Source organism: Nomascus leucogenys, chromosome X (genome assembly GCF_006542625.1).
Source record: "Nomascus leucogenys isolate Asia chromosome X, Asia_NLE_v1, whole genome shotgun sequence".
Classification (NCBI taxonomy): Eukaryota; Metazoa; Chordata; class Mammalia; order Primates; family Hylobatidae; genus Nomascus; species Nomascus leucogenys.
Window position 1 is genome coordinate 89,127,252 of NC_044406.1, and position 144,179 is coordinate 89,271,430.

General features: G+C 38.1%; 1 protein-coding gene and 1 non-coding gene across 4 annotated transcripts; one reads left to right on the forward strand and one right to left on the reverse strand.

Annotated features, from left to right (window-relative positions):
• Positions 1–37,638: 37,638 nt before the first annotated feature.
• Positions 37,639–89,089, reverse strand: ZMAT1 (zinc finger matrin-type 1). Of its 3 annotated transcripts, none has more exons than XM_030807061.1 (7): positions 88,746–89,089; positions 61,000–61,106; positions 54,886–54,987; positions 54,635–54,809; positions 52,992–53,057; positions 43,797–43,896; positions 37,639–40,175 (listed from the first exon to the last, which is right to left on the reverse strand). In XM_030807061.1, exons 1-7 carry the CDS (start codon positions 89,035–89,037, stop codon positions 38,864–38,866), a joined length of 2,154 nt encoding a protein of 717 aa, XP_030662921.1. In that variant the 5' UTR covers positions 89,038–89,089; the 3' UTR covers positions 37,639–38,863. The 3 variants fall into 3 exon arrangements, with proteins under 3 accessions (XP_030662921.1, XP_030662920.1, XP_030662922.1); XM_030807060.1 differs by having other exon boundaries at positions 52,992–53,060; XM_030807062.1 differs by lacking the exons at positions 52,992–53,057; positions 54,635–54,809; positions 54,886–54,987; positions 61,000–61,106; positions 88,746–89,089 and adding an exon at positions 44,362–51,984.
• Positions 72,643–72,749, forward strand: LOC115833384. The gene has a single exon (XR_004028821.1). It is a non-coding gene; the product is annotated as a U6 spliceosomal RNA (small nuclear RNA).
• Positions 89,090–144,179: the final 55,090 nt, after the last annotated feature.

Consider the following 144,179-nt stretch of genomic DNA (forward strand, 5'->3'; position numbering starts at 1 on the left):
TATCCAAAGGAAAGGAAATTGGTATATCAAAAGGATACCTACAGTCCTATATTTATCTCCATGCTATTCACAATAGCCAAGATAGGGAATCAACTTAAGTGCCCATCAATGGATGAATGGAAAAAGAAAATGTGGTATATATACACAATGGAATACCATTCAGCCATACAAACTAACAAAATCCTGTCATTTTCAGCAACATAGATGGAACTGGAAGTCATTATATTAAGTGAAATAAGCCAGACACAGAAAGATGAATACTACATGTTCTCACTTATTTGTGGGAGTTATAAACTTTGATCTCATGGAGGTAGGCAGTAGAATGGTAGTTAGTCAAGGCTGGGGAGGGCTGGGGGAATGAAGAGAGATGGTTAATGGGTACAAACATACAGTTCGATAGAAGGAATAAGTTCTAGTGTCCTCAAGTGCTTTTAGATATTTAAGTTGTTTCCCAGAGTTTGTAATTGCTAGCTATGGGAGGTTTGGTTCAATGTGACTTATTTTGCCATTACTGGAAGTAGAACATGTACTCTGCCTTTAATTATGAAAAGAATGAGCCATTGACTTTCTTGCCTGAAGAGGCTGAATGCAATTTAATTGTGAAAGTGAGGGATGTCTACCTCAGTCGAAATGGAGAATGCAAATAGGGATGAATTCCTTAGTTACCATAGGCAAAAAAGGTTTCATATGTAGATCTATATATTTAGAAAAGTAAAACATTAATTTAAATAAATAACATTCTTACCAGAATGCCTTGATTCGAAATATGTGAGCTCTTATAACAAATTATTGGAATTGACTTTCCTCCATAGCATACAGTGTCTTAAACCATAGCATGTTCCCTTCAGCTACACTCTCAGCTGAAATAACTTTGCATGTGTGTGTATACACACATAGGTATGTGTCAGGTATGAACATATAATAAATATACAGAGATATATTTTCAAAGGAAAATGTAATCTTCTCATAACATCTCTTTGCAACATGCCTTTTTCATATAACAGCATATTTTCCAAGTAATGGAACACATTTTTAACATGTGATTTTTTGGTTTGCTTCACAAACAGGCTTATCCTGTGTTTTCAAAAATATTATTTGGTTTACTTTCCCTGATTGTAAAATTAACGTAAATTTTTTGCCAAAAACAAGTAACTGTTATGTATTTTTCTTTTCCTCTATCTATATTATGGTATTAATTCAGTTATATAAATTATAAATCAACATATACTTTTTTTGTGTATATATATATGCGTGTGTGTGTGTGTGTGTGTGTGTATAAGGAAAGAAAATGTTTCTAAATTTTAACTTCGTTTATCAGTAGGTGTCATCAACCCTAAACAACAGCTAATCTCCTTTCTGTCTTTATGGCTATGCTTATTCTGGACATGTCATATAAATGGAATCATACAGTATGTGACTTTTTGCATCTGACTTATTTCAGTTAGCATAATGTTGTAGCATCCGCCAGTACTTTCTTATGGCTGAGTAATATTCCATTGTATAGATGTACCACATTTCACTTGTACATTTACCAACTGATGGGCATTGGACTGTTTCCATCTTTTGGCTACTGTTAATAATGTTGCTGTAAACATGCATGTACAAGTTTTTGCTTGAACACCCATTTTCACTTCTCTTATGTATATACCTAGGAATGGAATTGGAGGCCATGTGTTCATTTTTACACAAAGCTGATATTACCTGTGCAAAATTGATCAAAACAAATAAATAAATAAACAAACCTGTTTTTATGGTATTACCAAATGGCTGCATATGAGCAAGGACCATCAGAGAACATGGACAAATAAAATACTCGAACTTTTCAGAGAGGGGATTTACCAGTTAATGGTTTTCTATGGTTACAAATAAATATTACAAATGCAGAAAGCAGCAGGAGTTGCTTCTGTTGCCAGAAATCCAAATCCATTAAATTCATTCTCTAGGCTTTTAGGCACTTAGAGTTATGTTGACTATTTGTGATACAACTCTTATAAAGGCATAAAGCATATCATTCTGAAAATAGGCAAAGACTGTTTAGACAAATATCTACGTCTAATGTGAAACGGTTCAATTGAAATGCTGTCCCCACATCACTTATTGGGTCAGAGGAAAATATCACGGCCAGAGATAACTTGGCATAGAACTGAATTTATCCAAGATGTATTATCTTTGAATACCCCATTGCGACCTGCCAGCTTGAGGTCACATAAGAAAATATGACAGCACTAAATATGGCAAACAAAAGTTCATTACATCCTATCAAACGTTTTTCTAATGTGATATTTAAAAGTTTCTTCAAATATGCATTTCCTTTATTTGTCCAAAAATGGGAAAATGTGCATATTTATCATGTTCACCTCAGAAAGGCTATGTGGCACATCAGTGATGTGACGTGGAAAACTTTTAATTCCAGGAAAGCCAAATTCATAGGCCTATGGGGTCAAGTTGATAACGTAGATAATATAAGCAGGAGTAAATAAAAATAACAAGAACTTTTGCTACCACAAGTTAATACTCTCCACTGTTACTGAAATGAACAGTATTCTTAGTTTCTTTGTTTCACCCACGTTTCACAATTTTTATTTTTCAGCTGGGCATGATGGCATGTGCCTATAGTCCCATCTTACTTCAGGAGGCTGAAGTGGGAGAATTCCTTGAGCTCAGGAGTTTGAGACTACCCTGGGCAACATAGTGAGAGCCTGTCTCTAAAACAATAAATACATAAAATTTTATTTTTAATAGTGAAGTAATAATTGCATTATTTATGAGGTACAGTGTGATGTTTTGATATATATGTGTATGTATGTGTATATATATGTGTATGTATATGTATACATACACACACAGATTGTGGAATGATTAAATCAAGTGAATTAACGTATCCATCACCTCACCTATTTATCATTTATTTGTAGTTAGAATGTTTAAAATCTCTTTTAACAAGAAATATTTCACTTTTCTCTTTAAGAAAAGTAACAGCAATAATAGTACAATAAAAACTAACATTCCGTCTATGTGTGGGGATAGGAAGTGACAGGAACCACAGTGACTGGAGATAAAGAAGCTGCTACTCAGCTCCAGCCAGTTGTTTCCTTAAGGGCATGCAGGAATGCAGGCCCTGTGTGGCAAAACCGTCTCATTTTTCAAGATAAGCCAAGAAGCTTTATTTATATGTGAAATCTTCCAATTTTTAGATGTTGGCAACTGTTTAAAAATGAAATGTTATGTGGACAAAATTTTGTTCCCCAAATCATCAATTTTTACCCTCTGTTGTAAATTAGTATTTTTTTGCAGTTGCAAGATTTAATAGAGTGAAAGTAAATTAATATTAATTGAAGTAATATGACATCTAAAACCAGATAAGCTAAAATCAAAAGATTAAAGACAGACATGATTAATATTTTACAATTATCTTTATATAAACAAAAAGTCCAATTAAAGAATTAAAAAAAGAAAGGGAATGAAATTAGGAGCAGACACACAAAGAAGCTTACATTACATGCTTTGTCCAGACATAAGGAGTTGAGAAGAATTTTTTTATTGCTGGGGTTATTATGGAGGTTAATGAAAATGTTTACCCAAAAGTTGGAACTATCAAGGATGAATATAATATTCAAAAGAAAAACGAGGACAATATGATCAGTTCCCAAGAGGTTTTCTAAAATAAGAACAGCTCTCATTTTTGGCCTGCCATTCCAATATCACTGCCTTGTTTTTACAGGGATTTTCGGTTTATATGGACTCTTGTTTGGATGGCCACACTCCCCCTTTTAGCAGAGTAATGATCTGCATTTCATAGATCAGGAAATCAAGGGCATAAAACATGTTGCTGAGAAAAGACTAGGAATAAATAATCTTTTATTCATGCAAATCTCAGTTGCAAGTTCACATAGTGGAGGCGGAAATGTCAACCGGATGTCTAGAATACAGAAAGAACTAGTCTTTGCTGAGCCTTGAATACTATTTTTAAAATCCTATTAATGTGAAAGACTGAGGACTCCTTGTAACCTCATTTAAAAAGTTTTATCTGCTAATACATAGACAGTGTTTACAGACAGAAACATATTTGTCATTTGACTCTAAAAGATTCATCTATGCAAAAATCTCATTGTCAAAAGTAGGCAGAGAGCATAAAGAAAACACACTTTTCCACTGAATAATTTTTCTTGAAATTAAACATTTTTATTTGAATGCAATCATCAACATGACTGAATGACAATATATTTGCTTATGAGTAATATAAAGTGAAACCATACAAATTGAGAACAAAATTAAGTTGTCTTGATAACTATTCAAAAAGTGTTTGACCAAAACAAATCCCTGGCTCAGTATAAATACTCTCTATTAAATTCTCAAAATAAATATGGCTGAATACAAAGAAATCCTTATGCTGTTGAGATGACCCATTTTCATGCTCTGGGAAAAGAAATGATTTGGCAGAAGACATGAGAATTGTGTGTTATTTTAAAGTGAAGATGTGAATCTCTGTATGGAAAGGCAAGATGAACTTAAACATTGAACAGTAAACTGAGAATTCTGATTTGGTTCCCTTTAAGCACAGTGCTACTGAAGCACTGCCAAGTGCACCATGCACTCAGATGTGCAAATGTTTCTCTGTATAACTGGTCTGATCATCCTCATGGCTCCATCTACACCTGCACTTTCTGTCTGTCCTTTTGAGAATACTCACAATCTCTCAGGTTGGCCTTGCCTTATGCCCAGCCATTTTCCATCATTAGGTTTTGGGCACATGGGTGGTTGTGGGATGGAGAGGCAAGGGGCAGTGGTAGCTTGCTTGTCCCTATGGCACTAAGTTGTTCCCTGCACTGGTGACTGTTAAGATGTGATGAAACTTGGCCATGACCTTTTTGCTTTGTTCTCTGCCCTTTCATAAGCACTGTGTTTTTATAGTCAATGAATTAGTCTTAATTATCATATATGCATGTATATTATCATACATACAAATAAATGGAAAATAATAAAGAAAGAAATAGATTATTGCGAAGTAGCAAAAACATGCCTAACAGGATTTTTAAAAGGAGACTATCAGATAAACTGTAGACAATGTCTGGTAATACTGCCATAGTCTCTGCCCAAAAGCTCCTTGATCTGATATACAACTTCAGCAAAGTTTCAGGATACAAAATCAATGCAAAATTAGTAGCATTTCTATATACTAATAACATCCAAGCTGAGAGCCAAATCAAGGACACAATCCCATTCAGAATCACCAAAAAAAAAAAAAAAAAAGAATAAAATACCTAGGTATACAGCTAACCAGAGAGGTGAAAGATCTCTACAATGAGAGATTATAAAACACTGCTCAATTGCGCCATTGCACTCCAGCCTGGGCAACAAGAGTGAAACTCCATCTTAAAAAAAAAAAAAGAATTCAGAGATGACACAAACAAATGGAAAAACATTCCATGCTCATGCATAGGAAGATTCAATATTGTTAAAGTGTCCATACTGCCCAAAGCAATTTACAGATTCAATGCTATTCCTTTCAAGCTACCAGTGACACCCATCACAGAATTAGAAAAAACTGTTTTAAAATTCATACAGAACCATAAAAGAAACCAAATAGCCAAGCAATCATAAGCAAAAAGAACAAAGCTGGAGACATCACATTACCTGACTTCAAACTATACTACGAGGCTACAGTAACCAAAACAGCATGGTGTGCATACAAAAATAGGCACAAAGACCAAGAGAACAGAATCTAGAGCCCAGAAATAATGCCACACACTTACAGCCATCTGATATTCAACAAAATCGACAAAAATAAGCAATGGAGAAAGAACTCCCTATTGAGTAAATGGTGCTGAGATAACTGGCTAGCCATACACAGAAGACTGAAACTGGGCCCCCTTCTTACACCATATAGAAAAATCAACTCAAAATGGGTTAAAGACTTAAATGTAAAACTTAAAACTGTAAAGACCCTGAAAGATCGCCTAGGAAATACCATTGTGGACACAGGTCCTGGAAAATATTTCATGATCAAGATGCCAAAGCAATTTCAACAAAAACAAAAATTGACAAATGGGACCTGATTAAAGAGCTACGGCACAGCAAAAAAACTATCAACAGAGTAAACAGACAACTCACAAAATGTGAGAAAATATTTGCAAACTATGCATCTCATAAAGATCTAATATCCAGAATCTATAAAGAACTTAAACCAATAAGCAAAAGCCAACTAACCCCATTCAAAAATGGGCAAAGGACATATAGTAAAATGAACAAATACTTTTCGAAAGAAGACATACACACAGCCAACAAGTATATGCAAAAAAGCTCAACATTGTGAATCATTAGAAAAATGCAAATCAAAATCACAATAAGATACCATCTCACACCAGTCAGAATGGCTATTGAAAAGTCAAAAAATGAAAGGCGCTGGCAAGGTTGTAGAAAAAAATGAACTTATACACTTCTAGTGGTAATGTAAATTAATTCAGCCACTGTAGAAATATTGTGGATTTCTCAGAGAGCTTAAAACAGAATTAGCATTTGACCCAGCAATTCCATTATTGGGTATATACCCAAAGGAATATAAATCGTTTTACCATAAAGGCACATTTACAATAGCAAAGCACTATTCAAAGTAGCAAAGACATGGAATCAACTTAAATGCCCATCAATGGTAGATTGGATAAAGAAAATGTGGTATATATACACCATGGAATACTACACAATCATAAATAAGAATGAGATCATGTCCTTTGCAGCAACATGGGTGGAGCTGGAGGTCATTATCCTAAGCAAACTAAAGCAGGAACAGAAAACCGGATACCACATGTTCTCACTTATAAGTGGGAGCTATACATGGAGTACATATGGATATAAAGAAAGGAACAACAGACACCAGGGCCTACTGGAGGGTGGAGGGTGTGGAGAGGGTGAGGATAAAAAAAGACCTATCGGTTATTATATGGTTTGGCTTTGTGTCCCCACCCAAATCTCATCTTGACTTGTGATGCCCAGGTGTTGAGGGAGGAACCTGGTCGGAGGTGATTGGATCATGGGAGTGGTTTCCCCCATGCTGTTCTCATGATCGTGAGTGAGTTCTCAGGAGATCTGATGGTTTTATAAGTGTTTGGAAGTTTCTCCTTCATACTCTCTCTTTTCCTGCCGCCTCGTGAAGAAGGTACTTGCATCACCTTCATCTTCCACCATGATTTTAAGTTTCCTGAGGCCCTCCTCACCAGCCATGTGTAACTGTGAGTCAATTAAACTTCATTCCTTTATAAATTACACAGTCTCAGGGAAGTTCTTTATAGCAATGTGAAAACAGACTAATAGAGGGTACACTGCTTATTACCTGGATGATGAAATAATCTGTACACCAAACCACAGCGACATGCAATTTTCCTATATAAGAAACCTAAACATGTACCCCTGAACTGAAAATAAAAGGTAAAAACAATAAAAAGAAAGCATCTGGAACATACCACTTCTTTAAGTGATATTAGAAATGTTAGTTCCAGAATTCTTCATTCCATCAACGGGGGGATTTTAATGTAAAATGAATGGAATAACTATATTAAGGATTATTTGAAAATATACACAGAAAACATGCCATATACACGTATTTATGTAACTTGTGAGCTTTGGTGTTTTTTGTAGCATATGCTTTCCTTTGGAGTTTGGAAGAGGAAAAGATATTTGTGCCATTTCTTTTTATTATTTAATGAGTTATCCTGCCTATTCTTTACTCTTCAGTTTAACATTAGAGAAACACACACTCACTCCACACATGTAGAAACAAATTGCAGTCATCTTTCTCCAAATGAGTATGTCCTGCAGGCAGTTGAAAATGAGAATCTAGGCTTCAGAGAAAAGAGTGGGATGGACAAATGGACTTGAGTTGGCAGTGCCCACCCCCCCAACAGAAATGCATACAGAATGAAAGAATAATTGTGAGAGACCCAGCTTTGGAAGTCATTATCAAAAACTAAAACAGCAATACACATTCAATATTTTTCTTTCCACGTGAATTTTTCAAATATATTTTGTATTATTCATTTCATATTGTGTTTGTCTCTCTTTGCAAAAATTGTTACTTTTCCATCGCAGCAGATGTGGAATATAGAGATAATTGCCACCTGCTGGTCAAAGCCAGAACTACATCTCTGAATATCTGGGAGGAGGCTCTGTAAGGATCTGGAGAGGGAGGGGCCTCTGGCCTGATCCGCCAAACAGGGCTTGCTGGAGGCTTGAATGGCACAGGCAGCCCTTCCTGCTTAATCTATTGCTGCCTGGCTCTCTGAGCTCCTGGCAGGAAGTTCCACCCCTGTCTCAAATAAAGAGAAAGCCACCAGTGTGTCTCTGATAAACGGTATATCAGCGCATGTGTGTGCATGTGTCGGTATTTTGTATTTTGGGTTATATCCTTTTAAACACAGTTGATTTATAACATGTACTTATGCACACGGCAGTATTATCAACAATAAGGGGGGGCCGATCATATTGTAAATACAATGTGTAATTTGCTCTTTAAAAAAAATCTCACAACTATGAATTCCTTTTTAAAAATTAATTTCATTATAAATTGTAAGATGTACAACATGATGTTATAAGATACATACTATATACAGTAAAATGGTTACTGTAGTGGAACAGATTAACATATCCATCATCTCACGGAGTTTCCTATTTTCCTCCTTTTGTCAAGAACAGCTGTAATCTACTCATTTAGCAAAAATTTCGAATGCAATACACTATTATTTACTATATTCCTCATATTGGACGTTAGATCTTTTGATTTGTTCGTCCTACATGTTTGCGCTTTGTATCTATGACCTATACATCTCCCCATTTCCTTCTCCCACCCTAACCCTTGTAACCACTATTTTCTTGTCTCTCTCTATATTTGACCTTTAAAAAACATTTGACACATAAGTGGGACTGTGCAATGTTTGTCTTCCTGTGTCTGGCTTATTTCATTTAGTATAATGACCTCCAGGTCCACCCATGTTGTGGCAAATGGCAGGATCTCCGTGTTTTTTATACTACATTATTTATATTACTAAGTGCAAATTGCTTTCCAGGTCAGTAGACTTATAAAAAAATAAATTCCTGAGATTAGATTATTATAATAAGTTTTTATTTTTTCACAAATTTATAACAATTACTTTCCTAAATCACAAAACTAATATATGTTTGTAATTGAAAGAAACTGAGCAAAAGACATGCTTATGTGGAAAATGAAATGATCCTGTATCTACCTCCTTCATTCTGCTGAGGTATCCTTTGTTAATGGTGTGGAGCATATTCAACAGATGATTTTTTTTCTCCATAGAAAGAAAATGTTCATGAGAATATATATGGAAATATATATGTACAAAATACATAAAGATGTACAATGTGTGTGAACATGTGTTATGAGATGAATGTTTCTATCCTCCCAAATTTACACATTGAAGCCCTAGCTTCCAAGATGATAGTATTTGGAGGTGGGGCCTTTGGGGTATAATTAAGTTTAGATTAGACCATGAGAGTGGGACCCTCATGATGGGATTTATGCCCTTATAAGCAGAGGAATAGAGAGACAATCTCTTTCTTCACAAGTATGCACCAAGGGTAATGTCAGCAAACAGCAAGAAAGTGGCTGTCTACAAGCCATGAAGAGAGCCATCACCAGAGTCTGAATCTACTGACACTTGGTCTTGGACTTCCCAGCCTCCAGAACTATCAGAAATAAATGTCTGTCATTTAAGTCACCCAGACTGTGGCATTTTGTTATAGCAGCCTGAACAGACAGCATGTATATACACATATTCTTCATGAACATGGGATGACTGCAAACTTTATCTTGCAATTTACCTTTCTTAGCTGAGAATAAAGGTACCTGGACTTTTATTTGTGTGTTCATTGCTATTGGATATCTTCTCATAAGTTTAATTGTATTCCTCTAATTTTCTATGAGATTTTAAATTTTCGTTTGTTTCTGTTCTGGTTAAAGAGAGTTCCTGGCACGTAAAGTGGTTTCTGAGGTGTATGTGGATAATTTCCCCTCCAATTTTATGCAACTTTAAATGTTAAAATCTCATTGATTTTAATGATGAAGAAATCAATACAGTTCATTGTAAAAGTTTTTAAGATTCACAGGAGTGTAAAGATTGCCACTTTATGAGAAGATTTTAGATAGAAACCATTCAAAGCCCAGGAAGACATCATAGTGAGAAAGGCTTGGGTTTTAGAGTCCCCAGCCTGTGTTTTACAGACTTGGCACTAAGGATGACTTGCTTAGCCTCTATAGTCTTGGGTTTTCTCATTTCTCATAAGAGATCCTTATTACCTACCTTGAATTTATTATCATATTTAGAAGAGATACAATATAAAATTCCTTAGACATAACTCAAGCTTTGATAAACAAGAATTTCCTTCCTCCATGTCACTTTCCCAGTGTCTAAAACCTGTACTTTCATCTGATTTATTCACTACTTCAGGAACTGTCAATCAACATGCCTCCTAGCCTAGGACAGGATTTCCTCTCCACAAACATCATCACTAAGGGGAGTTGTCTAGTATTTTCCCATGTGGGCATGACAAAGTTCAGCACAATACCAGAAAAGTTTACAACTATCATTTCTTACCCACATTGTATTGTAGAAGCTCACATCTACAATAGAAGCTGCTGGGTATACTCTGGGCATGTCCGGTGGCTGAATTTCATTGTTGCCACTTACTGGATATGTGGTTTATCTTTGGCAAGCCTGGAGCTGATCATAAGTAAAATGAAAATAATGATGCTTTCTTTTCAGAGTTGTTTTAGGGAAATGAGAAACCCATGGGAGGCTTTAGTTCTTACTATCTTAGCCTCACCTTGCCTTCTCTGCAGAAGAGATGTCTGCGATAAAAATTAAATGCATAACTCTAAGAGAGAACAGTTGGGACCCTAAGTGTACGGAGGGAAATGTGATGTATTAGCCATGGCGACTGTCCAGTATTGTAGGATGAGTTACCTGAGGGACTTTGGAAGGGAACAGAAAAATCCTCATGCAATTTCCTACCATCATATGTGCTTTCCTGTCCTTAGTACTTTGTCTTTTACGTTGTAAGGGAAGAAAGACTCTAAGAGGTGCAAGATAAAGAGATTTCCTTTGAGTCTTGGAATGAAGAGACAGTGCAGAGGAACCAATCCTAATAACAGATCTGCTGTACAGAAGGCTGCAGTCAAAGGAACTGTGTCCTGATAGCAATCCTGTCCCTTCCCCAGAAACAGATGTCTCTTCTCCAGAAATGCTAGTATCTATCTTTGTGGGCATATATTAAAGTAGAGAAAAAATACTATAACAAAATACACCAAGATGTTAATTGCATTTACCATGAAGGGGCAGGAGTGCGGGATATATTTTCTTGTCTGTATTTGACACTATTTTCCACATGGTCCAAAATGAGTGTGGATTAAATTCATAATAATAAGCAGAGCCTAAAAAATGTACTTTAACTAATAAAGAGCACCAGGTCTGGAGATGCAGTGGAAGGAAAAGGGCTTGGCCAGGTGAGATCTGGGCAGTCACTTTAGATCCCTGAGCCTCAGGGAGCCTGGAGCTTAATTCTTCACTCACAGGGCTCCCCCGGGGTGGCAGATCTGATGAAATCACCACATTGTCCACATACGGGCTCTATGCTGTTGTATTGATTAGTGACTGGTCCCTTCATGCTTTACAGAGAGTGACATTGTGGTATCCACTGCTTGAGTCTGTGGTCCCACTGCACACTATGACCCCATTTCCTTGATCCCAGCATTCTCAGCACAGTGTGATTCTCCAGGTATTATATAAAGGATAAGGTGCTGTTCTGTTTTGTTTGTGTTTGTTTTTATGATCTGCATTGGTGGATCTCAATGTTTGGTCCCCAGACCAACAGTGTCAGTATCACCTGGGAACTTGCTAGAAAGTGCTAATTCTTAGGCTCCATCCTAGACCTACTGAATCAGAAACTCTTGGGGTTGGTTCTAGCAGTCTTTTCTTTCTTTGTTGTTTGTACAAATTTATGGGGTACCTGTACTCCCCAGTTTGTCACAAGGTCCCAAGTGATTCTGATGCAAGCTGAAGTTTGAGAACCATATTCTACAAAATTTAATGTAGTAAATGAAAAGTGTTAATTGCGAGTTAGGGAATGAATCTTTATTTTATTTCCATACTTCTTCATAATCTTCATTCAAAGTACAATTTGTTCATTTTGTGAAATGAGTTTTTCATTGAAAAATAAAATTGAAATTGAAGGTCAGTCAGTGCCATCTGTTGACCCAATCTAGAACTGCAGCTTGGATATCATATCACTCTAGCAAGAGATGTAGGAAGGAGGGAAGGAGGGAAAGGAGGGCTGTGTAAGCCCACCAGAATAAACTTTCTGGAAGTTATACGGCAGAGAAAGCACTAAGGAGAGATGGAGACAGAGCCCGTGGGTATTAATTCGTGTGACAGGATGTTTCCTTTGACCCCTCTCTCAAATTAAACACAGTTGAGTGAATGTGTATGTGTCGTTATAAATATAATGTGGTATATAACCTCCTTTTTATGTTATCTGACATTTAATATTTTTTACTGTCCAGAACTATACATTTTCTCAGCATTAGTTTTGTAAATCAAACTACAACTAGGTTTATTCTATGCTGTCATAATTGTATCTCGGTTATTTTGCGAATTAAAAATCAGTGAGCTGTATGTATTCCCCCAGCTCTTGAAAACACTGGAGAAATATACAATTATAAGAGGCATTATCTTATGTTTCCCCTATTACTATGACCTTTCTCAAGATAATAATTCAATCGATTTGTAAATATTCTCTAGATTTGTTTCTGTGGGCTCACTTATATTTTAAAATATGGCATATGTGGCTGGGCGTGGTGGCTCACGCCTGAAATCCCAGCACTTTGGGAGGCCAAGGCAGGCAGAACAACTGAGGTCAGGAGTTCAAGACCAGCTTGACCAACAAGGAGAAGCCCTGTCTCTACTAAAAATACAAAATTAGCCAGGTGTGGTGGCGTGTGCCTGTAATCCCAGCTACTCAGGAGGCTGAGGCAGAAGAATTGCTTGAACCTGTGAGACAGAGGTTGCAGTGAGCCAAGATTGCACCATTGCGCTCCAGCCTGGGCAAAAAGAGCAAAACTCCGTCTCAAAAAAAAAAAAATAATAAATGACATATGTATACCCTTATGGAAATATATATCATTCAAAAATCATGTCATGTTGTATGTTATGTTCTGTATCTTGCTTATATATTTCTGTATCTCAGTGCTTATTAGATTTCTTTGATTTTTGATGTGTTCAAGCAATTTTACATATGTTGATTGCCATTGCCTTCATTTTTTTCTTTAAATTACCTGTTGGTAGACATGTACACAACTCTTTTAGATAGTTATTTTTCCTTATATGTCAGGTATATTAATTATGAATGTAAATTATAGCGCAAATGTGTCCAATGCAGAGCCCTCCCTCTGGTGTCCTAATAATGAGCAGACACTTTATGGATGCTCTCCTGGGAAGGGGAGGTCTGGCATCCATGCTGGATTTATCACTGCTGAACTGAATGGTCCCTTCTGCCTTCAGAGAGGTGACAGTACTGGCACCCACGGTTTATTTGTGAAGTCCTGATCACTGCCCTAGGAGCATTACATCTGTGCACATTGTGACCTCTTTTCTCTGACCCTAGGCAGTTTTGTCCATCAGCTCTCTCAGCACAAAGTTTAGCCAGTTAGATAGAGTAACTCTTAATATGAATTATGTATTTTAAAATAAGAAAGAAGTAAATGGCTATTTCAAGATAAGGGTAATTATTATTTATTGAAAAGAAGGTTTCATAACCAGCATTGAAAGTAGCATTTTTGAGGTTTATTCATTTTGCCAAATTAATACATCAGTATATTAACTGTCCAGTCTGCACTCCCACCCCAACCAGAAGATATTCATTATTAATAATTTGATATATATTCTGTTGACTTTTGTATGTGTCTTAATAAAATGCACAGATATTTTTCCAAATGTAAAAGTGTACTCTTTTACAAACTGTGATTGTCCTCTACATACTGTGTTGATATTTATCTGTTTCATGTAGTATGAGAGCTTGTTGCACATTTCATCATTTATATCATTGGGCATATTTTCAAATGTTCACTGGGTATTTATGTTACTTTCATGTACATTCTCTGTTGTAATATTCGGCCAGTTTCTCTGTTGTTTAAAGTATCAAGGATATTAACCACGTAGCTGCAATACAGATTGCAACTATTTTCTTCCAGCTTTATATATATTTTGTACTCTTAAATTTTGCAATACAGATGGTGTTTATTTTTTTTAACTCAAGGATATTATATTATTTATAAAACGGAACAGACTGACCTGAACTCTAGCTGTCTTTGATGGCTCAAGGCAAATCCAGAAGGCCTTACCAGTTTCAACCAGTTTGTGCCAGTTAATTTCAAAGAGGAAGCTTGCCTAATGATTTTTATAAAGATGAACATTTGCTAATAATGTATTGTAGATTGTTACTTGCTTATCCAAGTGATCCCATTTTGTTTTTGTTTTTTTATAATATATGTGTATTTTTTATTATACTTTAAGTTCTAGGGTACATGTGCACAACGTGCAAGGTTGTTACATATGTATTCATGTGCCATGTTGGTGTGCTGCACCCATTAACTCGTCATTTACATTAGGTATATCTCCTAATGCTATCCCTTCCCCCCACCCCCCACCCCACAGCAGGCCCTGGTGTGTGATGTTCCCCACCCTATGTCCAAGTGTTCTCATTGTTCAATTCCCACCTATGAGTGAGAACATGCGGTGTTTGGTTTTCTGTCCTTGTGATAGTTTGCTGAGAATGATGGTTTCCAGCTTCATCCATGTCCCTACAAAGGACGTAAACTCATCCTTTCTTATGGCTGCATAGTATTCCATGGTGTATATGTGCCACATTTTCTTAATCCAGTCTATCATTGATGGACATTTGGGTTGGTTCCAAGTCTTTGCTATTGTGAATAATGCCTCAATAAACATATGTGTACATGTGTCTTTATAGCAGCATGATTTATAATCCTTTGGGTATATACCCAGTAATGGGATGGCTGGGTCAAGAGGCATTTCTTGTTCTAGATCCCTGAGGAATCGCCACACTGACTTCCGCAATGGTTGAACTAGTTTACGGTCCCACCAGCAGTGTAAAAGTGTTCCTGTTTCTCCACATCCTCTCCAGCACCTGTTGTTTCCTGACTTTTTAATAATCACCATTCTAACTGGTGTGAGATGGTATCTCATTGTGGCTTTGATTTGCATTTCTCTGATGGACATTGATGATGAGCATTTTTTCATGTGTCTTTTGGCTGCATAAATGTCTTCTTTTGAGAAGTGTCTGTTCATATCCTTCACCCACTTTTTGATGGGGTGGTTTGATGATTTCTTCTAAATTTGTTTAAGTTCTTTATAGATTCTGGATATTAGCCCTTTGTCAGATGAGTAGATTGTAAAAATTTTCTCCCATTCTGTAGGTTGCCTGTTCACTCTGATGGTGGTTTCTTTTGCTGTGCAGAAGCTCTTTAGTTTGATTAGATCCCATTTGTCAATTTTGGCTTTTGTTGCCATTGCTTTTGGTGTTTTAGACATGAAGTCCTTGCCCATGCCTATGTCCTGAATGGTATTGCCTAGGTTTTCTTCTAGGGTTTTTATGGTTTTAGGTCTAACATTTAAGTCTTTAATCCATCTTGAATTAATTTTGTATAAGGTGTAAGGAAGGGATCCAGTTTCAGCTTTCTACATATGGCTAGCCAGTTTTCCCAGCACCATTTATTAAATAGGGAATCCTTTCCCCATTTCTTGTTTTTGTCAGGTTTGTCAAAGATCAGATGGTTGTAGATGTGTGGTATTATTTTTGAGGGCTCTGTTCTGTTCCATTGGTCTTTATCTCTGTTTTGGTACCAGTACCATGCTGTTTTGGTTACTGTAGCCTTGTAGTGTAGTTTGAAGTCAGGTAGCATGATGCCTCCAGCTTTGTTCTTTTGGCTTAGGATTGTCTTGGCAATGCGGGCTCTTTTTTGGTTCCATATGAACTTTAAAGTAGTTTTTTCCAATTCTGTGAAGAAAGTCATTGGTAGCTTGATGGGGATGGCATTGAATCTATAAATTACCTTGGGTGGTATGGCCATTTTCAGGATATTGATTCTTCCTATCCATGAGCATGGAGTGTCCTTCCATTTGTTTGTGTCCTCTTTCATTGAGCAGTGGTTTGTAGTTCTCCTTGAAGAGGTCCTTCGCATCCCTTGTAATTTGGATTCCTAGGTATTTTATTCTCTTTGAAGCAATTGTGAATGGGAGTTCACTCATGATTTGGCTCTCTGTTTGTCTTTTATTGGTGTATAAGAATGCTTATGATTTTTGCACACTGATTTTGTATCCTGAGACTTTGCTGAAGTTGCTTATCAGCTTAAGGAGATTTTGGCCTGAGACAGTGGGGTTTTCTAAATATACAATCATGTCATCTGCAAACAGGGACAATTTGACTTCCTCTTTTCTTAACTGAATGTCTTTTATTTCTTTCTCCTGCCTGATTGCCCTGGCCAGAACTTCCAACACTATGTTGAATAGAAGAGGTGAGAGAAGGCATCCCTGCTTGTGTCAGTTTTCAAAGGGAATGCTTCCAGTTTTTGTCCATTCAGTATGATATTGGCTGTGGGTTCATCATAAATAGCTCTTATTATTTTGAGATATGTCCCATCAATACCTAATTTATTGAGAGTTTTTAGCATGAAGGGCTGTTGAATTTTATCAAAGGCCTTTTCTGTCTCTATTGAGATTATCATGTGGTTTTGTCTTTGGTTCTGTTTATATGCTGGATTATGTTTATTGATTTGCATATGTTGAACCAGCCTTGCATCCCAGGGATGAAGCCCACTTGATCATGGTGGATAAGCTTTTTGATGTGCTGCTGGATTTGGTTTGCCAGTATTTTGTTGAGGATTTTTGCATCAATATTCATCAGTGATATTGGTCTAAAATTCTCTTTTTTTGTTGCATCTCTGCCAGGCTTTGGTATCAGGATAATGCTGGCCTCCTAAAATGAGTTAGGGAGGATTCCCTCTTTTCTATTGATTGGAATAGTTTCAGAAGGAATGGTACCAGCTCCTCCTTGTACCTCTGGTAGAATTCGGCTGTGAATCCATCTGGTCCTGGACTTTTTTTGGTTGGTAGGCTATTAATTATTGCCTCAATTTCAGAGCCTCTTATTGGTCTATTCAGGGATTCAACTTCTTCCTGGTTTAGTCTTGGGAGAGTGTATGTGTCGAGGAGTTTGTCCATTTCTTCTAGATTTTCTAGTTTATTTGCGTAGAGGTGTTTATAGTATTCTCTGATTGTAGTTTGTGTTTCTGTGGGATCAGTGGTATCCCCTTTATCATTATTTATTGCATCTATTTGATTCTTCTCTCTTTTCTTCTTTATTAGTCTTGCTAGAAGTCTATCAATTTTGTTGATCTTTTCAAAAAACACCAGCTCCTTGGATTCATCAATTTTTTGAGGGGGTTTTTGTGTCTCTATCTCCTTCAGTTCTGCTCTGATCTTACTTATTTCTTGCCTTCTGCTAGCTTTTGAATGTGTTTGCTCTTGCTTCTCTAGTTCTTTTAATTGTGATGTTAGGGTGTCAATTTTAGATCTTTCCTGCTTTCTCTTGTGGGCATTTAGTGCTATAAATTTGCCCCTACACACTGCTTTAAATGTGTCCCAGAGATTCTGGTAAGTTCTGTCTTTGTTCTCATTGGTTTCAAAGAACATCTTTATTTCCGCCTTCATTTCGTTATGTACCCAGTAGTCATTCAGGAGCAGGTTGTTCAGTTTCCATGTAGTTGAGTGGTTTTGAGTGAGTTTCTTAATCCTGAGTTCTAGTTTGATTGCAGTGTTTTCTGAGAGACAGTTTGCTATAATTTCTATTCTTTTACATTTGCTGAGGAGTGCTTTACTTCCAACTATGTGGTCAATTTTGGAATAAGTGTGATGTGGTGCTGAGAAGAATGTATATTCTGTTGATTTGGGGTGGAGAGTTTGTAGATGTCTGTTAGGTCTGCTTGGTGTGGAGCTGAGTTCAATTCCTGGATATCTTCGTTAACTTTCTGTCTCATTGATCTGTCTAATGTTGACAGTGTGGTGTTAAAGTCTCCCATTATTATTGTGTGGGAGTCTAAGTCTCTTTGTAAGTCTCTAAGGACTTGCTTTATGAATCTGGGTGCTCCTGTGTTGGGTGCATATATATTTAGGACAGTTAGCTCTTCTTGTTGAATTGATCCCTTTACCATTATGTGATGGCCTTTTTGTCTCTTTTGATCTTTGTTGGTTTAAAGTCTGTTTTATCAGAGACTAGGATTGCAACTCCTTCCTTTTTTTGTTTTCCATTGGCTTGGTAGTTCTTCCTCCATCTCTTTATTTTGAGCCTATGTGTGTCTCTGCACGTGAGATGGGTCTCCTGAATACAGCACACTGATGGGTCTTGACTCTTTATCCAATTTGCCAGTCTATGTCTTTTAATAGGAGAATTTAGCCCATTTACATTTAAGGTTAATATTGTTATGTGTGAATTTGATCCCGTCATTATGATGTTAGCTGGTCATTTTGCTCATTAGTTGATGCAGTTTCTTCCCAGCCTCGATGGTCTTTACACTTTGGCATGTTTTTGCAGTGGCTGATACTGGTTGTTCCTTTCCATGTTCAGTGCTTCCTTCATGAGCTCTTGTAGGGCAGGCCTGGTGGTGACAAAATCTCTAAGCGTTTGCTTGTCTGTAAGGGATTTTATTTCTCCTTCACTTATGAAGATTAGTTTGGCTGGATATGAAATTCTGGTTTGAAAATTCATACTTTAAGAATGTTGAATATTGGCTCCCACTCTCTTCTGGCTTGTAGAGTTTCTGCCAAGAGATCCTCTGTTAGTCTGATGGGCTTCCCTTTGTGGGTAACCCGACCTTTCTCTCTTGCTGCCCTTAACATTTTTTCCTTCATTTCAACTTTGGTGAATCTGACAATTATGTGTCTTGGAGTTGCTCTTCTCAAGGACTATCTTTGTGGTGTTCTCTGTATTTCCTGAATTTGAAGGTTGGCCTGCCTTGGTAGGTTGGGGAAGTTCTCCTGGATAATATCCTGCAGAGTGTTTTCCAACTTGGTTCCATTCTCCCCGTCACTTTCAGGTACACCAATCAGACGTAGATTTGGTCTTTTCACGTAGTCCCATATTTCTTGGAGGCTTTGTTTCTTTTTACTCTTTTTTCTCTAAAGTTCTCTTCCTGCTTCATTTCATTCATTTGATCTTCAGTCACCGATACCGTTCTTCCAGTTGATTGAATCAGCTACTGAAGCTTGTGCATTCGTCACGTAGTTCTCGTGCCATGGTTTTCAGCTCCATCAGGTCATTTAAGGACTTCTCTACACTGGTTATTCTCGTTAGCCATTCATCTAATCTTTTTTCAAGGTTTTTAGTTTCTTCGCAATGAGTTCGAACTTCCTCCTTCAGCTTGGAGAAGTTTGTTCATCTGAAGCCTTCTTCTCTCAACTCGTCAAAGTCATTCTCCATCTAGCTTTGTTCCATTGCTGGCAAGGAGCTGTGTTCCTTTGGAGGGGGAGAGGTGCTCTCATTTTTAGAATTTTCAGCTTTTCTGCTCTGTTTTTTCCTCATCTTTGTGGTTTTATTTACCTTTGGTCTTTGATGATGGTGACATACAGATGGGGTTTTGGTGTGGATGTCCTTTCTGTTTGCTAGTTTTCCTTCTAACAGTCAGGACCCTCAGCTGCAGGTCTGTTGGAGTTTGCTGGGGGTCCACTCCAGACCTGTTTGCCTGAGTATCAGCATCGGAGGCTGCAGAACAGCGAATATTGCTGAACAGCAAATGTTGCTGCCTGATCATACCTCTGGAAGCTCATCTCAGAGGGGTACCCGGCCATATGAGGTTTCAGTCTGCCCCTACTGGGGAGTGCCTCCCAGTTAGGCTACTCGGGGGTCAGGGACCCACTTGAGGAGGCAGTCTGTCCTTTCTCAGATCTCAAACTCTGTGCTAGGAAAACCACTACTCTCTTTGAAACTGTCAGACAGGGACGTTTAAGTCTGTAGAGGTTTTTGCTGCCTTTTGTTTGGCTTTGCCCTGCCCCCAGAGGTGGAGTCTACAGAGGCAGGCAGGCCTCCTTGAGCTGCGGTGGGCTCCACCCAGTTTGAGCTTCCTGGCTGCTTTGTTTACCTAGTCAAGCCTCAGCAATGGTGGGCACCCCTCTCCCAGCCTCACTGCCACCTTGCAGTTCGATCTCAGACTGCTGTGCTAGCAATGAGTGAGGCTCTGTGGGCGTGGGATCCTCCGAGCCAGGTGCAGGATATAATCTCCTGGTGTGCCATTTGCTAAGACTGTTGGAGAAGTGCGGTATTAGGGTGGGAGTGACCCGATTTTCCAGGTGCTGTCTGTCACCGCTACTCTTGACTAGGAAAGGGAATTTCCTGACCCCTTGCGCTTCCCGGGTGAGGTGCTGCCTCACCCTGTTTTGGCTCATGCTGGTTGGGCTGCACCCACTGTCCTGCCCCCACTGTCCGATGTGCCCCAGTGAGATGAACCCAGTACCTCAGTTGGAAATGTAGAAATCACCCGTCTTCTGCATTGCTCACGCTGGGAGCTGTAGACTGGAGCTGTTCCTATTCGGCCATCTTGGAAACACCTGCCCCCAGTTGTTTTAATTTTTAGCTCCTACAAATAAGTGTGAACTTGTGATGTTTATTTTTCTGTGCCTGGCTTATTTCACTTAATGTAATGACCTCCAGTTCCATCCATGTTATTGTAAATGATTGGATCTCATTTTTTTTTAAATGGATGAGTAGTACTCCATTACATATATGTACCTCATTTTCCTTATCTATTCTTCTGTTTATGGACACTTCGGTTGCTTCCAAATCTTAGCTATTGTGAACAGTACTGTAACAAACATAGGAGTGCAGATATCTCATTGATACACTGATTTCCTTTCTTTTGCATATATACCCAGCAATGAGACTGCTGAGCCATATGGTGGCTCTATTTTTGTTTCTGAGGAACCTCCAAACTGTTCTCCATAGTGGTTGTACATTTACATTCCCACCAACAGTGTACAAGGGTTCCCTTTTCTCCATATCCCCATCAGCATTTGTTATTCCCTGTCTTTTGGATATAAGCCAGTTTAACTGGGGTGAGTTGTTATCTCATTATAGTTTTGATTTGCATTTCTCTGATGATCAATGATATTGAACATCTTTTCGTATACCTGTTTGCCATTTGTAGGTCTTCTTTTGAGAACTGTCTATTCAAATATTTTACCCAGGAGGTAGAACAAGATGGCAGAATAGAAGGATCCACCTATTGTCCAATCCCCTGACTCCCTGCTGCAAGAACATCAACTTAACAACTATGCAGAAAAAACACCTTCATAAGAACCATAAATCAGGTGAACACCCATAGCACCTGGTTTTAACTTCATGTAACTGAAAGAGGCAATGAAAAGAGAGAAAAAAACATGCTGAATCGCCTATCCCCTCACACCAACCCCACCAATGGCGTGGTGCCCAGAGTGTCTCTGGGCATTGGGGAAGGAAGAACACAGCAATTGTGAGGCATTGAATTCAGTGCTGTCCTGGTAAAGCAGTAAGGAAAACCGAACCACTCAGCTGACATTTGCCCACAAAGGTAGCATTTAAACCAGCCCTAGCCAGAGGGGAATCGTTGATCCAAGTAGTCCAAACTTGAGTGCCTGCAAACCTTGCCACCAAGCACTTACAGTGCTGTGCGTCTCCAAGCAAACTTAAAAGGCAGTTTAGGCCATAAGGACTGCAACATCTATGCAAGTCCTAATGCTGAAGTTGATCCAGAAACAGTGGACTGGTGGGACACCTGACAAACTGAGCCACCAGCTGGGGCAGCCAAGGGAGTGTTGGCATTGCCCCTCCCCTAATCCCAGGCTGCAGAGCTTGTGGCTTTGAAAGAGACCCCTTCTTTATTCTTTAGGAGAAGAGAGGAAAGAGTGGGGAGGACTTTCTGTTGCATGCATCTTGGATACCAGCTCAGCCACAGCAGGAGAGGGAATGGATCAGAGTCATGAGATCCCCATTTCAGGTCCTAGCTCCCAGAGGACACTTCTAGACACAGCATAGGCCAGAAGGGAACCCACTGCCTTGCAAAAAAAAAGACCCAGTACTGGCAGCATCCATCACCTGCTAACTGAAGAGCTCTTGGACCCTGAATAACCAGAAGTGATGCCCAGGTACTACATTGAGGACCTTGACTTCCCCTCTGAGACATGCTGGCTTCAGGTGAAACTCAGCACATTACCAGCTGTGGTGGCTACAGTGAGAAAACCTTTCTGCTTGAGAAAAGTGGAGGGAAAATTACAGAGGACTTTGTCTTGCACCATAGGTACCAGCACAGCCACAGGTGAGTAGAGCACCAAGAGGGCTCTTGAGGCCTCTGATTCCAGGAGTTGACCTTTGGAAGGCATTTCTGGACCTACCCTGGTCCAGAGGGGAGCTGCCCACTGCTGTGAAGGGTGAGTTCCATTCTGGGCAGCATTCACCACGAGCTGACTTAAAAGCCCTTGGCTCTTAAGGGAACATTAGCAGTAGTCGGACAGTACTTCTTGTGGTCTGAGGCAATGGTGGCTATTAGGTGAGGCTCCTCTGCATTTGGAAAGGGGAGAAAACAGTGAGACAGACTGCATCCTGTGGTTTGAGTGCCAGCTCAGGTACCATATCATAGAACACCAGGTAGATTTCTAAAGTTTTTGACTCTAGTCCCTGACTCATCAATGGCACCTCTGAACCCACCCAAGGGCCTGGGGGACCTTGCTGCCCTGAAGGGAAGAACACAGGCCTGGCTGGCTTTACCACCTGCTGATTGTAGAGCGACAGGGCCTTGAGTGAATATAGGCAGTAGCCAGGGAGTGGTTACAGCAAGTCTTAGGAGAAACCCAGTGCTGTGCTGGCTTCAGGTGTGACCCAGCACAGTCACAGTGGTGGCTACAGGGGTGCATGTGTCACTCCACTGCCAGATTTAGGTGGCTCAGAAGAGAGAGAGAGACATTCAGTTTGGGAGACAGTACAGGAGGAGAACAAGAGTCTATTCCTGTTAAACCAGAAAATTATCCTGGATCTTGTCCAAGATAAATAAGGCAGTACCTATCCACAAGAACCACAGAGTTACTGCGCTTGGGATGCCCCTTAAAGAAGATATAGCTTAGATTACAACACCCAAGTCCTTTAAAATATCTGGAAAGACTTTCCAAGAAGGACAGCTACAAATAAGCCTAGACAATGAAGACTACAATAAATAACTAACTCTTCAATGCCAGACACTGAAGAACATCTACTAGCATCAACACCATCCAGGAAAACATGATCACAGTAAATGAACTAAATAAGGCACCCAGGACCAATCCTGGAGAAACAGAGATATGTGATATTTCAGACACAGAATTCAAAACAGTAGTGTTGAGAATAAACTCAAAGAAATTCAAGATAATACAGAAAAGGAACTCAGAGTCGTATCAGATACATTTAACAAAGAGATGGAAATAATTTAAAAGAAGAAAGCAGAAATCCTAGAGCTGAAAAATGCAACTGGCATTCTAAAGAATGTATCAGAGTCCTTTAATAGCAGAATTGATCAAGCTCAGAAGAATTAGTGAGCTTGAAGACAGTCTATTTCAAAATACAAAGCCAGAGGAGGCAAAAGAAAAGAGAATTAAAACAATAAAGCCTGTGTATAGAATCTATAGAACAGCCTCAAAAGGGCATATCTAAGAGTTATTGGCCTTAAACATGAGGTAGACAAAGAGATTGGAGTAGAGAGTTTATTCATGGGATAATAACAGAAAACTTCCTAAGCCTAGAGAAACATATCAATATCCAAGTACAAGAAGGTTATAGAACACCAAGCAGATTTAACTCAAAGAAGACTACCCCAAGGCATTTAATATATCCAGTGAAAACATCCTTCAAACATGAAGGAGAAATAAAGACTTTCCAAGACAAACAAAAGCTGAGGGATTTCATCAACACCGGATGGGTCCTACAAGAAATGCTAAAGAAAGTACTTCAATCAGAAAGAAAAGGACGTTAATGAGCAAGAAATAATCATTAGTAAATAAATAATCAAGGTACAAAACTCACTAGTAATTAGTAAGGAAACAGAAAAACACAGTATATTATAACACTGTAACTGTGGTGTGTAAACTACTCTTATCCTAAGTAGAAAGACTAAATGATGAACCAATCATAAATAATAACCACAAGAACTTTTCAAGACATATTCAGTACAGTAAGATATATACAGAAACAACAGAAAGATCAATGAAGGGGGACAAAGTTAAAGCAAAGAGTTTGTATTAGTTTTCTTTTTGCTTGTTTGTTTGTTTATGCAAACAGTGTTAGGTTGTTATCAGGTTAAAATAATGGGTTATAAGAAGGTATTTTTGCCAGGCATGGTGGCTCCTGCCTGTAATCCCAGCACTTTGGGAGGCCAAGGTGGGCAGATCACGAGGTCAGGAGATTGAGACCAGCCTGACCAACATGGTGAAATCCCGTCTCTACTAAAAATACAAAAATTAGCCAGGCGTGGTGGTGCATGCCTGTAATCCCAGCTACTTAGGAGGCTGAGGCAGGAGAATTGCTTGAACTCGGGAGGCAGAGGTTGCAGTGAGCCAAGACTGCACCACTGCACTTCAGCCTGGGTGATAGAGTGAGACTCTGTCTCAAAAAAAAAAAAAAAGATATTTTCAAACCTCATGGGATCCTCAAACCAAAAAACATACAATGGATACACTAAAAATGAAAAGCAAGAAACTAAATCATATCACCAGTGAAAATCACCTTCACTAAAGGAATACAGGAAGGAAAGAAAGAAGGAAGAGACGACCACAAAACAAACTAGAAAACAATTAACTAAATAGCAGGAGTAGGCCCACATTTATCAATCATAACATTGAATGTAAATGGAATAAATTATCCAATCAAAACACATAGAGCAGCTGAATGCATAAAAAAAAAAGACCCATTGATCTGTTGCCTAGAAGAAACACAATTCACCTACAAACACATACATAGGCTGAAAACAAAAGGATGGAAATAGATATTCCAAGCCGATGGAAATAGATATTCCAATCCAATGGAAACCAAAATAGAGCAGGAGTTGCTGTACTTATATCAAACAAAATAAATTTTAAGACAAAAAGTATAAGGAGAGACAAAGAAGGTTACTATATAATGATAAAGGGGTCAATTCAGTAAGAAGATATAACAATTTTAAATATATATGCACCCAACACTAGAGAACCCAGATATATAAAGTAAATATTAGAGCTAAGGAAAAGATAAGCTTCAATGCAATAATAACTAGAGACTTCAACAATCCACTTTCAGCATTGGATAGATCTTCCAGACAGAGAGTCAACAAAGAAAGAGCAGACTTAATATGCATTATAGATAAAATGGACCTAAGAGATATTTACTGAACTTTTTATCCAATGGCTGCAGAATACACATTCTTTTCCTCAGCACATGGATCATTCTTAAGGATAGACCATATGTTATGTCACAAAAAAAGACTCTTAAAACTTTGAGAAAAATGAAATAATATCAAGAATTTTCTCAGGCCACAATGGAATAAAACTAGAAATCAATAACAAGAGGAATTTTGGAAACTATACAAATACATGGAAATTAAACAATATGCTCCTGAATAACCCGTGGTTCAATGAAGAAATTAAGAAGAATATTGAAAAATTTCTCAAAACAAATGATAATGCAAACACAACATGCCAAAGCTTATGGAATACAGCAAAAGCAGTACTCAAGGGAAGTATATAGCTTCATCAAAAAAGAGGAAATACTTAAAAAAGAGGAAAAACTTCAAATAAACAATCTAGTGATGCATCTTAAAGAGCTAGAAAAGAAAGAGCAATCCAAACCCCAAATTAGTAGAATAAAAGAAATAATAAATATTAGAGAAGAAATAAATAAAATCGAAATAAAAAAAACAAAGATAAATGAGACAAAAGTGGGTATTTTGAAAAGTTAAACCAAATTGACACACCTTTAGCAAGTCTAACAAAAAAAGAGAGAAGATCCAAATATATAAAATCAGAAATAGAAAAGGAGACATTACAACTGACACTGCAGAAATTCAAAGGATCATTAGTGGCTACTATGGGCAACTATATGCTAATAAATTGGAAAATCTAGAAGAAATTGACAAACTTCTAGACACATACAACCTACAAAGATTGAATCAGGAAGAAATAAGAAACCTGAACAGAACAATAATAATAAGTAATGAGATTGAGGCTGTAATAAGATGTCTCCCAGAAAAGAAAAGCCTGAGACCCAATGGCTTTACTGCTGAATTCTACCAAACATTTAAAGAATGAACGCCAATCCTACACAAGCTATTCTGAAAAATAAAAGAGAAGGGAATACTTCCAAACTCATTCTAAGAGGCCGTATCACCCTGATACCAAACTCAGACAAAGATACAACAAAAAAACAAAAACTATAGGCCAATATCTCTGATGAATATTGATGCAAAAATCCTCAACAAAATACTAGCAAACTCAATTCAACACTTTAGAAGATCATTCATAATGACCAAGTGGGATTTATCCCTGGGATACAAAGATTTAACATATGCAAATCAATCAATGTGATACATCATATTAATAGAATGAAGGATAAAAATCATATAATTATTTCAATTGATGTTGAAAAGCCATTTTGATAAAATTCAGCATCCCTTTATGATAAAAACCTTCAAAATACTGGGTATAGAGGGAACATATCTCAACATAATAAAAACCATATATGACAGACCCACCGCCAGTATCATACTGAAAGACCTTTCCTGTAAGATGTGGAACACAGCAAGGATTCCCAGTGTCAATGCTGTTATTCAACATACTACTGGAAGTCCTAGCTAGAGCAATCAGACAATATAAATATGTAAAGGGCATCCAAATTGGAAAGGAAGAAGTCAGATTATCTTTGGTTTTTTTGAGTGGGGGTTATATCATTTATTTATTTATTTATTTTTCTTCATTTCTTCTAAACACAAAAACAGGATACATGTGCAGAACGTTCAGGTTTGTTACATAGGTATACGTGTGCCATGGTGGTTTGCTGCTCCTATTGACCCATCCCCTAAGTCCATCCCCTCACCCCCCACCCCCCAAAAGGCCCTCGTGTGTGTTGTTCCCCTCTCTGTGTCCACATGTTCTCGATGTTCAACTCCCACTTATGACTGAGAACATGTGGTGTTTGGTTTTCTGTTCCTGTGTTAGTTTGCTGAGGATGATGGCTTCCAGCTTCATCCATGTCCCTGCAAAGGACATGATCTCGTTCCTTTTTATGGCTGCATAGAATTCCATGGTGTATATGTACCACATTATCTTTGTCCAGTCTATCATTGTTGGGCATTTGGGTTGGTTCCATGTCTTTGCTATTGTAAATAGTGTCGCAATAAACATACATGTGCATGTGTCTTTATATTCCCTTGGGTATATACCCAGTAATGGGATTTCTGGGTTAAATGGTATTTCTGGTTCTAGATCCTTGAGGAATCGCTATACTATCTTCCACAATGGTTGAACCAGCTTACACTCCCACCAACAGTGTAGAAGCGTTCCTTTTTCTCCACAGCCTCACCAGCATCTATTGTTTCCTGACTTTTTAATAATTGCCATTCTGACTGGCATGAGATGGTATCTCATTGTGATTTTGATTTGCATTTCTCTGATGGTCAGTGATGTTGAGCCTTTTTTCACGTTTCTTGGCCGTGTAAATGTCTTTTGAGAAGTGTCTGTTCATAAACTTTGCCCACTTTTTGATGTCTTTTTTTCTTGTAAATTTGTTTAAGTTCCTTGTAAATTATGGATATTAGACTTTTGTCAGATGGGTAAATTGCAAAAATTTTCTCCCATTCTGTAGGTTGCCCGTTCACTCTGATGATAGTTTCTTTTGCCATACAGAAGTTCTTTAGTTTAATTAGATTCCATTTGCCAATTTTAGCTTTTGTTGCAATTGCTTTTGGAGGTTTTGTCATGAAGTCTTTGCCTATGCCTATGTCCTGAATGGTTTTAGGAAGAAGTCAAATTATCTTTGTTTGCAGATGACATGGTCTTATATTTGGAAAACGTGAAAGATTCCACAACAAAACTATTAGAACTGATAAACAAATTTGGTAAAGTTGCAAGATACAAAATCAACATACAAAAAGCAGTAGCATACTGCATGTCTATATGCCAACGGTGAATGATCTGAAAAAGAAATGTAAAAAGTAATCCATCCCCATCAAGTTACCAATGACTTTCTGCACATAATTGGAAAAAAACTACTTTAAAGTTCATATGGGACCAAGAAAGAGCCCGCATTGCCAAGACAATCCTGAGCCAAAAGAACAAAGCTGGAGGCATCATGCTACCTGACTTCAAACTATACTACAAGGCTACCGTAACCAAAACAGCATGGTACTGGTACCAAAACAGAGATATAGAACAATGAACAGAACAGAGCCCTCAGAAATAATACCACACATCTACAACCATCTGATCTTTGACAAACCTGACAAAAACAAGAAAGGGGGAAATGATTCCTTATTTAATAAATGGTGCTGGGAAAACTGGCTAGCTGTATGTAGAAAGCTGAAACTGGATCCCTTCCTTACACCTTATACAAAAATTAATTCAAGATGGATTAAAGACTTAAATGTTAGACCTAAAACCATAAAAACCCTAGAAGAAAACCTAGGCAGTGCCATTCAGGACATAGGCATGGGCAAGGACTTCATGTCTAAAACACCAAAAGCAATGGCAACAAAAGCCAAAATTGACAAATGGGATCTAAACTAAAGAGCTTCTGCACAGCAAAAGAAACTACCATCAGAGTGAACAGGCAACCTACAGAATGGGAGAAAATTTTTGCAATCTACCCATCTGACAAAGGGCTAATATCCAGAATCTACAAAGAACTTAAACAAATTTACAAGAAAAAATCAAACAACCCCATCAAAAAGTGGGTGAAGGATATGAACAGACACTTCTCAAAAGAAGACATTTATGCAGCCAAAAGACACATGAAAAAATGCTCATCATCACTGGCCATCAGAGAAATGCAAATCAAAACCACAATGAGATACCATCTCACACCAGTTAGAATGGCGATCATTAAAAAGTCGGGAAACAACAGGTGCTGGAGAGGATGTGGAGAAATAGGAACACTTACACTGTTGGTGAGACTGTAAACTAGTTCAACCATTGTGGAAGACAGTGTGGCGATTCCTCAAGGATCTAGAACTAGAAATACCATTCGACCCAGCCATCCTATTACTGGGTATATAGCCAAAGGATTATAAATTATGCTACTATAAAGACACATGCACACATATTTTTATTGCAGCACTATTCACAACAGTAAAGACTTGGAGCCAACTCAAATGTCCATCAATGATAGACTGGATTAAGAAAATGTGGCACATATACACCATGGAATACTATGCAGCCATTAAAAAAGGATGAGTTCATGTCCTTTGTAGGGACATGGATGAAGCTGGAAACCATTATTCTGAGCAAACTATCACAAGGACAGAAAACCAAACACCGCATGTTCTCACTCATAGGTGGGAATTGAACAATGAGAACACTTGGACACAGGATGGGTTGTGGCGTTGGGGGAGGGGGCCTGTTGTGGGGTTGGGGGAAGGGGGAGGGATAGCATTAGGAGATATACCTAATGTAAATGACGAGTTAATGGGTGCAGCACACCAACATGGCACATGTATACATATGTAACAAACCCGCATGTTGTGCACATGTATCCTGGAACTTAAAGTATAATAATCATAATCATAATCATAATAAGTAATCTCATTTACAATAGCCACATATAAAATTAAATACCTGGAAATTAACCAAAGAAGGAAAAGATCTCTATAATGAAAACTATAAAACACTGATGGAAGACATTGAAGAGGACACCAAAAAATGAAAGTTTCCATGTTCATGGATTGGAGGAATCAGTATTGTAAAAATGTCCATACCACCCAAAGCAATCTAGAGATTCAATGCAATCCCTATCAAATTACCAATGACATTCTTCACAGAAGTAGAAAATCCTAAAATTCATGTGGATCCACAAAGTACATACAGTATCTGAAGCTATCCTAAGCAAAAAGAATAAAACTGGAAGAATCACATTACCTAACTTCAAATTATCCTACAGAGCTATAGTAACCCAAACAGCATGGTACTGGCATAAACCCAGACACATGGATCAATGGAATGGAATAGAGAACCCAGAAACAAGTCCACACACCTATGGTGAACTCATTTTTGACAAAGGTGACCAGGACATACTCTGAGGATGAGACCGTCTCTTCAATAAATGGTGCTGGGAAAACTGGATATCCATATGCAGAAGAAAGAAACTAGACCCCCATATACATATCTTTCCATATACAAAAATCAAATCAAAATGGATTAAATACATAAATCTAAGACCTCAAACTCTGAAACTACTACAAGAAAACATTGGGGGAAAATCTCCAGGACATTGGTCTTGGCAAAATTTGCTTGAGCAATACCCCAAAAACATAGGCAACCAGAGCATAAATGGACAAATGGGATCATATCAAGTTAAAAAGCTTCCGCACAGCAAAGGAAACAGTCAACAAAGTGAAGAAACAATCCACAGAATGGGAGAAAATATTTGCAAACTACCCATCTGACAAGGGATTAATCACCAGAAGACATAAAAAGCTCAAACAACTCTGTAGGAAAAAATTTAATAATCCAATAAAAAATGGGCACAAGATTTGAATAGACATTTTTCTAAAGATATATGTAGCAAACATGCATATGAAAAGGTGCTGAACATCACTGATCATCAGATAATTCAAATAAAAACTACAATGAGGCATCATCTTACCCCAGTTAAAATGGCTTATATCCAAGAGACAGGAAATAACAAATGCTGGTGAAGATGTGGAGAAAAGGAAATCCTGTACCATGTTTGTGGGAATTTAAATTAGTACAGCCGCTATCGAGAACAATTTAGAGGTTCCTCAAAAAACTGAACATTGAGTTTCCATATGACCCAGCAATCTCACTGCTGGGTATGTACCCCAAAGAAAGGAAATCAGTATATCGAAGAGATATTCCTGTTTGTTGCAGAACTGTTTACCATAGCTAAGATTTGGAAGCAACCTCACTGTCCATCAACAGATGAATGGATAAATAAAATGTAGTACATATACACAATGGAATACTATTCAGCCATGAAAGGTATGAGAACCTGTCATTTGCAACAACATGGATGGAACTGGACATTGTTATGTTAAGTGAAATAAGCCAAACATCACATGTTCTCAGTTATTTGTGGGATCTAAAAGTTAAAACAATTGAACTCATGAACATAAAAAGTAGAAGGATGGTTACCAGTGGCTGAGAAGGGTAATGGGGGGTGCCGAGGAGGGGCAGGAATTGTTAATAATTTAAAAAAAAAGTAGTTAGAAAGAATGAATATAAGACCTAGTATTCGATAGCACAACCGGGTGACTATAGTCAATAATAACTTAATTGTACATTGGTAAATAACTTAAAGAGTATAATTTGATTGTTTGTAACTCAAAGGATAAATGCTTGAGAGGATGGAATAAATAAATAAATAGGTTTTGTGAAAGTTCCCTCCTAAATATTGCAAGTCTATACCTAATGATTATATCAATATACTCATAAAAAACAGAGATTGAAATATTAACGGGCCAAACCTTTAGTGAGTCTGTGGTAATGATTTTGTTTATAGAATAGCAGATCTGTGGGGAATCATTTTTGACCTTTCTGGAATATGATTAGTCATTCCTACTCCCAAACATGTTTTTCAAGTGCCTAACTTAAATTGAAGCTCAGAGTGAAACTTTATTGTCCCCAGGTTCTACAGGTCAATTATTAAATACTTACAGTTTTTTATCCTCTTTGGTCTCAGTTAAAAGATCCCAGGAAACTTGGGTTTGTAATGAAATTATTAGGTTTCTTTTCATCTGAAGACTATCTCTTTGCTTTAATGACATCATGATCTTAGTTTGCCTTTCTTAATTTTGGACATCGTAGAAATGAAACAGGGCTTTGCTTTTCCCATGATCCTGCCTCTCAGTTTGAATTTTTCCAGGCATCCATGACCAAGCCTAGCATTTCAGAGTCTGGTCAAGAGAACTTCATAGTCTCTCCCATCTGTCTGTGACTTCCAGTTCTCTCTGACACCCTCCTAGTCCCTAGTGCCACATTTGGATTCCAATACAGATCCTGTGTCTGGTCTCCTTCTCTGCCCACCCTTCCAGCTTCACACTAACTTTTTAAATGAGCACATTACAGTCATTAAGACTACCAGAGACAATTCAGTTCAACTTTCATTTTTTCCTGCTCATAAATTCTCAACGACTCCAGTCTTAGCCTGCTTTGTGCTGCTATAGCAGAATACCTTAGACTGGGTAATTTATAAAGAATGGAAATTCATTTCTTACAGTTCTGGAGTCTGGGAAGTCCAAGATTAAGGCACTGGAAGATTTGGTGTTTGGTAAGGGCTCAATCTCTGCTTCCAAGAGGGTGCTTTGAATGCTGCATCCTCCAAAGGGGATGAACAATACTCCTCTCATGGCAGAACAGAATAGAGCAAAGCCACTCCCATAAGCCCTTTTTATTGTGAACATAATCCATTCCTGAGGGCAGAGCCCCCATAACCTAAGCACCTCCTATTAGGCCCCACCTCCCAACTCTATTGCATTGGGGATTAAGTTTCAACATGAGTTTTGGAAGGGACAAAAATAGTCAAAACCATAGCAACCCGTTTCCAAACAGGTCAAGACTATAACCCTCTTTGTCAGTCTTCCAGGTCTACCCTATCCTCCCTTTGCATATTCTGTTATACACTCGGATGGGCTGTTCCCTCTACAGAAAATCCATTTTTGCTCCCTGTTTCCGCCCTCCCTCAACACACACACACACACACACACACACACACACACACACACACACACAAATGGAGCTCCTCCTGGAAACTCTTACTGCTCTTACAGTTTGGCCACAAATTATCTAACCTTTGAGCCCAATCACACCAAGCCTCTTCCTACCTTTTTCCTTCCGTTAGAATGGAAATAGTCCTTCCCTTTTCCCTTATGATACTAGTACTTATCAGGTCAGGTTAAGTTGTGATTTGATCATAGTTAGTGGTTTAGTGGCCAGCAGGAGAGATGGGGACAGAAGCTAGGGGAGCAAACTGGTCTTGTAAGGCAGATGGCAAAATACTAACCTCATGTAAGTGGATGCTAGTCCTTAATTGGGAGAAATGGGTTGGGTTGCCAGTTTAGCAAAAAGAAAAAATAAATACAAAGATACTCAGTTAAACTTAATTTCAGATAATGAATTTTTAAAGTATAAGTTTGACTAAAGTATTACATGTAACATTTATTACAATTAGCTCTTTATCTGAAATGCAAGTTTAACTGGGCATTCTGTATCTTATTTGGCAATCCTAGAGCTCAGAGGGTTCAGGTGAATGTGGGATGAAGATGAAGAGATGAAAGTCTCTTTATATGTTACCAAGGATGCCTTCTGACTTTCATATTTTGTCCTAAATCGTCATTCATTTTCTCAGCTTTTTTCTTTCTATAATGCGTCAATGGCATCGAAAAAGTCAGCAAATTCTATATAATTGCTATTTCCCCTAATCTTCTCAATTGCTTGAGATATTACACTTGCATGTACATTCATTTCTACTAGTATCACTTGAAAGTTTTAACAACTGTACTGCCATAGCATGCCAGGGACTACCTACTATCAGTATTTTATCTATTACCAATGACAGAATCCTCATTGCCTGCTCTGAAAATCCCATTTTGGGGTCTGTTCCTTAGGATCACTTCTGTTATCCCCTGTTTTAGGTAAGGTTCTAGGGGAAAATGACTATGAGATAAAAATTCGATTGTAGACAATTTATAGGGGCATGCTCAAAAGAACCTTTGTGAATTGGTGAGGGAGGAAAGAATAGCAGAGAAAGAATTGAACTGATACAGTCACGACGAAGGCCTCAGCTGATCCCATGGTGAGTTTGGTAACTGAGATGACCTTTCAAAATTGCCCAAAATTGAACCAGGAGGTCTGGCTTTTGTCTATCTACATCATTCCATCAGTGGATGCAGGCTGCATAACCTTAGAAGAGGCAGTTGCCTTCAGACAAGGGCAATTCTCCAGAATTTGGAGAAGTGAATGCCCCTGACCTGAGAAGGTATGGCAAGGGGTGGGGAGTGGTTCCGGGCAGCAAAACACAGCCTCCATTTCAACAAATGTAATTGTATCTCTGTTGGCTATCTTTTATCTATTACTTTTATCGATCATTAGTATATATTTTTTAAAATTCTGTTTATCTTCATTTTCCTCTTCATTTCTCTCGTTACCAGTTTCTAGTGCCATGTATTCCAAGTTAATCTTCATTTTTTTTGTTTTTATTTTTTCTTTAGTCCTGTCAGTTTTTGTTTCATAGCCTTCTGTTGTTTATTTCTGGGTACTTTTTCTGATTTATACTGTTTCAAAGGTTTAAATGCTTTCTTTCAGCTCATTTAGAAATACTAGGTCAGAGTTTTTATCTGCTTTGTGTATGCATGTTTCTATGTGTTCACATCCTATAGGTCTTGTCTCTCAAGGTGTTACACTCACCTTTTGATGTTTATTTTGCTGTCATCATACTTTCTGGGATTTGATTTCTCTGGATTCTTCCTCCATCTGCTACTATCTGAACTTTCCTTTTCCCTTACCCACAATCTCTCTTCCCTGTTCAGTTTGATTTCTGAAATAAGTGGTTTTCTTTCTGTATGTGGATTTTTTTCTTCTGGAAGAAAACATATGCTGGATAGTTCTGAAATCCTTAAGGGACGAGTTCACCACAGCTCTCTCTGATCTCTTGATGATTCTGTGCAGTTTTACTTATCTGTAATTTAGAACCTGTGATCACTTCTTCCAATGTTTCAATTGCTCTCAAACCTATTTTCCCAGTTTGGTCAAGAAATAATGATATCTCAGAGTAGGGTGATGACAGTAAAGATGAAGAGAACTGAACATTAAGAGAAACATTTTGGTGATATAATCAAGGGGAATTGCCTATGGTCTAATGTAGGAGAGAAGAGATGCTAAAAAATGGTTTTTGGCTTAGGCAATTAGATGGTTTTACAGAAATAAGGGAAACTAGATGAACAACTGGTAATGACAGAAGGCAACATTCTATTTGGCTATATTGAGTTTGCAGCGCCTATTAGATAACCATGTATATATATCAAATAAATAAATCTTTGAACTGAGAGAAAATGGTCTGCTTAGGTGTCCTTTGGGAAGCCTTTTCTGAATGCCCTCTTCCCATCCCATTAAGCTCATTACCTTTGCAACCCACAGCGTCCTTCATCACTTTGATTGAAGCCTTTATAAAACTTATTTAGTAATTGCCTATTTATTGGTCCATTTCCTCTGTTGGACTGTGAGCTTTTTGAAAAACAATCTGTGTTCATTCTTTTTTCAGGTTCCTTCCTGGCACAATGCTGACAGTCAGCTCTTATTTGTTCAATGCATGCACACAAGACAGTAAATTCTATTTTTCTACAGCTCCAGTTTTTGAAAACTATTTTCCAAATTTGCCCAGTACTTGCCTCCTTGTATCTTCTACCCAGTTCGGGATATATCTCTGAAGTTAGATACTTTTAACTTGTTCCAAATATTCTCTTATATATTTGACTTAGACCATATGTGATTTTTAATGTCTGGGTGAGCATATTAGTCTTTCAAACCAAGCATGTAATAAAATCCTCAACATTGTTTTCACATATAATATCTTAAATTATGTTTCCTCAAATATGTTTTTGTATTGAAATACCCAAATGTAGGATTTACTATTTATTTCATTAAATTTCATCTTAGTGAGTTCAACACTTAATTCCAGAAGTGGAGATCATTTGGGATCCTACACATAAACATCTTGACTTACATATACTCTTACCTCTAAGTGCTCAGAGGCAGAAGTTGGGAGCATAACAAATGTGCCAAAGTTGGGCTCCAGACCCTTTCTCCACCTTCAACCAGAAAATTATGTATTTAGGTTCATGTAAAATTTGTTTTATGGTGAGGTTAATGTAAAATTTATTTTTGGCAAAAAATTGTCTTAAAATTTTTGAAAACCACTTTTCCAGAGCAAGTCACTGGTGCATGTCCCAAGACCATAATCAATACCATATCCTTTTTGGTCTACTCAACACATCACCAATTTAAATGGTTTTGGTTTTTAAAGTCTGCATGACTTATCCACTACAGATTAAAAATGGGTGGATAATTTTTATGAATCATTGTATCTATTTATTTTTAAAAGATGAGAGTAATTTTGTATCTTAGGGAATATTTTTATAATATATAGTTTTCAGTCCTCTCCAACTTTAAACACAAGCTTCTATGAAAGAATTCGTCAATTTAACAGATGCTGGCAATTCAATTGATCTTATCTTGCACTTTTTGAAAAGGTGCTGCAGTTCTTGGTGTGCTTAAAAAAGATAACTGGCCATTTTTTGCTTGGTGATTCGCAGTCTACGTATTCTACTCTAGCTCTTCTTTCCCCTCTCCTTTCACCAATACACCAAATGTATTTAAAAGGGGGGATGATATTGTAGCATAAAATAATCTTACAACAGTCTCATGGAAGAAAAGTGGATTTGGGAAGCATCTAATTCCATTTAGGACTATTTATTTAACTAGGTATAAACCCAATCAATCATATTATGCTTCAGCTCACATTTACTATTTTATTTAAATTGCAAAGAACAAAAACATCTATTAAATGCCTTGCCCAAATGCAGACATGTCACCTATTAAATGCCTTGCCTAAATGTAGATATGTCACCATCTAAATTTATTTTGTTATCTTTAAAAAATACAGACAGGATCTCACTATGTTGCCCAGGCAGTTCTTGAACTCCTGGACTCAAGTGATTCTCCTGCCCCAGCCACCCAAAGTGCTGGGATTACAGGCATGAGCCACTGTGTGAAGCATAAATTTATTTTTTGATAGGATTAACACATGAAGAGAACACAAAGCCTATTTTTCATATTCCTAGTGATTCCAAGTTGGATTCTAATGGTATTCTCACAAGGTCACAGAACAACTTGATGGTGCAACTGAGACCAGAATCCTGGAATTTAGATTCACAGGCCATTACACTTTCTACTATCCCATTGTGATCCTCAAATACTTAGTGGTACTGCTCATAAATAAAGGGAGCACCAGTGTAAAAAATCTGTCAAAATCAAACAATTCAAAGGTAACACCTTCTGGTCCTCTGCCACTTACCAATTCTTCCTTCTTCGGTTTCAAGCATTTAATTGGTCATATTTTCCTAACCTTAAACTGAGTTTGAGATTCAATATCAGCCTCTGTGAGATAAGATGCAGAAAATATAAAATTATTACAACTTCACAATGTGATCTCCCCAGAGGTATTAAGTGCCAACTGTTTAATTATTGCCCCTCCAACTCCCAAAATAATAATTTTGGATGAGAAATGATCATTTGCATAAAACAATATGTAGAAATTAAAACACTTTAATATAAACATTTCCAGAATATAGACTGACTTTTTATATCAGTACTTTTTGAGAGCTTTTTAAAACTATATATCATCTAAGTTTATTATAGACTGTTTCATTTTCCACTTTCAGAACTAGAAAATGCAAAAATACACTGCAAATTAGATTTAACAAAGAAAAAATCAGTTTAAGTTATTTAATACATATTCCTTGGAGAAAGCTGAGACACATAAACACAGAAAAACAACAATAAAATACCACCAACACTAACACAAAACCAAGCAAAGAATTGATTTTGTAATGCTTGGTAATTCTGTCCTTTAAAATAAATTATCTCCCATGAATAAATAATTCACTATCACAGCAATTTGATGAGCAGAAGTAGACACAACTTCATTTAGGGAAATTACATTATATGTAAGATATGTGAGAAACATTTAATAATTTTTTTTCTTTTTTAAGAAAATGAAAGAAAGTAACTTGAGGAAAAGGCATATTGAATACTTTTACTTCACTTGGCTTTTTTAGAGACTAAAGTAGCCATCCACCTAGAAAATTTCCAATAACATGAATTTTATAAAACCAAACTTTTATTCCTTCAACTTTGAAGGAACAAAACTGAAAAGTTGAAAATCCTAGAGTAGACTCAACCCAAATCACTGTCTCTTCTGTCTTTTCTTGAGTAGGTTTCCTTTTCTCTTAAGTTCTTGAATTCTCATGTTAGTGTTGTTCAGAGGCTAGGTTTAGGCTTTTTTGTTGTTGTTTCTTCTTTCAATTAAATTTCAAGTTTTTTAAAATAGCTTTCCTGAAGTGACACTGACTGTTATCTACCTCTCCTTTTCTTCATCTGATCCTCTTGCTTTTGTCTAAGTCCATTTTCTTAGCTGATTTCCTCAATTAATCCTTGGGCAAACAAAACTAAAAGTTCAATACCCAAGAATAGACTCATTCCAAAACACAGATTCTTGTCTTTTCTTTAACAGGTTTCCTTTTCTCTTATGTTCTCCTTGAGTTCTTATGTTCTTTCTCAGAGGTTAAGTTTGGGCTTTTTTTTTCCTTCTTTTAATTCAATTAAAATTTTTATACAAAAAAACCCTAAGTGTCCTGAAGTGACACTGACTGTATCTACCTCTCCTTTTCTTCATCAGATGTTCCTGTCTTTTTCTAAATCCATATTGACTGTTTTATTTTTTTTCAATTCAACCTTGGGTAAACAAAACTAAACATTCAAAATCCAAGAATAGACTCATCCCAAAGCATTTCCTCTTCTGTCCTTTCTTCAACAGATTTCTTTTTCTCTTTCCTGTGCTTACGTTCTTCTTTCTCGGAGGGTACATCATGGCTTTTTTTCTTTTTCCGATGCTTAAGCTTTCCTGAACTTACCCTGACTCTATCCTCCTCTCTTTTCCTTTGTCTGATGTTCTTGTCTTTGTCTAAATCTGTATCTTCATAGCTCTTTTTCCTTTTATGCTTGGACTGCTCTTTCTCTGGCCTTTCTTTGCCTTCTTCTAGGTGTCGTTTTCTCTTCTGATGTTTCCGTTTATGACCTGCTTGATGGTCAGTAGTATTGTTTTCTGAGGAGAGGTGCTTGTAAACTTCAGATTCTACACTGTATGAGCCAGAGTTATTTTCTTGCTGATTAAGGCTCAAGGGTACTGGTTTTTCTGGGAAACAGTCTCTGGTGAGTTGACAGTAGCTAATAGAATCTAGTCTCTGTTTGCTATCATGAGCTGGTAAGCAATGAGGTAACTGGTTTTCCACTACTTGTGAAATACTATATGATCCTGAATAGGTCTGGAAAGTCTCACATGGGAGCTTTTGCTCCAACATTCTATGTTTGGGTCTGACATCAACCATTTCTCTGTTCTTGTGTGTTTCTACAGAGCTATCTCCTATCTTTCTGAAACAAGTTTTTGGCTCTAGTCCTCTGGCTTTCTGCACTTTTATGTAATCTTCAAGTTCATCTTGGAAAGAATCATATGTCCTCTTTGAATGGGTTGGTAACCACTGAGGTAACTGGCTTTCCACTGGTGAAATATGGTATGGTCGTTGGTAGGTCTGGGAGGCCTCATGTGAAAATCTTTGCTCACACATTCTTGATCTGGGTCCAGAATCAACCATTTCTCTGTACCCACGAGTATCCACAGAGTTCTCTCTCATCTTTCTGAAACAAGTCTTTGGATCTAGTCCTCTGGCTTTCTGTACTTTGATGTAATCTTCAAGTTCATCTTGGAAAGAGTCATATGTCTTCTTTGAATGAGGTAACTGCTTTTCCATTGCTTGTGAAATATTGTATGGTGCTGGGTATGTTCGGAAAGTCTCAAATGGGAGTCTTTGTTCAAACATTCTATGTCTGGGTCTGGAATCGACCGCTTCTCTGTATCTGCGGGTTTCCAAAGAACTCTCTTCCATCTTTCTGAAACAAGTCTTGGGTTCTAGTCCTCTGGCTTTCTGCACATTGATGTAATCTGCACACTCATTTTGGTAAGAGTCTTGTGTCTTCCTTGAATTCTTCACCAGATTGATAACAATGGATTCTCTGTAAAGAAGACAGTAGAAAATTCTTGTTATTAGATTATTTTATTCTAAATATTTTCTTTGTTCTTAAGAAAAGCATTAGTCTGAAAAAACAAAAACAACAAATACCCAAACAAATTTTAAAAACCTACTTCATTATAAAAGCTATAAATTGTGAATTTTTATGCCAAAAAAGCAGCATGGACAGTGAGAACCTACCTCATTATAAAGCCATAAATCATGACTTTTTATGCCCCCCAAAAAGGAGTATGGACAATGATATATCTCCCAGGCACCTCACAATTTTTATGCAAAAAAGAAAAGGAAATTTCCTCTGGCCTGGGATGAAAGGGAAGATGGGTACAAAGTAGCTGATATATCTGATGTTGTTGTAGCACTAAAAATGTTAAGGCATGTTGGAATGTATGGGTAGGGACTAATAATATTTAATTTCCTGACAGATGCTCTAATTTGAATGTCATATCATTTTTAAAGTTTTCATTAGTTCCTTATATACATCTTATAAATGTGGTAGGTGTTTATTCTGTAATCTTGAGATTTTTAAAAATCTAAATTATAAATCTAGCCAGTTGTGGTGTGTGTGCCTGTATTCCCAGCTACTGAGGCTGAAGCAGGAGGATCTCTTGAGCCCAGGAGTTTGAGGCTGTACTGCACTATGATGGAACCTGTGAATAGCCACTGGACTCCACCCTGGGCCAGAGAGCAAGAACTTATCTCTGAAAAAAAGGAATGTAAATGTAGGTTAATGGGGTAAGTCAGACTATTTAGCTTCTAAGTATTCAGATACAAATAATAGAAATATTTTCTACTAGAATAAAACAATGTAACAGAAAGAATATGTCTTGATTTTATTTTATTCACTTTATTTTATTTATTTTCTTGAGACAGGGTCTCACTCTGTTGCCCAGGTTAGAGTGCAGTGGTGTGATCATGGTTCACTGCAGCCTCAACACCCTGGACTCAAGCGATCCTCCTACCTTAGCTACCCAGGTGGCTGTGACCATGGGTACATGCCACTAAACCTGGCTAATTTTTCTTTTTTCTTGGGTAGAGATAAGGTCTCACTATGTTGCCCAGGCTTGACCTCAAACTCCTTGGCTCTTCCTCCCACAGTGCTGGGATTACAGGCATAAGCCACCAGGCCTGGCTCTATGTCTTGACTTTAAAAACATCAATACAAAGATAAATAGTCAAATACCCTCTGCTACCTGAACTACCCAATCTCCAACTGTCCATTCAATTCTCCTCTCCTTGAAATAACAGAATAAAATGGACTAAATATTTATTGAACTCCTACTATGTGCCAGGGCAGGCACTTTACACATACTATATTTCATCATAACAATCTTATATAAGAACTGACCAAAGTTACACACTTGGTAGAAAAATGGATCTGGTATTCGAATCCAGGTCCATCTAATAGCAAGACCTCTGTTCTTAGAGCCAAATCATGAGTGAACTCCCATTCACAATTGCTTCAAAGAGAATAAAATACCTAGGAATCCAACTTACAAGGGATGTGAAGGACCTCTTCAAGGAGAACTACAAACCACTGCTCAATGAAATAAAAGAGGATACAAACAAATGGAAGAACATTCCATGCTCATGGGTTGGAAGAATCAATATCGTGAAAATGGCCATACTGCCCAAGGTAATTTATAGATTCAATGTCATCCCCATCAAGCTACCAATGACTTTCTTCACAGAATTGGAAAAAACTACTTTAAAGTTCATATGGAACCAACAAAGAGCCCGCATCGCCAAGTCAATCCTAAGCCAAAAGAACAAAGCTGGAGGCATCATGCTACCTGACTTCAAACTATACTACAAGGCTACAGTAACCAAAACAGCATGGTACTGGTACCACAACAGAGACATAGATCAATGGAACACAACAGAGCCCTCAGGAATAAAGCCGCATATCTACAACTATCTGATCTTTGACAAACCTGACAAAAACAAGCAATGGGGAAAGGATTCCCTATTTAATAAATGGTGCTGGGAAAACTGGCTAGCCATATGTAGAAAGCTGAAACTGGATCCCTTCCTTACACCTTATATAAAAATTAATTCAAGATGGATTAAATACTTACATGTTAGACCTAAAACCATAGAAACCCTAGAAGAAAGCCTAGGCAATACCATTCAGGACATAGGCGTGGGCAAGGACTTCATGTCTAAAACACCAAAAGCAATGGCAACAAAAACCAAAATTGACAAATGGGATCTAATTCAACTAAAGAGCTTCTGCACAGCAAAAGAAACTACCATCAGAGTGAACAGGCAACCTACAGAATGGGAGAAAATTTTTGCAACCTACTCATCTGACAAAGGGCTAATATCCAGAATCTACAATGAACTCAAACAAATTTACAAGAAAAAAACAAACAACCCCATCAAAAAGTGGGCAAAGGACATGAACAGACATTTCTCAAAAGAAGACATTTATGCAGCCAAAAAACACATGAAAAAATGCTCATCATCACTGGCCATCAGAGAAATGCAAATCAAAACCACAATGAGATACCATCTCACACCAGTTAGAATGGCGATCATTAAAAAGTCAGGAAACAACAGGTGCTGGAGAGGATGTGGAGAAATAGGAACACTTTTACACTGTTGGTGGGACTGTAAACTAGTTCCACCATTGTGGAAGTCAGTGTGGCGATTCCTCAGGGATCTAGAACTAGAAATACCATTTGACCCAGCCATCCCATTACTGGGTATATACCCAAAGGACTATAAATCATGCTGCTATAAAGACACATGCACACGTATGTTTGTTGCGGCACTATTCCCAATAGCAAAGACTTGGAACCAACCCAAATGTCCAACAACGATAGACCGGATTAAGAAAATGTGGCACATACACACCATGGAATACTATGCAGCCATAAAAAATGATGAGTTCATGTCCTTTGTAGGGACATGGATGAAACTGGAAAACATCATTCTCAGTAAAGTATCGCACAGACAAAAAACCAAACACCGCATGTTCTCACTCATAGGTGGGAATTGAACAATGCGACCTCATGGACACAGGAAGGGGAACATCACACTCTGGGGACTGTTGTGGGGTGGGGGGAGGGGGGAGGGACAGCATTAGGAGATATACCTAATGCTAAATGACGAGTTAATGGGTGCAGCAAACCAACACGGCGCATGGCTACATATGTAACAAACCTGCACATTGTGCACATGTACCCTAAAACCTAAAGTATATAAAAAAAAAAAAAAGACCTCTGTTCTTAACCACTATACATCACTGGAAAAATGGTACCTGGGTCGCTGAATCCCTGGAACCAAGCAACCTTCCAGAAATTCTCTGCATTTGTGTGGTTAGTGTGAGAGTGATCCTTTAGCATCTCTCCAAAGAACACTGCTCTCTAGTCAGGAGGGGTGCCAGTTAGCCAGGTTTGCCAGTACACTATCATTACTAGAACTAAAACTAGAACTCCCTGAGGGACACTAGTATGCAATATGTTACAAATATTGCCAACCATACCCAGGTTTAACTCATAGGGACATGAATGCCTAAGAAGTTTGTAAACTACATCAAAGAGTGCTTGACTAGAAGCTCTGGTCTTTGGCATCATAGGAAAATTTTGGCAAAAATACTTACTTAATTTGATGTTCACTTCCTTGCATGTGGGACCGGAACATATCTAAAGATGTAAAAGCAATACTACAAATATGGCAAACATAGGTTCTCATACTAAATGCTGAAAAAACAAAGAGTTCAAGTTAAGAAGGTCAGTATAAATACATTTAGAATCACATAATGTTAGAACTGGACAAGAATTTATTAGAGACCATCTACTTGACATTTTCCAATAAAGATGGGGCCCAGAGAGGTCAAATGACTTGGTCAAAGTCACAGAGCAAGTTAGTAGTAGTGTTAGCCTCTCAGAGCCCACGCCTCTTAATTGAATGCCCAGAATTCTTTACACCACACCACACTGCTTCTCTAGCTTAACTTCTTCCCTAAGAATCTGCTATCTGTCTACTTACTGTTGCTACATGGAGGTGCAACAGGCACCTGGAATTTAGCATGGCCAACCAACCTTTGCCTCTGAATCTCTTAACCAGCCTCTTTTTGTTTGCCCCAACTCTGTTTCCACCCAACCAAAACCTGAAACGTCCCAAAACATTAAAAACAAATAAAGGCAAATTTTTTACTCTCTTACCTGAGATCACTGCAGTGCCTTAGTTACCAAAAGTAATTTCCACAGATTTTAGAAAGGAGAGAGGTTCAGTGAGCCCCACTCTCAGGATAAAAGCTGAAAGCAAAATTCTAAAACAAAACTACTAGTTACCACTTCAAGAGTCAAAAGCTATACACTAGGAACTATATAGTAACTAGCACACTATTCTGCTTTGTAGGTAGAATTAGAAGCAAGGGATACATTAATTTTTTAAAAATCTCATCACCCTTCCACTTTATCTTTGATCAGAAGAAGCAAATTAATACATTTCATAAGCCAAATATAAAATCATTCTGACCCTAGGGAGGAGGAAAGAAATTGGTACCTGCAAAGATTTTAGGAACAACCACCGTAATCTTCTTTTAAACCAAAAAGTGACCTAATCATTTAAAAGAAGCTAAATTAATTATTATCAAGTATATTGGCCTTTTCTGAGCAAAGACTATTCATAGAAACAGGAGACTGCTTGCAAGGGGAAAGAAAGATGCTGACTCTGAAGAACATGAGGCTGCACACTACTGGCTATTGTGGGCCCAGGAAAACTCAGCAGGTTATGTCAAAATCTGAATGAAATGTTCCCTCAAAACTATCCTTTTCTATGCTCTAATTTCATGCATACTAAGTCACTTTCTGATTATAATTGGTTTTCCATATTCTTTGATACCAAGAAAAGGATACTCTGGATGACAGACATCAAGAAAAACTAGGAAATGGAAATATGTATCTCCTCTTACCATAAATAAATACCAGAATGGCAATACAATAACTTAAAGTACAATGTTCCCCAGACTTCTCTGATAAAAATCAACTGGGGTGTCAGTTAAAAATATAGATTCCCAGGCTCTCCCCTGGAGAACATGATTCAATGTTTCTGGGGCAGGGACAAGAAATTTCGATGATCACAAATATGGCAAATGATAATCACAGGCTTTGTGAGAAACGTATTAAAGTAATATCTTTCCAGTTAGTTATTTATCAGCCACTTTCAAGTTTGTTTGTGGTTAGTGAGTCCCTGATTGGAGGCTGATCATCTTGAAGATTTTGGACTTCTTGCAAAGCTAAGGACTAAACCCAGGAGAGTACATATTCACAACAACGTCTTTTAGGAAATTCTTACCATCTTTTACAGGTGCTGGAACTTAGGCTCAGATTAACTTTGCCAATACCATATATTTTGAGGGTACCCAAGTTGTGCAAGATAAGCAGGAGTCCTGGTTTCCTCGGGATTAGTGGTTCTCAATGCTGGTTACACATTAGAATCATATGGAAAAATTTAAAAATATTGATGTTACAGCTCCATATCAGACCAATTAAATCAGAATCTCTAGGAGTGGAATTAGGCACCCTTACTTTTTGAAAGCTTTACAAATGATTTAACTGTGCAGCCACTGTTGAGCACTTGCCCTAGATCAACCTTGTCCAACTTGGAGCCCACAGGCCACATGTGGCACAGGGCGCCTTTGAATGTGACTCAACACAAATTCACAAACGTTCTTAAAACATTATGAGATTTTTATGTGATTTTTTTAACTCATCAGTTATTGTTAGTGTTAGTGTATTTTATGTGTGGCCCAAGATAATTCTTCTTCCAATGTGGCCCATGGAAGCCAAAAGATTGGACACCTCTACCCTAGATTATTGAGCCAATAATCTTCATTATGACTATAAACTCAGATTATATTTCAGAGTTTTTACATATTTATTTAGTGCTTATATACTGTATACAGTGTTCTCCTCCGTTCCTGCTTTGTTTCTACACAAACTATATCAGAAATAATATTCTAATAGAGGTAACATAGAGGTTTAGAAGAGCTGCCAGTCATGTATTAAAGATTCAGAGGCATTTCTAGAACTGTAGTCTGATTACCATTACCTTAGCCCTTGGCTTTTTCACATACTGATGTTCTTTATCTTTTTCTAGGATTCAGACATCTCAGAAAATGATATATAAAAGTTGTGTAAACCCTTTCTGTGAAGATATGAAACCTATTTATGGCCCCAAGGTCAGAATTCCTGATTGAATCCTCCTGGCGCCTGCCTCCATTCTGTTTCTTATACTCTCCACTCTTTTATTTCAGAGACTATTCTGAGGTTCTGTTCTGTTGTTGGCTGTTCTGCTCTCAGCCCTTCTAGGATTCCTTGTTTCTGAGTTCACCCAGAAACTCAGGCTCCTTTACAGCTTGTACCTTTCAGAATCTTCACTAACCTAAAACTTGTGGGGCCTACTCTTCCCCTAATCATAACCCTATCTCATAAGTCTCTGAACTAAGGTCTTTGTTTTCAAAGCACAAATTGGGAAAGTGCATGTCTAACACTATTTTCAATCTTGGTTCAATATAAAAATCACTTAGGGAGTTAAAAAAGAGAAAACAAAACATGAATGTGTAAGTCCCAGAGATGGTAATTTAATTGATTGGAGGGATGGCCTGAGCAATGGGAGTTCTAAAAGCTCCTCACATGATTCTAATTAGTCAAGGCTGAGAACCACTGTTCTAACATCTTAGACGGGGAAAAGCCAATTGAGAGCTGCACATAATCAAAACTGCAGCTGTCAGGAAGAATTGCTAATGGACGCTGGGCTTAATACCTAGGTGATGGGATGATCTGTGCAGCAAAACCACCACGGCACACATTTATTTATATAACAAACCTTCACATCTGCACATGCACCCATGAACGTAAAATAAAAGTTGGAAAAAAACTGCATGTGAATATCGGATTTATGTTATAAAGAAAAATAGAAAATGTCCAATTTACCTATTTTAAAATTATGACAGGACAAAACATTTTTACAAACCTAACATTTGTTAGAAACCTATTCTGTGATGGGTTCTATATATACTACTTCAGTTAATTATTATTCAATCCTGTAGAGTCACATTATTTTCATTTTATACCAGACGAATCTGTGGTGCAACTTGGCAAGTGACTATCAGTATATCTCCAAATCTATGTTTATCCCTCTATACAACACTGACTCTCAATAAACAATTTGCAAATATGAATTGAGAAAAAATTATGTCCTCATTACCATATAAAGCACTAAGAAGGATACTGCAGAATAAAATATAACCCTTTGTCTCAGAGAAGCTAATTCCCTTGAGGGGCTATAATTGTATCAATTGTCAATGAACAGTAAAGCCTATGAGAAATCAGAGAAAGGGGAGAACACAAAGAACTAGAACAGTAAGAGAAGTTGTGATGGATCTTTGAGGACAGAAAAGATTTGAATTTGTAAGAACGCAGGTAAGGGCATTCCAGGGGATGAAAATAATATCAAGTATGGCAGAGACAGAAATGAGCACAATGTGTTGAATCCAAATAATTGGTTTAACAAACACTGAATACCTATGTGGCACCAAGCATCAGGTTAAATGCCAGGGATACAGGATGAATGAAACAGCCAAGTTGTTCACAAATCCAGTGTGAGAAAGACACATGAACAAAAAATTTCAGTCTCACTTGGTAAAAGTAAGAGAGGTATGTTTAAGAGGTATGCGAGCACAAAGAAGCAGGGGCACTTAGCATAATACAGGGGTCTGAAAAAGGCTACTGGAAGAGATAATGTCTTAGCTAAACTTGGAGGGATGATGAATAGTTAACCTGAAAAGAGTTGAGAAGAGTGTTTTAGGTACAAAAATTCATGAAAAAAGCGTAGAAGTGCTTACAGGAACTTCTTAAAATTTGGAATTGTTGTAGAGTAAAACATAAGGGAAAGAGATGGGAAGAGGCAAAATGGGTCAGATCAAAGAAAGACTTATGTGTTATGCTAAGGAGCCTAAATTTTTTATTCTGTGCTTTGGGAAACCTCGAAGTGGTTTATGTATTAAGTGATATGGTTGGTCAATTGTGTGTTTTAGATGAGTCTCTTCTGTGGCTGCAATACAAAGGGTTAATTAAAGAAAAGTAAGCCTGGAAGTAAGGAGATCAGGCAAGACACGATGAGGACATGGACTAGATGGGTCTCAGTAGGGGTAGAAAGAAGCAAGGAGATTGGTATAACATTTAACTTTAAAACTGGCAAAAGTTAGCAACAGAATGAATATGACGGATTGGGGAGAGGAAAGAATCTAAAGTCTAAAATAATTCCCAGAAACCTAATTTGGTAAGTGGGTGGGTGGTGATCCCATTAACTGAAATTGGAACTTCAGATGTATGTGTTGTTTTAATGGGTGGGAGAGTAGGCAATGGTGAATAGTGTAAGTCTGAACACAGAGCCTAAGATATCTACAAAACTTTCATGTAAAGGTGTCCAACAGGCAGTTATATACAGGAGTATGAAAGGCAGAAGATAGGTCAGAGAGATTTTGGAGATGTCAGAACATGGGGGTGGACAGTCAAAATAATCAGAGTGGATGGAATCTCCTGAAGATAATGTATGGGTGGGCACAGGAATAGCAACATACTGATAAAACCCTGGAGAATGCCATTCTTTAAAGAAAGATGGTAGAGAACGACGAGCCTATGAAAAGTCCACCAAAGCAAAGGACAGCGAATTATAAGAATGAACAGGAGAGAGTGATGTCAAAGGAGCTAAATAAAGATGTTCATTGGACTTACAAATTTAGAAGTCACTTTGCCACTGTGAGTACTAGTTACAGTGAGGTGGTAGATTGGTGGTGTGAAGGCTGAGGGAATAAGTGCCAAATAACGGCAGTGAGTTGAGTAAATAATAAGTGGAGACAGTAAGAGTGGACTACATTTTAAAAATAACTTGGTTAAGAAGGGAAGGGGAGAATGTAGTAGTTAAAGGAGAACTCAGGGTTACAGGAGGATTTAGTTAAACCAAGATACTTGGTAGTAATCCACATCTGATGGCCAAATTTTTCTTGATGAAATCACAAAGGAGCTTGTCTGAGAAGTGTGAAGAGAAGGAGTGTAGAGCAGAGGAAGAGAGTCTTGAAGAATGATATAGGTTTAAAATTGTTGCTAAGGGGAAAGTGAAGGAAAAGGAAACAGATTAAGTAGGACTAAAGGCCCAAAGAGGTTAGGTACCAAGACTCTGAAAACATACCCAATCTCTATACTTTATAATTTTCCACAGCATCACTCAGTAGGCTTTATGCAGAAGTAGAAAATGTAGAGGGTGGAACTGATCCAGGGTTGAAATCCTGCTACTAGGGAGTGAGAGAATAACAATGAGGTACAAGTAAAGCTTTCCAGAAGGTTGTTACAGCATTAAGGTGTGAGGTGATGGTAGTAGAAATGTAATGAATGGCTACAGAAAGGAGAAATAGTTCTAAGATTTGATAAGATTTGCTAATGGATAGAATATAGATAATTAAGTAGTCAAAGATAGCCTCAAAGATTCAAGTGTAGGTGACTAATAAACATTGGAACTACTAGCAAAGAGAAAACTTGGGAAATTCAAGTTGATTGTAGAGAAGATTATTAATTCCGTTTTAGGTATGTTGAGTTATAGGTGAAGGTGAGGCATCTGAGTGCAATAATGGGGCCAAAAATTAGTAAGATAAACAAAACAAATACAATAAATAAAAAATACATACATACTTTAGTTCCATATCGTTATGGTAGCCATTCCTGTGCTAATAAGATCTGAGCTGGATGAGGGACATGAAGAAAGCAGTGAGAATGATGAAGAAAAAGAGAAAGATTAGATATGGGAGAAACATATATAAACAATAGCAGATGGAGAGGAAGGCAGACAGTAGAAAATGGGTGATGAGTGAAACAGTTAAGGTGGCATATGTTAAATTATTACCACTTGCTCACTTGTAATGAGGGCATCTGCTGTTACTGTTCTTTGAAATTCTCATTAGCTAGTTAAAATTATCCAGGTATTTTTTAATGTTCAAATGTTTACTGCTCTCAAAATGAAAGAGCCAAGGTAGGGTTGAAAAATCTGTTGAGCTCTAGCTTCAGAGGCTAATGTAAAGTGATTCCAATGACTGGATTAAATTATGCTGATGATCATCCCCTCTCCTCCACCATTAGATGATAATTTCACCAAAATCCTTCTTTCCTCATTCTAATAACATTAAAACTTCAGGGTGCCAAAATGCCCCCCCCATTTAGAAGTGACAGGAGTGCACACACTTCTCATAGTTAACTCAGTTCAAATTTACCTAATGCTACAAAATTAGAAGCCCCTTATTTCAGATACACTCAACCTAGCAACAGGAAAATTACCTTAACAAGTGAAAGTTGTCATTTCTCTGAACATACACTCCTACTTTCAGAAGCCCTAGCACTTGTATTTCTACACTTGCCTAAATCAACATTCTTCATAATCCTAGATAAAAACACGTATCTCTATGTAACTTTCTGGGATATGCTGAATCACACTAAGTAGAAACCCGAAAGAGTAGAAAACAGGATAAGCACTCAACAAATAAAGATAATTAATAGTTATCTGATGCATATATTAAGCTAATCTCTATTGAAGTGGTCCTATTTCTGTGCGAGTTTCTATCTATAGCACTGGAAATATAGATGAATTAGATGAAGTCCCTTGCCTCAAAGACCTTACATTCTAATTGGAGACAGACACGTGGAGAGATACTTAGAAATGCAGGTTAAGGAAGCACATAAGATTAACCTTGAAGTAATTGAATGAGTGGGAGTTAGCCAGGGGAAGTGTTACAGGGATATTCCAGACAAAGTGGCAGCACGAACGAGGGCATAGACACAAAAAACAGCGTAATAGTTTCTGGAAACCATATGTAGTTTGCAGGTACTGACCCACATAGATCATGCCAGGAAGTAGCAGGGGATAAGCCCGGAGAAGGCAGGCAGAAACAAGATGGTGGAGAGCTATGAAGCTTAGATTTTATATTTAGACGATGAAGGAACAATGAAGGGTTTTAAAGAAGGGAATGACGTGGAAATACTTACACTTTAAGTGAAACACTCTAGTGGTTAAATTGGGGGTGGGTTTGTGGAAACAAAACTGGAGGCAGAAAGAGTAGTTAGGAAGTTGTGGCAATCACTTCTCAAAACTTATTTAGTACAAATCACCTACAGATCTTGTTAAAATGCAGATTCTGATTCCGTAGGTCTGCAGTGGGGCCTGAGAGTCATTGTTCTAACGAATTCCCAGGTGATGCCAACGGTGTTGATCCACAACCCACACACTGAGTAGCAAACCTCTAGGAAAGATCTTGAGGACCTGAACTAATGTGGGAAGGCAGGGCTGGAGAGAAGGGGAGAGTAGTATTCAGGAGGTAAAAGAGTCACAGCTTGGTGCTTCATCAGATATACGAAGTGAAGAAGGTGGTGTTTGGGGGTTCATAGTTATCTGCGGGTTTCTACTTTGAATGACTAGGTGGATTTGAAATGGCTATGAGGCATCCAGGTGAAGCAGTAGCTGCCATTTGGATATGTGAATCTAATGCTTGACAGAAAGGTCATAAGCATACAGATGAGAAATGAAACCAGGGAAATAGAAATCGTGTTTGTAGAGTAAGGTCAAGGATGAAACCATGGGAATACCTACATCTAGGTAATGAATAAAAAAAGAGCCCACAGAGAAAACAAAAAAGAAACAGAAATAGAGGAGAAGAACCAGAGCATAGTTACATATGACAAAGAATAGAGCTTCAAGGAGGAGAGAAGAATGAACATTTTCACATGAAGGAGAAAGGCTAGGTAAAGAAAGATCTGAAAAATAATAGTGAGTGGAGGAAAAGAAGTGGGTGGAAGAGAGAATATGAAAGGGGAATAAAATACACTAGTAGTGAGAAGGTGCCTGTGGGGGGAAAAATGAAAAAAAATATATGGTTAGAAGAGCAAGTGGATCATTCCAGTCAGGATCAGTCTCTTTACTGTGCCTGAATTCTTGCCACTCTTTCTTAGCTCCAAGCCCTTTGGTTCATCCTTTCTTCTTCCCACTTCTATCCATTGAAAATTATCTAAATATATGAAGATTTTTCTGGACCATTATGCTTCACTCATCTAGTTACCAAAAATATGTACACAAAAATGCGCCTGTCGGCTCTTGCAATGAAGTATTATTAACCTAACTAGTTTACATGCTCGCTCCTTTAGGGAACTGTATTCCCAAGAATGACTAGCCTAGCACCAGAGACACTTAAAACATACTTAGTAAAAATGATATAACCACATGATATTAATTTAAAATGCTTCCTTATGTATATACCTAAGGATCCTTATTTACCTAAAATAACATGAAACCATGAGAATTCCTATATTTGATTCTAAAATTAAGAGGGGTCATCTAAACCATTCAGGTTCTCATTTCCTAGAAAATGAATAGATCAAGTTAGATGGACTTGTAAGTCCTTATAAAATTCTATGATTCCATGAATACTATCAACCTCTCAAGAAGAGTAAAATGGTATGTAAATAAGCTAGTATGTTTTATAAAATACAAACTTCCTATGAAAAAGTTTTGGGATAATTTTATGTTTACCATTTGCATTTGATTTTGCTGGAAGAGATTTCTCTCTTATTTAGTCTACAAATATCTCCCTGGCTTCATTTCTTTTGTGTTTTTTTTTTCCCCAACGTAACGTTGTTGAGTCATTACTGGACTATTAAAGAAGCAGGATAGAGCTTGCAAAATTTGTTCAGATTATTCAAACCCAAATCACTGCTGGGAGAGGAAGGCATAGTCTTATTTTTAATCCCACCTGGAGGAGGCTTGACAGGAAGGGGCTTCAGGAATGTTGACTCTGCAGAAGTAGTAAGAGGCACTCCTGCTGAAATAGTTGTAATAAGAAGTGATAAACACATTTTCAGATATTAGAACTGCATTTATTGTAAAGTACTGGGGAAATTTATAATTCTCTAAAAACCCACTCCCCGGATTTTTTTTTTCAACAGACAGCTGCTGGATAAAGTGTCTAAAGTAAAAAAGAATTTCCTTCTGTGAGAATGGAAATGTGAATATGAATTTGTCACCAAGTTTGATATGAGAAGGAAGTAGTATTCTGTATTAGGCATTGCCTAATTATATTCATATAAAAATCAGTGAAAATATGATAGCCATCTTATGATTCTTTAAAATTAGTGAGGATAACACATATGATACTAACTTCTAAGTTAGTCTTTCTTGAGTAACAAAGTAAGGCGTCCATTCTATATTTGTGATGTCTGTATCAGAATAAAATCTATGCAGTTGTTTAAGACTATAAAACTATACATGTTCCTACAATTCCAGTATTTCATAGCTCTTTCATTTATCCTCCTCTGTGAGCTCAAGTTGATAAATTTTGGGACTGAAGATAAAGCTTTTACAGGATGTTTTTTATTTTAGGGCAAACTGATTCTGTCTGTCTTTGGAATGACAGGCAGAAAAAATGTATAAAAATTAGAGACTAAATTAAAAAAAACAATTCTGGCTTCATTTATTAAGAAAAGTTTTAATAACATATCTTGTGGCATTGCCTTTGCTGGGTGACTATGAGTTCAAAATTGATGAGTTCAAATTATACTATGAGTTCAAAATTGATGTTGGTGAATTTTCCATGCCAGGCATGCCTTAGTCCTAAAGTGTTGAAGCTACAAAGAACGTGGTAAATTATTTACTACAGAGGATTAATCATCTTTTCTTGTTCTAGCACATGCATTTATAAAAATACAAGTTGGGTTTTCCAGGGTATACTCTGTCATCTTGGGCAACTTTGAGTCAGTTTTCTCATATGTGCTGGTGACCCAACATCACCAGAAGAAGGAAAGACGCAATGTTTTTATAATTCCCTATATCTTCAGGATTTAACATAAAATAAGTACTCAGTAACTAACTGATGATGCTGGTAGTACTTTATATTTATAGGAAGAAAGAAATAGGCTGTCATAATAGAAAGAGAGTCAGTAACTTTTTTTTTGCCTACAGTTAGTAGGAAACACATATCTACATTATGGTGAAGACATTGATTTGAACACTCATGTGAGATGTTTTGGAAAATACTAACGCAAAAAAGATGCCAAGGGGAAGAAGTAAAAAGTGAAGATTTTATTATTTGATTAGAAACTGACAAAGCTCCAGCTGCTTACTGTTGTTTCCTTATAGCAGTATAGCAAATAACTTGCTTTTGTTTGAATTTGGTGAACTGAAAAGGAGAGGTCATAACATTTCTTAAAAATCAACTAGCAATTCAAATCTCCATATTAAATGACAAAGACAGACACAGAGATTAACTGGGAAGAAGAATAATAATCAAGTTATTTCAACTGGGGTGAAAGTCTCCCCCAAAAAAAGGATATGGCACAGTTAGACAAAACATGATAGGTAGATCCTGCATTGAAGATCAAGAGGTGAATGGAACCTTACCCATCTCTGGTTGAAATCCTGATGGAGATGCCTGATCATGTTCCTCCATTAATTGCTTCAGTTTTTTAGCATGGACCTTTCCCACATAGTGAGACTGAGCAATAAGTGGAGAGCTAAACATCATGTTGCAGAGATCACAAAATTTGTTTTTGTCCACTCCTTCATACCTATGCACCTGAAATAGGCACAATCTTGTTAGAAAGATTCAATAACTCAAAGTTTAGATTACAATACCAACACACATCACTCACCTGAAAATTCTCAACATGCATCTTCATTTTCTTACCAGGCACTTCATTTTGTTCCCCATGCATTTGAAAATAAAAACTAACATTTTGAGCATGTTTTTCACCCTGAAAAAAGATATAATATGACTTTGTTTATTCAATAAAAGAGTCACTCAAAATTCACACCTTTCTGAATTTGAGGATAGCACTCATGTGTGTTAATATATTTAGTCAAACTTGGTACAGACTCACATGATTTCAAATCTCTAAATGTCAGTTAAAATGAAAATAATGCTAAATTTAGAAGCCAATAACTTTTAGATTCTTGTTTTTGAAATGGATTCCTAGTTGCTGCCCAATATCAAATATCTTCTTTTTACTTAGTTACAGATCTTGAGCAATGTACCCAGTTAAAAGACTATGTTTTTAGGCCTTCCTTTCAGCAAGATGTATCCATGTAACTAGATTCTGGTCAGTAAGATATAATTTAAAGTGTTATGTAGAACTTCTGGGAAGCCTCCTGAAATGACTGGGCCATAAGCCCTTATTCTACCCTTCTTCCTTACTGCTTTTGGAATTAAAATACAAAGGATGGAGTTCCAACAGTCATCTTTGGACCATGGTGGACATTGAGGAGGAAAACCAGTCCATCAGAGCAGAAAGACAGAAAATGCCCGCCGGGCGTGGTGGCTCACGCCTGTAATCCGAGCACTTTGGGAGGCTGAAGTGGGCGGATCACAAGGTCAGGAGTTCGAGACCAGCCTTACCAACATGGTGAAACCCCGTCTCTACTAAAAATACAAAAATTAGCTGGGCGTGGTGGTGTGTGCCTGTAATCTCAGCTACTCAGGAGGCTGAGGCAGGAGAATCACTTGAACCTGGGAGGTGGAGGTTGCAGTGAGCTGAGATTGCGCCACTGCACTCCAGCCTAGGCGACAGAGTGAGGCTCTGTCTCAAAAAAAAAAAAAAAATGCCTAGGTCCCTGATAATGTTATAAAGTTGTCATATCAGCCCTCTACTACCTCCCTTGCAAATTCTTTTATGTGAGAAAAGAAATCCTTCTGGGTTTAAGAGACATTGGAAATAATCTCTAACAAATATATAACCAAATATGTAAGAATAACTAAGATGTTGGTATAGGGGGAAGGGAAACTAACATTTCCTGAGCACATAATGTGAGATAATCACTCTCTCTACAGAACTTTATTTATTTTTAAAATTTAATTTAATTGTATTTTTCCATAAGTTATTAGGGTACAGGTGGCATTTGGTTACATGAGTAAGTTCTTTAGTGGTGATCTGTGGGATTTTAGTGCACCCAACACCCGAGCAGTATACACTGTGCCATATTTGTAGTCTTTTATCCCTCGCCTCCCTTCCACTCTTCCCCCCAAGTCCCCAAAGTCCATTGTATCATTCTTATGCCTTGCATCCTCATAGCTTAGCTCCCACATATCAGAGAGAACATGTTTGATTTTCCATTCCTGAGTTACTTCACTTAGAATAATAGTCTCCAATCTCATCCAGATAACTGCAAATGCTGTTAATTCATTCCTTTTTATGGCTGAGTGGTATTCCAGTGTATATATACCACAGTTTCTTTATCCACTCAGTGACTGATGGGCATTTGGGTTGGTTCCACGATTTTGCAATTGTGAATTGTGCTGCTATAAATATGTGTGTGCAAGCATCTTTTTCGAATAACGACTTCTTTTTCTCTGGGTAGATAGCCAGTAGTGGGATTGCTGGATGAAATGATAGTTCTATTCTTAGTTCTTTAAGGAATCTCCACAATGTTTTCCATAGTGGCCGTACTAGTTTATATTACCACCAGCAGTGTAGAAGTGTTCCCTGTTCACCACATCCACGCCAACACTACTGTTATTTGATTTTTTGATTATGGCCATTCTTGCGGGAGTAAGGTGGTATCGCATTGTGGTTTTGATTTGCATTTCCCGATCATTAGTGACGTTGAGCATTTTTTCTTGTGTTTGTTGGCCATTTGCATATCTTCTTTTGAGAATCATCTATTCATGTCCTTAGCCCACTTTTTGATGGGATTGTTTGTTTGTTTCTTACTGATTTGTTTGAGTTTGTTGTAGATTCTGGATATTAGTCCTTTGCCAGATGTATAGATTGTGAAGATCTTCTCCCACTCTGTAGGTTGTCTGTTTACTCTACTGACTGTTCCTTTTGGTGTGCAAAAGCTCTTTAGTTTAATTAGGTCCCAGCTATTTATCTTTGTTTTTATTGCATTTGCTTTTGGGTTCTTGGTCATGAAATCCTTGCCTAAGCCAGTATCTAGAAGGGTTTTTTTCAATGTTATCATCCAGAATTTTTATAATTTCAGGTCTTAGGTTTAAGTCTTTAATCCATGTTGAGTTGATTTTTGTATAAGGTGAGAGATGAGGATCCGGTTTCATTCTCTTACATGTGGCTAGCCAATTATCCCAGCACCATTTGTTGAATAGGGTGTCGTTTCCCCAGTTGATGTTCTTGTTTGCTTTGTTGAAGATCAGTTGGCTTTAAGTATTAGGGTTTATTTCTGAGTTCTCTATTATGTTCCATTGGTCTATGTGCCTATTTTTATACCAGTACCATGCTATTTTGGTGACTATGGCCTTATAGTATAGTTTGAAATCAGGTAGTGTGATGCCTCTAGATTTGTTCTTTTTGCTTAGTCTTGCTTTGGCTATGTGGGCTTTTTGGTTCCATATGAATTTTAGAATTGTTTTTTATAATTCTGTGAAGAATGATGGTGGTATTTTGATGGGGACTGCATTGAATTTGTAGATTGCTTTTGGCACAGAATTTGTAGATTGCATTTTCACAGTATTGATTCTATCCATCCATGAGCATGGGATATGTTTTCATTTGTTTGTGTCATCTATCATTTCTTTCAGCAGTGTTTTGTAGTTTTCCTTATAGAGATCTTTCGACTCCTTGGTTAGATATATTCCTGATTTTTTTTTTCTTTGCAGTTATTGTAAAAGGGGTTGAGTTCTTGATTTGATTATCTGCTTGGTCGCTGTTGGTGTATAGAGGAGCTACTGATTTGTGTACATTAATCTTGTATCTGGAAACTTTGCTGAATTCTTTTATCAGTTCTAGGGGCTTTCTGCAGGAGTCTTTAGGGTTTTCAAGGTGAACAATCATATCATCAGCAAACAGTGACAGTTTGACTTCCTCTTTACAGATTTGGATGCCCTTGATTTCTTTCTTTGTCTGATTGCTCTGGTTAGGACTTCCAGTACTATGTTGAAGAGGAGTGGTGAGAGTGGGCATCCTTGTCTTGTTCCATTCCTCAGAGGGAATGCCTTTCAACTTTTCCCCATTCAGTATTATATTAGCTGTGGGTTTGTCATAGATGGTCTACATAATTTTAAAATGTGAAATATACCCATTGTATAGGAAAGAACAGGAAACAATATACTCGAAACCCATACCCACTATTCAGTTTTAACACTTTGTTGCATTTCTCTCAAATTTCCTTTAAAAGAGGTAAAATTTTACAGATACAATCCTATACCCTCCTGCTCACAATCCTTTCTTCCTCTGTCTCTCTTAAAGTTGGTGTACCTGATTTCCTTTCATGCTTTTATTCTTTTACTATACACACATATCCATAAATAGTTTTATATATTACTGTCTTGTAAAAATTGATTATAAAAAGTGGAATTATTTGATAAATATTCTTTCCAAATTGCTTTTTAAAACAGTATTTTATTTATGAGATTTATTGATATTGATACATATAGCTCTAGTTCATTCATGCTGTAATATTCTACTCCATATGCTACCTATCCAGTTCCCTGTTTAGGACAATTATGTTTCAGTTTATTTTGCTAACACAAGCATTGCTGCAATTAACATATATAAATAGATCTCCCAATATACATGTTCAAAAGTTCCTTTAGAATAGATACCTAGAAGTGGAATTCTTGGCCTATAAGGAGTGTGGATTTTCAACTTTACTAGGTATTATAAAATTTTGAAGCAGTTTACATCTCCAAATGCAGCGATGAGAGTGTTTGTTTCCCTATATTATCTTGAAGTGTTAAGTGTTATTAGATTTTAATTTTTGCCAGTATTAAGGTTCATATATGATAGTTTATTATTTTAACTTGCATGTCCTGTGTGGTCACTAGTGAAGCTGAGTATCTATTCTATGGACTGTTCACATCACTTTCCCATTTTTCTACTTGCTTCTTGTTCTAATTGATTTGTAGTCCTTTCTATATTCTAGACATGAATCCTTCGTTAGTTATATAGGTTATAAATATCAACTAATGTGTGGCATATATTTTTAATTTAGTTTATGATTTTAAAATTTTTAATGTCATATAAATTTCTTCTACAGATATTGTGACTCATTTGAAAGCTGTGACTTATTTTAAAGGTGAAATTGTTGTAGATATAGGAAACCAGGCCAATACAATAAAACAGGATAAAAGCCTCAAAACAAACCAATATATATGTGGAAATTAGCATACGATAGAGGTGCCACTACAAATCAATGAGGTAAGGATGGACTATACAATAAATAGTGCTGGAACAACAGGCTATCCATATGAAAAACCTGTTGTCACCCTCCATACACGAAAATCAATACCAGATGGATTATAACATAATAAATAAATCTTCAAAGTTTTAGAAGAAAATAGAGGAAAGTATATGACAAAAGTGCATAGAATGGTTTATTAAACACATAAGCACAGACACAAAAGAAATATTAATAAATACAACCTCATTAAAATTCAAAACTTCTGCAATACTGTTATATTTTACAATACTGAGAGAGTCTGTATATCTTTTTTGTAAAAATGCATGTGTATATGTGTGTGTGTGTGTTCAGAAATCATACTGGAATCACAGAAGCAAAAGAGAAATTCAATAATGGTTAACTACAAGTGATAGAATTATAATTTATATTTATTTTCTTGTATTTTTGCCTATTTTCTAGACTGAATAGTACTTTATGATTCCATAAAAAGCTGTTTTTCCAATATAAATTAAAATGGTCCAAATGGATAAATTGTAGTTATCACAGAGCCCCTGGACTGTCTGTCTCTGTTACTAATTCTAAATCTTTGATCTATGGAGTCTAAAGATGTGCTAGGCACTCTCATACATTTGATTTCACTTAATTCTCACAAGTATAGTAAGAGGTTTTCACCACTCTCATTTTACAGGTCCAAGAAACATGCTCAGAAAGGTAAAGTGACTTGCCAAAGCTTATGTAACTAGTCAATGGTGGAATTAAGACTTAACCCTACCTCCTCTCAATCCACAGTCACACAATTTCCCTATCTGTAATTATAGTAAATTAATTTCAACCAACATTAGGACTAAAATATAATTACCAATAAGATTAGCAATGGGAAGAACAAGATGAGATGTTTAAAAAAGTAGAACTGGCATTACATTAGTTTTAATTGAATGTATCCAGTATTTTTGGTAACCTAGATACCAGATATGAAAGAAATCCAACAGCTCATTAGATGATGTAGAAACATGAAGCAACACCAAATGAAGGGAAAGAACACCGGATATGAAATCAGAAGAAATCATTTTTAGGCTTAGTCATACCAGTGACTAGCCATGGAGAAGTATTAACCCTCTTGGTCTCAGTTTTCTCATCTATAAACTAAGAGAGTAAGGACATTAAACATTCTCTTTTAGCTCTAGGATTCTACATTCCTGTGTCTAAAAACACGTGGTTCAATCAAGTGCAAGACTGGTTCATTTTGTTTTTATAGTCTTCATTTGCTGTAAAGGAAGACTCTGGGAGTTCTACATAATATCCCTTGATTCACATTAGTAGTTTCCTATGCAAGCTTCATAATGCCTCACTTATATTTAATACAAGGGTAGATGGCTTGATGGATGCAAAGGGAGTGGTGTGAAGAGAAGAAAACAAGCTTTGGAGTAAAAAGACTGAGTTTAAATCTGAATTCCCCGAACTTAAAGTAGTATATTACTGTCCCTTTCTGAGCCAATCTCCTCATCCGTCAAAGGAAAATAATACTACCTTTTTCACAGGATTCTCATAAGAATCAAGTAAGATGACTTACAGGAAGTTTACTTGCTACATTTAAAAACCTGCTTTAGACCCTATTTCCATTATTTTTAACCTACCTCATAATGTGAAATTCTTTGTGATTCAAACTGTAGCATCACTCCACATACTTGACAAAACTTATCTGTAAAAAGTTCAGCCTTTTCCTGTTCATTCCAAATGGCATCTGTGAATAAAAAAGGGGAGACAAATACATCACATTAATAAATATTTAGAGGTATCATTTTTCATTCCTCAACTATATATGATTTCATATGACACTTCAAATTTGAGTGCTTGTGAGGCTACAGTAACAGCTTTTTGTTCGAGTGTGCAATTTAATATGCACATACTAAGTATCCCTCTAATGTCAGATACGGCAAGAGTTATTTATTTAGTATGATAAGTCTAGGCAATGGCATTCTAAAGGAATCATTATGGGGGCACCAGTAACTTCATGAGCTTCATGGAATGACTTGGGACACCAGTAATTAAAGGCTGGATTTAAAAACCCAGGCTTGGCCAGGTGTGGTGGCTCATGCCTGTAATCCCAGCACTTTGGGAGGCTGAGGTAGGAGGACCACTTGAGGTCAGGAGTTTGAGACCAGCCTGGGACACAATCTCTAAAAAAAATAGAAATAAAAATTAGCTGGGCATGGTGGCACACGCCTGTGGTCCTAGCTACTCCAGAGGCTGAGATGATCACTTGAGCCCAGGAGGTCGAGGCTGAAGTGAGCTATGATTGTGTCTTCCAGCCTGGGCGACAGCAAGACACTGTTTCAAATAAACAAACAAACAAACAAACAAAAAACAAACCTGAAAACCAACCAAACAAATAAAAAACAGCCTTGATATTTTGTGTTTAACAGCAGACAATCCTAAGAAATGCTTTGTTTTAGGACTGTCATTTGTCACAGGATTCTTGTTAAGAATCAAGAGATTTTTACCACTCTCATTTTATAGGTCCAAGAAACATGAAGCTATGCCTTCAATGTTATCTAGAAATCACAAGGAACCACAAACTATCTTTGCCCATAGTGGGCAAACATCCTTCATCATTGTACAAACACTAGCCTACTAATGTGGCCAAACAAGTCTCACACAAGCCCCTCAAAGCTATAATGTAATGTTCGTATACATATCTAGAAATGTATGCTATAGTGTTTCTCACTGTAATAAATAACACATGTCAAAACTTTCTGCATTTACACTTGAGGTCTATAGTGTCATCTAAAATTCTTAAGAACTACAATGTATTCTGCCAAAGTTTATCCATTTTTTATACAGTATGAGTCACAAACATCAAAATTCTCATTGTTATTTGGCTATCAAAATGAATAAGTTGGTACCACATGCTTTCACAGAGAGATGCCAACTGCTTATTAAATGAATAAAAAGCTATAGAACAAATACAATACATCCAATCCAATACTAACAAAAATTAAATATATGCACATATATGCACAGAAAAATCTGGAATAAAATAAACTGAATTTAAAAATGGTTAACTCTGGTAAGTGGGCCTAGAAAAGGAACAAGGAGAGACAACTTAATGTTTAACTCTCTGTACAACTGTCTTAATTTTTGCAGAAAAGCATGCAGGACTTTCTAATTAAAAAACCATTAGGACGGACATCATCAAGATGGTGGAATAGGACTCTTCAGCACTCATCTCTCTACAGAAACATCAATTAAAATAACTATCCACAAATGAAAACATCTTCACAAGAGCCAAAAAACTAAAAAAACAAAACAAATATGTAGGAGATTATATCAGCACCTGGGTGTAGCACAGAAATAAGGTGCGTTCAAGAAGGTAGGAAAGAGAGTTTTACACTATCAGCATCAGCCCTCTACCAAGCCCAGCATAGAGTGGAGAGAGATACCCTCTGTGTGAGAGAAGGAGAGGGAAGTGAGCACTGAACTTTGATTCCAACTCCAAAACTGGAACCACCCCAGTAATATCCAGTGCTAGGAAGGCCCCCACAGCCCCAGACTTCAGGACAGTACGAGTGGACTCAGCCTCCAGGCCTGCTCCAGTGCCAAGCTGAATCATTCAACCCCAAGCTCCAGGCCTGCACAGTAGACTCGGTTTCCAGGTTACCCTAACATCAGGCCAACCTCAGCAGTACCATGCCCTCGACCATCTCCAGCATTGGGCTAGCTCCCAAGGCTCCTGGCTTTAGGCCAGGGTCAGCCCCAGCACCCGGCCAACTCCCACAGCCCTAGTCATAAGGCTGGCACCTGCAGACTCAGCCTCCAGGCCAGCCCCTGGAGGGAGCTAATATAGGCCCCAAGAGGCTGGTACCCACAGACTGAGCCTCCAGGTCCACCCCAGAACCAGGCAGGATCCCACAGCCCTGCCCTCCAGGCTGGCTCCTGTAGCCCTTGCTGGAGCTCCTGCATCTCAGTGTTCCAGCAGACCCAGGGCCCAGGCCAGCTCCAGTAGACCACAGTGCTGGGCTTGCCCCTGTGGACCCAGATGCCAGGACCATCCCTGTGTGCCCAGGTCCCAAGCTGGCCCTGTGGCTCCAAGACCCACATTAGGCCCCAGGGACCTAGCCTCTAAGCTAGCCCTTGCACACCCAGCCTCCAGGCTTGCTTCTGCAGACTCAGGCTCCAGGCCAGCCCCAGTAACTCCAGGCATTGGGCTAGCATCCACAATCCTGGACTCCAGATGTGACTCTGGTTACAGGTTCCACACTGGTCCCAGCACCAGGCCCCAGGCTCCAGAGGACCCAGGCTCCAGGCTTATTCTAGAAGACCCAGGGTCCATGCCCACTCCTGTAGACCCCAGTACCAGGCAGGACCCCTTGGACTGAGGCTCCAAGACCACCCTGCAGACTCAGGCTCCAGGTCTATCTCAGCGATCCCAGGAACCAGGCACCTCAGTGATCATTTCAATAATCCAAGACACCCCAGTGCTAGGCTAGCCTCCATGGACTCAAGCTCCAGGCCCATGCCAGTGGACCTAGGTGTCAGGCCCATCCAGTGTTCAGCCATCCCCTATAGACTCAGGTTCAAGGCCTACCCCAGCACCAGGTGAGCCCCTGTGGACCAGGCTTCAGGCTGGCTCCTGTGGATACAGGCTCCAGGCCTGCCCTCATGGACACAGGCTTTAGGCCTATTCCTCAAGACCCAATCAACAGGTCCACCCCAGTGGATTCAGGCTTCAGGCCCAACCCTGAAGACCCAGATACCAGGCCCACCCATCTGCTGACCCAGTTAGCCAGCCAGCCTGCCCAAGGACTCCAGCAACAAGCACATCAGGGATCATACCAGATGGCCTGCCCAGGAATCTCTGGATGGGCTGACTGGTGAAGGGCTTTCCCAGAAAAATTAAGTCTGCAAAAATTGGAATAAGTCCTTACATTTCTTTAAATGTGCAGACATTAATGTAAGGCAATGAGAAACATGAAAAACCAAGAGACATACCACCACAAGAACACAATTTCTTAGTAGCTGACCTCTATACAAACTGTCTGACAAAGATTCAAAATAACTGTTTTCAGAAATCTCAATAAACTTCAAAAAAATAGGGAATTTAATGAAATAAAGAAAATAATAAATGACCAAATTAGACATTTAACAGAGGGACTGAAATTATACTTTAAAAGTATCAAATAAATTCAGGAGCTTAAAAATACAATGAATGAAATGAAAAATGCAATAGCATCAACCTTAGAATTACTCAGGCAAAAGAAATAATCTATGAACTCAAAGATAAGCTATTTGAAAATATACAGTAAGAGGAGAAAACAAGAAAAAAATGAAAAGGAAAAACTAAAACAGAGCAGGAATACCTATACCTATATTAGATAGAAACCGTTGAAGATATTTATTTTAAAAGTTATGTTAGATATCTTCACCTAAGTTAATTTTCAATACCATTACATGGACTATAAAGGCTTACTTTTAAAAGTGCATACTCAAGATAAGAATAAATGTAACTAGAAACGTGTAAAAAATAACAATGAATAGTTACAAATTTATCTCTATTACATATAGTATCACCTCAATTATTTTTGAGATTGTTTTAGAATATATGATTTATCTTTGATTCTAACATCAGCAATGTAAAGAAGTTGATTAAAATGCATTTCATGACTTCCCTTTTTCAGGATTAACTACTATGTGCAAATTGAGCATAGTGGTATAATCTTGAACCCATTCATTAAAATCTTTAATAAGTAAATATAGAAGGCAGAGCAAGATGGCAGAATAGAAAGCTCTACCAATTGTCCCCCAACCCCACAAGGACACCAAGTTAACAACTATCTACACAGAAAAAAACACCTTCACAAGAACCAAAAATCAGGTGAGAGCTCAAAGCACCCAATTTTAACTTCAGATCACTGAAAGAGGCACTTAAGAGATAGAAAAAAAAAAGGTCCTGAATAGCTGATGCCACCCCTCCCCAATCCCTGCAGCTGCAGCCTGGTGCAGAGAGCATTTCTGGATGCTGGAAGGGAGAACACAGCAATTGTTATGCAATGAACTCGGTGCTGTCCTGTTAGAGCAGAAAGGAAAACCAGACCAAACTCAGCTGGTACCCAACCAGGGAAGGAGCATTTAAACCAGCTCTAGCCAGAGAGGAGTTGTTGATCCCAGTGGTTCAAAGTTGAGTGCCCACAAACCTTACCTCTGAGGGCCAAAGTGCTCTCAGTCTCTAAGTAAACCTGAAAGGCAGTCTAGGCCATAAGTACTGCAATTCCTAGGCGAGTCCTAGGGCTGAACTAGGCCCAGAGATAGTGGACTGGGGTGAGGGGGCGGGGCACATGACATACTGAGACACCAGCTGGGGCAGCCAAGGAAGGGCTGAAATCACCCCTCCCTTAATCCCAGGCTGCATGGTTTGAGGCTCCAAAAGAGACCTCTTCCTTCAGCTTGAGGAGAGGTAAGAGAGGAGAGGACTTTGCCTTGCATCTTGGTTACCAGCTCAGCCACACAAGGATAGGGCACCAGTCAGAGCTGTGAGGACCCTGTTCCAGGCCATAGCTCCCAAATGACATTTCAAGACAAATCCTGAGCCAGAAGGGTATTCCCTGACTTGAAGGAAAGGACCCAATCCTTACAGCGTTCATCATCTGCTAACTGAAGAGCCCTTGGGACCTGAATAACCAGCAGTGATACCCAGGAACTACCTTGAGGGCCTTGTTGAGCCTCTGACACGTGCTGGCTTCAGGTGGGGCTCAGCAAATTACCAGCTGTGGTGCTATGGGGCAAAACTCCTTCTCCTTTAGAAAAGCAGAGGGAAAAGTAAAGAGGACTTTGTCTTGCCCCTTAGGTACCAACACCACCACAGTGGGGTAGAGCATCAAGCAGGCTCCTGGGGTCCCTGATTCTAGAGTTGACTGTTGGACAGCATTTCTGGGACTGCCCTGGGCCAGAGGCAAGCTCACAGTGCTGAAATGTGAGTCCCAAGCCAGGCAGCATTCACCACAAGTGCACTTAAGAGCGCCTGCTTAAGGGAACACCAGTGGTAATCTGGCAGTACACCTTGCCTTGTGGCCAGGGGCGGCCGTGGCTATGGGGTGAGGCTCTGCTTTTGGAAAGTGAAGGAAGGATAAGAAAGACTGAGTCTTGTGGTTTGAGTACCAGCTCAGCTGCAATACAATAGAATACCAGGTAGACTTCTAAGGTTTTTTTTAACTCTAGTCTCTGACTCCCAGACAACACTTCTAGACTCACCCAGAGATCAGGGGACCTTGCCGCCCTGAAAGGAAGGACACAGGCCTGGCTGGCTTTGCTACTTGTGGATTGTAGAACCCCAGGGCCTTGAGAAAACATAGGCAGTAGTAAGGGAGTGGTTACAATGGGCCTTAGGCAAGACTCAGCTCTGTGCTGGCTTCAGATGTGACCCAGCATAGTCACAGTGGTGGTGGCCACAGGGATGCTTCTGTCAATCCATCCCCTGATTTAGGTGACTCAGAACAGACAGACTCTGTAAGTTTGGGAGAAAGTAAGGGAAGAGAAAAAGATTATCTGCCTGGTCATATAGAGAATTCTCCCAGATCATGTTCAAGACCATCAGGGCAGCACCTCTATGAGTCTGCGAGAACCACAGTGTTACAGGGCCTGGGTGCCCCAGAAAGAAGACACAGCTTAGATCACAACACCCAGGTCCTTTCAAATATCTGGTAAGCCTTCCCAAGAAGGACAGCTACAAATAAGCCCAGACAGTGAAGACTACATTAAATGCCTAACTCTTTGATGCCCAGACACCGAAGAACATCTACTAGCATCAACACGATTCCAAAAAACATGACCTCACCAAATAAACTTAAAAAGGCACCAGGGGCCGGGCGCGGTGGCTCACACTTGTAATCCTAGCACTTTGGGAGGCTGAGGCGGGCGGATCACGAGGTCAGGAGATCAAGACCACAGTGAAACCCTGTCTCTACTAAAAATACAAAAAATTAGCCGGGCGTGGTGGCGGGCACCTGTAGTCCCAGCTACTCGGAGAGGCTGAGGCAGGAGAATGGCGTGAACCCGGGAGGCGGAGCTTGCAGTGAGCCGAGATTGCACCACTGCGCTCCAGCCTGGGCGACAGAGCGAGACTCCGTCTCAAAAAAAAAAAAAAAAAAAAAAAAAGGCACCAGGGACCAATCCTGGAGAAACAGAGACTTTCACAGAGAGAATTCAAAGTAGCTGTGCTGAGGAAACTCAAAGAAATTCAAGATAACAGAGAGAAGGAATTCAGAATTGTATCAGATAAATTTAACAAAGAGATTGAAATAATTAAAAAGAATCAGGCAGAAATACTGGAGCTGAAAAATCAACTGGCATACTGAAGAATGAATCAGAGTCCTTTAATAGCAGAACGGATAAAGCAGAAGAAAGAATTAGTGAGCTTGAAGATAGGCTACTTGAAAATACACAGAGGAGACAAAAGAAAAAAGAATACAAAACAATGACACACACCTACAGAACTAGAAAATAGATTGAAAAAGGCAAATCTATGAGTTGTTGGCCTGAAAGAGGAGGTAGAGAAAGAAATAAGGTAGGAAGTTTATTCGAAGGGATAATAATGATAACTTCTGAAATCTAGATAAAGATATCAATATCCAAGTACAAGAACATTATAGAACACCAAGCAGATTTAATTCAAAGAAGATTACCCCAAGGCATTTAATAATCAAGTACCCAAAGGTCAAGAATAAAGAAAGGATCCTAAAACCAGCAAGAGAAAAGAAACAAATAACATACAATGGAGCTCCAATATGTCAGGCAGCAGACTTTTCAATGGAAACCTTACAGGATAGAAGACAGTGGCATCACATATTTAAATGCTAAAGAAAAAAAAACCCTTTTACCCTAGAATAGTATATTCAGTGAAAATATCCCCTAAACATGAAGGAGAAGTACTTTCCAAGACAAACAAAAGCTGAGGGATTTCATCAATACCAGACCTGTGCTAAAAGAAATGCTAAAGGGAGTACTTCAACAGAAGGAAAGGGACATTAATGAGTAATAAATAATCACCTGAAGTTACAAAACTCACTAGTAATAGTAAATACACAGAAAACCACAGAATATTATAATACTGTAACAGAGGTGTATAAACTACTCTTATCCTAAGTAGAAAGACTGAATAATGAACCAATCAAAAAGAATAACTACAACTTTTCAAGACATAGTACAGTAAGATATAAGTAAAAACAATAAAAAGTTAAAAAGTCACCTCACCCAACACCAGTGAATCCACACAGGGGAGAAGCCCTATGAATGCAATGACTGCAGCAAGGCAATCAGTCACAGCTCGTCCCTCACCAAACATCAGCGAATCCACACTGGGGAGAAGCCCTACAAATGCAACCAGTATGGCAGAGCCTTCAGCCAGCTTGCTCTCCCCTCATTCAGCATCAGAGGATCCACACAGGAGAGAAACCCTATGAATGTAACCAGTGTGGCAGAGCCTTCAGCCAGAGCTCCCTTCTCATCGAACACCAGAGGATTCACACCAAGGAAAAGCCCTATGGGTGCAATGAGTGTGGGAAATCCTTCAGCCACAGCTCCTTGCTCAGCCAGCACGAAAGGATGCACACTGGGGAAAAGCCCTATGAGTGTCACGATTGCGGAAAGTCCTTTAGGCAGAGCACCCACCTCACTCAGCACCGGAGGATCCACACAGGAGATAAGCCATATGTGTGCAGGGACTGTGGAAAGGCCTTTACACACAGCTCCTCCCTTACCAAGCACCAGAGAACTCACACTGGATAAACCCATTCCACATGTGCTAGGGACATAGGAAGACCTTAAGCCATAGCTTATCCCTTTCTAGATTTGACCCAATCATACACATGAGAAACGTATATTCACACACACGCCTTTTCACACAGCACTCCCCTCAGACACCCTCAGAGAGTTCACACTAATGGGAAATGACCATGGGACCAGCAAGCTCTAGGTCATCCATCCCTGCATCCAAATAGTAGGGAAATGTGGAGATAATCAACCCTCAGGACCTTCAGCCTCGAACGCCCATTAGTGCTACATTATAGAACCTACAAAAAAGAAATGGAACAAGTGTAGTGGATTCAGGGAAAGCTTTTGTCCAAGGATTCATCGTATTCCAAACCAGAGATGCTCAAATTGGTGAGAAACCCAACAAATGCCTTTCATATAATGAAGTCAGAATTTGCCATTATTGCACATTACATTTTTTGGGGGGAAAGTGCTTATGAATGGTGCAGGTTGACTCTGATATTCATTCCCAAATGACAATATGGCAGAGTGTTCCAGAAATGAGAGTGGCATTTTTATGGAATCACTATGGATACTGACCGTCTCAGTAAAAAGCTGTCTGGTTTGTGTGTATATTGTTTGATCAGGGTACATGGCAGCCAGTCACAGATTGGAATTCCATATGACAAAGTATCAGTGTACTATAAACAGGTTTTTAGATATCCCTGCATTATTTTTGCAATTAATCTTTATATGCAATGAGACTGGAAAGCTTTGTATGGGAAGACTCAAAATGTAAAGCTGCTTCCATAGAGTCTCACTGATTTTGAGATGGCTTTTGCTGCTCTGTTCTCCCTCTATATTTCTCTGCAGAACTCGCGTTAGAAACACAGATATTTGTTTTACAAAAAGGGAGATTGTTCCTTTGTTAAGCCATCATCTTATAAGCAATAGCAAATTCATGTTAGAAAAAAAAAGTGGGGGGATGAAGTTAAGGTGAGTTTTTATTAGTTTTCTTTTTGCTTGTTTATTTATGTAAATAGTGTTAAGTTGTTAGCAGTTTAAAATAATGGGTTATAAGTTATGAGAAGGTATCTGCAAGCCTCATGGGAATCTCAAACCAAAAAACATACAATAGATACACTAAAAATAAAAAGCAAGAAATTAAATCATATTATCAGAGAAAATCATCTTCACTAGAGGAAGACAGAAATGAAAGAAAGAAGGAAGAGAAGACCACAAAACAACCAGGAAACAAAAATCACAAGGGAAGAACTAAGTCCTTACTTATCAATAATAATACTGAAGGTAAATGGACTAAACTTCCCAATCAAAAGACAATGACTAACTGAATGGATTAAAAAACAAGACCCACCGATCTGTTGCCTAGAGGAAACATACTTCACCTACACAGACACATAGACTGAAAATGAAAGGATAGAAATAGACATTCCATGCCAATGAAACTAAAACAGAACAGGAGTCACTATACTTAGACCAGAGAAAATAGATTTCAAGACCAAAACTGTAAGAAGAGACAAAGAAGGACATTATATGATGATAAAGGGGTCAGTTCAGCCAGAGGGAGGACATAACAATTTTAAATAGATATGCACCCAACACTGCAGCACCCAGATATATAAAGGAAATATTACTCAAGTGAAAGAGATAGGCCCCAATACAATAACAGCTGGAGACTTCAACACCCCACTTTCAGCTTTAGAAAGATCTTCCAGACAGAAAGTCAACAAAGAAACAGCAGATGTAATCTGCACTACAGACGAAATGGATCTAACAGATATTTACAGAACATGTCATGTAACAACTGCAGAATACACATTCTTTTCCTCAGCACAAAGGTCTTTCTCAAGAATAGACCATATGTTAGGTCACAAAACAACTCTTAAAACACTCAAAAAAACTGAAATAATATCAAGCATCTTCTCGAACCACAATGGAATAAAACTAGAAATCAATAATAATAGGAATTTTGAAAACTATAAAAATACATGGAAATTAAACAATATTCTCCTGAATAACCAGTGGTTCAATGAAGAAATTAAGAAGGATACTGAAAAATTTCTTGAAACAAATAACAATAGAAACACAACATGCCAAAACCTATGGAATACAGCAAAAGCAGTACTCAGAGGGAAGTTTATAGCTATAAGTCTCTACATTTAAAAAGAGTTTAGAAAAACTTCAAATAAATAATCAAATGATGGATTTTAAAGAACTAGAAAAAAATAGCAAAACAACCCCTAAATTAGTAGAACAAAAGAAATAATAAATATCAAGCAGAAATAAATGAAATTGAAATTAAAAATACAAAAGATCAATGAAACAAAAAGCTGGGTTTTTTTGAAAAGTTAAACAAAATTGACAAACTGTTAGCCAGACTACCTAGAAAAAAAGCAAGAAGATCCAAATATATCAAATCAGAAATGAAAAAGGAGACATTACAACTGATACTGCAGAAATTCAAAGGATCATTAGTGTCTACCATGAGCAACTATATGCCAGTAATTTGGAAAATCTAAAGGAAATGGACAAATTCCTTGATAGATACAGCTTACTGACATTGAACCAGGAAGAAATCCAAAACCATTCAGGCCAACAACAAGTAATGAGATAGAAGCCATAATAAAAAAAAATTCTCAGTAAAGAAAAGCCTGGGACCTAATTGCTAAATTCTAGCAAACATTTAAAGAACTAAGACCAATCCTACTAAAACTATTCTGAAAAATAGAGGAGGAAGCAATACTTCCAAACTCATTCTATGATGCCAGTATTACCCTGATACCAAAACCAGACAAAGAGACATCCAAAAAAGAAAACTACAGGCCAAGATCTCTGATGAATATTGATGCAAAAGTCCTCAACAAAATACTAGCAAACAGAATTCAGCACTACATTAGAATGATCATTCATTGTGACCTAGTAGGATGTTTTTCCTGGGATGCAAGGATGGTTCAACATACACAAATTAATCAATGAGATACATCATATTAATATAATAAAGGATTAAAAACCATATGATCCATTCAATTGATGCTGACAAAGCATTTGATATAATTCAACATTCCTTTGTGATAAAAACCCTCACAAAACTGGGGATAGAAGGAACATACTTCAACATAATAAAAGCCATATACAACAGACCCACAGCTAGTATTGCAATGAATGGGGAAAAACTGAAAGGTTTTCCTCTAAGATCTGGAACTTGACAAGGATGCTCGGTGTCAAAACTGTTATTCAGCATAGTACTAGAAGTCCTAGCTAGAGCAATCAGACAAAAAAAAAAAAAAAGGTATAAAGGGCATCCAAATGGGAAAGGAAGAAGTCAAATTATCCTTGTTTGCAGATGATGATATGATCTTATATTTGGGAAAACCTACAGACTCCACAAGAAAACTATTAGAACTGATAAACAAAATCAGTAAATTTTCAGGAAACAAAATCAACACACAAAAAGGACTAGCATTTCTATATGCCAACAATGAACAATCTGAAAAAGAAATTAAAAAATAATTCAAATGCTTACTTCAACAGCACATATACTAAAATTGGAATGATACAGAGAAAATTAGCATGGCCCCTGCACACGGATGACACACAAATTCATGAAGCATTCCATAGTTTTTATCTCATGCCAGTCATAATGGTGATTACTAAAAAGTCAAGAAACAACAGATGGTGGCAAGGCTGTGGAGAAATAGGAACACTATTACACTATTGGTGGGAATGCAAATTATTTCAACCATTGTGGAAGACAGTGTAGTGATTCTCAAGGACCTAGAATGAGAAATACCATTTGACCCAGAAATCCCATTACTGGATATATAGCCAAAGGATTATAAATCATTCTGCTATAAAGACACATGCACATGTATGTTTATTGCAGCACTATTTACAACATCAAAGACATGGAACCAACCCAAATGCCCATCAATGATAGACTGGATAAAGAAAATGTGGTACATATACACCATGGAATACTACGCAGCCACAAAAAGGAATGAGATCATGTTCTCTGCAGGGACATGGATGAAGCTGGAAGCCATAATTCTCAGCAAACGAACACATGAACAGAAAACCAAACACCGCATTTCTCACTCATAAGTGGGAGTTGAATAATGAGAACACATGGACACAGTGAGGGGAATAACACACACTGGGGACAGTTGGGGGGTGGGGGCGAAAGGAGGGAGAGCATTAGGGCAAATAGCTAATACATGCAGGGCTTAAAACCTACATGATGGGTTGATAGGTCCAGCAAACTATGGCACATATATACCTATGTAACAAACCTACATGTTCTGTACTTGTATTCTGGAATTTAAAGTAAAATTTAAAAAATTTAAAAAAGTAATCCAATTTACAATAGCCACACATAAAATTAAATACCTAGGCATTAACTTAAGCAAAGAAATGCAAGATCTCTATAATGAAAACTGTAAAACACTGATGAATGATATTGAAGAGGACACCAAAAAATAGAAAAATATTCCATGTTCATGGATTGGAAGAATCAATATTGTTAAAATCTCCATAGGACTCAAAGCAATCTACAGATTCAAAGCAATCCCTATCAAAACACCAATGACATTCTTCACAGAGATAGAAAAAAAATCTCAAAATTTATATGGAACTACAAAAGACCCAGAATAGCCAAAGTTATCCTAAGTAAAAAGAACAAAACTGGAGGAATTGTTCCTCCATTACCTGACTTCAAATTATACTACAGAGCTAAAGTAACCAAAACACTGTGGTACTGGCATAAAAGCAGACACACAGACCAATGGAACAGAATAGAGAACCCAGAAACAAATCCACACACCTACAGTGACCTCATTTTTGAGAAAGGTTCCAAGAACATAATCTGGGGAAAAGATAATCTCATCAATAAACAGTGCTGGGAAAATTGGATATCCATACGCAGAAAAATGCAGCTAGACCCCTATCTCTATATACAAAATTAAAATCAAAATGCATTAAAGACTTAAATGTAAGACCTCAAACCATAAAATTACTACAAGAAAACATTGAGGAAAATCTCCAGGACACTGGTCTTGGCAAAAATTTCTTGAGCAATACCCCACAAGCACAGGCAACAACATAAAAATGGACAAATGGGATCATATCAAGTTAAAAAGCTTCTGCACAGCAAAGGATATAATCAACAAAGTGAAGAGACAATTCACAGAATGGGAGAAAATATTTTCAAACCACCCATCTGACAAAAGATTAGTAACCAGAATATAGAAGGAACTCAAAGAACTCCAATGGAAAAAATATCTAATAATCCAATCAAAACATGGGCAAATGATTTGCATAGCCGGTACTCAAAACAAGACATACAAATGGCAAACATGCATATGAAAAGGTGTTCAACGTAATTAATCATCAGTAAAATGCAAATCAAAGCTACAATGAAATAACATCTCACCTGTTAAAATGGCTTATATCTAAAAGACAGGCAATAGCAAATGCTGGCAAGGATGTGGAGAAAAGGGAATCCTGATACACTGTTGGTGGGAATGTAAATTAGTACAACTACTAAGGAGACCAGTTTGGAGGTTCCTCAAAAAACTAAATTGAGCTACCATATGATTCAGCAATCTCACCACTGGGTATTTACCCCAAAGAGAGGAAATCAGTGTATCAAAGAGATATCTGCACTGCTATATTTGTTGCGGCACTGTTTACAATAACTAAGATTTGGAAGCAACCGAAGTGTCCACCAACAGATGAATGCATAAAGAAAATGTGGTACAGATACACAATGGAGTACTATTCAGCCATAAAATGAATGAGATTCAGCCATTTGCAACATCATGAATGGAACTGGAGATTATGTTAAGTGAAATAAACCAGGCACAGAAAGACAAATATTGCATATTCTCACTTATTTGTGGGATCTAAAAATCAAAACAACTGAATTCACAGACATACAGATTAGAAGGATAGTTACCAGAGGCTGGGAATGGTAGTGGGGGGTTGGTGGGGAGGTAGAGATGGTTAATGGGCACAAAATAAACAGAATGAATAAGCCTAGTATTTGATAGCACAACAAGGTGCCTATTGTCAGTAATAACCATATATTTTTAAATAATGTAAACAGTAATTGGGTTGTTTGAAACTCAATGGATAGATTAGGGGATGGATACCCCATTATTCATGATGTGCTTATTTCACACTGCACGCCTGTATCAAAACATCTCATGTATCCTACAAATATATACACCTACTATGTACCCATGAAAAGTAAAGGCTGGGCATGGTGGCTCATGCCTGTAATCCCAGCACTTTGGGAAGCCAAGGTGGGTGGATCACAAGGTCAAGAGACTGACCCATCTTAGCCAACGTGGTGAAACCCCATCTCTACTAAAATACACACACACAAAAACAAATTAGCTGGGCGTGTTGTTGCACGCCTGTAGTCCCAGCTATTTGGGAGGCTGAGGCAGGGGAATCGCTTGAACCTGGGAGGTGGAGGCTGCAGTGAGCTGAGATTGCGCCACTGCACTCCAGCCTGGTGACAGAGCAAGACTCCATCTCAAAAAAAAAAAAAAAAAAAAAAGAAAAGTAAAAATTAAAAAGAAAGTTAAGTAAATATTATTCTTTGATTACAATATAACTTATTACAAAAGAACCATTTCTTTTAAGGAAACAAAAGGAAACTATTAAAGGTTCAAGAATTCCTAAAATTTAACACTTATTTCTCTCCTAGATCAACCCTTAATTCCAGACTTCTCCAAGTTTGAAACTGACACTCAAGTTCATAAATATCAATGCTGTTTTTTTTTAAACACACCCCTTCACGACTGGGGCTCCAGATCATTTCCATGAAGCCTATGAAAATACTAGTGCTCCTGTAATTTTTCGTTTAGAATGGCATTGCCTAGACTTACTTCCTTTGACTCTTCCTCAAACAAGTTCTTGGTCTCTTTTTTTTTTTAATCAAATGGCATAATATTCCTGGAATTAAAATCTCAGTCATTCTTCTCCCCAGAAAATTATTGACTCATATCAATTCTAGCTTATAACATTTTTCAACCTCTACCTTTTCCTTTTAATTCATAACACTACCTAGTTCAGGCCCTCAGTGTCTTGGGTATCATATAGTTTTATTGTTATGTATTGAGCTTAGTTTCAAAGTATTATGGTAGATATTTTTGAGAGATAAGAAAGAACAAACATTTAATGAGGCCCTCTGTATGTCAAAAATGATAGATTATCCCTTTAGACCTTAAGACAAATGTGCAAGGTAAGTGGCACATTTGTCTAAATGTTCAAAAATTTTGAAGAATAGAAAATTAGGATTCAGCGAAATCAAAATAACTTGTCACATGTCATTTGGTTTAGCTGGAACTTAACTTTGCATTATCTTGACTCTTTTCATTATGCATACATAACTGTTCCACATGTTGGAGACGACAAACTACGTGATGCAATTCCTAATTTCATGAAATTGACAATTTAGTAAGGAAGATGAGATGTGTATCGAAAGAACTATGATCCCAAGACCAACATGGTCTAAGTGTTATAAGGCACAAGAAGGTACAGTGTGCTCCTGCTGAGGAATTTGGGGGGAAAAAAAGGTTTCTGGAGTAGAACTGATTTTGAGCTAAACTTTAAAAGATGTGTAAAATTCAAACAAAAAGAGTGGAATACAAGTATTTCAGGGGAGGCAAGAGTATGAACGACAATAATGGAAAGCTTAGAATAAAGCCAAGTCATGATGGGCTTCACAAGGGCATATGGACTTAATTCTGCATTCAACGGGGGGAAAGGAGTGACTTAAAGTGGGTATACCAGGGGTCAGTTTCAGGCTTCAGGATTGAACCAGAAGAAGGGCAGTGGGCACAGAATGGAAGGAAAGAATAGAAGAGGTATATCAAAACTAGAGAGTATTAAAGCTTGAGTTTAGAACTTGCTATGAATACAATAATCCTTTAGATTTATTACTTTTTTTTTTTTTTTGAAACAAGGTCCTACTCTTTACTCGGGCTGGAGTGCAGTGGCACAATCATGGCTCACTGCAGCCTCCACCTCCTGGGCTAAGCAATTCTCCCACCTCAGCCTCCCAAGTAGCTGGGACTACAGGCACACACCACCATGCTCAGCTAATTTTTTTTATTTTTTGTAGAGACAGGGTTTCACCATGTTGCCTAGGCTGGTCTCAAACTCCTGGGCTGAAATGATCTGCCTGCCTCTGCCTCCGCCTCTGCCTCCCAATGTACTGGGACTACAGGTGTGAGCCACTGTGCCCGGCCTAGATCTATTACATTTAAGCTTAAGGAATATTGTTCCTGATGCAGGAGATGGAGCTTTGACTTTACATGCAATAAATTCGTCTACAATTGTCAATGACAAATTCTGTTTATGGGTGTAATAAATGTGTTGATCCTCTGATTTCAGTAATTGAAAATTAAAATACATGAAAACATGAAATTATAAAAGATATTGGAATGATGATTCACATTTACAATGTATTTAAAAGGCAGACTGTGAGTTCTGCAAGGAGAAAATAAAGGAAAAAAAAGAAAAATTAAAATGTACTTAAAAGGATTTATCCAAATTTTTTCTAAGTAGCATACTTTCCTAATTCAGTCAAATGGTTTATATCTACTCAAATATTCAGGAACAATCCTAATGTAAAAATAATTATTAATCAGGGTTTTCTATCACATCCACACACATAGCTTTTCAAAATCATACATGCTGAATTAAAATCAAAGTATCTATGAGTGGTTCAATTCATCCATAAGTGATTCTTATGATCAGTCAGGATGGGAATCGTTGCCCTATAGGACAGGCCTAGAATCTTACACATAATAGCTGTCCAGTATCTATTTGGTGACTAAGCTGATTGATATAAAAGTCTTGCCATCTAGAATGGTACTTACCAAGCTAAATTATGCTTTAGTCTAACATGAAGAGATTTTTGAAAAAAAATAAGGATATATAAATGTACATCTTTTTTGCACTACTTCAAATCTACTTAATTCTCCGAAGTTGAGGCTAAATAATCTCTGCTTTTAGCCTATATTTGGCCATAATCTCTTAGCCAAACTAGTCGTTTGGTTCAATCTTCCACCACGGTTGTTTTCAAGCCTAGCTGCACACCAGAATCACCAATTAAAACATACCAGTGCCCAGGATCCACTCCAGACTAATTAGAATCTCTGAGAGCGGTTCCCAGTCATATTTTACTATTTGTTTTGTTTCTTAAAGTTTCCCAGGTGATACAACAAGGTAAGTATAAACCTTCTTCTAAAATGACAATCCTTCAATATTTTAAGACAACATTATTTATTTAGGACATATTTATTCTTCCCTCCCTCTCTGCCCTATTTGTGAATTAATCCCAGTATGTCATAATTTCTAATCCTTTTATTAGTTTGCCTAAATCCCTGCCACTCATAAGGTATAACCTAAACACAATCACTTTAATACTGTAATAACAACAAATAAGTAAAATGGGACCACCTTTTTCACTCTGCTATTAACTAGCTGTATGACTAAGAACATATCACAGCCTTTCAGATTTCTGTTTCTACCTGACTTTATATGGGTTGATGGTGATCAATGAAAAAATATATTTTAGATGGGAATACATACGGAAGCAAAATTTTGGTGGGGTACTTATTTTTTTAAATTGTGGTAAAATCCATGTAAAATTACTATCTCAACCATTTTAAGTGTACAATTCAGTAGTATTAAGCATATTTAACTCCTTATTTTGAATATTTATCTTCTATTAATATAGTCTACAATAGCTTCACCATTTTTTGATGGTCATATCATACTGTTGACTCATGCTCAGCTAACTTTCGATTAAATACATGGTTCTTTTTGATCTAGAACTGGCTAAAATATATCCCTCCAGGACATAGTTAGAAATTCTTCTGGATCCCAAAACAGATCCAATATATACTTATATTTTTGATTTTAAGTTTTACCTTGTTAGAGTCAAACCACCATTTCCAGGCTTTCAAGATCTTTTTGGATCTTCTAGAATCTGCCACCAGGAGGCTCATGGAAGGGGGGTTTCCACTGAGAACAAATTTATAAAATGGGTGTTGTTTTCCAGAGGCTACTGTATACTGCCAAATTCTCCTCAGGTTGCATTTCCTCTAAATTTGACATGAATTTGATGATGTCTACTTTCTAAAAGTCATACCTAAGGCTTGGAGAGGTTAAACAGTTTGCCCAAAGTCACACAGCTGGTAAGTGTCAAAGCCAGGATTCAAATCTAAGTCTGCCCAAGGTTTCCCTGAGCTTGCTCTTAAAAAGGCTAGTCTTTTTTATTTTTTCCGAGATGGAATCTTGCTATGTCATCCAGGCTGGAGTGCAGTGGTGTGATCTTGGCTCACTGCAACTTCTGCCTCCGGGGTTCAAGTGATTCTTCTGCCTCAGCCTCCCAAGTAGCTGGACTACAGGCGTGCGCCACCATGCCTGACAAATTTTTGTATTTTTAGTAGAGACGGGGTTTCATTATGTTGGCCAGGCTGGTCTTAAATTCCTGACCTCAGGTGATCCGCCTGCCTTGGCCTCCCAAAGTGCTGGGATTACAGGCAAGGCTAATCTTAAAAAGAGACGTCATCTCCAGGCTTGACATATGTAAGAAATATGTCTGACTCACAAGAGATGCTAAATGTTTCTTTCGATCCACCCAACCCCCAACCCCCACTATTTGAGGCATGATTTTTGGACTCCCAGAAAAAAATGACCAATAGCCAATTCTGAAAGTCGAGAGGAAACTGGTGACAATACAGATGTCTTTCAGCCTGTTTCAGGGTGACAGCCTAGAGGAAAGGCCAGCCTCAGGGAGCAGATGTTAAATTAGATAGGTGAGCAGATAATGTTGACTGTGAGGAAGATGACTGGGAAGGAACTAATGTTTACTGAGAACTCACTACCTGCCAGGAATAGAACTGTTCTGGCATAGAATTGGGACTTAAGAGCTGATTCTAGTAGAAATGGGAACCAAGGGATAGCTGAAGAAACTTAGGGGCATCTTCCTCTCTTTTCTTCTTTATACTCTCCCCATGTCTTTTCTCTTCCTTAACTGATTAGAATACGAAATAAATTTATTTTTATTGGTTGGCTGTTAAGTGTGGGTTTATACTGACTCTTAATTCCAAAAGTAGTTAAGAGTTGTAAAAAGCATTAGGATGAGAGAGACTGCATTAGTTTTCACCCTGCTATTAACTAGCTGTGTGACTAAGAACATATCACAGCCTTTCAGATTTCTGTTTCTACCTGACTTTATATGGGTTGATGGTGATCAATGAAAAAATATATTTTAGATGGGAATATATACAGAAGCAAAATTTTGGTGGGGTACTTAGCAGAGGACCCAAACACGTAGCTGCTTCCAAATACGAAGCACAGAAGATGATTTAAAGTTTTCAGCAGCTATACAGATAACACAAACCTTTAAGGGCCTAAAAAATCAAAGGGTCCCAATATTTCTTCTTCTACTCTTCCATTATCTTTATTTTCTTGTCTATATCCTAACCCTAAAGCTGGCTCTCTCCAAAATATCTCTTTGTAAAAATCCATGAGGCATTTCTATTACCAAGTGTAATATTTTAATAATTGCAACACGAGTTAAAAAGAAATTTTTCTGCAAAATTAATATTTTGGTTATTTAGGTACAATAGTTGAGTTTTCCCCAATGATAAATGTACAAAATTCATGGCAGATGGTCTTTTATCTTTCAATCTAAGTAAGTAAGAAATTAGGAGAGCTAGAATTAAAAATATAAACAGATTAAACATTAGAATATCAAATGACAATATACTGAATATTGTGAAGCATGATTTCAAGTCTCATCTGGAAAAAATACACTTCTTTGAACATGGTATGGTAAATACTTCCTGGTTAATTTTAGGCATATTTTTTCAATATTTCTAGCCTAGAATTTTTCAACTGTTCTTCATTCCCTGGTACATTTGAACTTTTTTATGCTACTATAAACTTGGAAAAGAGATAAGGATAGAGGAGCAAGTTTTTTTTGTTTGTTTTTTTGAGATGAAGTCTCACTCTGCCGCCCAGGCTGGAGTGCAGTGGTGAGATCTTGGCTCACTGCAACCTCTGCCTCCCGAGTTCAAGTGATTCTCCTGCCTCAGCCTCCCAAGTAGCCGGGATTACAGGCATGCACCACTGTGCCTGGCTAATTTTTGTAATTTTAGTAGAGATGGGGTTTCACCATGTTGGCCAGGCTGGTCTCAAACTCTTGACCGCACGTGATCCACTCACCTCGGCCTCCCAAAGTGCTGGGATTACAGGCGTGAGCCACCATGCCCGGCCGAGGAGCAAGATTTTATAATCAGAATCAAAGCCTACTTTAGTGAAACTTGGTATTGAGATCTTAATGACACAAAGGCATGCTCTCAAATATGAAGTGGAATGTACCATCTTTAAAATATACAGGAATTTCTGATGCTGATATCATTTATTTCCATTTTAACATGAAACAAAAGCAATGGGGAATAAGAAAGTACTATCAAAAACTAGGTTCAAAATGGGAAGATAACCTACATGTGATAATGAAGTAAGGGTTTAAAAATAGTAAGATGTGGAAAAGATAAGACCAGTGTTTACTAGATGGTCCCATTTATACTCAGGATATAAGAGGGTAAAATTGCTTTGCAATGCTGTGCTTTGTGGTAATAAGAAACTATTCAAGTTGCCAACTGTTAACAAATTAAGCGTAACTTTTAAATATACATTACTTTCCATAAATTAAATACATCACAAAGTTCTTCAGAGTGGAGAAATATGGTCATATAACAAAACTATGACCTATATGTACAGAGTTTCAATTTGGGATGATGAAAAAGTTCTGGAGATGGACAGTGCTTTGTGAAGCTTGCTTGACAATGTAAATGTACTTAATGCCACTGAATTTCACCCTTAAAATGGCAAAGTTTATGGTGTGCATATTTTACCACAATAAAACATAAAATAAAATATTGAAAAAAATAAAAGATAAAAGCATCTGAATCACTGCATGAAGGACGGCTGCCCTGTAGAGTCAACCTGCTGCTCAGAGGAAACTGCATGAGCAAGTGATGGTTGTTTTGCTACCATGACATAAACAATCCACTTTTGGATAACATTTATGATGGTTATTTGAAATGAAATGGTAGTTTTGTGACAAATTATAAATGGGATCTGATCGGAGAGCTCATATATTCCATGTAATGTATTTGATTACATGTAAGTGTGGCTTCAGCATTTGGTAGGAGAATGAATAAACTCCAATTTTCTATAAATAAGAGTGTTTTACCTCTTCATTTCCCTCTTACAAGAAATGTTTTCATGACCTAAGAAAATAAACCTTTCATAATAATTTGTAATGGGGAGAAAAACTATGACCTACAGCACTGGGATGTAGGAAAAAAATAAATAAGATTCTGAGCTGGTCAAATAGATTCAAATCCCATCTTTATCCACAACTATATAGCCTTCAGCAAATTATGTAACCACTATGGACCGTTTTTTATTTCGCCTAAAAGGTACAGAAATACAATGTGTAATTTTGAATTCTAGGATTTGGTGAATGTTAAATGAAATCATTTTTAAAACGTTCAACACATGTAGGCACTTGATAAAGTATGCTTGTTCACTAATTCAGAAGCTTTGAACTTTTTACTTAATATTATACATAATCATTTTATTTAGACCAGAGTTATTTTAGAGGTCATCTAGTTCATGGTTTCTGAAACTCGGCACTATTGTCACTTTGGGCCAGATAATTGATTGTGGTGAGGAGCCTGTCCTATGCATTGTAGGATATTTGGCAGCATCTTTGGCCTCTGCCAATCAGATGCCGGTAGCATTCCATAGTTGTGACAACCAAAAATATCTCCAGACAACGTCAAATATCCCATGAGGCAAAACTGCCTCCAGTTTAGCACCAATCCAATGTCCTCATTTCATAAATGTGGAAGCTAAGGCCCAGAGAGGTAATAGGAATTAAAGAATTGAGGGAGGTAAAATGTAAAACATATGATTCTAGACTCAGGTGGATTTGGTCTATCAAAAAATTCTAGTAGTCTGGGAAGAGACAATAGTAATAGTAGAGGGATGTTCTTAAGTCAGTAAAATGCAATTAGGAGTACTAATAACTCACATTCTATGGACTTGGGCATTACTAAAATCCCTTATGTTGATATAAAATACTCAATTCAGTTTGTACCAGAATATCTGCCTTCAATGATATAAAAAGCCAAGAGGTTGACTTGATAGAAACTTACTTTTTAGCTACTTTTGTTGGATTGTGCCTACTCCAAATAGCAGCACTATTATGTGAAAGTAAAGTAACATTAACTTCTGCATTCAGAAGTGCAGCTGAGTGTGAAATCCAAATTATCATATTTGAAACCTTCTAATTAATGCTACTACATAACAACAGGCAATTTAAGATGAAATGCATCTTTATGACAAAAATAAAACATTTATGGCTTGAGTGAGAATAATGAATTTGGTCCACCCGTGCTTATGGAATTGTAAACCATGCAGGATCTCTGAGGAAAGGAACCAGAAAATTACCATATTTCTTCAGTTCCGGGCAAGAGAATTCTCTGTTCATTCCAATTAAATGTTCTTTGTTAACCCCCAAGTTTAAGCTATTCAAATTACGTGACTCTATTTTAGATATAACTGGCTATATTTAATAAAATGAATCTCACTTGCATTTGTTAAATGACAATTAGGTTGAGTTGCACAAACCCCCAAATTTCCTCCTCAGGATAACTCGTCAGATGTTTATGGGAAAAACTTGCTATTAGAAGTTTTAATGCTTTGCTGAAGTGGGAAGTTCACAGGCCAACTGATCTTGATGCAAAAACATCTAGCATTGTAAAAGATTCGTTGTATATCCTACTTTAATAAAGTAACAAAAATAGAGCAAACTTCAGGACTGGCTGCAATATCATAAACATAAATCTCATTCTCAGTCACAGATTTAAAGTCAGGCATTAAAAAAATCTGAGAAATAATCATTTTAATTGTGCAAAGAGCACATATGCTGTATTTTCCATGATTACACTTTTAAACTCCCTCAAGCATTCTTGATTAAATAGAATTAAAAAAAACTGACTTGACCTTTGCAATCTTTTAATACAATACCATCACAATCTTAGAAAAGAATGAGCAGAGCACAGCACTAAGTTATAGGAGACTGGGGAACTGAGTTAACCTACACAAAACGTTTTAACTCTTTTTCCCCTAAGGGTCACACTCTGTTTAAGGAGTTTTCATGAATAATAGCTGTGGTAGAAATGCAGATCTGTACCTCTCAGCATGATGACTCACAGCTATAACGCTATCTAGTGTCCTTAGTTTTTCAGCTCATAAGATTAACACCTGACTTATGAGTTTGCCAAGTTTTAGCTACTTTACAGTTAACACAATCAAACAAATAATGAAGGGTTTCCTATGGCATGTTAACGATTACAAATTACAACAGAATTAACAAAATAATTGGGAGTACTAGTTATATGTTTAACATTTACATTGTCTTTATTTAAACCAAGTCCTTTACCTTCATAATCATAAGCACTTTGTGGCTAGCCAGCTCAGGGTTCATGCTTGTGAAGTCAGAAACTGAATTAAGGTACTGTGTAAATCCATTAATACACTTGGTCCCATGACAGCTACTTTGCATCAGAAAGCCACCAAATACATGGCATTCATTCCGACAGGTTAGTAAATGTGAATGAATCTGCAAGGCTGGTTTCAGATGGGAAAGAATCAAAGTTTTTATCTTAACCGATATGTAATAAATATAGTAAGGGGTATGCTTAAGTTAGTCTTTAAAACAAGCTTAGTATTTTCACACACTGAAATCTAATAGAGAGGGTCAGAAACGAACAAATAATAATTTACCTCTCTCCAGACATCTCCACCTGCCAAATGCAGAGAATTAAAAACTAATTCTGTAACAGTTTACTATTCTTCCCTCACACCAACATTAGATTTACAGTATAATTTGCTTTACTGTGCCTGTAGTATATAAAATACTATGAGCTACAGAGTACAGATTTATAATAAACAATGGAATGGTCCTGTGGCTCAGGATTCTGACTAGTAACATTTAAAACTGCATTCCTTCCCTTATTTAAATATTTTATAATTTTACTATCAAACACTATTATTGAGTTGTTTAGTATAGCTGTGTTTAATTTGTCCGTATATCCTTAACACTAAGCATAGTGCCTGGCACACACACATAGAAGTGTTCAATAAATGATTCCTGAATACATGAAAGGTTACCCACTAGATTTTCTTTTTCTTTCTTTTTTTGTTTTTTTTTTTTGAGACGGGGCCTCGCTCTGTTGCCCAGACTGGAGTGCAGTGGCGTAATCTCGGGTCACTGCAACCTCCCACTCCCAGGTTCAAGTGATTCTTCTGCCTCAGTCTCCCGAGTAGCTGTGACTATAGGCGTGTGCCATCACGCCCGGCTAATCTTTTGTATTTTTAGTAGAGACGGGGTTTCACCGTGTTAGCCAGGATGGTCTCCATCTCCTGACCTCGTGATCTGCCCACCTCCGCCTTCCAAAGTGTTGGGATTACAGGTGTAAGCCTCCGTGCCCAGCCTACCCACTAGATTTTCTTATGGTGGTCTTACTATCATTTAACTTGAAACTTTACTGAATAATATGGAGACAAATGATAGTCTTGTTAGGTCATTGCTACACAAACGGATTAATAGCTAAATAAAAAGCCAGAAGGTCTTCCAATCTAAAACAGGATACATTTGATATATTTTTTCTTAAAAGGAAGAGGTAAATAAGCAATATTTTTTTTTACTATGAATATACCAGAACATTATTCCTGAGTGAAAATTCATTTTTGAGCCATTAAACATTTTTGAAAAATGAAATATGAAGTGTCCTACGAAATCTCATAATTCCCTTTACTGTGAATTCTGAGTGTATATGTGTCTTTTCAGATGACATTTCTTTTCTTTTTTTGTTCTATTTCTAGGTTTACTGCTCAATGTCCCATTTGTAACCTTTGAAAGCTTCTAATATTCCCTGTTTGCTAGTTTCTAATCTCCACTGACATTTGTTCATTATCCACCCCAAGACAGATGAAATCCTCAAGAATAACAGCTACAGTTCAAAATGGATCAGCAAATGCTTTTCCAAACCACTTTTAATGATCCTATAAGGAATGGACTTGCAATAATTGAATCTTGACAATTCTTTGACACCTTTTAGAGCAATCTCTTAACTAGGACTTAAACAAGCAAAAGATACTGGCACACCACCAAGTAACATTTTCCTTTCTTCTCCTTGATCCGCCATCATAATTGACAACCATTTATGGCATATGTGTATATATATATATATTCTATATATATATATATAGAGAGAGAGAGAGAGAGAGAGAGAAACAAAAATATTTTGAGGCCTAATAGTGTTTCGAACAGTGCAATATATAAAATGTTTGCCATTTGTTAAGTGAAAAGGTGAGAGAATTTTAGTTTGGACTGAATAGTGAATGAAGGATATTTAGCTAAAATGAAATGGTAAGAGAATTTTTAGGTTAACAATTATATTTGGTTTTTCATATGCTAGTAAATTGTCTCAACACTAACTCAACATAGATCTCATTATTCACTGAATGTCAGGTGATAACTATCAGAAAAGGTTTCTTACGATTTATGAGTTATTGTTCTAGGGCACAACCATGGAAATGTGATTGAAAGAGTATCAATCCAGAACAGCAAAATCATGGTTGTTGATACTTTCAGATCTGAAATCAACCCTCAGAGTGTGGGTAGTTTTATTCCCTTATTTCAAAAATGTCAAAACCCAAATCGAGAGGGCATGGGGCCTGTTCAGGGTCACAAAGTCCAGTGAATTAATTAGCAGCTGAACCTACGTTAACTGCATCACACTCCTACGCCAGGGTGCTCCTCATTTTACTGCCTAGCAATAATATAAGTAAGGTATTGCTCCTACTTTATGAAATTAGCTCTCTGAAAGCCTTTAATATTTGCATATATTAAAAGATACTGCAAACAAACCAGTTACATCACCAGGCAAAAAGCCATATTTTTTTTTTCCATGAGATACTGGTCTTAAACCTTACTGAGAACAGATGATGAGAACCAAATTGAATTGTGATCTTGATGCCTATAAAACTGCTCTTGCCTACTAGCTGGTTACGGACATAGAGGTTGATATAAAAATTTAAAATCCAGATTTCATGTTTCCATCCCTTAAGGCTGATTGAAGACACTAAATGGAGTCTTTCAAAGGTTGACTTTAGTTAGAGAGTTGATAAACAAAACATTAGTGTATTTCTAACTTCCATATTTAATTAGTGGCATTTATGTAATGTGCCTATACAAATATTGTAAGGGTTTTTTTTCTACTTTGCCATTCCTCCAAAGTGAAAGGTGTGAAAGGTTATGGAATAGCACACAGGGATATATCATTTAAGAATGTGAAGAAGAGATTATTTTTATGCGATAATTTTAATGGGGTATCGTCCTAAGAAAAATGAACTTATTTTCCTCTATTTTGGTGTCCACAATCTTTCACTTTGGAGGCAAGTTAGCAACATAAGGTAACACAGCAAATTCTGGAAATTAATTACGAAATTTACATGTCAAAATGCTTTACTGGGATGCTCTGCAGTGGAATGGTCTCCACCAGCTAAGAACATTTCCCAAACTGCTTAAAAACACATTTCAATGGCAAATTTTACAGTTTGCTATTAGTAGGCTGTTTACAAGTATACAGAACTTTGTGTGAATACCGCTTATATTGAGCCAGTCAAGAAATCTTTTTATGTTAGGAGTAATATGTGTTGGTAGGTACAACAGAACTTATTAAAAGCCAAACCACCTTAAAGATGGACCTGTAAACCTTGCTTTACTAGGTCACATCCTCAAATAGCCAAAGAAAACTCTCCAAAGTGATTCCTGAAATCTGTACTTCTGCCACACTCTCTTCCTCTTTCCCTAGTAGAGTCCCCTCCACCAGACCTTACCTTCCTAAAATCCGACAATCTTACTTTAAAGCTCAAGTATACACTTGTAACCTGCCCAAATTTCTAACGCCATCTCTCTGTAAATATTCTACTTCGAGTTTCTACACTGCAGGACGTTGAACACCAAAGGGGGGTTTACTCCCCCTTATTTCTTCGGCATTTCCTCTTTTATCTCCACCCCTTTCTCCATTGGTCCCCCTTCCCTTATCCTTGACCCTCTTGGCCCACAGCACTTCTACCTTGCCTCCTCTCTCTTCCAAATCACACCTCAGCTTCCTACAGCACACTAAGGTGTCCTGGCTGGGAGAGAAATTATGTGGTATTTTTTTTTCCCTTCAAACTCCTGCCTCATGAGTACCTGCAATTCTTTTGCCTGGGGGCCCCCATCCTTTACAGGTGGGAGAGGTAGGGAAGGCCCTCTCTGCTTCAGTCCATCTTGCACACTCGGGGCTAATACGGCGGGGCGGGGCGGGGCGAGCTTGGCCTTTACTGCGCCACGGCAGGTGGGGGGTGGGGCAGTGGCGAACCGCGCCCAGCCCAATCTCGGACGGGCTGAAGAGAGGCAGCGAAGGAGATGGGGCCGCCCCCGCACCCCGGGACGGGAACTCACCTTCTCTGAGGCAAGGGCGGGTGTCTACTTTAAAACTACTGCCCCCCCTCCCCGCCGCCGCCATAGTGGAGCCGCCAAAGCCGCCGCCGCCGCCGTCGCCACAGCCACCGGCAGGCGGGCAGGCAGGGGCGGAGGTGGCGGAGGAGGCAGGAACAATTACTGCCGCCGCCGCCGCCGCCGCCGCCGCCGCCGCGCAGGCGGTGTAGGAGGAGGAGGAGGCGGCAGAGACGGTAGCTTCCTGAGGGGAAGACTCCGCCGCCAGCGGGCTGACTGTGCTCGGCGCCGCCGCCATCGCAGCGAGGCGCGCGGACAATTGCACTTGCGTCTCGATTCCGTTAAGCTCCTTTAGCCCCGCCTTCCGTTAGCCCCACCCCCTTTGTCCCTCTTTTCAACGCTTCAGCTCGAGCCTCGTTCTCGCTCCTCAGTCCACCAATCGGAGAGCTTTAAGCAGCCGGCCGTTTCCCCCTCCCCCACTGCCTTGCGTCACCTCACCTCCCTTTGGAGGGGAAGCAATGACGGCCAAGGGCAAAGGGCAAAAAGCGCGGGATGTAAAAGCACGTGGGCCTCGCACAGTGAGGCTTCTTTGGAGAGCTAATCTAGAACCAATTTAAGAGGAAAAAATGTCTCAACCTGTTGATTTCAGGATATCAATAGGAAACCTATTGATTTCACCTCCAAAATATCTCTGAAATATATCTTCATCTGGCTTTTTTTTTCTCTTTTTTCTTTTCCTTTTTTTTTTTTTTGAGGGAGAGTCTCGCTCTGTAGCCCAGGCTGAAGTGCAGTGGTGCCATCTCACTCACTGCTACCTCTGCCTCTCGGGTCCTGGTTCAAGCAATTTTGCCTCAGTCTCCCGAGTAGCTGGGATTATAGGCATGCGCCACCGTGCCCAGCTAATTTTTGTATTTTTAGTAGAGATGGGGTTTCACTATGTTGGCCAGGCTAGTCTTGAACTCCTGACCTCGTGATCCACCTGCGTTGGTCTCCCAAAGTGCTGGAATTACAGGCGTGAGCCACCATGCCTGGCCCCTGGCTTTCTTAAAGCACTTAGTACAGAGAATAGAACAGAATCTTTGGTCCTGACACATTGTTTTCGTGGCCTCTTAAAGGACTGCCTGTCTACAGATCTGCCCATCTTAATTACAATAAATTCCTGTGAATTCAGCACCCAATAGAAGTACTAGAATATTACTGATAATTTAAATTTCATCTTGTCCGCCCAACCTCTCCTCTCAAAGAAACCAATATCCTGATTTATATTTATTATTTCTTTGCATTTTAACATATATTCTTATCACATAGATATGTGCCTAAATAGTGTTGTTTAGTTTTGATTGTTTTCAATTTTCACAAATATTTATATCTTTTTCTAGGTAGCATTCTGGGACTTGTTTCTGCTTTTTTTCCCTCAAGCAATACTTCCACCTCAGCCTCTGGAGTAGCTGGGATTACAGGAAGGAGCCACCATGCTTGGCCTGGAACTTGTTTCTTTCACACAACACTCTGTTTCTAAGATTCATCTATGTTGTTGCTTGTAGCTGTAGTTATGCACTGTCGATGCTGTAGAATATCTCACCCTTTTCCTTATTGATGGGCACACCTCCTGGTGCATTTGTGCAAGTCTCCTTTAAGTATTCTCTCCTTTCCAGTCTTAGATCCATTGCTGTATTTCAAGTCTTCATGATATATGGTCAGAAGTATGGCATCTACCCCACTGGTCTTCTTTCCTCTGATCTCAATCCCTCCAATCTATTACCATATTGTTGCCAGTTGTCGCTGGCTGTCCAGTGCTTATTGGACAAAGTCAAAAGACACAGTTTTGCCCTGTTAGTCTCCCCATTCACCTCTTTGACCTCATCTCTTTCCACTGTCCCCATCTCTCCCCTCTGCTTTTGCTTTGATTTAGCAGTCCCTAAATCTTCTTAGATTCCTGTGAAGACCGCCAGGCGCGGTGGTTCACGCCTGTAATCCCGGCACTTTGGGAGGCCGAGGTGGGCAGATCACGAGGTCAGGAGATCGAGACCATCTTGGCTAACACAATGAAACCCTGTCTCTACTAAAAATACAAAAAAATTAGCTGGGCGTGGTGGCGGGCACCTGTAATCCCAGCTACTCGGGAGGCTGAGGCAGGAGAATGGCTTGAACCCAGGAGGTGGAGCTTGCAGTAAGTCGAGATTGTGCCACTGCACTCCAGCCTGGGCGACAAAGCGAGACTCCATCTCAAAAAAAAAAAAAAAAGATTCCTGTGAAGACCATGTTATTTCATGATGTAATGCTATTGTATATGTTCTTCTCTCTTCCTGAAACACCTTTTCCCCCACTTTAGGCACTTGCCTAATGAAATCCTATACACCCTTAGAAACCTAGACAACACATCTCTTCACCAAGTAACCTGTTCTGTCTCTCCTTAGAGTTAATTTCGCCTTCTTTTGTGCTACACCTATATCTGGCTTGTATTTTTATTGTAATGAATTATATACTTTGTACTTCTCAATAACCTGGGACCATTTGAGACAAAAGACAGCGTCTTATTTTCGATGACTCATGCTCCAGCCCAGTAAAGTCCTAGGACAGAAGTTGAAAGGCAGGGATCCCTAGGCCCAGGTCTCTAAGTCCCTAGATCTGGCTTATGATGTTTTCTTCTACGTACACAATTGTTTATTCATGTCCTCATCAACATTTGAAAGGGGTATTTCATGCAAAATAAAAGTCTCTTAACAACATGAAGATTTGGCAGTACTGGCTGTGCATTCCTGAATGGCTACAGTTGGCTAGAGCTGAATAACCAATTGGAGAGACTGGGAGTTCTGGGCTTTTAAGCACTTATCTTTATGTTGTTTTTTGTGGTTCAATAATTTACCGAAGATTACCTGAGTCAATGGGTAGCTTCTCTAGACTTCTACCTTGTCCTTATGTAAGTTAGATCAAATTTTATTCGTCAAGGAAATTACTGGATAGGCCAGACACAAGAAATAATCTGCTCAAGTAGCTAGTAGGACAAGGCAAGCATACAAATGGGGTGTGATTTTATTCCTTCTGATATGGAGGGATCTCTCAAAAACATTGTTTTTTTGAAATATGAATCACAATCCACTTATGTAAGAAATATTTAATCAGAATCTCTGGAGGAGTGAGCATCACTCAAGATTCAGTCAGCAAAAAAGAAACTACACTAGGTATTTCAAACAGAAAATATTTAATGTAGAATATCAGGTACTTAAAAGAATCAGAAAGGTTAAAGAAGTAAAATCCAGGAGACTTACGCAGATAAGGTCATCTGGCAGTTGGAAGCTTTTTCATCCTCGTCTATGTTCTCTCCTTTGTTGCAGAGCTTTTTCATCCTCTTCTATGTTCTCTCCTCTGTTGCAGAAGCTGGAATCCTATGAATTACATTTCCTAAACTTCTTGCCAGCAGGATTCTGAATATGGTTTAGGTATCACCAATGCTATGTATTTGTATGATATTTTTTAAATAGAAAGGAAATAAAAACCGTTCTTTATGTGGAATCTGGCAGATGTAAAACAAATTTTTTTCATGACCCTAGCATTCTTCTGTAAGTCTTGTACTCAAAGGCTTTGGAGGATCTGTGAGATTAGCAGTGGTTTTCTGCAGTTCCCTGACCTCTGTCTGACAGTAACAACTATATCAGTCAACAAATATATATTAAATTATGGAATTACTTTGTCCTTCTTCGGATCCACGGAAAATTCTGTCTCTGCCACTTTAACGGTAAAAAGAAGTGGTAGGATAATGCACAAAATAAAATACAATTATTAGTTAATTTTCTCCCCATCCTTCAACTGCATTTGGTGACATGCCATAGCATGAAAATGCCACCAAACCTCAGTCATGCACTGTGACAATAAGCACACACTTCCTTTCCCTCCTCTTATACTTATCATTGCTCTCTATGACAGTAATGTTATTAAGTGAATGCCAACGTAATTTATCTCACAGGAAAGAGGAGGTGGAATATAGCAGACACTAGCAATTAAAGAAAGCCTGCTATGGGCCAGACATTTCCTAGAATTTCCCAGTCTTCTCACAAAAGTGATGTTATACTGGGCTCATTAATTCCATTTAAAAACGCAAAACTCAGTCTCGTGAGTGTAAATAACTTCTCCATGGTTCTTTACTTATTGATTAAAATGGTCTGTTTATATCATTGACCCACAGGGAGGAGACTGTATTAATTGAAATGAATTTCAACTACCGGTCCCCCAAATCATAGAAAGGAAACAAGGGTGGGATTAGGGGAGGGAAGTTGGGTGTAAGGTAGGGGTAGAGGCGCTAAAAAGAAATAAAAGAGAATATTTTTGCATATGTGAGAAATCAGCAAAAAACAAAAAGCATACCAGTGGTCATTTCACTATATTTGCAGTGAAATATAACATACCTCATTTGGAATAATATGGGGAAATTGAAAAGCCATTATCAACAAACACAATACATTTATATTTATTTATTTATTTATTTATTTATTTATTTATTTATTTATTTTTGAGACGGAGTCTTGCTCTGTCTCCCAGGCTGGAGTGCAGTGGCACGACCTCAGCTCACTGCAAGCTACGCCTCCCGGGTTCATGCCATTGTCCTGCCTCAGCCTCCCGAGTAGCTGGGACTATAGGCGCCTGCCACCGTGCCCGGCTAATTTTTTGTATTTTTAGTAGAGACGGGGTTTCACCGTGTTAGCCAGGATGGTCTCGATTTCCTGACCTCGTGATCCTCCCGTCTCGGCCTCCCAAAGTGCTGGGATTACAGGCGTGAGCCACCGTGCCCGGCCCACAATACATTTAAAGGCATCAGAAAATGGGAGAAATAATCCAAACAGAATTTAATAGCATATAAGTAATATGACTGACATAGGAATGAATCTGACTAGGTATAATAGTAATGTTTAATTTTATTAACAAATGATTCGAAAGTGAGAAGCAATGGCAAACATCCAAAGTTGTTCAACAATACTAAAATTAAAGACAAATAAAAAGATACATTGAGATATACAAATAATCACCTCCCAAAGGCACTACCACTTAACACTATTACATTGACAATTAAGTTTCAACAAATGAATTTTGGGGAACATTGAGACAATAGCAGTATGTATAATGTGACTCAATTTTGAACAAAAATGTATTTGCACATATGAACATATAGCTTTTGAATTATATATAAACACACATAAAACATATCTGGAAAGTATATATGAATATACTATGAGTAGATACCCTGTGGTAAGTCAGGCTTAAGATGAAACTATAAGCCAATTAATGCATATATTTCCCCATTGTTTCAGGATTAATAGTGATAGATAAAATTACAATAGTATATGATGTACCTGGTTGGGAATGGAAGTTATAGAAATTTATCTTTATTGATATGAAATGTTGTCAAATATATATACATACATATATTTAAATGAAAAAGAAGTTATACAGAACTTTTATAAAAATAGATCTGTGTATGCCTAATGTATTTGTCTCATAGTGTACACTTTCATATATTCTCATTCTTGTTCTCTGCTCCCTACCCTCATCACAGACACACGCACGTCTTGTCAGCCTAGAGAGGGTCTGAAGGAAATATCCTAGCATGTGATTTCGTATCCAGATCTATGCCAGAATCACTCTTAATGTTTCCTTTCCTATGTAAACATCTAGAAAGTTCCAGAACGTTCTCACTGTTTGACTTTAACCATAGGAAAGTGTTTTCCTTTAACCTAAGCTTCTCCTTTATAATTGTTTAAAGGAAGAACATAGTTAGGCATTGGTCACTTAATCACACAGTGGAGTATGGAGTCAGTGAACGATTTCATCACTCCGTTTTCTTTTTGTTTCATGTGCTTTCCTGATCTCTGATTTTTATATTTTATGTTATTCATCCTCTTTACATCGCCATGCAGGTCTTGCTTTAAAAGGCATCAACTTTCCTTCCAGGTAGTGTCTAGAGTTGTTCTTTTGGATAAAAACTGTTCTCTGCATTCAAGTGACAATGAAGATAAATAAAAGTAATTTGACATGTAATAGTGTATGTTAGATTTTTAAAATTTAATACTGATCCTAAACCTAGCTAATAATCATCTTCTGGATATAAAGAACATCAGAATAAATGTCATTGTAGCCATTTTTTTTGTTATTGATAAAGGGTGTATTTCAGGTGGGCATTCTGAAAGAATTTAAGACAATTATAGAATGTGAAATTTTGTGCTAAGGGAAGAGGCTGAGAATTTAGCTTGATGATGATGTGTGTGTGTGTGTGTGTGTGTGTACTTAAACCAAATCTAGGTGTTTGAACTCTTCTTCAACAGAGCCACTCACCACAAGTCTTTTCTTCAGGAAAGAATGATTTTAAAATAACTCTATTCCAGGAGTGTTTGGGTGAGGGTCTGAACATTTTTACCGGGCCTCATATTCCAAAACTACTCAAAAGCACCACAGTATACTTAACTAATTATAACAATTGTCATTCACTGAGTGCTGAACATGATAAGAGAGAGAGTGACCTACTTTAGGTGCTGCAAAGACTGATGTGTATCTGATTATGGGATGCACATCTGCTGACTCTCACTTTAGCGCTCAATCCAATAGACCTACTCCCCTGAGTATTGTGTCTTTTCAGCCTCCAGGGATAGCACAGACATGAGGTTCCAAGAAGGGAAAACCTTGCAACTTTATAGCAAGTTTATGTGGTAATGATTCTGATAGTCCTTCTCCAAAGGGACCTATGACCATTTAGTTAGCTAACTGTACACTGAGGGAAATTACTTATACATTTTTTAGGCCTTTGGACACAGGGTTGTAGCTGACGCTATGTCAACTAGATGCCTGAAGACCTGAAGCATCATCATGGCCCTCTATTGGAGGCCCTCACTGTGTTTCTACTGAGTCTGCTCAGGTCTGGTTCACTGTCATTCTAATGAATCCACAAACTAATCTGCTTGTCATTTCCCTGATCCACAAATATATAATTAGAATGGATATACACGACAGATGATAGAATCTCCACATTTGTTCCTTAGCCTGTGAGGAGAAAGCTATCATTCTGGGGAAATTCAGTAGTAGCAGCTTCAGAGCTGCTACTATTCCAGCCAGAACAATAAATAAAACAACCATACAAAATCCTGTGTGGGCCAGGTGTGGTGGCTCATGCCTGTAATCCCAACACTTTGGGAGGCTAAGGTGGGCGGATCACCTAAGGTCAGGATTTCAAGACCAGCCTGGCCAACATGGTGAAACCCCGTCTCTACTAAAAATACCAAAAAAAAAAAAAAAAAAAATTAGCCGAATGTGGTGGCACACACCTCTAGCCCCAGCTACTCAGGAGGCTGAGGCAGGAGAATCACTTGAACCAGGGAGCTGGAGGTTGCAGTGAGTGGAGTTTGTACCACTGCACTCCAGCCTGAGTGACAGAGTGAGACTCCATGTCAAAAATAAATACATAAATAAATAAGTAAATAAAAATCCTGTGGGGAGTGGCATAAATTTGTGCCACTCTTAATGAATTAAATGATGTAAGGGTAGAGATGTCTATCATCTTCCCATTTAATTCACTAGTCTAGAGGGATTATGGAGGAGGAGAGTGAACTACCACAAACTCAAACAAGTATTAGCCCCGATGCAACTACTGTACTGGATGTGGTATTTTTGTCAGAACAGATGAACATGGTTTTAGGTACATGGTGTGTGGCCACTAATCTAGCAATGAATTATTTCCCATCACTATCATGAAGAATGACCAAGTGCAGTTCACATTCACATGCTTTGAAAAACAGAATTAATTTAGGGCTTTGCCCCAAAGATATGGTAACACTGCCACTGTTATAACGTAGTCTGAAGAGATATGGACTGTGTGGACATTCTGCAGAACATTGCTTTGATCCACTATATAGATAACACCACATCAATTGGATCAAACGAGAAATAATTGGCAGGTACATTTAAGTCATCAGTAAAACACATGTGCTCCATAGGGTGAGGAATAAAATCATTGCAGATTCATGTCAGTAGAGTTTCTAGGGGTCCAGTGGTTTGGGGCATATTGGCACAATCCTACAGAAACATTACACACATTGTAGTATTTTGTGTTGTCCACCACTAAGTAGAAAACACCACACCTGATATACTGCTTCATATTGCAGAGGCAATATATTCTAACGGGAATACTGCACTGATCCACTTACTGAGTGGCATGCAAGACTACCAACTTTGACTGGGGCTGAAAGCAGGAAAAGACTCTAAAGCAGGTCCAAGTTGGAGTGCAAGTAGCCCTGCTTCTTGGGCCATATGACCCAACAGATCTTATACTATTAGAAGTGCATTTGGAGGAAATAGATTCCATGTGGAATTTATGGCAAGCTTCAACAGCAGACTTACAAATAATCTCTGATGTTCTGAATCAGGGCCATGCTATCTGCAGTGAAGAATTAGCATTCAAAAAAGATTCCCTGTCATGTTATTAGGCCTTAAAAGACACAGAACACCTGATTCTTCAACATCAAGTGAACATATAGCCAGAATTTCCCATCATAAACTGGATACTGTCAGACCCACAAGATCATAAACTTGAGTGGTCCAGCAACAATTCTTTGTAAATTGGTAGTGGTACGGCTGCGATTGGGCATAGGCAGGTCCAGAAAGCACAGTGAAACGATTGGAGAGGGGATCCAGACTTCCAATTTATCAACACTGTTGCATCAGAGCCTCAGGTCTCAGCTCACATTTATGGCCATGGGAGATCCCTTATGACTAGCTGATGGAGAAGGAAAATGACAGAGCCTGATTCCTGGAGGGGTTGGCTCAATATGCGGGTATAAGCTGAAAATGGAACGCTGCTGCACTAAGCCTCACTCAAAGGTAACTGAAAGACATCCATTTTAAGGGCAAAGCTTCCCAATGTGCATAGGGAATACCAGGGCAGAGCATCTGGTAATTTATCTTGGTTCAAGGAGAATTGGCTGGAGGTAGGAATACACACACACACACACACACACACACACACACACACACACATATATATATAAACTCACAGGCAGTGGAAAATGACTTGTCAGGTTGGTCAGGGTCCTGGAAGGAGAAATATTTGAATATAAAATACAGTAAAGTCTGGGGAGGAGGCATGTGGATGGACTAATGGGAATAGGCAGAAAGTGAAAATCTTTGTATTGCCCATTAATGCCCACTAGAGAGCATCTACCACAGAAAAGATACTAAACACTTAAGTAGACAGGACAACCCAGCCAGTTACCTTCAGCCAGTCTCGGTTAGTCTATTATGGTGCTAGCAAAATGGGTACCTGAAGGGAGTAACCCCTAATGACAATGATGAATACTATTCATGGGGTCAACAGCATGGGTTTCCTGAATCCATTTTTCTATCAAGTGATCCCACTATTATGCTGTGTCCCTCTGTACCATCTTTTGGAACTCAATGGGAAATTTTCTCCTAGATCACACTATATGATAAAATCAGTGATTAGGAAAATACATGAAATAAAAGAAAATGATAAAATTATTCTTTTCTTATTTACTAATTCCATAAGGTAATTCAACCTATAACCACTGAATACTGAAAATAATGTGATAAGTCTCTTTCCCTTCCCCGCCCCACCGCAAACACACACACACACATACACACACACACACACACACACAACTTTCCTTGAAAAATGAGATACTACTTATCAAGGAACAAATTCAGTACTTTGGCTGCTGGAGGGGCCACTGGACTGAATTCAGGAAACCTCTTTGGGTTCTGGTGAGAGATCTAACCCAGTAACTCTGCAACAACCTTGTGTAAATCCCTTCACTTCTCTTTTTTACCTTACCTGTCAGCCTGAATTTTATCTATCCTGCTTCTCAAATATCCAGAATTGTGCAGGAGAATAATGTGAGGATTAGATAAATTATTTTATTTAAACATCTTCTGGGTCATCACATTGAGGCATGACGGCATCAAAAGGCACACTGGGGCTAATTACTAGCAAGAGCAGAAGTCTTGGATTCAGTAGCCCTAGGTACCGGTTCCAGCTTTATGGTAAGGATGTGGAAGTGGTTTAAAGCACCCTGAATTAAAGTTATTGGTTATCATTTTACTACAAAATAGAATCCAGTTTAACATAGTATGCAATGAGAGTCCACCCAAGTACTCATCAAACCAAAGTGTCCATTGCCTTAAAGGACCAGTTCCCCTCCTAGGTTATATATGATGTCTTCTTTCTCATAACTGGAAGCCCCTTTTCTATACTCAAGTAACAATTGGGTAATGAGTTGCATTTTTGTCCTTTCTCACCAACACCAGAATTTAAAATGCAAACCAAGATTGTTCTTTCAAATAGAACTTCATTCCCATAAGACCACACACCTATACAACAAGGTTATCATTGATCAAGACATTGATCACAAGATACCCAGTGTACGACTCTCACAAGAGTACCAGGATCATAAGAGCACAGCCAGTACACTCAGCCTTTTTTTGATACACAAAATCAAGCCACATTTTCCATTTTTTTTTTGATTTGGAGTCTTACTCTGTCACCCAGGCTGGAGTGCAGTGGCATGATCTCGGCTCACTGCAACCTCTGCCTGCCAGGTTCAAGCGATTCTCCTGCCTCAGCCTCCTGAGTAGCTAGGATTACAGGTGCGTGACACTACACCTGGATTTTTTTTTTTTTGTATTTTTAGGAGAGACGGGGTTTCACCGTGTTAGCCAGGATGGTCTCAATCTCCTGACCTTGTGATCCACCTGCCTCAGCATCCCAAAGTGCTGGCATTATAGGCATGAGCCACCGCGCCTGGCCCACATTTTCCATTTCTAGAACCCATATGATTTATAGAACAGTTACAATGTCTCTCAATAGCTCTTTTTCTATTACTATGTCTTCACATTAGACATTCAAGTATATAATACAGATGACTTATGAAGTCAATTCTCATATTTTTGTTGGTCTTACCTTAGGTTCTTTTAATGATGACTCTAATACTAAAGGCAGTAACATTGAATATAATGTCACAGGAACATGAGTTACAATATAATTTTTTCTATACAGTGACTGTGTTACCTAAGATTTCATCTGGTGAATAGCAATGATAATACTCTGGATCATAGTTATGCTGAAGGAAATAATTGGGTAATTTGTGTCAAGGAGCAAGCATAGTACCTGGCACACAGCAATCACGGAGTTCCTGGGGTTCCCAGAGTACAAGGACCATGTAAACTTTCTTCAATCCTTTCCAAAACCAGTGAGCACATATTTAGTGATAACAACAACAATAACAACAACAAAAAACAGTTTTAAAAGTTTCTTCTTAATGTAGAAAAAGATGAAAAAACAAGTTTAAAACAATATCACTTGTTGGTATTTGTTGTGAAAAGTTGGTAGGATAAAATGAAGGAAGTTAGTAGGATAAAAAAGAAGCATGGGGTTGATAGGTGCAGCAAACTACCATGGCACATGTATACCTATGTAACAAATCTTCACTTTCTGCACATGTATGCCAGAACTTAAAGTAAAATAAAAAAATGGAAAGCTGGTGATTTTAAATCATGTCCATAAAATTTTTGACAGTTGCTATGGTCTGAATGTGTGTCCCTCCCAAATTCATATGTTGAAATCAATTTCCCAATGTGTTAATATTAAGAGATGAGGTCTTTGGGAAATGACTAGGTCATAAGGGCAGAGGCCTTGTGAATAGGATTAGTTTCCTTATAAAAGAAGCCTACAGGAGCTTGTTTGCCCCTTTTGCCCTTCTGGCATGTGAGGGTACAGCTAAAAGGAGTCATCTTTGTAGCAGGGAGCAGGCACTCACCAGACATCAAATCTGCTGGCAACTTGATCTTGGACTTCTCAGCCTCCAGAACTGTGAGTAATAAATTTCTCTTGTTTGTAGATTACCCAGTCTAGGGTATTTTGTTATAGCAACCCGAATAGACTAAGACAGAAACTGGTACCAAAAAGTGGAGTGCTGCTGCAACTAATATCTAAAAATGTAGAAGTGGCTTTGGAACTACGTAATGGGTACAGGCTGAAAGAATTTGGAGGCACATGCTAGAAAAAGACTGCATTGCCATGAGTGGAGCATTAAGAGTGATGCTGGTGAAGGCTCAGAAGAAGTGGAGTGCTGTAGAGAAAGCTTCAGTCTTCTTAGAGATTACCTAAGTGGTCATAAGCAGATGCCAAGATGTTAACTGCTTACACCCAGAGCAGACCAGTTGCACTTCAACAGTCCAAGGAACTGCCCAGACCACCCATTTTCCAGCCTAGGGTCTATATGGGTCTATTCAGATTACTGTACCAGAGGGAGGGTACTGGACTAAACAAAATGCATTAAACTTCCTCTATCTCCACTAATCTTCATTCTCCTTCTGGTTGGCTGGTAGGAATACAAATTATGATATATTCAGCTAACATATATTGAGAATTTAAGTGCCAGGAACAATACCACTTAAGATATGTGCACTCATTCTTTTATACTTTCCAACACTTTTATGATGTTTGTACTTTTATTTTTATTTCATAGATGAGGAAATAAGTTCTTGGGGAAAACACATAACTATGGTTGATTATCATGCAAAACAATAGGTTAAACTCAGGCTTTCATTAAATATATCTATATATTAGATCTCTTTATGAACTTGCCATTTTGTTCCTTAAACGTTCATTATCATGTTTCTAACCATAAAATGGGCACTTCTCACTTATGACTCTAGGTATATGATACCCAAATATAATATCACCTTCCACTTAATGACACCTTCCCATTTTATTACCTCTTTTCTATTTTGGCATAAATTATGCCACATTGATGCCTGGATTTAGGGAAGATAATAGAATGGTGATCAATAAAATCCAGAACCTCCCCCACCCCAAAAGTTTATTCCATATGCCACAAAAAGGCATTCTGCCAAAGTCTGCAGTCATTCTCCATTATAATGGTTTTAAAGTTTGGTTAACTAACTGTAGGTTCTTAACAGGGAATAGAGATCTCTGCAACTGATCCCAAACTTACAACTGTGTAGATCTTCCAATGAAGAATAAAAGATCTGAAATTAGTTCTCAGAGCCAGTATTATTAAGTAGGATACCAGCTCTGGCTCCAACCCATCACAGTGATGTTGAATGAGGAGCCACTACAGGATTCAAGATGACAATAGCCATGAACCTCATCATAATAAACAAACACCCTGAGCATACCAGAGACTATATGCCAAAAGCCTGAAAATGTTGTAGAGCATTTATTCTGGTTATGCTTGTCCTGGCTAAGACTTAATTTAGTTCACGGTTTGGATGTGGACTTTGCCACTTCTGCTCAATGCCAAAGTCCTTGGGCTTCTTTTCCTCCTTCTTATTTGAAGTATTCAATTAGTTCACAGTTTTTCTATAAGAAGTGACTCTGTAACTGCTAGGGCAAAAGACAAATCTCTGGACACTTTTGTAATAATTTTTCAAAGGTAACACTTTACTTCAAGGTCTTAAAGGTAGCTCCAGACTCATATCAGGAGCCCCGACCTCCCACCGCACTAGGTTCTTTACAGTTAACATCCACAAGCAGTAATGAACAACACAGGCCAACAATCATCACCTCAAGAATGATGACCTCAGACCGTCAATCCACCTTTTCCAAGATGATGACCTCTGCCAAAGAGACCAACTCTTTCTAAATGATGATCTCAGCACAACTGACAGTCCCAGCATTAACAATGATACCCTAGGATGTCCTGCCCCCAAAATTCCATGCCCAAACCCACCAAACAAAGATTTTGATCTCCTCCTTGCTTCCAAAAACAACCCCTGTCTCTCACTCCACCTGTAAACCCACCTGGATCCCTTATAATTTCCAACTGCTCTTTCTTATTTCTCACCTCCTGCCTTATACCCCAAGTTTCAATCTATGCAGATATTTGTTTCCTACCTACCAGATGCCAACACCGCCATGGTTACTGTGAACTGCTTAACTAAAGATCCCACCCATCCTGCTTATATATGTCTTTGTGATTTCATATCCTTCTTATTTATGCAATGTTAAGGATACCTGACAAAGAAGTAAAGCTTATTGGCAGGTCCTTACTTGCCTAGACCATACCTAAACCCTGATGAATGTAAAGTAAAGCTTATTGGCAGGTCCTTACTTGCCTAGACCATACCTAAACCCTGATGAATGACACCATGGAGAGATCTCACAAATACAATCCCATTGGGGATTATGGTTTAAACATGTTAATTTTGAGGGGACACAAACATGCAGCCCACAACAGCCTCTCTCATTTAGCCTCCCCACAGAAAGAAGCACCAACCTATCTTTTTCTATCATATTGGACCTTATGACAATCTCTGGTATAACAGGCACACATTTAGTTATTTTCAATTCTGTAACACAGACTGAATTCATAAGGCCACTCAGACATTGCCACAGTCCTCGCAGACCATACACAGTAAGCATCTTAAGCCTTAGAAGCCCTTAATGTGGCACAAAGCCCTCTAGTTGCTGTGGTAGCTGACAAAAGATTAGCATTGGACTACCTACTGCCACGTCAAGGTAAAGTTTCTGCCTTAAAGAGGACCTCCTGCTGCATGTAGGTTAATAAGACAGAACAAGTCTCCAGAATGTTTAAACAAATAGAACAAATCAAAGTAATTAATAATACTGCAAGAGTACTCTAAGAGATTCTCCAGACCCCAGTTGATACCTTCTCTTGGCTATCTCCTTCTGCATGCAGTGACTGGCTCCGCCCTATCTTTCAGGGAGCTATAATAGTTGCTGGTCAAATTATTGTGAATCGACTTTGCAAATTTGATCTCTCTCAGACAAAGTATATGTTTATTTACAGGAAACCTGAGCAGTTGCTGTGCTTACTCAGATTTAGGCATAATTGCGAAGACCACAGGAAAAAAAATCTTGTATCCCCACTGATATTTGATTGAGTGTCAGCAACCCCGAAGCCACATTCCTACTGTCCTACTGTGTCTTTTGCCTTCCTTTAGCATTAGTATCCTGATAACCGTCACTCTGCCCCCACACACATACCACAAGCTAATGCACCCTCTTGATTCCTCTTTTAAACTTTTTGCTGGCAACTTTCTCTTTTATAAAATGCCTGTGTACTTGCCAGTCTCTCTCTCTCTCTCTCTGTCTCTCCCTCCTCACCTGCCCCTAGGCTCTCTCCCAGAGGGCTAACCTTTCATCCTCTTGCCTTGAGATTTCCCTGTGTGTGTAAGTAATACATCTTTCTTTGATCATACCAAAGGATTACTGTCACAAGTATCGATATCAGAAACAAATATTTTCAGGCCGGGAGATTTCCAGTGTCCCAGTACAGTTGCTATACCAAGAGGGTTTATTCACCATCCCATCACAACCAAAGCAAGTGGGATAGGTCATCCTTCCTCTAATTGGTCTGAGTCTGCTTAGGCGAACCAGTGCATGTGCCCAGCTGAATAATTCCATAGGCTTCTGCTTCCATCTACTATAATCAGGCTCCTTTCTATGTCATTCAGTGTGACAATGTTGAAAAGAGAGACCACTATAATTCCATGTACACACTCATTTAAGCAATAGAGCAAGAGGATGAATAAGGGGAGATAAGAACCCTGACACATAATGAATGAATATGTATATTCTGGAAAATCTGTCATTTTTGGAGGGAAAAACCAAATAAGAGGAAAATTTCATCTTTTTGGAGTGAAAAGCCGGAACAGGAGAAAGGCTTTGCTTTGATTTAAGCAAATTTATCCACTCATTCAATACATATTTACAAAATACCTACTATGTTCCAGGAGTTGTACTAGATATTGTAAATAAAAAGATGAATAAGAGGGCATAGTCCCTGACCTCTGAGAGCTTACAATTTGATGAAGTATACAGACAAGTAATCAAGCTTACAGCACATGTAAGAAGTGTTACTGGAGGGATGGGGGCTGTAGTCTGCTGTAGGTTAAGAAGGAATTGAAGGTGAAAAACTGCAGAAATATAAGAGATAAGAAAGAATATAAGAAATAATTCTGGAGTTTGGCTGGCAAGATGACTGAACAGGAACAGCTCTGGTCTGTAGCTCCTAGGAAGACCAATGCAGAAGGCAGGTGACTTCTGCATTTCCAATTGAGGTACCCTATTCATCTCATTGGGACTGGTTAGACAGCGGGTGCATCCCATGGAGGGCAAACAGAAGCAGGGTGGGGCGTTGCCTCACAAGGGAAGTGCAAGGAGTGGGGGAGCCTCCCTTTCCCAGCCAAGGGAAGTCATGAAGGACTGTGCTATCTGGCCCAGATACTACACTTTTCCCACAGTTTTGGCAATCCACAGACCAGGAGATCCCCTTGTGTGCCTACACCACCAGGTTCCTGGGTTTCAAGCACAAAACTGGGCCGTTGTTCAGGCAGATACCGAGCTAGTCTCAGGAGTTCTTTTTTTTTTTCTGTATCCCAGTGGCACCTGGAACCCCAGCGAGACAGAACCGTTTACTCCCCTGGAAAAGGGGTTGAAGCCAGGGAGCCAAGTGGTCTCACTCAGTGGGTCCCACTCCCACAGAGCTCAGCAAGCTAAGAACCACTGGCTTGAAATTCTCGCTGCCAGCACAGCAGTCTGAAGTTAACCTGGTACAATCCAGCTTGGTGGTGGGAGGGGAGTCCACCATTACTGAGGCTTCAGTAGGAGGTCTTCCCTTGACCATGCTGAAAAGGCCTGGAAGTTCAGACTTGGAGGAACTCTCCACAGCATGGCAAAGTGGCTGTGGGCAGACTGCCTCTCTAGATCCCTCTTCACTGATCAGGGCATCTCTGAAAGAAAAACAGCAGCCCCAGTCAGGGACTTATAGATTAAACTCCCATCTCCCTGGGACAGAGCACCTGGGGGAAGGGGCAGCTCTGGGCGTAGCTCCAGCAGACATAAACATTCCTACATATCAGCTGTGAAGAGAGCAGCGGATCCTGAAAAGGAGGGTTCTCCCAGCACAGCGCTTGAGCTCTGCTAAGGGACAGACTGCCTCCTCAAGTAGGTCCCTGACCCCTGTGCATCCTGACTGCGAGAGACCTCCCAACAGGGTTGACGGACACCTCATACAGGAGAGCTCTGGCTGGCATCAGACCAGTGCCCCTCTGGGATGAAGCTTCCAGAAGAAGAAGCAGACAGTAATCTTTGCTGTTCTGCAGCTTCTGCTGGTGCAGTCTCATCAGAGATGATAGAAACAAATAGAAAAACAGTCCATGCTCATGCTCAGGAAGAATTAATATTGTTAAAGTGGTCATACTCCCCAAAGCAATTTAGAGATTAAATGCTATTCTTATCAAACTACCAATGACATTCTTCACAGAACTGGAAAAAGCCATTTGAAAATTCATATGGAACCAAAAAAGTCTGAATAACTAAAGTAATCCTAAGCAAAAAGAACAAAACAGAAGGCATTTAATTACCTGACATCCAACTATACTACAGGGCTACAGTAACCAAAACAGCATGCTGATGATAGAGGATACCCTCATTTTATAAATTTGTATTTCTATAGTATTTTAAATAATCGTGAACTGATTAAAATATGCTACTCATATTCACTGCTTCAGAAACATGTTCATGGTATACCCTTTTACAGGTAAAATAAACAAGTCAGAACAATTTATTTGATACTACTTCTCTGTGAGTATGTATGTTTCTGTATCTCAAACTTCTTGATGCCAATTATTAATACACTAACTCCTGCAGCTTTCTATTAAACTTACATGGGGCTGAACTTGCAGACTCAGCATGTCAAGATCCTAGGGTGAGCACGAATATAGAAGGATTGCCATTAGTATGTAGAAAATTCCAGAAAGCTGTGGCCTATATAATGGAATTTATTCACTTCTCTTATTCTCCTCCATTCTCTTACACTTTCTTTAGCTCTCTAGTTGATACTTTCGCATCTGCAATTCTGACTTTGATCACCAGATAGTATCTTTTTCTATTTTCTATGGGTTACTTTTTCCTGTTGAAAACACAATTTTTATAAACAGAAACAAAAGTTCCTCAAAGCAGATGACAAAACAATAGGTACATGTGAGATCCCAACTCTCTTTGAAAAATTCATGATTATAAAAAGACTGAAAGAACATATTGTTGGGTTTTCTGCTCACTCCTACATCTACGTGTAATTACTTGTTAAATATGTAATAGTTGTGTACTGTGTGCCAAGTACTGTCAGTCCAATTCTATATTGGCTTTTTCACACCTTCCCTCTTGATCTCTAGATCTGTAAAACAGAAAAGTCCATAGGGAGCAACATAGATTTTGGTGCCCACTCCGTGCTGTATGACCTTAGGTGGACTCCATACTAAGCAAGTTTTGTCCAACTTTCACCTTGAGACCTGGAAATTCAGCATCTAAACCAGAAATTGTGTGGTTGAGTTGGGGAGTTTGCTACCTTCAGAAACTGAGGCACTTTGTAATCCACACCTCTGTCCTCTTACATAGCACTAATGCTTCTGAGCAAATCTCACTCCCAGATAGAGTGAACAATGTGTTAACCCTTGTGTAGTTTCAGTCTTTGTTTTTCTCTTGGGTGTGAACTAGAGGTCTTACTTGTTCTTTAGTTCTTGGCTATGTCAGAATGGTAGATTTCTGAGCTGGTTTTGTATGTGCTTTAACCTGAAGAGGGTGGTCACTCCCATTTAGTTGTCCAAAGGCTCCATCTGAGAAAATAGGGTGGTTTTTTTACTTCATGTAAGAACTTGTCTCCCAGTTGTGGGGGGATTAACTCAGATCCACAGGAGACAGAAAAGAGTAGAGACTGAGTTGTCAAAGACAAGCACAAGGCTGGGACTCCGTTCTGGATATCTAATTTTCCTGATTTAATGGAATAGTTTTTATATATTTCTTGCATGATGGTAACCGACCCTACGGATTCTCTTTATATCCAACACCCAATATAATCCAAATCTCTCTCTTCTTTCTCCTGTCCACAGAAGTACATGCACAGAAAAATTTCTTTATAACACGCTAGTGGAGAAACCTTGTGTAACTGTGACATAAAATCCAGAAGCAATAAAGGAAAAAAGTGATACATGTGATTTTAGTTAAAAATGTGTGGTAGGCCAGGCACAGTGGCTCATGCCTGTAATCCCGGTGCTTTGTGAGTCCAAGACAGGAGGATCACATGAGGCCAAGAGTTTGATACAAGTCTGGGCAACATAGCAAGACCCTATATCTTACAAAAAATTTAAAAACAAATAGCTGGGAATAATGGCATGCACCTGTAGTCCCAGCTACTCAGGAGACTGAAGTTGGAGGATATCTTGAGCCCAGGAGTTTGTGGCTGAAATGAGCTATGATTGCACTACTGCACTCTAGCCTGGGTAACAGAACAAGACCCCAATTGCAAAAGAAAAAAAATGTGGCCAAAAAAAACCCCATAAGCAAATTAAAATTTAAAAAATTAAAAATTGGAAAAAATATTTATACTTAGATTTAAAAGGTTATATCACTAATATATAGAAATCTTATGAAAAAGTGAATGCAAAAACCAACAACCTGAAAGAAAAAGGGGCAAGAAATACAAACAGGTATTTTACTAAAAAATGGTCCTTAAACACAAGGAAAATGCTCAACCTAACTCATGATAAGTGCTGCAAAGAAAAATGATTTCAACAAGATACTTCTTCTCACCAATTAGTCTATGAGAAAGTAGGCATTCTCACGTATTTTTGGTCGTCATGTAAAATGATACTACTCTATAGAGAGAATTCAATACTATCTAGAAAATTAGAGGCATTTACTCTTGGAACCAGCAATCTCTCATTTAAGAATTTATCCCAAAGAAATGATGCAAAAACACGAAAGGGCATAGGCACAGACTAGCCCTGGCAGAACAATTCATATCAACAGAAGACTAGAAATAAGACAAATGTCTTCAAATAGTGGGCTGATTGAGCAAATCTAAAGTACATCTACATCCTGGAGTACTATTCAGCTATAAAAAGCCATGAAAACTCCCTCTGTGTACTGTTATGAGTGATCTGCAGGTTACATTGTTAAGTGAAAAATAAGGTGCAGAAAAGTTTTAGCTATGGCAGTTCGATACAATAGCCACTAGCCACAAGCGGCTATTTAAATTTAATTTAACTAAAGTAAAATGGAGCTTAAAATGTAGTTATTCAGGCACACTAGCCATATTTTAGGTTCTTGACAACCACTTGTGGCTAGTGGCTACCATGTTGGACAGTTCAGAGACAGAACATTTTTATTTCTGCAAAAACTTCTATTGATCAGCAGTTGTGTAGAATGTGTCACTTTTTACCTGTGGATGGGGAGAAAAGAAATAGACATTACATTTGCATACATATACAAAGTTTGAAAATTTAAAACAAAAATACAAAAATGATAACCCATAAGGGGATGGAGGAGCAGCACAGATGCAACCCCATGTTGTATATTATCTTAAAATTATAATACATATTTACTAGTTCCATGTACTGAAAAGAGCAAGAAACAATGACCAACCCCATAGCAATGAGCAACTCTAGGTCTCAGATTGAATCCTCTATTAACATTTCCCACTAAAAGGCACCAGGATCCCTTGGAGAAATGGCTGATTCCAGCTCTGGGATCAGGATTGTACCAGGCAAGTCTAAACCAAACTCTCATACCAGAGAGCATGTCAAATAGACTCAGAAACCAACCTGAAGGGGATACCACAGGATAAAGAAAGAACATATAAAAGATTAATGCTTGCAATGGATTAAAACACATCAAATGCGTAAGGATTTATGAGTCCATGAGGACACTCTAAAATGCAAACACACAAATAAAATCAACTCACTGCTCACCTTTGGAGGCTCAAGGGAAACAACCCATAATTCTGAAAAAGTGGAAATACTGCAAAGGAATTAAACATTCACCCTACCCTTCCATTGTGTACCTTTCCACAGAGTGAACTAATAGTTGATGACAGGAAGTTTCTTTTGTTAAAAAATCCCAGCTAATAAATGCAGAAGAAATTATAGAATTAGAACATTACTCTCTGCAACCTTTAATTAAATGAAGATCTAGGAAATAATCATAGAGGCTACAAAAAAACATGAGATAAAAAGCACACGGCAAATTTTACAGTGCATGCATCAGACTGACAACACACAAATCCAGCGATCAATCTCAATGTCAGAGAAGGAGAGACAACTGGACTTCATGAGCCTCTTGCTGTGACACTATAGAAACAAACACCAGCACATCTGAGGTACTTTTACCAAAAGCTTGAATCTAGTGAAACCTCTTTTCTACTTACCAATTTAAAAAAAATAAGAGAGGCAGAAGGACATAATATAAAACACAATAAGAATACAATCAGCAAAATCAAGAATGTAAACTATGCAGGATAAAACATCCAGTTTCTTAAACAAATGAAATGGAAAATTTAAAAAAAAGAGGGAAGACCTTCTTTAGATTAAAAAATACTTAACATTTCATAAAAATTAAAATTAAAACCAAATGAGATAGCACCACACACCCACTAGAACATCAAAATGAAAAGAAGGAAAATATCAAGTGTTGGTGAGGATGTGAAGCAACTGCAACTGTTACACACTGCTGTTGGGAGTAAAGATGGGCACAACCACTTTGGAAAATTTCTTGGCAGCATCAACAGAGCTGACATACAGAAACCCTATGACTCAGTAGTGCCACTCTTGGGTACATGTCCAAGAAATAGAAATAAATGTTCATCCAAAAGGTATGTATAATGTTGTTCATACCACCAATATTTGCAGTAAGTGAAAAACTGGAAAATATCCATATCTTCATAGCAGATGAATATATTGTGAAATATTGACACAATTCCTTTTGTTTTTATAATTACGTTTTTCTTTTCCTTAAAAAAACACTCTCTGATACATGGCAGAATTCCTGCTGAGGCATAGTTTTCACGCCAAGGGATAGGGCCCCTAATAACATCAACCACCATAAGCTGACATGGTTCAACAAATGTCTTTTTCTTCTTACTGATTGCACTAGTTAAAAGTGTTGGCTCTGGAGACAAACTAGGGACAAGCTTTACTTCTTACAAACTGCTTTACCTCTTACAAACTGCATCACTTTGAATCCTTGTACTTCACCTTAAAGTCACTCAAATGCCTCATCTGTAAAACTGGGATTATATACTACTTATCACAGAAGAAAAATAAATTAAATTTTAAACATATTGCCTCTTTTTTTTTGTTTTTTTGTTTTTTTTGTTGTTGTTGTTTGTTTGTTTGTTTTGTGTCAGAGTCTCGCTCTGTCACCCAGGCTGGAGTGCAGTGGTGGGATATCGGCTCACTGCAGCCTCCGCCTCCCGGCTTCAAGCGATTCTCCTGCCTCAGCCTCCTGAGTAGCTGGGACTATAGGCCCCTGCCACCATGACCGGCTAATTTTTGTATTTTTGGTAGAGACGGGATTTCACCATGTTGGCCAGGCTGGTCTCAAACTTCTGACCTCATGATCCGCCCACCTCAGCCTCCAAAAGTGCTGGGATTACAGGTGTGAGCCACCACGCCCTGCCGTGTTTTGGTTTTTAAAAGGATAAGTCAATGGTGAGGAATAACATTATTTTTAAAATTCTACTTTAGAGACACTAGGATATCTGACTGTGATCTTGGGACAGTAAAAGTGCCCCTCTGTGCCTCAATTTTCTCTTTTGTAAACTGAAAGAAACAATTGTCACTCTCTCATGAGTTGCTGTTTTGAGACTGACTTGAGTAAATGCATGAAAACTTTTAAGGCAATGCTAGGCACACAGGAACAGCCCAATAAATGCTAGCTGTTTTTATCAAATACTTACAAGTTAAGATTTATATAGTTTTGATAGTTTGCAGCTATCTTTAATAAAGTTTCATAATCTTACAACTGAATCCTTTTCATGAACTGGTATATTTTTAAAATCACTAACTTTCACTACAACCACTGTTGGATTACCTAATTACTTTGAGAATGTCTCCAAAGCACTTGGAAGGACTCATCTCAGAAAACAGTACCACTATTTCTTACATGGCTGTACAAAAAGCTGAGGGGTCTTCCTTGACTCTGCCTTATTCCCACACAACCCATATGCACAGCCACTACAGATATCACCTGCCAGACTTCCAAATGTGCCCTGTCCAGGTCCACTCCATCCTCTGGACTGCTGCATTATTTTCCTAATTGTTATCCCCACTCCCTATCTTGTCCCTGTCTAGTCCATTCTCCAAAGAGCGACCAGTCAGCTTCTGAAAAAGTGAATCAAATCACATCTCTCTCATACTCTAACCTTCCACAGTCACAATACAATCATCCAGACTCCTTACATGGCCCAAACCATGTGGCTTCTTTGTGCCCCTTCAACCTCATCTCCCACCATTCTGCACTTACTTGCCAGGCTCCAGCCATTCCAGCTTGTCTTCTGCTTCTGGATCAATGGTGCCCACACACAGTGCAGGGACACTGACAAAATGGCCTGTCTATGTGCCTGGCTTCTTCCTGTTATTTAAGACTCAGCTCAAATGTCACTTCCTCAGAAAGAGTTTTACTCACACACCTATATAAGATAATCCATATTCTGATTATTTTTATTCTATTTATGTGTTTATGTTTTTCAAAGCAAAAATTCCCTAAGAAATCTCCTGGCTTATTTATTTGTTTATTTGCCAGTTTTCTCAAACTAGAGTGATAGATCCAGGGACCCTGCCTGTCTTGTTCTCTGTGATGTTCCCCCAGTGCCTAGACCAGAGTCTCACACAGAAATCACTGAATAAATATTACTAAATTGAAGTAATTGTTACCGATTGGACTCACCAGAAAAGACACATATATTCAAAGCTGAGAGGCAAGAACAACTGACAATGAAATTAAACATCAAAGGTTTCAAAATTTTAAGAAGATCTTGTAGAAAATCCATAGCAGTGCTTTTCGAACTTGAATGAGTACCAGAAACAACTGGATAAATTACTAAAAATGTAGCTCCCTCTCACCCCACATCCCTGGTTTTGATTCAACAGACCTACAGTGAGCCCGGTAATCTGCAGTTTTAACAATTTGATGGAATTAATCACACTTGGAAAAATCCTGACGTAAACAGTTCATTTTTGAGTACCATTAATTTAATGCCTTCATGTAGAGTTCTTGGATATCTGGGGTGTTTTTGTTAATGAAAGTACACTGGTTCTTCTCTCCCACCTAAGCCAGATTGCTTTCCCACATGGGATCACACTTAAACTCGAGTACTCCTATTGGTTGAAAGGACTGGGTATTGTTATTTTGCTAGTGGAAGGGTAGTGACTTACTTAAAGTTTCACCATGATGGGACCCTGATCTGTTTACTCTTGTTCAAATAACCTGTCTTGCAGACTCCATGTCACACATGGTTCTTCTCTATTAGCTCCTGATTCTAGGGTACAGAGTCCACACCCTTGTCTGATGCCAAACTAGAAGAGAGTAAGGGGATAAGAAAATACATGGGATGAGGAGGAAAGTAAGAGGATGAGAAGGCACATTAAATACAGGATGGGGTGATGATGTCTGGCCTATCCCCACTTAGTTAACTGGAAGCCGTGCAATGATGCTTTTTCTTTTCTGCAGCCCCATCCCACAACTTCCTCCCACACAATGGTGACACTGAAGCTCACATAGAATGGAAGTGTGGGCTTATCCCTGTTTGCTGTTACACTTCCAAGTATTGTCCTTGGTAGTCATGCTGCTATTATGTTAATGCCAGAGGGCATTCATTGACAGAATGAAAGAGGCAAACTTGGAATGGGGAACTTACATTTGTTGAGGGTTTACTAGATGCCACGTACTGTAGATTGTTACTTTCAGACTTTTTCTTTTCAAATCCTCAAAGCGGTGCTTTGAGGTCGGTACTATTACTTCTTTTCCACAGATGGGGAGATAGTCCATCCCAAAGAGCAAAGTAAATGCTCAAAAAATCCCAGAGAGGCATCAAATGGACACTGAGACCAATTTAAAGGGGGTTCCACTTGCCAATTCTGGGACAATTTGAGCATCAAAATACATAATGATAGTAGCAGACGGTAACCCTTTGAGCCAACTAGAAATCTATGAGTTGTACTGATAAAAATACATGAATGAAAAATAAAGAAGAAAGGAAAGCTCTATTCTAAAGTCAAATCCAACTAATAATTCTAGAAAGAATAAAAGAATTGGAAAAGCAACACTTGCACCAAATCCCACAACAGTCACTGGGTCACCATAGTAACCATGTTGGCCAAAGAAAGCTGAGAAAAAGAAAAAATTACCCTGGTTTGTTTTTTAATATGTGCTAGGAACTGAATAGGACTCTCTCTCTCTCTCTCTGTCTTGCACACACACACACACACACACACATACACACACACACAGATATGCACGCACATGCTCTCTCTTTCTCTCTCACCTCCCAGTAACCTATCTTATTTCTATGTGATCCGCCCTTAGACGGAATGTAACTCAAGGACACCCCCAGAGCAGGACATCACACTCACTGGGGCCAGGAGGGACTACAAGGACCCATCTCTCTTCCTCGAGAAACATTAGACACTGAGCCCCAAAGCAGGAATGAGGTGACTTGGATCTGGGATCCCTTCATCTCCCCACACCCCAGGGCATTTTAGCTCCCATTGCGGGGCACTCACACTTTCAGCTGAGACAAACACCTGAAGGTGAAACCCTGCTCTTCTTACCAGGACACGTTGGTCTCTATTAAAAATGTATCATGCTTGCCACAATTATGTCAAATTTCTATGGCAACCCAGATGCACTGGCTTTTCCTTCACAATGGAAATGCCCCAGTATAGGCATTCCACCACTCTCCTTTTGCTGAAAGCGAAACACCTTTACTCTTCAGCATACAGACTGACAAAACTTACTAATGAGAGGAACTAGGCTAGGACCCAGGCAATTGGCAGGACTCTGCCCAATTTAGTGCAACAAAACATGTCCCTGTAACCAAGAATTTTGTTTTCCTTAAAAAGAGACAGCAGCGGGGCAAAATAAAAAGAAAGAAAGAGGCAAAGATACAATACGGGAGTATTTCAAAGACCTAAGGAGATATCCTACGGCTCTTGGAGATACACTAGCCCTCTGATGGATGAACAGGTAAAAATCACAGCAACCTGTGGCAATAAACTAAGAGACTATCTGTAATCATGTAACTCAACTATCTAGGAACACATGAAACTGATTGATGGTTTGATGGAGTCCCTCAGCAAACTCATCCTGCAACACAGAAATTGCCCCCAAATCTTCATTTGTTATGGAAATGTGTGTACCTTCTACTTTCTGATGCTACATTTTCTGGTGGTTTCTATGATACTTATGCTGTTTGGTTCACATCAAAGTCATCGCTTCTTCGAGAGGCAGGAGAAAGGTGGGCCAGAACAAACATTTGTTTCAGTCCTACCACATACCATCTACTCCATACAAGATTTTTCATTTTCACCTCACAAAGTTCTGTAAGATAAGTATCAGGGGTCCTGGTTTACAGATGATCAAAGGCAGACTAACAGAGGCTAAGAAACAATTCCAGTAACATACATGATGTAAAAGGCAGGAATGGGGTTCTAATTGTTGCCTTCATCACAATATACCATTTATTCTCTCTCTCTCTCTCTCTCTCTTTTTTTTTGTGGAGGACGGGGTCTCACTATATTGCCCAGGCAGGTCTCGAACTCCTGGGCTCAAGCTATCCTCCTGCCTCTGCCTCCCTAAGAGCTGGGATTATAGGCATGAGCCACCGCGTCCAGCACAATATACCATATATTCTCAACAGAGGCAACATCGCCCCCAAGGGGCTAAAAATTAGTTCTTGAGGGTGTAAAGATCTTAGATAGAATCATGGTTTGTATCCTTTAAAAAGACCACAGTATATAAACATATATATTCTACATCTCTGATATCAAACACTACATTCTGTGGATGGGGCTATAATTAGAAAAAATTGTCTAAGAAGCCTCCATAAAGGGGATGAAAATGAAAGGAGGTTGAGAAACATTGTACATACCTAATGACCTCTTATGTAGGTGATGGGCCACAAGGGCTTAGGAACTGGCCACTTTACACTCCCTCATGGATGCTCACTACTAAACAACCACTCTTGATGGTTGTGATGGTGGTGATGATGATGATGGAGATGAAATCCTGTCCCTTATGCCAAAATAACTGGGCATGTCAAGATTATGTGAATTGAATTTTTTTGTAGGTGGTAGACAGGGGCTCAGTCAGAATAGATGTTTTCTCTAGGAAAGATAATCTAGAAGGTAGAATATTAATGTTTACAAAACTAATGAGAGCAAGTGGTACTCTAAATTGTATCTTCTTTGATCTTTTGATTTATTCAATTTATGTGTAACTAAATCCATAATTCAGATCAGAGTATAAGAAGCTAGAAAATAGTTGAGTAAATCAGAGAATCCTCTTTGTAAATGCCTGGTTTATAGTGAAAGCTTTTCCCAGTGTGTCCTCACACCTCCTTTCTCAATCTCCTTTCATTTTCATCCCCTTTATGGAGGCTTTTTAGACATTTTTTAAATGCTCTAATTTCCCTGGGTCATTGATGCTATCCAAGGTACTGCTTTCTTTTTTATACTGAATTGTATTACTTAAGTATTAATTCAAAACACCTTCATATACCAAAAAATCAGCAAAGTTCGTTTGAAAAAGCTAGAGTAAATATTAGCAGTTTATGTGGTGCTCTGACATTATATAACAAATGATGTGGTAGGCAGCCTCTGAGATGACTCCTAATAATTCACACCTCCTAATATTCACCCCCTTTTGTAATTCTCTATCTTAGAGTGTGGGCTGATTAGTTAGTTGCTTCTAATAAATAGAATACCCGTGAAGTGATGGGATGTCACTTCTGATATTAGTGTCAAAAAAGCTATGGCTTGGTTTGGGTTCCCTCTCTTGGTCACTCTGAGGAAAGCCAGTTGCCATGCTGTATGTTGCCCATATGCAAAACGATTGATGTCTTTGGCTAAAAATTGTTGAGGCTGTAAGGCCTGCAAATAGATGTAAGCGTGAGCCTGGAACTGGATCCTCACGCAATTGAGCCTTGAGATGACTGCAGCCCCAGCCTATATCTTAACTGCCCTCTGTGAGAGACTCTGAGCCAGAGGCACCCAGGTAAGCCACATCCAAATTTCTGACCCACAAAAATGATGAGATAATACATGTTTGTTATTTTAAGCTGCTTTTATTTTGGAGTATTTTGTTATGCATCAATAGATAACTAATACATATAAAAACAGAATTCATGTTAAGAGCAATATACACGTTCAATAAACATTTTAGATCTGTTTAGATAATAAAATTTAAATGAAAATCTTGAGGTATGTGATTCTAGATGAAAAAAGGCAAGTTGCAGAACCATATAAATAATACGATTTTAATATTGAAAAAAGGTATGTATATTTTGCATATCTGTGACTATATGGTAATACTTCACCTAAAAGAAACGCATTCAGAAAACATGCAACAACCTATTGATACTGGACACCTTTGGGTCAGATAGTGGGCATCATGCAGGGGAGAAACTCAGGGTAATTTCATTTTATAAATATATATTTCTATATTGCTTGAAATTTTATAAATAAGAAAATATCAATTAAGATACAAATTTAAAAACAGAAATTACATTTAAACAGATTAAGAAATAATGTACTCATGATTTTGTTGTTTTGGAAATATAAGCAAAGAACACCATTTTATTAAGAAAATAATCCAATTAAATGTTGTGACAATGTATCTGTATGGGTATGTATCAGTGTGTGTTACTATTGCTGAATCTTGATATTATCCGTGTACTTCTATGTCTCAAACTCTATCACCCTAAATATTCATGGGCTTACAGCCATGCTGCTTGGGGTCAAATACACAATGCATCACTTTCTATGTATGCAAGCTTAGGCAAATCACTTAACCTTCCTCTCCCTCATTTTCCTTGTCTGTAAAATGAGGGTGAACCAACTAACAGTGTAGTCGTGAGACAAATATGATTACTTGATCCCAAATATTAGCTAAATTTAATACTTTCATTTTTGGGGGGGATTAGTTTTTTTTGCAAGCCCTAAGAACTGTCATCTAGATGGCTATTTATTAGCATTAAATGATATTTACTATACACTCCTAGTAAATAAAGGGAGGCTACAAAATTATAAGGAAGGTGATATCTTATTTTTTAAATAAATATCATGACCATATTTGTAGAGGCAAAGCAACAAAAGTGGTAGATAACTAAATAAATGTAACATATTTATCCCCATTTGTGAATTTATTAAATTTTTTTGACTGTTGAAAGAAAAATATGTAATATTGTTTGATGATGTTTCAATGAATGTAGTTAAGATACATACGAAAACTAAAGCCTTAAGAGAGGAAGGTAAGGGACTCCGTGATGTGGTAAAGTTGCTACATATTATTTGAAGTAGTAAAATACTGATTCTAAATATATTGTGAAAAGTCAAATACTGTAAGTAGTTTTGGAGCAACCACTAAAAATATTATACAAAAAGATGTAGTCAAAATTAAAACAGAAAACTTAAATGGGGTATCAAATAATGTTCAAATAAACTAAAAGAAGTAGAGAAATGGGAAACAGAGGAATGAAAGCCAGAGGGGACAAACAGAAAACAAATAATAAAATGGTAGCCCTAAATCCAAATATTACAATAATTATATTAAATATAAGTGGTCTAAACACACCAATTAAATCAGATTATCTAGTTCTATCAATTTAGAGAAAGGAATATTGAGGTTTGACTAAATTGTGGATTGCTTTACTTCTTTCAGTTCTGTTTGTACTTCACATGTTTTGCACTGCTGCTTTTTGATGTGTACACATTAAAGATTCCTATGTCCTCTTGGTGGAGTTACACTTTTATAATTATGTAATAGCACTCTCTGTGTCTGGTAATTTCCTTTGCTCTGAAGTCTACTTTATGTGATTAAAATATACCCACCCATGCTTTCTATTGATAAATTTTGCCTGGTATATAATTTCCATCCTTTTACTTTTGGACAACATATATCATTGTATTTGAAGTGAGTTTCTTGTAGAAAGCATCAAGTTGGGTCCAGGAGTTTTTATTTTATCCACCCTACCAATCTCTTTTAATTGGTAGATTTAGATTATTTACATTTAATGTAATTTTTGATATGTAATAGCTTGTCTGTTATTTGTCTGTTTTTGTTTTCTGATTGTTCCCTGTCTTTTTCATTATTCTGTTTTCTTTTCTCTGATTTCTTGTGAACTACTTAACATATTTTATTTATTTATTCATATTTTCCTGACCAAGGTATTTTTCTGTATTTTAAACTTTGTTGTATTTATTTTTATTGATATATCATAATTGTACACATTTGAGGAGTAACATTTGATATTTTGATACACGTATACAATACATAAGATCAAATCAGGGTAATTGACATATCCATCACCTTAAATATTTCTCTTTTCTTTGTGTTGGAAACATTACAATTCTTTTATAGCTATTTTGAAATATACAGTAAGTTACTGTAAACTATGATTTCTCCATTGTACTACCAGACTTACTCTTTCCCTCTAAATGTATTTTTGTACCTATTAACCAATCAATCTTAATCTGTCTCCTCTCTTCCCTTCCTAGTCTCTGGTAGCCACCATTCTACACTCTACCTTCATGAGATTCAATTTTCTAGCTTCCACATATGGGTGAAAACACGCAGTATTTATCTTTCTGTGCCTGGCTTATTTCTCCTAACATAATGACTTCTAAGTTTATCCATGTTGTTACAAATGACAGGATTTCCTTCTTTCTAAAGACTGAATAGTATTACATTGTGTATATATACAGCACATTTTCCTTGTCCATTCATCTACTTACAACCACTTAGATTGATTCAATATCATGGCTATGGTGAAGACTGCTACAATAAACATAAGAGTACAGATATCTCTTTGATATACTGATTTCCTTTCTTTTGGATGTAGCCCCAGTAGGATTGCTGGATCATATTGTAGGTCCATTTTTAGTTTTTTTGAGGAACTTCCATACTGTTTTCCATAACGGCTGTACTATTTTACATTGTCACCAACAATGTATGAGTGTTCCCCTTTCTCTACATCCTTGCCAACATGTTATTTTTGTTTTGTTGCTAACACCCATTTTCTTAATACCTGTGATGAGATAATAACTCATATATATAGATTTTTTGATGTATGTACATAAAAATTATTGTATGTATTTATATGTATATATACACATATATGATATGTATCCCATCGCTGTCTATTGTTGAAGTTTTGCCAGTTGAAATTAAATGTACAAACCTTGCCACCCTTTACTTTTTACCATTTATATAGAATTGTCTGAAATATTTCCTCAATATACCTCAAGAACTACATCAAAGAATGTTATATTTTTTGCTTCATCTCTCAAATATAATTTATAAATTTCAAGAGGAGATGTAAGAACTATTTTTCTTTCATTTTTTGATACTCCTTCTTGTTGTTCCAAGATGTCTTCTTTTCTCATTTCCTTTCTGCTTTAAAAGCCCCAATTAACCACTGTTTTAGTGTGCATCTGGTGACGATTTTTTTTTTAGTTTTCCTTAATATAAAAATATTATTATTTTCCTTCATTTCTGAAAGATAATTTTGGTGAATTTAGAGTTTGGGGTTCCAAATTCTTTTCTTTCACCACTTGAAAAATGTGCCTGCCACCTCATTCAGGACTTCATTGTTTTTGATGAAGAAGTTTTGTGGTTCAAATAATTTGTCTTCTATAGGTAATGCATCATTTTTCTCCTCCTGCTTTCAAAATTTTTGTTCGCATTTAGTTTTCTGAAATTTGATTATGATTTGTCTTTTTGCAAATTTCTTTGGATTTGCTCAGGTTCTTGAACCTCTAGGTTTGTGTCATTTGCCAGATTTGGAAGCTTTCAGCCATTATTTCATTGGATTTTTTTTTTTCACCTATACCCCTTTTCTCCTCTGTTTCCAAAAACGTCAATGCTATAAATGCTGGATCTTTCTTACAGTCCCACAAGTCCCTGTGGTTTTGTTCTGTTTATTTTTGCTCTATTTTTTTCTTTATTGTTCAGGTTGTATAATTTTCATAATCTATGTTCAAGTTGACTGATTTTTTTTCCTTTGTCCTCTACATTCTGTTGAGCTCATTCACTGAGGTTTTGTTTGTTTTGTTTTACAGGGGGATCAGAAAGAGCTGCTTAATTATCTGATATTTACTTTTAAATAAAATTTTACACCCAAATAGTTTAAAGTACTAAACCATTCTGGGATTCTTATTTTAAAAACAGTTCCTACATCCCATTTATTTTTCTTACAGAAAATCTATATAACCATTTGTCACTTATTTTTTAATTAACAACTTTACTTTTAGAATAATTTTAGGTTCATAGCAAAATCAAACAAAAAGTACAGAGAGCTCCCATATACTTCTTTTCCTTCAACACACACCCTCCCCTACCAATTAACATCCCACATAAGTGTGGTATATTTGTTACAATCAATGAACCACCATTCACACCTTATTATCAATCAAATTTCATTGTTTACAGTAGGATTCACTTTTTTGTGTTCTGTGTTCTTTGGGTTTTAACAAATATATAATAACATGTGTCTACCACTATGTTATTATACAGATAGTTTCACTCCCCTTAAAGTCCTCTATGTCCCACCTAGTCAGTCTTGTTTTCCCCTAAGCCCCCAGGAATCACTGATCTTTTAACTGCCTCCATAGTATTGCCTTTTCTAGAATGTCATATAATTGGGCTCATATGGTATATAACATTTCCATATTGTTTTATTTTACTTAGTAATATTCATTTAAAATTCATTCACATCTTTTAATGGCTTGATAGCCCCTTTCTTTTAATTGCTGAATAATATTCCATTGTCTGGATGTATTTATTTATTCACTATAATAAATAAATTATATAATAATTATAAATAAATAAATTTATAAATAGATTATAAATAAATAAATAAATAAATACTATAATAAATAAATCACTATAATATAATAAATTTTGAATAAATAAATGTGTTATTTATTCAAAATTTATTCACTCACCTATTGAAGGATATCTTGGTTGCTTCTAAGTTTCGGTAATTATGAATAAAGCTGCCATAAATATTTGTGTGCAGGTTTTTGTGTGGATATAAGGTTTCAGTTCCTTTGGGTAAGTAACAAAAAGTGTGACTACTGGATCATATGATAAGAATATGCTTAACTTTGTAAGAAATTGCCAAACTGTCTTCCAAAGTGGTCATACCATTTTGCATTCTCACCAGGAATAAATGAGTGTTCCACTCCACATCCTCTCCAGCATTTAGTGTTGTCATTGTTTGGATTTTTGTCTTTCCATGAGGTATATCATGTTATTTCACTGTTCTGAGTTTCAATTCCCTAATGACATATGATGTTGAGCACCTTTTCATATGCTTATTTGCCATCTGCATGTCATCTTTCGGTGAGGTGTCTGTTCATATTTTTATGCCCATGTTTTAACCAGATTGTTCATTTTCTTATTTTTGAGTTTTAGAGTTCTTTGCGTAGTCTGGATATCAGTCCTTTATTAGATAAGTGGTTTGCAAATATTTTTCCCAGATTATGTCTTATCTTTTCATTTATTTGATCCATTGATATTTTACCTCTTCTTTTGTTTCTAAGTGCTTGCCCTTGTTAATTACATTGCATAATGCCTCCCACACAATATCAAATATTATAGGAGATAAGTTAGCATGTTATCTTAAGCTTGTCTTTAGCAGGAAAGCCTCTAGTTTTTCCCCTTTAGGCAGGAGGCTGGCTTTTTGACTATAGTATATATACAGTCATGTTAAGAAAGTGTCCACTGATTTTTATTTTGTTGTGGTTTTTTAAAACATGAGTGAGTGTTGATGCTTTCAAATGCTTTTTTTTCTGCATCTCTGGAGATAATCATGTATTTTTTCCTTTTGATTCTATTATAATAACAGATCATGGTAATGGCTCTCCTGATATTGAAACACCTCTTTGTTCTTGGAATAAACTTCACAATGTCATGATCTACTTTTTTATGTGCTGTGGGATTGCTTGCTCTTTTACTTAAGAATATTTATATATGAGACTGTTCAGTAATTTTCATTTTTGATGCAATCATTTTCATGCAATCTCCTACTGGAAGCATTCCTCCCTTTTAAACTAAGATCTCTAGGAGAGCAGAGCATAAGGTCACATTGACAGGAAGCAAAAATTTTGCTGATCGGTTGCTAGGGATAATAGTGAGTGGTGCGATTCCCATTTCCATGCCTTTATTTCTGGACCCATGATTTCTGGCTATGAGAGAAAAGGCACTATATATTGGACACTGATTCAGCGCACATACAGCTTTCTGGAGAACCTTGTTTCAGCCCTGCAAGATATTGACCCTAGCAGAGTCTTCAAAAGGCCATTCTACCATTCCATTAAACTAGTTGCTTCAAGATGGTTGGGAACCATGGTAAGACCAGTGAATTCCATCAGCACAGAACCATTGCCACACCTCTTTTGCTGTGATGTGAGTTCCATGATCAAAAGAAATGTATGGAATATCATGATTATCAATAAGACATTCTCCATAAGTCCAAAGATGGTGGTTTTGGCAGAAGCATGCCATGCAGGGAAGGCAAATATGTTTCCAGAATAAGTGTCAATTCCAGTAAGAACAAAATATTTCCCTTCCATTATAAAAGTGGGCCAATGTAATTAACTTGTCAGAAGGTTGATCACCCTGGAGAACGGTGTCATATTAGGGATTCAGTGTTGGTCTTTGCTGCTGGCAGATTGTGCACTCAGCAGTGGCCATAGGCGGGTCAGCCTTGGCAAGTGGAAGTCCATGATGTCAAGTCCATGCAGAACCTCCATCCTTGCCACCATGGCCACTGTTTTTTGAGCCCATTGGGCAATAACAGGGTTGGCTAGGGAAACAGAGTGGGTTATCCTATGCACTTGATTATTTAAATGCTCCTCTGTTGAGTACACCTTGAATGCATGCAAATTTTGTCAAATATACCTTAATAAATCTGAAAAAATATAAAAAAAGATTCTCCTTTACTGAAATTATCCCTTGTTGAGCATTCACATGAGACACAAATATATTCATGTCTTTTGCCCATTTAGGGAGGGCTATCCACATGCCTCTTTCCCCAATTTCCGTCACCAGTTTTCCAATTATGTTTCTTCCAAGTCCCTAACAGTCTAGACAAACTATTGGCCAGAGCCCATAAATTGGCATTATCATACATCAAGCTATTTTTTCCTTCCAAGCAAAATGAACAACTAGGTGCACTGCTCAAGTTCTGCCACCAGGAAGGATGTCCCTTCACCAGTGTCCTTCAGAGACATTCTAGAAAGGGGTTAAAGTACTTCAGCTCTTCACTTCTGGGTGTTGTCTTCACACTATGCAGAATCAACTGGAAATTAGACCCAGCTCTGGTTAATGGATACAAAACTGTATACACACACACACACACACACAAACACACATATATTATATATATATACATTTACTACAGTCATGCATCACTTACAATGGGAATATATTCTGAGATATGCATTGTTTGGTGATTTTGTCATTGTTTGAACATCACAGAGTCTACTTACACAAACTTGGATGGTATAATCCACTACACACCTAAGCTATATGGTATAGCCTATTGCACTTAGGCTATAAACCTGTACAGTATTTTACTGTATTGAACACCACAGGCAGTTGTAACACAGTGGTGTTTGTGTATCTAAACATATCTCAACATAGAAAAGATGCAGTAAGAATACAGTATAAGAGATTTTTAAAATGGCAGACCTGTATGGGGCATTTATGAAGAATAAAGCTTGCAAGACAGGAAGTTGCTCTGGGTGAGTCAATGAGTGAGTGGTGAGTGAATGTCAAGGCCTAGGGCATTACTGTGCACTACTGTAGACTTTATAAGCACTGTACACTTAGGCTATACTAAATTTATTTTAAAATTTTCTTACCACAATGAGATATATCACTTCATTTAGAATGGCTATTATCAAAAAGACAAAAAATAACAAATGCTGATGAGGATGCAGAGAAAAGGGAACTCTTGTACACTGTTGGTGAGAATGCAAATTAATTAGTACAGCCATTATGGAAAACAATGTGGTCGTTTCTCAAAAAACTAAAAATAGAACTAGAATGCTATTCAGAAATTCCTCTTGTGTATATTTATCCAAAGGAAAGGAAATCAGTGTATCAAAGGGTTACCTGCACCTCTATGTTTATTGCAGCACGACTCACACCAGCTATGATACGGAGTCAACCTAAATGTTCTTCAACAAACAAATAGATAAGGAAAATGTGGTATATATTGACAATAAAATGCTATTCAGAGATTTAAAAAAACTGTAATTCTGGGCAACATGGAGCCTGGAGAACATTATGTTAAGTAAAATGTCAGGCACAGAGAGATAAAGAGTTCAATACTGCATGTTCTCACTAACATGTGGGAACTAAAAAGGAAATCATAGATGTAGAGAGTAGAATTTTCAGATTAGAGTATGGGAAGCATAGGGGAAAGGGAGGATGGGAAGGGATTGGTTAATGGTTACAAAATTACACCTGGAGAGGAAGAGTGAGTTCTGGTGTTCTGCGGCAATGCAGGGTGAATATGGTTAACTATAATTTATTGTATATTTTCAAAAAGCTAGAAGAGGGGATTCTGAATGTTCATAACACTAAGAAATAATACATGTTTGAGGTGGGTAATATATATGCTAACTATCCTGATTTGATTATTACATATTATGTATACATATCAAAACATCATTCTGTATCACATAAATATGTATAATTATTACATATCAACTAAAATTAAAAGGAAAAACTTTTTCTTTCTTGAGAATAAATTAACCTTAGCTTACTGTAACTTTTTACTTTATAAATTTTTAATATTTTTTAAGTTTTTGGCTCTTGTAATAGCACATAACTTGAAAAACAAATGCATTATACAGCTACAAAAATATGTTTTTCTTTATATCCTTATTCTGTAAGCTTTCTTTTATTTGTGATTTTTAAATTTTTTTAAATTACTCTGAAAACTGTTTTTTTTTTTTTTTTTTTTTTTGAGAGGCAGTCTTGCTCTGTCGCCCAGGCTGGAGTGCAGTGGCGCGATCTCAGCTCACTGCAAGCTCCGCCTCCTGGGTTCACAACATTTTCCTGCCTCAGACTCCCAGTAGCTGGGACTACAGGTGCCCGCCACCATGCCTGGCTAATTTTTTTGTATTTTTAGTAGAGACAGGGTTTCACCGTGTTAGCCAGGATGGTCTCGATCTCCTGACCTCGTGATCCTCCCGCCTCGGCCTCCCAAAGTGCTGGGATTACAGGCGTGAGCCACCGTGCCTGGCCAAAACTTTTTTGTTAAAAACTAAGACAGGAGGTGGGGCCAAGATGGCCGACTAGAAACAGCTGCGACTGAAGGCTGTCACTGATAATAATCAAAACAACGTGTGAATCCTGCACCAGCAATGGAGGTATCCAACTTCTATCATCAGGACTGACTAGGCAGTTGGCATGACCCACAGAGAGCCCGGAAAAGCAGGGTGGTATGTTGGCCCACCTGAGAGCCACACAGGAAAAGGGGAGCCTCCACCCCTAGCCAAAGGAGGCAGTGAGTGATTGCACTACCCATCCTGGGAACCCATGCTTTGTCCATGGATCTGTGCAATCCGTGGTTCAGGAGGTCCCACTCGTGAGCCCACGCCACCAGGGCCTTGGGTCCCAACCACAGAGCTGTGCAGATTCTCAAAGGCCACTTGGCAAGAGGTATTCCCCACAGCACAGCATACCAGCTGTGGCAGATCATGGGCAGACTGCCCCTTCAGGCTGAACCCTGACCTATTTCTCCTCACTGGGTGGGGCCTCCCTGCGGAAACTTCAGCAACTCCAGCCAGGGGCTTTGGGACAGAACTCTGATCTTCCTGGGCCTGAGCCAATAGGGGAAGGGGTGGCTGAGGTCCCACTGGACCAGCAAACTTAGTCTCCCCCCATGTTAGCTCTAAGGAATCTGGGCAGCACAGATGAGTAGGTTTCCCCCAGCACAGTGGACCTCCTCCACCAAAGGGCAGCCAGAGTGCCTCCTTAAGTGGGTCCCAGATCCTGTGCCCCTTAACTGGGTGAGACCTCCCAACAGGGGATTCCAGACACCTTGAACAGAGGTATTCCTGCTGCCATCAGGTCAGTGACCCTTGAGGACAGAGAGCCCAGAGAAAGAAGCCAGCACCCATCTTTGCTGTTCTCCAGCCTCTTTGGATGATATCTCCAGGTGTGGGAGGGACCCAGGTGAATAGGGCCTGAAGTGAACCCCCAGCAAACCACAGCAGCCCTACAGAAGTTGGTCCTGCCTGTTAAAAGAAAAACAAACAAACAGAAAGCAACAACAACAGCATCAACAAAAAAGTCCCAACAAAAACCTCATCCAAAGGTCAGCAGCCTCAAAGATTGAAATTAGACAAGCTCATGAAGATGAGAAAGAATCAATGAAAAAATGCTGAAAACTCAAAAGGCCAGAGTTCCTCTTCTCCTTCAAATGATTGCAACACCTCTCCGGCAAGGGCACAGAACTGGGCAGAGGCTGAGATGGATGAGTTGACAGAAGTAGGCTTCAGAAGGTGGGTAATAACAAGCTTCGCTGAGCTAAGGGAGCATGTTCTAACCCAATGCAAAGAAGCTAAGAACCATGATAAAAGGTTACAGGGGCTGCTAACTAAAATAACCAGTTTAGAGAGGAACATACATGACCTGATGGAGCTGAAAAGCACAGCATGATAACTTTGTGATGCAAACACAAGTACAATAACTGAATCAATCAAGTCGAAGATAGAATATCAGAATATGGAATATATAATTCATTTATTTTAATTTTTTCATTTAGGTATTTAAGGTTATAAAATTTCCTGTGATAACTCCTCTAGCTCTAGATTCTGATATGTTTTATTTTCATTATCACTATCCTCATTTAATTCTGTGATTTTAATCTATTTCCATTTTATTTCAAATTTGTTCAGCAATTTCAGACACAGACACACACTGCTGAAATAAGGCAGGCAGACAAGATTAGAGAAAAAAGAAAAGAAATGAACAAAACCTTTGAGAACTTTGGACCTATGTAAAAAGGTTGAATCTGTGACTGATTGAAGTACTTGAAAGACGGGGAGGATGAAAGCAAGGTGGAAAACACAGTTCAGGATATCATCCAGGAGAACTTCCCCAACCTCTCAAGATAGGCCAACACTCAAATTTAGGAAATCCAGAGAACCCTGGTAACATACTTGATGAGAAGATCAACCCCAAGACACATAATCATCAGATTCTCCAAGGACAAAAGGAAATACAAAAATTTAAGGGCAGCCAGAAAGGCCCCCAAGACATATAATCATCAGATTCTCCAAGGACAAAAGGAAATACAAAAATTTAAGGGCAGCCAGAAAGGCCAGGTCACCTACAAAGGGAAGCCCATCAGAATAACAGAAGACCTCCCAGAAGAAACACTACAAGCCACAAGAGAGTGGGGGCCAATATTCAACGTTCCTAAATAAAAGAATTTCTAACCCAGAATTTCAAATCTGGCCAAACTAAGCTTCATAAGCAAAGGAGAAATAAAATTCTTTTCAGACAATCAAAAGCTGAGGGAATTCATTACCACCATACCTTCCTTGCAAGAACTCCTTCAGGAGGCACTAAATATGGAAAGGAAAACCGGTACCAGCCACTGCAAAAACACACTGAAGTACAAAGACCAATGACACTATGAAGAAACTGCATCAACTATTCTGCAAAATAACCAGCTAGCATCATGATGACAGGATCAAATTCACACATAGCAATATTAACTTTAAATGTAAATGGGCTAAATGTCCCAATTAAAAGACACAGACTGGCAAATTGGATAAAGAGTCAAGACCCATCGGTGAGCTGTATTCAAGAGACCCATCTCACATGCAAAGACACATATAAACTCAAAATAAAGGGAAGGAGAAAAATTTACCAAGAAAATGGAGAGCAGAAAAAAGCAGGGTTTGCAATCCTAGTCTCTGACAAAATAGACTTTAAACCAACAAAGATTAAAAAAGACAAAGAAGAGCATTACGTAAAGGCAAATGGATCAATTCAACAAGAAAAGCTAACAATCCTAAGTATATAGGCACACAACATAGGAGCACCCAGATTCATAAAACACATTCTTAAAGACCTACAAAAAGACTTAGATTTCAACACAACAGTAGTGGGAGACCTTACACCCCACTGTCAATATCAGACAGATCATCAAGACAGAAAATTAACAAGGATACACAGAACTTGAACTCAGCTCTGGATCAAGTGAATCTGACAGATGGCTACAAAACTCTCCACCCCAAAACAACAGAATATATATTCTTCTCCGTGCCATATGTCACTTACTCTAAACTCAATAACATAATTGGAAGTAAAACACTTCTCAGCAAATGCAAAAGAACTGAAATCCTAAAAGTCTCTCAGACCACAGTGCAATCAAATTAGAACTCAAGATTAAGAAACTCACTCAAAACCACACAACTAAATGGAAATTCAACAACCTGCTCCTGAATGACTCCTGGGTAAATAATGAAATTAAGGCAGAAATCAAGAATTTCTTTAAAACCAATGAGAACAAAGAGACAATGTACCAGAATCACTAGGATGCAGCTAAAGCAGTGTTAAGAAGGAAATTTATAGTGCTAAATGCCCACTTCAGAAAGCTAGAAAGATGTTAAATCCACACACTAACATTACAGCTGAAAGAACCAGAGAAGCAAGAGCAAACAAATCCAAAAGCTAGGAGAAGACAAAAAATAACTAAGATCAGAGTGTAACTGAAGGGAGATAGAAACATGAGAAACCCTTTGAAACATCAATAAATCCAGGAGCTGGTTTTTTGAAAAAAATAAAATAAAATAAAATAGGTCACAATCTAGACAAATAAAGAAGAAAAAAGAATCAAATTGACACAATAAAAAATGATAAAGGGGATATCACCACTGACCCCACAGAAATACAAACAACCACAAGAGAATACTATAAACACATCTACACAAATAAACTAGAAAATCTAGAAGAAATGGAAAAATTACTGGACTCATACACCCTCCCAAAACTAAACCACGAAGAAGTTTAATCCCTGAATAGACCAATAACAAGTTCTGAAATTCAGGCAATGATAAATAGCCTACCAACCAAAAAAAGCACAGGACCAGACGGAATTACAGCCAAATTCTACCAGAGGTACAAAAAGGAGCTGGTACCATTTTTTTCTGAAATTATTCCACACAATTGAAAATGAGGGACTTCTCCCTAACTCATTTTATGAGGCCTGTATCGTCCTGATACCAAAACTTGGCAGAGATACAACAACAAAAAAAGAAAACTTCAGACCAATAACTCTGATGAACATCAATGAGAAAATTTTCAATAAAACACTGGCAAATCAAATCCAGCAGCACATCAAAAAGCTTATCCACCACAATCAAGTTGGCTAATACCCAGAATCTACAAAGAACTTAAACAAATTTACAAGAGAAAAACAAACAACCCCATCAGAAAGTGGGCAAAGGACATGAACAGACACTTCTCAAAAGAAGACATTTATGCGGCCAACAAACATATGAAAAACAACTCATCGCTGATCATTAGAGAAGGAATTGGCTCAGGTGATTATGGAGCCTGAGAAGTTCAAGATCTGTAGTGGGCAAGCTGGAGGCCCAAGAGAGCCAGTGAAATATTTCCATTCTAAGTCTGAAGGACTGAGAATCAGGAAAGCCAATGGTGTACATTCCCATCTGAGTCTGAGTCCAATGGCAGGAGAAGATTGATGTCCCTGTTTAAAGACAGTCAGGCAAAAAAAAGATTTATTAGCCTTTTATTCTATTCTAGCCTTTGAAAGACCAGATTAGGCCCACCCATACTGGGGACAATTTGTTTTACTCAGCCTACTCATTCAAGTGCTAATCTCATCCAGAAACTTCCTCACAGACACACCCAGAAATGTTTAATCAAAGATCTGGGCACCCTGTGGCCCAGTCAAATTGACACATAAAATTAACTGTCACAGGAATCAATTATATACTTGATTCATCATAACAATATGCACATTTTTCTTCTTTCCTTCATGCTTGGAATAATTTAAGTCATATTAGGATGATCTTACCTTAAAAGGTTTGGTAGAAATTTTCTTTGGAGATTTCTGGGCCTGGTACTTTTGCATGGGAGAAATTTAACCAATGTTTTAAACTATCTCTGATGTAATTCATCTGTTTGGACTTTCTGTCTCTACTGGGATCAATTTTTGCAAGTTGTATTTTTCTAGAAATTATTCATTTCATCCGTGTTTTCAAATGTATGTGAATAGAGTTGTGCAAATTATTAATTTAAGAGTACTGAAAATTTCCTTTCATTGGATAACATTTTTCCTTGTAATTTTAAATTTTTTATATTTTCTTGATTAAGTTTTAAAATTCATTTTCTATTTTCTTGATTAAATTATCCAGTGGTTTATTCACTTTGCTGACCAATCCAATATAAACCTGTACACATATTATTGTCATTTTTCTAACTCATTCACTTCTACTTTTACATATTATGATTATTTCCTTCTGCATTCTTTTAGTTACAGTGTGGTTATCAGTATTTTTAATTGAATATATAATTCATTTATTTTAATTTTTTGATTTAGGTATTTAATATTATAAAATTTCCTGTGATAACTCCTCTAGCTCTAGAGTCTGATATGTTTTATTTTCATTATCACTATCCTCATCTAATTCTGTGATTTTAATCTATTTCCATTTTATTTCAAATTTGTTCAGCAATTTCAGACACAGTCGATTTCTATTAATATTTTCTTGATTATCTGAAATGTAGTTGTATTCTTTAATATCAGGCATCAGAGTTAAGTAGGTCTGTAAGATCTACCATTTAAATTGTGTTCTTTAGAATTTCTTTATGTTTTCTAAATTTTTACCACTTGAGTATTCTTGGATTGAGGTAAGTGTGGTAGAATCATCTTTTATTAATGTGTTTCTTTTGATTTCTCCTTGCCACGTTTTTAGTGTTTATGAGTATTTTTTGCTGTGTGTGTAAAAAAATATTAATAACTCAAATCTTCCTTGTTAAATTTAGCCTTCAGAATTATCAAATGTAAAGTTTTCAGGTCTTCTTTAATCTATGTATTTATGTATGTATGTATTTGTTTATTTCAATACATTTTTGGGGAACAAGTAGTGTTTGGTTGCATGAATAAGTTCTTTAGTAGTGATTTCTGAGATTTTGGTGCACCTAGCACCCAGGCAGTGTACACTGTACCCAATGTGTAGTCTTTTATCCCTTGTTACCCCCCAGCCCTTTCCCCTGAGTCCCCAAAGTCCAATATATCATTCTTATGCTTTTGCGTCCTCATAGCTTAACTCCCACATATGAATGAGAACATACGTGTTTGGTTTTAAATTCCCCAGTTACTTCACTTAGAATAATAGTCTCCAGCTCTGTCCAGATTGCTGAGAATGCCATTATTTTCTTCCTTTTTATGGCTGAATAGTATTCCATATATAACTTTTTTTTTAGACATTAGGGGAAAACATCTATTATCTTTCATAAGACCAGTGGGATAGAGATCACAGTTTTCTTCATTAGTAATGACAGGGGACTTTTTTTCTCCATTTAGCAAGCTGCTGCAGAACCACCAAATCTGACATCATATATAGAAGCATAATAGACTTTTTTATTTTGAGACAGAATTTTGCTCTTGTCACCCAGGCTGTAGTGCAATGGCACGATCTCAGCTTGCTGCAAACTTCATCTCCTGGGTTGAAGTGATTCTCCTGCCTCAGCCTCCTGAGTAGCTGGGATTATAGGTGCCCACCACCACATCTGGCTAATTTTTTTTCTTTATTATGGTTTAAGTTCTGGGGTACATGTGCAGAATGTCAGGGTCTGTTACATAGGTATACACGTGCCATGGTGGTTTGCTGCACCCATCAACCCGTCATTTACATTTGGTATTTCTTCTAATGCTACCCCTCCCCTAGCCCCCCACCCCCTGACAGGCCCTGGTGTGTGATGTTCCCCTCGCTGTGTCCATGTGTTCTCATTGTTCAACTCCCACTTATGAGTGAGAACATGCAGTGTCTGGTTTTCTGTTATTGTGTTAGTTTGCTGAGAATGATGATATCTAGTTTCATCCATGTCTCTGCAAAGGACATGAACTCATCCTTTTTTCTATGGCTGCATAGTATTCCATGGTGTATATGTGCCACATTTTCTTTATCCAGCCTGTCATTGATGGGCATTTGGGTTGCTTCCAAGTCTTTGCTATTGTGAACAGTTCCACAATAAACATACGTGTTCATGTGTCTTTATAGTAGAATGATTTATAATCCTTTGGGTATACACCCAGTAATAGGATTGCTGGGTCAAATGGTATTTCTGGTTCTATATCCTTGAGGAATCACCACACTGTGTTCCACACAATGGTTGAACTAGTTTACACTCCCACCAACAGTATAAAAGCATTCCTATTTCTCCACATCCTCTCCAGTATCTGTCATTTCCTGACATTTTAATGATCACCATTCTAACTGGCATGAGGTGGTATCTCATGAGGTTTTGATTTGCATTTCTCTAATGACCAGTGATGATGAGTTTTTTTTCATATGTTTGTTGGCCACATAAATGTCTTCTTTTGAGAAGTGCCTGTTCATATCTTTTGCCCACTTTTTGATGGAGTTGTTTGTTTTTTTCTTGTAAATTTGTTTAAGTTCTTTGTAGATTCTGAATATTAAGTTCTTTGTAGATTCTGAATTTGTCAGATGGATAGTTTACAAAAACTTTCCTCCCATTCTGTAGGTTGCCTTTTCACTCTGATGATAGTTTCTTTTGCTGTGCAGAAGCTCTTTAGTTTAATTAGATTCCATTTGTCAATTTTGGTGTTTGTTGCCATTGCTTTTGGTGTTTTAGTCATGAAGTCTTTGCCCATGTCTATGTCCTGAAAGGTATTGCCTAGGTTTTCTTCTAGGGATTCTATGGTTTTAAGTCTTACGTTTAAGTCTTTAATCCATCTTAAGTTAATTTTTGTATAAGGTAAGGAAAGAGTCCAGTTTTAGTTTTCTGCATATGGCTAGCCAGTTTTCCCAACACCATTTATTAAATAGGGAATCACATTTTATCAACTCATTGATTGATGTACATTTGGGCTGGTTCCATAGCTTTGCAATTGCAAATTGTGCTGCTATAAACATGCATGTGCAAGTATCTTTTTCATACAATGACTTTTTTTCCTCTGGGTAGATACCTAGTAGTGGGATTGCTGGATCAAATGGTAGATCTGTCTTTATTCCTTGCAGGAGTGAGGTATCACATTACGGTTTTGATTCTCATTTCCCTGATAATTAGTGATAAGGATTTTTCCATATGCTTGTTGGCCATTTGCATATCTTCTTTTGAGAATTGTCTATTCATGTTCTTAGCCTACTTTTGATTTTTTTTCTTGCTTATTTGTTTCAGTTTGTTGTAGATTCTGGATATTTGTCCTTTGTCAGATGTATAGATTGTGAAGATTGTTTTCTACTCTGTGGGTTGTCTGTTAACTCTGTTATTTCTTTTGCTGTTCAGGAGCTTTTTAGTTTAATTAAGTCCTATCTATTTATCATTGTTTTTGTTGCATTTGCTTTTGGGTCCTTGGTCATGAAGTCTTTACACAAGCCAATGTCCAGAAGGTTTTTTGCAATGTTATCTTCTAGAATATGTATGGTTTCAGATCTTAGATTTAAGTCTTTGATGCATTTTGAGTTGGCTTTTGTATAAAGTGAAAGATGAGGATGCAGTTTCATTCTTCTACATGTGGCTTGCCAATTATCCCAGCACCATTTGTTAAATAGGGTGTCTTTCCCCACTTTATGTTTTTGTTTGCTTTGTTGAAGATGTGTTGGCTTTATGTATTTTGCTTTATTTCTGGGTTCTCTATTCTGTTCCATTGGTCTATGTGTCTGTTTTTATACCAGTACCATGCTGTTTTGGTGACTATGGCCTTATAATATAGTTTGAGGTTGGGTAATGTGATGCCTCTAGATTTGTTCTTTTTGCTTAGCCTTGCTTTGGTTATGCAGGCACTTTTTCGGTTCCATATTAATTTAAGGATTGTTTTTTCTAGTTCTGTGAAGAATGATGGCAACATTTTAATAGAAACTGCATTGAATTTGTAGATTGCTTTTGTCAGAATGGTTATTTTCACAATTTTGATTTTACCCATCCATGAGCATGGGACGTGTTTCCATTTGTTTGTGTTATCTATGATTTCTTTCAGTAGTGTTCTATACTGGGGGATTAAGATGGCAGATTGGAGGCAGGACTTGTTTACAGCTTCCACTCAGATGAATAGAATAGTATGTGAAGACTGACATCATGAACTTTGCTCTGAGAACTACCACAGGAACATACCGGAAAAGCCAAGAGAATCCACAGACTCTTTGAAGGAACTGGATCAATGCTGCAGGCTCCCTGAGATCCTGAAAACCTGTGAGTCAGCTTGCTTTCTTAGCGAGGAGGCTTGTGGTCTGGGGCAAGTTCTCAGCCTTGGTCACTGGCTTCCTGGAAATAGACTCAGTGCTATTGTCGGGGCACAGTGGGAGTGAGACCAGCCTTTGGAACTGTGGGCTATGTGTGTAGGGGGATAAGGCCTGTTACTGCTGGCTTTCCCCCACTTCCCTGATGACCTGTATGACTTAGCGGGTCAGCCATAATCTTTCTGGGAACATAGATCCATTGGACTGGGAACCACACCCTCATCCCCAACAGCAGCACAGAAAGTCCTGCCCAAGGAGAGTATGAGCTCAGACACACCTGTCCCAGCCCCGACCTGGTGGTCTTTCTCTACCCGCTTTGGTGGCCAAAGACAAAGAACATAATTTCTTGGGAGTTCTATGGCCCTGCCCACTGCCTGAGAGACCTGAATACTTATCCAAGTTTCCTTAGGGAAAGTTTGCATCCTCCTTATAGGGCCACAGCTGATACACTCTTGAAAGCACCACCTCCTGGCTGGAGGTCAACCAACAGAAGACCAGTGCACTAAACAAAAACACAACAAAAAACTCTCAAGGAGTCCACTACACTCCCCTGCTACCTCCACTGGAGCAGGTGCTAGTATCCATGACTGCAAGACCTGAAGATGGATTACATTACAGAACTCTTTGCAGACACTCCCTAATACCAGCCTAGAGTTTGGTAGCTGTGCTGGGTGACTAGACCCAGAAAAGCAAAAACAATCATTGCAGTTTGGGTCTCAGGAAGCACCATTCCTAGGGGAAGGAGAAGAACACCACATCAAGGGAGCACCGCATGGGACCAAAAAGTCTGAAAAGCAGCCCTTGAATCCCAACCTTCCCTCTAACATAGTCTAACCAAATAGGAAGGAACCAGAAAAAGAATTCTGGTAATATGACAAAACAAGGTTCTTTAACATCCCCCAAAAGATCATGCCAGCTCACCAGCAATGGATCCAAACCAAGAAAAAAATCTTAGAATTCACAGGAAAAGAATTCAGAAGGCTGATTATTAAGCTACTCAAGGAAGCAGCAGAGAAAAGTTGAAGTCCAGCTTAAAGAAATTGAAAGCACGATACTGGATATGAAAGGAAAATTCTTCAGTGAAAAAGATAGCATAAATAAAAAACAATCACAACTTCTGGAAATCAAGAACGCACACAGAGAAAAGCAAAATGTACTGGAAAATCTCAGCAACAGAATCAAATAAGCAAAAGAAACAGCTTCAGAGCTTGAAGACAAGGCTTTTGAATTAACCCAATCCATCAAGGACAAAGAAAAAAGAATTAAAACAAAAATGAGCAAGGCCTCCAAGAAGTTTGAGACTATGTTAAACATCCAAATCTAAGAATAATTGGTGTTCCTAAGGAAGGTATCTAAAAGTTTTGAAAACATATTTTAGGTCATAATCAAGAAAACCTTCCCTGGCCTTGCTAGAGATCTAGACATCCAAATACAAGAAGCTCAAAGAACTCCTGGGAAATTCATTGCAAAAAGATGGTCACCTAGGCACATAGTCATCAGGTTATCTAAAGTCAAGACAAAATAAAAAAATCATGTAACCTATAAAGGAAAACCTAGCAGATTAACAGCAGATTTCTCAGCAGAAACCCTACAAGCTACAAGAGATTGGGGTCCTATTGTTAGCCTTCTTAAACAAAACAATTATCAGCCAAGAATTTTGTATCCAGAAAAACTAAACTTCATAAATGAAGGAAAGATACAGTCTTCTCCAGACAAACAAATGCTGAGAGAATTTGCCACTACCAAGCCAGCACTACAAGAGCTGCAAAAAGGAGCTGTAAATCTTGACACAAATTCTCAAAATACACCAAAATAGAACCTCCTTAAAGCATAAGTTTCACAAGACCTATATAACAATAACACAATGAAGAAAAAACAAGTTATTCAGGCAACAAATAGCACAATAAATAGAATAGCACCTCACATCTCAATACTCACATTGAATGTAAATGGCCTAAATGCTCCACTTAACAGATACAGAATGGCAGAATGGATAAGAATTCACCAACCAAGTTTCTGCTGTCTTCAGGAGATATTATATAATGATGAAAGGACCAGTCCAACAAGAAAATATCACAATCCTAAATATATATGCACCTAATGCTGGAGCTTCCAAATTTATTAACCTATTACTGCTAGACCTATGAGATAGATGACAACACAATAATAGTGGGGACTTTAATAGTCCCCTGATAGCACTAGACTGGTTATCAAGAGAGAAAGTCAACAAAAAAAAATGGACTTCAACTATACCCTACAACAAATAGACTTAATGGATATTTACAGAACATTCTATCCAACAACTGCGGAATACACATTCTACTCATCAGCACATGGAATATTCTCCAAGATAGAGCATCTGATAGGCTATAAAACAAGACTTAGTAAATTTTTTAAAATTGAAGCTATATCAAGTACTCTCCCAGACCACAGTGGAATAAAATTGGAAATAAATTCCAAAAGGAACTCTCAAAACCATGCAAATGCATGGAAATTAAATAACCTGCTCCTGAATAATCATTGGGCCAACAATGAAATCAAGATGGAAATTAAAATTTTTTGACTGAATGATAATAGTGACACAACCCATGGGATACAGCGAACAGAGGATATGTAACCTCTGAGATACAGGAAAAGTGGTGCAAAGAGGAAAGTTCATAGCATTAAATGCCTACATCAAAAAGGCTGAAAAAGCACAAATAGTTTAAGGGCACGCCTCTCAGAACTGGAGAAACAAGAACAAACCAAACCAAAATCCAGCAGAATAAAAAAAAAATAACAGATCAAAGCACAGCTAAATGAAATTGAAACAGAAAAATACAAAAGATACATGAAACAAAAAGCTCGTTCTTTCCAAAGACTAATAAAATTGATAGATCATTAATGAGATTAACCTAGAAAATTCACAGTTTCAGGATACAAAATTAATGCACACAAATCGGTCGCTCTGCTGTACACCACCAGCAACCAAGATGAGAATCAAATCAAACTGAAATCAAGCTATTGTGAAATCAGTTTTCACAATAGCTGAAAAAAAAAAACTTATGAATATACCTAACCAAGGATGTGAACAACCTCTACAAGGAAAACTTCTTTAATCTACTTAGGTCTCTCTTCTACCCTCATAAACAGAAAGATTATAACCCTGGGTATTTTTATTTGTAGCTGACTGAAAAGTGCTTGTTTATTTAAAAAATTTTGACCTATCTGAGTATATTTGTTTTAGGTATATCTCTTGAGTTAACCCATTTACTTGTATTTAATATGATTCATATATTTAGTTATTTGGGCTCAATTCTGTCATAATTTCTACAAATATAAATTTCCTATATATACACACACCTGTATGTGTTCACAATTAATAGAGAGATGAGGATATTTGACATCAAGAGATGATTCACATAAGAAAACAGTAATATAACCATAAACTTTCTAAAATATGCAAAATTACAATAGCTAAAGAGTGAAAAGGGAAGATACTGAAAATTACACATAATGTTTCAATTTTGCAAAACACATATGTATACACATTGTTGTATGCATATTAAGACAACATAATGGAAGGAAATGCCAGATATAATATATTTTTTGAAAATAATGTGTGGTAGAGTTGTTGGTTGATCACAAATTTAATTCTGGACTTGACTATGTTTCCCATATTTGCTAAATTAGTATGGACTCTTTTTAAAATTACAATTAAAGCTTATAAAAACATTGTTTGTTATTAAATATTTCAGCCATACAAAAAGTTATGGAAGATAATATAATAGGCTTCTATATATTGGAATTTAGAAATAATAAAACATTACATATGCTGTTGAAACTCTCTTTGAAGTTTTCTCTGATTACATTAGACTTCTTCTTCCCCAGGGGTAACCACTATCAAGAATTTGGGTTTCTCATTCTTAAGACAATTCTTCATACTTTTATTACATATATATGTTCGTAAGTGAAAACAGTATTGTTTTATTGCATGTATTTATCTATAAATGCCTGGCTATATGAGGGAAAAGAGGAAGAAAAAATGCATGGAAGACAAATACACATTCACCTGTGGGAGGAACCCAGTGGGAGATAACTGAACCATGGGGGCAGTTTCCTCCACACTGTTCCCATGGTAGTGAATAAGTCTCATTAGATCTGATGGTTTTTTAAGAGGTTGCCCTTTTGCTTGGTTCTCATTCTCTCTTGCCTGCCATTATGTAAGACTGACTTGCCTTTTGCCTTCTGTTCTGCCATGACTGTGAGGTATAATGGAACTATGAGTCCATTATACCTCTTTTTTTTTTTTTTAAATAAATTACCCAGTCCTGGATATGTCTTTAACAGTAGTATGAGAACAGACCAGTACAGTAAATTGGTATGGGGAGTGGGGCACTGCTGTAAAGATTCCTGAAAATGTGGAAGCAAATTTGGAATTGGGTAACAGGCAGAGGTTAGAACAGTTTGGAGGGCTCAGAATAAGATGCGAAAATGTGGGAAAATTTGAAACTCCCTAGAGACTTTTTGAATGGTTTTGACCAAAATGCTGATAAAGATATGGACAATGAAATCCATGCCAAGGTGGTCTCAGATGGAGACGAGGAACTTGTTGGGAACTGTAGTAAAGGTGATTCCTACTATTTTTTAGCCAAGAGACTGGTGGCAGTTGGCCAGGTGTGGTGGCTTACGCTTGTAATCCCAGCACTTTGGGAGGCTGAGGCAGGCAGATCATGAAGTCAGGAGATCGAGACCATCCTGGCTAACACGGTGAAACCCCGTCTCTACTAAAAATACAAAAAAATTAGCCAGGCGTGGTGGCAGGTGCCTGTAGTCCCAGCTACTTGGGAGGCTGAGGCAGGAGAATGGCTTGAACCTGGGAGGCGGAGCTTGCAGTGAGCAGAGATCACGCCACTGCACTCCAGTCTGGGTGACAGAGAGAGACTCCATCTCAAAAAAAAAAAAAAAGAAAGAAAGAAAAAAGAAAAAGAAAAAGAGAGACTGGTGGCAGTTTGCCCCTGCCCTAGAGATTTGTGGAACTTTGAACTTGAGGGAGATAATTTAGGGTATTTGGTGGAAGAAATTTCTAAGCAGCAAAGCATTCAAGAGGTCACTTGGGTGCTGTTAAAAGCAGTCTGGTTTAAAAGGGAAACAGAGCATAAAAATTTGGAAAATTTGCAGCCTGAAAATACAATAGTAAAGAAAATCCCATTCTCTGAGGAGAAATTCAAGCCAGCTGCAGAAATTTGCATAAATAACAAGGAGCCAAATGTTAATCTCCAAGACAGTGGGGAAAATGTCTCCAGGGCATGTCAGAGAACTTTGAGGCAGCCCCTTGCATCACAGGCCCAGAGGCTCAGGAGAAAAAAATGGTTTCCTGGGCCAGGTCCAGGGCCCCCTGCTGTGTGTTGCCTAGGGACTTGGTGCCCTGAGCCCCAGCCATTCTAGCCATTGCTAGAAGGGGCTAAGGTACAGCTTGGGCTATGGCTTCAGAGGATACAAGCTCCAAGCCTTGGCAGCATCTTTGTGGTGTTGAGCCTGAGGGTGCACAGAAGTCAAGAATTGACTTTGGGAACCTCTGCCTAGATTTCAGAGGATGGACAGAAACTCCTGGGTGTTCAGGAAGGAGTTTGCTGCAGTGGAAGGGCCTCATAGAGAACCTCTGCTAGGGCAGTGCAGAAGGAAATGTGGGGTTGAAGTCTTCACACAGTCTCCACTGGGGCACTGCCTAGTGGAGCTGCGAGAAGAGGGCCACCATCCTCCAGACCCCAGAATAGTAGATCCACTGACAGCTTGCACCATGCAACTGAAAACAGACACTCAATACCAGCCCTTGAAAACAGCTAGGAGGTAGGCTTTACTCTGCAAAGCCACAGGGGTGGCGGTGCCCAAGACCATGGGAACACATCTCTTGCATCAGCATGACCTGGATGTGAGACATGGAGTCCAAGGAGATCATTTTGGAGCTTTAAGATTTGACTGCCCCACTGGATTTCAGACTTGCCTGGGGCCTTTAGCCCCTTTTTTTTTTTTGCTAATGCTGAATGAGCTAAAACTTTGGGGGACTGTTGGGAAGGCATGACTGGTTTTGAAATAGGAGGACATAAGATTTGGGAGGGGCTGGGGCAGAATGATATGGTTTGGCTCTGCGTCCCCACCCAACTCTCATCTTGAATTACACCTCCCATAATTCCCACATGTTGTGGGAGGGACCTGGGGGGAGATAATTGGATCAGGGGGGCAGTTTCCCCCATACTGTTCTCATGGTAGTGAATACATCTTATGAGATCTGATGGATTTATAAGGTGTTCTCCTTTTGCTTGGTTCTCATTCTCTCTTGTCTGCCACCACGTAGATGTAACTTTTACCTTCCACTATGACTGTGAAGTTTCCCCAGCCATATAAATCTGTTAGTCCATTAAACCTATTTTTTTAAATAAATTCCCCAGTCTTGGGTATGTCCTTATCAGCAGCAGAAGAACAGACTAATACACCTTCCTTGCAAAATGTATCCTCTTTCAGAGCTTCTAAATTGGACATACCAATTTTCTCAGTTTATATGCTGTGGGAAACACTGACAGAATCTGCAAATACAATTTTTGCCACTTTGTTCCCTGATGTGTTCAAAGCCTTACAATTTCTCTGGTTCCAGCTATACCAAAACAATATCTCAGGAAATCCTGAATGTGAAACATTTTCTCATTTGTCTGGGCCTAATATTCTGTCTTTTACTCACACTATTACTCATCTACACCTGTACATCCATAATCCAATTTGGACCATGCTAGTGAAAGAAGACAACACTTTCTGTGAGTTTGTTTTAATGTGTCCAGACACAAATACCTTTCTTGGTTTAGGGATGCATCCCGTTTAGAACATGATCTGATTTTGTATTACAGTTGCTGGGCATGCATGTATTTTTCTTTCCTTTTATTGTTTTTAATTGCACAAGGAAGGTGCTTCAAAGATGTTTTAATTCACATGTGCTGATCGATCCTGGGGACCTGGGCTGAATGAGACTGACTGAGCAGGGCCTGAATCCTTCTGTGTCAGTATTCTCCGCTGTGGAAACTGTAGTGCTAAACCCTGGGTGGTTTCCCGCAGTCCCTTCCTCTTTATCTCCCTGGTAGCATTCACTACTTGGCTAAGTAGGTGAGTAAACAGAGGAGCCTACGGTGAGTTCAAGGGGCTTCATCTGGGAGAGTGCAGAGAGAAGTGTGCTGTAAAACTACTTTCATCTCATGACTTTCACTAAAATCTTGGGACGTGAAGACATGGTCTGACTTATAAATATAAGGTTCACCTGAGAGACAGCTTGCCCTTCCCTTAGCCTTCTGTAATTTCCCTGAAGCTTCTCAATTTAGACTGTCATGTGAGTATATTCATGCATTTGTTCTGTGATGACCCTATTACTTGATTTTCTTTGAGTAGGGATGTTCCCCTTTTGGATGCTGAGCCACTTTTTTAAGGTAAAGGCCAGGGATTTTTATTTATTCTTATTATATGTTCACTTCCAAAGCCAAGATATTGTCATTATAGATAAAAATGAAATATGTAAGAAAAAATATAGAGATATATATTTTTTAGAAATTCTACTATGCAGATATAAACATCTATATTTAAGAGTAGCAATTAGATGATATCCTATTTACAGATCTATAAACTGATTTATTTAGACCAACATCATATTATGAAAGTCAACACATGCCGATAAATACAAATATACATAATTAAAATGGCAATAGAGGTATGACAAGTCCCTGGCAGATCCAGAGGCCTGGATGGTCGGGCTGCTCCTGTTGTGGGTACAGGCCCCAGCTCTCTCCCTGGCAGCAGCAGCCCTGTTGTGGTGGAGGCAGCTGTGGCTGCCACACAACCTGCCAAGTTCTGGTTGCCTGGCCCTGGGAGCTGTTGTGGTGGGTCAGAACAACACCCACATCACAGGATTAATTTGTTTTTTTCCCTCCCCTCTCTTCAAGTGGAAGAAAGGAGTCTTTTTTAGAGTCATGAGCTGTGCAGCCTCGGGTCAGGGGAGGGGTGACGCCAGCAGTCCCTAGGCTGCCCCAGCTGGTGTCTCAGTAGTTCACATACCTCACCAGTTTACTGTCTCTGGGTATAGCTCAGCACTAGGACCCACCTAAGAGTTGCAGTCTTTATGGCCTAGGTTGCCTTTTAGACTTATTTGGAAACCCAGAGTGCTGAAGGCACTCAAGTTTGACCACTAGGATGGGTGATTCCCCTCTGGCTCAGGCTTACATGGCACATGTATACATATGTAACAAACCTGCACGCTGTGCACATGTACCCTAGAACTTAAAGTCTGATTATATATATATATATTATAAATGTTCCCTGTGTGGGTAGTTGTCAACTGAGTTTGGTCTGGTTTTCCTTTCTGCTCTAACAGTGCAAAACTGAGTTTGTTGCCTCACAATTGCTGTGTACTCTGTGCCCCAGCAGCCAGAGATGCTCTCTGCACCATGGCACCACTGCAGGGCATGGGGGAGAAGTGACATTGGCCATTCAGGGCTGTTTTTTCTATCTCTTCAGTGTCTCTTTCAGCAATATGAAGAGAAAACCAGGTACTATGAGTGCTCACCTGATATTTTGTTCTTATGAAGGTGTTCTTCTGTGTACATAGTTGTTTAACTTCGTATCCTTGTGAGGGAAGACAATCGGTGGAGCTTTCTATTCTGCCATCTTACTCTGCCTCTCTCCACTTTTGCATTTTTAAATGCATTCATTTTACTGTTGACTTTACATAAGAGGTAGAAATAAAAAATGAAAATTCAAGTGAAAGTCTTTTTATCTATTAATGCAACTATATTAGAATAAGAATATTTTGGGTTTGTGTTTACATTTTAGTAAATTCATGTTTACTTG

Bases quoted from the DNA above. Each gene is read 5' to 3' on its own strand.
- ZMAT1 (XM_030807060.1), bottom strand. From the start codon at position 89,037: ATGGCGGCGGCGCCGAGCACAGTCAGCCCGCTGGCGGCGGAGTCTTCC. The intron at 54,988-60,999 runs GTAGGTTAAAAA...ATCTTTTTTCAG, and splicing joins AAAGAATTTCACATTATGAG to GGTGAAAAACATGCTCAAAA. The intron at 53,061-54,634 runs GTAAGGTTCCAT...CAACTATTTCAG, and splicing joins AGGATTTCAACCAGAGATGG to CAGGAGTGCCTCTTACTACT.